This window comes from Chiroxiphia lanceolata, chromosome 1 (assembly GCF_009829145.1).
Source record: "Chiroxiphia lanceolata isolate bChiLan1 chromosome 1, bChiLan1.pri, whole genome shotgun sequence".
Lineage (NCBI taxonomy): Eukaryota > Metazoa > Chordata > Aves > Passeriformes > Pipridae > Chiroxiphia > Chiroxiphia lanceolata.
In genome coordinates, this window is record NC_045637.1 from 66,354,000 (window position 1) to 66,465,255 (window position 111,256).

The window sequence follows — 111,256 nt, forward strand, 5'->3', positions numbered from 1 at the left end:
TAAGCACTGAATAAATTTGCAATGGGAGTCATGAGGGAAAAATAAGAAAAAAAGAGACAAAACGCCCTATGGAACATGTGAAATCAACTGTAGAAAAATCATTTTAAGGGTGGAAGTGCACCTGAATCATGCTTCAATAGGTATCAGCTGATTCTACCAAATGGCCATCAAGGTCAAGGACCATCATAAAAATCAAAGCAAGGACTCTTCCTAGACAAGAATTTTTTTATTTTGAAATAAAGTTCAGTGCTGTGGTCAACATACTTGCTTTTTATGAACACTTATTTGATTTATTTTTGAGAAAACCACTTCAGTTTAGCTGTTAAATATTGAATACTCCTTTCCTACTTCAAGGCTCACAAAAGCATATTTCACAATTAATATTTGTATGCTTTTTATGCATGAGTCCTCTTATTTATACAGCTCCCTATAAATCATATAAGTGAATGACACAAAGGACCAATTAGAGCTTTTTCTGCACCAGGGTAGAATGGCACTTAGATGTTTGTACAGTCTCGTTTTAATGGTTTCAGGTTCCACAGTTCCCCTGGGGAGATTATTTGAGAGCTTACTGCAATTTATTCTCACGATAGCCAGCTTCAACATTTCCTTTTCCAATTGTATCATAATACACTTACATCCAACATAATGTATCACACATTTTCTCCTCTTGTGAAGCAAGGTAAGTTCTATAAATCCTGCAATAAATTCATCACCTCTTCTTATATCATTATAAGCCCTTATTAGCTGACTTCTGAAGCATATGCTAGTCCTGATAGCAACACCACAGTTATGTCTCATTAGTGATTTGCACAAAAAAATAGCTATCAAACCCCAATAATATTGACATACTTTATTCAAGCTCCAAATTAGTTCACAAAGATTATACATGTTATTAAATAATTCTATGATTCCATGTATTATAAGGATAAAATACTGCCCCTTTTTTATTCATGCTTGCAGAGTCTTAACCCCATCCTCCTAGGGTCATATAATAACATTCCAGGAGCAAGTTTTATCATGTATTTCTGCAAGGATCCAAATAAATTTTCTAGTTCTCTGCACAGTAAGTGGTATCTTCGTGTAAGTGTGGCTTACTCTGCCCTGCCATGTTGGCTGGTCCCTTCATCCCTCTGTTTATCAAATGCTAAACTGGTTTGTTTTCAGACTCCTTGCCTGCCCTTCCCATTCAAGTCCTGCCATGGGATTGCCCCTGATCCAGGGCTCATGCTCAGTTCCTTCACTGGGCAATTTTTTTTTCACAAGAAACAGGGCTGACATCCGTCTTTTTACAACTTCAGATTAAAGGGACTACAGAGAAATGGAAACACATTTGTGCAAATTTAAGACAGCTAGGCTGTACATTTTTTAAGTTATCTGTCTTCAGTTATACTCATCAGTTATACTGATCACAGCAGAATTTTAAAGAAAACAAATGAGAACCAAAAATCAGGGAAGCTCCTCTTAACCTCCTACTAGTTCATGTAAGTACATATAGACTCTAAAACAACCTAGACATTACAATGACGTTACAATTCATGGAATATTATTCCTACGGAACAAATGAGTTCTATAAAACTACAAAGTCTCGCGGAAACTCTGTCAGGTGTTACAGATGTGGTTAATTAAAAAATAATAGACTAAACCCATGAAAGCAGTAATAAAAAGTTAGAATACTGCTTATGCACTCAATAATACAGAACGAGTGTTCTTGGAGGAGAGGCTTAAGAGCCAAAGGATCAGTCAGGTGGTGAGTACTTCACTAGATTTTACAACTGAGGAAGACGCTACAAATACCAAAAGCTCTGGTGCAACTAATAATAACATTAGCTCATCGTTGGAAGTTGGCTTTAGAAAACGGATAAAACACAACTAGCAGAAATAAAGAAGCCTGCTTGCATCTCACAGATGAACCTGTTCCAGTACCCTCATTGCACCTGGTGTCCTACACCTACTGGATGGGGAAGCAGTGCGTGTGCTGGAGTGAGCGCTCTGATGGGCCGTGTGCTGGATAGGCAGAGGCCACAACCTCCTGCCTGCTGACCTGCCAGGACAGCTGTTACTGCCTGACGAGTCAGAGAGATCCCTGAGGGAAGATGCAATGAACTCCGCCCTGGCTACATGGCATGTGGGCCCTGTTAGAGAGTCTCTGCTTCCTTCTTTAAGAAATCTGTCGTTTATTATTGAAATCAGCCCCGTATGGCTGAACTAGCAACGGGCTGGAAGACACTGGAGAGGAAAAAAAGGAGAGGGAAGCCAAATCATTTGGAATGCAGCTAAAATACTTCAGAGAGTTTAAGGTTAAAAGGGATCGCTGGATCACACAGTGACCACTGGCCAGTAAGTCTTTCGACTAGTCCCAAACTGAACTAAGGATCTTGTTCATGATTAAAACTATTATAATTGCATTAGGTTATCTCAGCTCCCAAACACTGATTTCTATTCTATGTTCTTTTCGACCATTTCAAAAAGCTTTAGCATGCCAAATCTTGCAGATCTTTTTGACAAATCGATAATGCTTTTTCAACGTATTTTTATAAGATATTTCCTCCAGTGCTCTAGTCCTTTGGCAGGTCTTTTTGCATGACTTGATCTTTAATGTTAAGAGCCACACACCTTGTTCTACTATCAGTCTCAGTAATACACACAGTAATCCAGGTAGTACATCCAACACTCATACTGGACACGTTGCACCGGGACCTTATCTATAATAGTTTGCTTGATATGGTTTTTAGATGACTTTTAGTCTAAGACCTAAGCTCTCATTCCAGAGGCGTGGCTTGCATCCTTGGAAAATTTGGCTGTAAATTTGGCTTACTCATTTGGCTGTAACAGCCTGTTTGAAAGTGTTAATTTTACTAAGCAGTCCAGATGACATTGCAGTTGCTCTCACAGTAGTTTACCAAGTTACCATTTAGCACATCCATGGATTTGCTATTAACAAAGTGAGTTTATTCTGGATATTTCATAAAAACCTTAAAAGATGCTGAGCCTGCAGAACCTTGCAAACTCCAAAACCATGAAGACTAACCTCTGAAAAATTTTCTTTCAAACGTCAAAAAGGATTTCTTTGTTTAACACATTAACAAAGCATTAATTCAAAAGCACATTAATTCAAAAGCATTAGCCATTAGAAGTATATTTGGTATTAAACATAGGACTCAGAGACCATTTTGCAGTTCTAAGCCTAATCATTAAAAACAGTAGCCATGATGTTTCTGCAGTTACTTTTATCAATTTACCTGCAAATGTCACTGAATAAGGCTATCAGAATTGGTTTGTAAGTCAAGTGAGGTGATTCATATTAAGGATATCTTACATATTTCTTATCATATCGTTTACATATTTTCCCTCGTTTTCCCTCTGGTTGCTGTTAAACAGTGGAGAACAGCACAGGTCACCCCGCTTGGTCTTCTGAAAGTGGGCAGAACACGAGTGGGTTTGTTTGTTTCACTTCTCGAGAACATATTTTATATTTAAAGACTTATTAAACCCCAAACTCAGCTACTTCCTCAGGCAACTCAGCCAAGATCCCAAGGTGCAAATTAGCCAGACATCATTAAAACTGTCTAGATTTGCTCGCAGCAGCGGGTCTCCCCGCGGACCTCCCCAGCGCCAGCCACGTGATGCCAGCACAGCACCTGTCTTCTCCCAGGTACGCCGGCGATGCTCATTCAGCACCACCGGCAGCGCGCGCCGCTACAGCCGCGGCACCTAAGGATCACCTCCATCCCGGAGCGACTCACATCCCTCAGCCCTTTTTATTCCTCGGGGTTTTTTTCTTTAAATTCCCCCGCGCCGCCCCACGCCCAGCAGCACCCCCGCGCCGGGGTTTGAGCGAGGTGCCAGCCCCCACCCCAGGTCCCCGTGGCCGCCCTTCACGACACTACCCCCGCTCCCACCGGCGACGCTGCGCTTCCGCGGACCCCGCGAGCGGGCGGGCGGCGCCCCTCATCCCGCCGGGCGGGGCCGCGCTCCCGGCATGCCCGAGGGGGACGCTCCCAGAGCGGGTAGGTGGGTGGTTGGGTGGGCGGAGGGAAGGAGGGCGGGAGGGTGCGCGCCCGCCTCCCCCCGCCCTTACCCACGCCGCTTCCCATTCCCACCCGCTTCCCATTCCCACACGACGCGGAAACCGGCGCCCAGCCGAGCCGCTGTAGCCGGCGCGCAGGGCGCATGCGCGGCAGGGCGGGGGCCGGCGTCTAGTGGGGAGCGCTCCGGCCGCCGGTGCCGCCCGCAGTCCCCGCCCGCTCTCCCGCACTCCCGCCCGCCGCTGCCCGGGCACCGGCGGTCGCCGCGCAGCGCCCGCGCCCTCTCCCGCGCCGGGTCCTGCCCCGCCATGAAGTTGAGCAGCCGGGGCCGGGGATGCTGCGTGGGCGGCAGCCGGGAGCGCGGGCCGCCGCCGCGGAGCCCTTTCGTGCACCAGCTGCGCTTCAGCCCCCTGGAGAAAGCCAAGGTAGGGGCGTGCGGGGCCCCCCCCTCCTCCTTCCGCGCCGTGGCCCCTGGGGCGCACCGGCCGGTGGGCCGCGTCCTGCGGCGGGCGGGGGCTCCCCGCCGGCGCTTTGTGAGCCCGAGGGGCCGGGAGAGCCGGGGGGGAGCCGGTACCTCTGTGTGTGCGGGTGTGCGGGGCGGGCGGGGGCTGCGGGCGGGCGGGGGCGGCGGCGTCGTGCTCGGGGCGGGCGGGGGGCTGGGGGCGGCCGTGATGCTGTAGCGCCTCAACTTGTGCTCCGATGCCTTCTTCAAAGGAAAAAAAAAAACCTGTGGGTTTTTGTTTTCTTTTCTTTCCTTTTTTTTTTTTTCAGTGGTTTTGTTTTGGATTTGGTTTTTTTCTTTTCGTTTGGTTTGGCTTTTAATGGGGGGCGGAGGAGCGGCCCTGCGGAGCCCATGGTTTCCACCGTCCGGTTGAGGTATTAACCCTGGGCCGAGGCATCCCGTGCAGCCCAAGTTTGGCTCCTAGGTAAATAGTCCCTGCGGCGTAATTTAGGCATTGTACAGGTAGCGGTGAGATGATAGGAAGCAGTATTAAGATGCAAATTTGCAGTTGCATGGCTTTTTATTTGGTTGATTGGTTGGGGTTTTTTTCCACCCCCTCTGTGCCTCAGCCTCACTCGCCTCGCACTGTGAGCAGTAGGTAGTTGGGTATTCAAAGGGCATGGCCCTTGTCTTAGGCTTTCGGTGAGATCTGGGTCACTTGCTGGAGAGAGAAATACCGCCAGAGACTCACCTTATGAGGGGCTGACCATTTCTGTGACTTCCATCACTGTAATACTTAAGTTCTTTAAAGCTGTTGTTTTGGGAGTGTAACAGCGTACAGTACCTATCGATATGGGAAATTAAGATCCACTAGTAGCGAACCTTTTGGATCAAGGTGCTCTAGATCCAGTTTTGATTTAATTACATTTTGAGTGAAGTTCGTTGTTGCAATGCCCTGTTGCTGTCCAGATATTTAACACAAGATACGTATGGCCTGACTTAAAAAACATTGGAATGTGCCTCGTGTTACGTATCTGGCAGCCAAGGAATTTATAGTAGACTCCAGGAGAAAAGATTTTTACTTTTTTAATCAAGTTTCCCGGTATGTATTCAGTGGTCACTGAGAAACTGTTGCTTGAGCCAGAAAAGTGAGAAAAGGTATCTGTCATTTGCTGCATTTAGTTTATACCTAGGGCTTCCTCAATAAATTGCATAGTTATAATGATTTCCTTTCAGTGTTCCCCTACTTTGTTCCTGAAGTCACATTTTCTGTGTAATTAATGAGGTAGAAGTCTTTCAGGGAGCAGAGAGAAGCAAAGATAGCATGTATTCATAGGGACTAGAATTGTGTCCAGTTATAACAATATTTCATTTTGCAGTGTTATTATATTTTTTAACTGTTACTTCCTACTTGGTTATTTATAAGAAATTTTGAAAATACTACTGGGACAGCAGAGTATCAGTTTTACAGTTTTTGCAGTATTGAGTCTTATAGGAGCAATCAGCATTGCTGATCTGTTCTTAGTCCTGACAGACTTTTAGGTGCTTCGTCAGCGAAGTGACTGGTCGTAGAACATATCTGCCTTCTGTGTGGGCTGCCCTGTGTATCTGTACAAAATGTGAGCTTTGCTAATGGACTTCAAGGATTTATTACATTCAATGAAAACTGCAAGATACGCTTAAAGCTCTGTAATTTTTGACGGTGCACAGACCAAAGGAATAGCTGCCTTGCCAAAGAACGTGTCTTGGTCTTGCTTTTTAAGTGAGTTATATTTTACTGATACACAGCAGCACCGATTTCTTGAACCCAGCCTTTCTTACAGTCTTATTTTCGCAGTTTTACGTGAGGAAAAAGCGTGTAAGCTGACAAATGGAACTGTGATAGATTTTCTTCTTTGCCTCAGTCATGCTTTTCCAGCTTCTTCACCAATTAAAAGTTGAGCTTGAGATAGAAGCTGTTAAAGAAGAGCCGTGGAACTGTTCCACTTGTGAGAAATGCTCCCAGAAGAAGTGCTCCCCAGAGTGAATTATGGCAGTGCGTGTTCTCTTCCATACAGTCCTGGCCAGCTACAGAGGGTTCGGTGTGAACTATTACAGCTGAACTCACTTCCTGTTCAGCTGTGGGCACATATTGTGTCACAGGCTTTTCTGTCTGTCCTGTGAATCTAGCAGGGGATATTTGGGATTGCAGAGCCTATCGAGGAAAGTCAGGAATGCAGGTACAAGAAATAGGAAGCACAGGAAACTAGGAGACAAGACTGCTTTGTCTGAAGGTGTGTTGTCTGTTGCTGATGGTCTGCCAGATAGCCCCATTATCTTCCCTACAACCTCGTCCTGCACTTCCCAAGAGGTTAGACTAGCTTTTTTATTCATTAATACAACTCAAAAGTAAGTGCATTTTAGCACGTTTCAGCCTGAGACTGTGGGAGTGAAAGAAAGATTGGAAGTAAGACGGCAAAACAACCATAAAGGGGAAGAACAGCAAAAAGAAATCCTTTTGACTGTGAAGGAACTGTTCACGTCATCTTTTATTGACTTTATAAAATTTATAATCTGGGAGATTACAGGAGCATAAAAGCAGTGAGGCTGTTTCAGAACTGAATCTCATTCGTCCTGTAGAAATGATGGCTATTTTACTCTGATCTGAGGGTGACAGTAGGGGTCATTCTTAAAGCTACTTGTTTTATTTTGGTACTGTAATAAAAAGATCTTTTCTGAGAAGAAGACAGACATGATTTCATTAACCATGAATTTCTTCTAGGCACCAACACGTAAATCAAAGCTCTTAATTCTAGTTACTGCTGCAGAACAGGCAGAAGCATTACCGGAGCTGAACTGTCACTAACTGTCCGTAGCTTTGTTTCTCTGCTACTTAAAAACACAGTATGATGCCATTTTCCTTGCTTCCAGTGTTTCTGGCCCTTTTATTTCACCAATGCTGGCATTCATTTGGTGCCTTGGTGAGCTGATTTGGCTCATTAAACCAGCATATCATTGTGTTTTTCTGTGTTCTGATTGTTTTCTTCTGCTGGGATGGCTTTTTTTTTTCCCCACTAATGAGCTATATTCTCTGGTTGCAAGTTCACATAAGTGCTAGAGCTGACTCAAGGGGAGGATGGAGGAGGGAGTGAACAGAACCACTCTCTTTAGCAGCAGTGATCTCTTAGCTTGGCTTAGTTGCACATAAAAATTTCTACTCCTCTGTTTGTTTCCATGAATGTGTCAAGTGGGGAATTTGGAGAGTGGGAAAGAGAATTGCTGAGGGATGAATTCATAGCTCCTTCAGTGCCATCTTTGAGTTGTGCTATAGGGATGATAATAGTGAAGAAGTAAAAGTGTGGGGCAAGATGTAATCTCTATCTGATATGTGTAAAAGAAAAATCAAAACTTCTACCATGTCAAATACTGTTTCCTTTTTTCAGTACATTATAATTACTTTATAACAAGTCATGGAAATTTTGTTATGGATAAACTGATTTTTAATGATATTTCTCACTGTATCGCTAATTTCAAAGTTGCATTTTTTCTGCCTCTCTGTGCCTGAGAGGTATGATAGGGGATATCAAGACAGGAAATGGACCCACAGAAGTAGAAACAAGGGTAGTCTCTGATTCTCTTGCTCTGGGTGTTCTGAAGAGCTTAAGTCCCTTTTAAGTCCATATTTTACACCTTCATCGTGAGTTCACACTCAAATCTGAATGCAGAGTCTCTAAACAAGGAGAAGATATGATACCTTTTTAGTTTAAGTGACTTGGCTTACATCAGATTGAAGCCATTCTGATGGCAGAGTGGAGATCAGTTTCCCGGGGCAGCCTTCTGTTACAAGCTGTAAGACCATCCGCTCCCTTCCTGCTGTCCATGGGCCTTTCACAGTTTACACTTCAACTTCTGAAAAAGTAAGTTGGATCCTGTAGACCAGCAAATTTTAAATAAGCTGTAGTCAAACCCCTCTTGAGAATTTTGATCATGAGCTGAACCTCCCAAAATACAACTCCAAATGTGAACCTTTAGGGTTTTTTAAATGTATCTCAAAACACAGCTGTTTAGATATGACTTATTAGCAGACAGAATTTGTAATTTTAATAGGAGACATGTCTGGGTGAATGTCCTAAATGTGTAAAGATGTGATCTCCAACATAAGATATCTGTACAAGGTCATACCAGAAGTGTGTATCTCCTGCATTCTGATCACTGACAATAGCCAGTGGGGACAGGATCTTATCCCTTTTTCTGTCTGACACTGACACTATTACTGTACTATCCTGTTTTACAGGATAGAGGCTTTCTTACCCAGGAAGATGTCTGAATGTAGATGTAGACTGAACTGGTTTTCAAATGTTAGTGTCTTTGACGATTCCTAACCTCCTTCAGGGGCTAAGTATATTTCTCTCTCCTACCAAATTTCTTATGTGGGCAGGTACTGAAGTAGGTACTGAACTACCACCTGCTAAAAAGAGGCTGGTGTCACAGCCAGACCCTGCACACTTGGTGCACTTGCTTCTTGCTGGCCATTCCCACCAGTGCTGTCTTTGGAAGATCAAGAGGCCTTTTCTGCACATTTATGGTACCTTTCATGACGTGATGGATGCAAGTACTGCTTCTCTTCTGTGATGTGGCACTAAAATGATCTTCGTACAAAGGATTGCTACAGAGATGCAAAGGATGGAATATTTCACTACCAGTCACCTACCATTTGGCTTTGCCTTGATATAGGAGGAGACTTTGGGGAATGGGAGGGAGAGAGTGTGAATCCCAGAGGACTGTGTCCTCACCTGCATTTTGTTTCCCTTATTTCTTGGTGGCTGGTCCTTCTCATTTTAAGAACTTAGAAGGCAGCTACTCTCTCATCTCCAGAAAGCTCCCCTATCTGCTTCCAGACATGGTGGTCTTCTCTGTGGATGCAGAGTTGTGTGAGTTGGTGTAACTTCGGCACTCATCTGACCATTGCAGTGTGTGAAGTTTTACTATTTCGTCTGAGAAAATAGCCTATCTAAGAAAAAAAATAATCCTTTTTCTATCAGTTCTGCAAACTAAAGCAGTCTACACAAGGACTGGAATCCTGGTTTGGGGACTGAGACCATTATTGTTACAAGATGATGTCTTGTAACGGTGCCAGTCTGAACCATCACTGTAAAATCTGGTATTGCAGTGGGCCGATAGCTTAGGCCTTGAAACTGATACCTTGGGCTTTTCTTCTGTTGTGTGCTCCCTGCCCCTACCCTAGATTTACAGATATGTGCAGCTGCAGGGTGAGGTGGTTCCTGAGCTGTTTTGGGAAGTGAGAGGAATTGGGAACTGATCGATGGGAGACTGAGCTGCATGATGACTGGATCTGCATCAGGGAAGAAAAGAATATGAATAAAACTTTCCACAGCAGCCTGGAGATTCATCAGATTAGGCACAACATGAGACAGCAGCTTATGCCTGTTACTCATTTTTGCCCAGCCATTGTGATGCTGGAAAGTGCTTTTTTTTTCTTAACCTTATTTAGTACACCTGTGAATATGTAGCGTATTTACTTTTAAATTCTCTTTACATGGCCCTTGCTTCCTAGTGTCTTCATCTTCTGTTAGCCTCCATTGTACAGCTGGAGGAACATTGATGCTACCCCAGTCAACTTCAAACAGTTTTCAGTTTCCTCTCTTTCCCTTAGCTAGTCCTGAAGCTGTACCCCCTCCACTTTAAGAGGATATTTTTTCTTTCTTCCTGTCTTTTGAGTGAGAAAGATGTGACTTGGACTGTGGAACTGTTTCCTGGAGCAAGTGGATCACTGCACAGATAGTATTTTCTGGAGGACAGTTGGAAATAACTCCAAACAGCTCAGGAAAGACTCTACTGAGGGAGAAGTTCCAACATGACATGTTTTTCAGCAGAGGTGAAGGAAGAGGGCTGATTGTCAGCCCTCTCTGAGAACCAGAGTGCTGGGAGGAGGTGCAGAAACAACTGGCTTCACCATGGCTTCCTAGAGGAGGATAATTTCTTGGAAACCTCTGCTTTCCAGGGAGTTGTGCCTTGTAGCGCAGACCTGGAACTTAAAATCCTATACATGTCTGGATGTTTGTCCAGGGGTCTCTGTACAGTATTCCCACAGCTTCTGGTTCAAAGAACATACTAGAGAGGAAGAGATTTCCCATTTGCATCCTGTTTTGCTATGTGAGTGCACCCTGCTGAAGTGTACATCACTGTCTGGTAGCTGCTGTGATGGACTGACTTCTCTGTAGTGCAACAAAATTTACAACACAGTCATGCTAAATATTTGCTTTATGTGAGGCTGCAGAAAGGGAAAAAGAGCATGAGGTTGTATTCATTGACAAACATAGGGTAAGCAGAAGAGTGGAAAGCTAAGACTCCATTAGCTCTGCTGAACTAATGGCATTGTGTTTCAGCTATAATTAAGATTGTGAATACAAAACTGTTGTGCATTTCCCACAATTATTTGTTTGGAATTGAGTCGTGTTCTGCTGTTCTTAATATTAGATATTTTTCATTTAAGACTTGGTATCGGTTTCTAGGAGTGGGTGACTTTTTCAGTCTAAGATTGTGTTAGAATAATGCTTTTTTTTTTTTTACTATTGTTTTGCAGATTGCCTTCATGACCTTGACTTTGTTTCCTATCCGACTCTTTTTTGCTGCTTTTATGATGTTGCTGGCCTGGCCTTTTGCATTCCTTGCTTCAATGGGATCTGATGAGCAAGAGCTTGAAAAGCCCCTCTCCTGGTGGCGAAGGTGAGTCACTGATGTGGTGAACTACTAAGAGAACCATCATATAGTTCAGCAGTTTGAAATAGAGAAAATGGGAAATACCTCATCTCTGTCTCAGAGATGTGCTTTTCTCTTCAAAAGAAAAATATAAAAATTAAATACTTCCCTCAGATGGGAAACTAAGATACCTCAACTCTTGGATTTACCAGGTGACCCAAGAATTACAGGGAGAAAAATTGGTATCTCTGGCTTCTTATCTTTATTGAGTATATAGTGTGAAGCTTTGTTGTAGCATCCTTCACTTTCACCTATTCTTGTAATGTCAACTTCTGGTTATGAAGATTGACTCTATGGAATGTGCCCAGATTTCATATTCTAAATCGTTATTTTACACTGTTTCACCCCATTGTGTTCTACCCTGTGGTGAATTGACAAAACTTGTGTTGATTGCCTGAGGGCTTGCCCCATACTTTAGTGCTTATTAAAAGTCTGTACTTGTTTTGATATTGGAATGCTGATTAAGGTAGCAGGTAAGAGAGTGTTCACCCATCCATGAATACTGCTGTTTGAGGAGCAAGAAAGGAAGAGTGTATAACCTCATCTGTAGAGAACTTTAAAATTAGGGTCTGACACTAGCATGAGGGAAGCTGATTGTGTTTTGCATCACAGGAGGGAAGGAGGTTGAGAACCACAGAGGCATGTCACTTTACATTTCATTCGTAGTGATGTCAGTATAATAACTAAAGGAGTAATGGACTGCCTTCAGTCTTGCATACAGTTATTTTAAATCCTTTTAAATTGTCCCTCCCCCATTTAATCCAGTTTTCAGTGTCACCCTGCTCCCCGGTTTCCCAGTCCCTGTAAGTGTAACAATTTGTTGTGTTTGGGTTTTATACTCTGTTGGTTCAAAGTTTCTCTTTTTATGACTATCAGAACGTTTTAAAAAAACCAGAAAAACAAAACTCCACAAAAAAACAACAAACAAACAAAACAAAAGCCACAACCAACAAACCTCCACAAAGCAAAAAACCAAAAATACATCACCTAAAACACTTTAGGAGGAGTTGGGGAAAAGGGAAGAAAGCAAAATATTTCCAGTGCTCTCATATGTATTCTGTAGTCATTCCTGTATTTGAGAATCTCTGCCCTACATTTCTCCACTATTTTGTTTGGATAAACTTGAAACTAAGAATCAGGGTTATTGCATTCTAGCAGTATCCTAGGACTCAATTTATTAGAGCTTTTTAAGTGTTACTAGAAAACATTAGGCATTGTGTAGAAGAAACTCAACAGTCATAGCCTGAATAAAAATTAGTTTAATGATAAAATAAATGCCAATCTTACTGTGATTAAAATGGATTAATATTCAGGCATAAAATGAATTGAACAGCATCTTACCTTGAAAGTGGTCTTAAATCTACTAGAAGTCTGTGCAATGTTGAAGCTCTGTTTAAGCATCGTATCCTCTCTGTACTTTTCTGATGTATATAAAGTTTTTAAGCAATGTTTTTCTTTTCATTGTAGTAAGGTATTCCTGTGGCAGCATAACTGTTTTCTCAACTCTTTACAGGATAGTGGATGTTTTGCTGAAGGCAATCATGAGAATGATGTGGCTTGCTGGTGGATTCCACTGGATAAATGTTAAAGGCAGACGGGCACTGCCAGCGGAAGCAGCAATATTAACTGTGGCTCCCCATTCTTCCTACTTTGATGCCATTCCAGTAACTATGACCTTCGCCTCCATTGTGATGAAAGCAGAAAGCAAAGATATTCCTGTTTGGGGAAGTAAGTTGGTAGATACTTGATTTTTCAAGAACAATCAAAAATCATTGCTTAGGAAGTTCATTGCTTAGGCTTTGTATGAGAAGGACTGAAACACAAAGAAAAATTTGCTATAACCTATGGTGATTTTTTTTTTTTAACTGATCTACTTGGAATGTTGATAGGAAAAAAATGGGGGAGATGTTGTTCTTTTTCCTCTTTCTCCAAAATTGAATCATTGTATGAAGTCAGAGCAATCCTACCGAACTCAGGTTAAATTTGCAGTAAAATTGCAACATTCTAAGACCTGACAGATAGAAAACCAAATTAGGTTGGGCCTATGGAAGCAAAGGCTGATGCTAGAGAGAGAGGCCACCAAGACTTCTTACTTGGTGCGAGCTGGCGTGCCATGCCCGAAATATGATTTAGGAATGTTGTCTGCTCTGAATGGTACCCTGCCTTGAGGGAGTGCTGCTAATCCTTCATGCATCACAAAGTTTGTGTCTGGCAGGGTGTGAGAGATGAGCAAGAGCAGATTGTTGTGCACTCAGATTTAGTCATGAGAAGAGCAGATGCCTGAGTCAGTAGTGTTTGAATATTATCTTGTATTATCATTTTTCAGTGTAAATTCTCACAAATGTTTGAGAGATATATGTGATTTTTAATGCAGTTGTGCCAAAAAAAAAAAAAGTGCAAGTTTTTTGGGCTTGTAGACTTCTAAACAAAATCTATGTGGAAGCATTTTGGGTAAGTCCACCATATTGTGTCTAGCAGCCAGCAAAGTTCAAAGAATCTCCCTTTGTCTCATGATGTAGATTTTATGGGTAATCTAAAAATGACAAAAGATTTTACTCTGGCCTTGGGTAGGACTCTTTAGTTTAAAAGTCTAAACAAAAGCTTTGGCTTCCTTTGCAACTGAGTGGAATCAGGCTGTTGGTGTTGACGTCCTCCTAAAATTTCATTAGACAATGTGTTCTTGAGGTTGCATTCCAAACTTGAAGCTGAGACGTGGCCAGAAATGGTGAGTGGTTACACATGGAAGTTTCATGTAGGGAGTCCTATGTTATAAAGGTCTGCCTGTATCAGGTAAAGCTCAGGCTGGAACTGGAGTTGTATCTCAATTTCACTGAATATCTTAATAGAGTTTAGAAGTTTGTGGCAGTGAAAAATCTGTGTAAAAATGAACAGATGCTTTGAACAAAAAGGGTGCAAGCATGTGCTTTTGAAAACGAATGTATGCAAACAAACATAGTGTGAAAACAAAAGGAAAATGAACACCCTTGTCCAGTACTGAGAGAAGATACTGTTGTGAGACAGTATGTTGGGACTCTCATACAGCACAGGTGTATTCAGACCAGCTTAGGCTCTAGAAGCAGGCCAGACTTAGAAGCAGACATAGAAGACATAGAAGATTTATCTTCTTTCTCGGGTGACTCAGTTTGCTGGTTAGGAATTGCTGGCTCAGCAAAATAAAGTAGTCTGTGTGGAACTCCATTTGACTTTAAAGTGGACTGGATGGAGGACCCAAACTAGATGAGGTAACTCTTGGCCATGTTGTGTTACTGAAATGTGATGAAACGGCAGAATGGCATTTGACAGAATGCTGTAATGGGTACTTAACTACCCACGTTGTAGATTCGGTGGGAACTAGTGGGAAAACCTGAGGAGAATTTGTAGGGATATGGAGATTGCAGTTCCACTGAGCGAAACACAAATAATGCACATCAAGTAGTTAAAACTATTTCTATGTACCTAATTTAATTTCAAGGTAACTTTTAAAGAATTCTTTTGAAAGTTTAGTCTTATTACAATACATTTTAAAAATTATTCACTTGATTTTGTTCATGTGTGAATAAAACCAGTTACAGAAAAACAGAAAGCATTTGATGGAATATTACTGGAATGTACAGTGCAGTCAAATAAATGGATGTTTTGTCCTGTATCATTGCATTTGCTTTATGTTATGCAGCCACAAAAGTTATGTAGTCCCTTTTAAAGTATTTACAAAAATGCCACAGAAATGAGGCATAGCAAGGGTTGTAACTGGGATTCAGAGTTCAAAAACCTTTTTTGTTTTTAGAGGAGTACTTTTGTATGAGCAACACTAATTACAGCAGCTTGTGTTATTTAAGTAAATGGACCTTAACAGAGAGGTGAGTAGTCACTATATTGATTAGTTTGCCTTAAAAATTAGTGAAAACTTTCTAGTGGAGTAAAGTTGTCCTTTACTTATTTATTTTTCTGCTTGAAAGAAGTTTTCTGTGAAGCAAATAGTGCTATCTTCTTTGATCTAGTTTTTTAATCCTAATGTTATTTACACTTCTCTGCAGACACACACATGAAAAAAAAAATTATGTTTCTCTCATGCTGTCTATCTTTAGAAAGGTACTTATATTTTTATTGGATTGCCTGGTGAATTGTCAACACTCTAGACATTCATCTAGAATTTATCCCAGAGAGGTCAGAATTGGTTTTTATGTTCTTCAGTTTTGTAAGTCTTGCAGACTTGTTATACCATCTCCAGTAAAGTTTTGTAGCCAGTCACTGATAATCCTAACCTTCCTATCTGTTAATTGAGTCTTGTTAATGGTCATTCAGAACCTTCTGGGAAGCTTTGAATGAAGTACATTTATTTAACTCTCTGAACAGACTCAGGCATATAAAAAATGACATGGCAGGGGAAATCTGAAGATAGTTTTCAAGGACAAGGACTTCGGGTAGAGAGTAGATAGTCATCCAAAGTATCCAAGTGTGATATAAATAAGTCGGCTTTTTGATGTAATGAAGTGTTTATTGGGACATTGTACATTCTATATCAAAGGGATCAGGTGCTTTAGCAGGTGCAAAAAGATCTGATTGCTAACTGGTTACTAAGATTGGTTCTGCAAATATTTTAATAGGTTTCTGGAACTGTATTATTGTACCCTTAGTTTGCTAGTCATGGAAGCTTCTGATCCGCTTACAAGTCCAGATTATTAAAAGCCTGTTCTTCATGGGATTGGAATATTCCACAAGTGTGCTTATGCATGAGTGTTTTATTGCTTTCTAACTTGAAGGCACCTCTTCTGGACCACAAAGTCCAGTTTCAGAAGCAGACTTAAGTCTCGTGACTCTTACAGACATCTTCCTCCTTTTTAGGAAAACAAAGAGAAGAAAACTCAAATTTAAAAATGCACTTTTGTTCTGACGGAAGAGTATTGAACTCTTCAGTTAGTGGCCAGTAGTGAAGAAAATTATCCACTTGGCACACACACAAGTTTAACAAACTCTGGGGAGGAACTGCTTGCCCAAATATAAATGAGATTTCAACCAAAAAAAAGTCAATATTTAGGAAATAGAGAATGCCAAACAGACATCATGATGCTGAAGGAAGACATATGTTTCCATGCAGTGACTCTCCAGGGTTTTGGTAGATTGGAGATGTGAAATTCGCCTGACCACTTAAGTGTGAAACGTGCAGCTGGGAAGATGACATCTCGGAGTCTGTTATACCTTACATGGACTGAAGAAGTCAGATCAATTAATTTATCAGCACAAATCCTTACACTTTCTTGTTTTGTCTGCTGAATCTCACTTTAAGTCAGGACAAGGTTTTTGCCTAAATTCTGGATGCTTACACTTCACTGCCTCATTTTTGGCTGTTGAAGCAACCTGGGAAAAAGTAATTTTTAATTGCTGAAGTGGTCAGTGCTGCTGCAGAAATGCTTCAGTAAGAAGGAAAAGGAATTTATCAGTAAATATGGGGTTATGGGGATTTTGTTGGATCACTTCTGTGATTTGAACGTCTTCAGTGATGTGAACTTTTAGAAACTAAATTTAAGGTGATAAGCTAGTTTAAACTGTAAGCAACTTCTCAACATCTCTAACATCACCCTCTGAAAAGAAGAGGGATTTGGTACCTGTGAAACAAAGGGGGGGGAATATGTCAGCTTAAGTTTATAAAGAGGAAGGAGGTAATTTCTGTTTGGCCCAATACAGAAGAGCTGTAGAGGAAGGGAGAATCATACTGTGCTGTAAAACTATCAATTCTGTCATGGGTGTTTTTTTCCACATCTAGTAAACTTGTGACTTTTTGTTCAAGCTCATCTTTTGAAAGGACATTATAGGCTTTTCTAAAGCATCACGACTAAAAGATGAGAAATAAGTAATTTGGGGAAAATATTTGTGCTTTAGTAGCTGGGTATATTTTCGTTTCAAACCTTAAGAGATGCCAAATTACTCATCAGCTCTTTTATGGAACCTAATCCTTTAGTCCTTCACCTCACATGCCCCTCCCTCTCCCCCACCTCTTCCAAAGCACAGAAGGAAGAGAACTGTGGTAGACCCGTAGTTCTTCAGTGAGAATCTTGCATTCAAGTACTTCTGAGATTCATCAAAACAGTCCTTGAATCCTTTTTGGAAAAACCTGCGCTAAGGTGAAAGTATCACAGGTTTCTTGTCTTTATTCACTGTAAATCAGCAGCTTAAACACTAAGGTTGCCAGGATGAAAGCCAGCATCCTATGCTATGTTGGCATTATAGCCTGCCTTGAGTACACAAATGAGCTCCCCCATTCTGATGAGCATCTTGAAGTTGTTGCCAAGCTTATCCATTTCATCCTTTCCTTTAAAACCTTCCATTTCAAAAATTTAAGGTTTCCTTCAGGCTGTGGGCACCCAGATGGCCCTGCAAGATTTCTGTCCTCACAGGAGCTCTCTTGGAAAGACTTAAAATAGTTGCACTATTATCTGTGTATTGTAGGTATGCCTTTATTATTTGGGTTGGAGTCCTGGGAAATTAAGTAAAAATTACTTCTTATTTAAACTACTGCTGGAGTGCCTAAACCACCATCATATTTTTTAAGCATACTTTTTAATATGGTTCATGGAAGTTACTACAGTATGTAGGAAACCTGCAAACCAATGCTACTGCCTGCCTTAAATACTTTTGAGACTGGCAATAGAAAGCTGAAACATACAGCCATGCCCTCATACAGGTATTGCAGGTGTGAAAGCAAACAGCAATCTCTGGGACATAAAAAAGATCTTTGTGCCTCAAGAAGTCCTTAAAGGAAATAGATTACATTTTGAAAGACCAACCCAAATACCACAGAATTTACTTCCGTTAAAGCTAAAAGAGGACACTCACTATTTACCTCCCACTGCTGACTTTTCCTTGTACTGCAGACTGCATTTGTCCTGCCTTTCTCTTTGGAAATAGAGAGGGGAATTTTCTTGTTAATGCTGCTTCTATACCAGGAATACTTGGTATCCCTTCTGTCAGGTGGTCCATCTGCTAGACATTTAGTCAAACTTGGAGAAGTTCTTGGTGTGCGTTGAGCTTTAGTGGTTGGTTCAGATTTTAGTCTTACATTTCAGTATTTGTTTCTGTGTATATTTGTTGCTCTAATAATGTTCTGTCACTAACTTTACAGATCTCATGTAGAGTACCATGACTATAATAATTTTTTCTTAACTTTTTCTGTAAGAACAATATAATTCCACATGGCAAAGATCCTAATTTTGGTTGACTTGAGTTTTGTACGTAGATACAACTTCATGTATTTGGTGTGTGTGGGCTTCAGTTTTTCCATTTTTAAGGTCCCTGTGTCCATATACACAGGAAGTAATTTTAGTCTGGAACCTTCATCGTTTTTTCCCTCCATAACTTTTATAAGGCTTCTGAATCGTTTGTAGATTTGTTTTCTTCTTTTCTCTCCAGAAAAGAGTGGTTTTCATATTAGATATTACTGCATTTAAAAAGCCTTCATGTTTTTGTACCCCTAAATACAAAATGCACAAGGGGGCAACTAATAATATAATCTATGTTTTCTCCAGAGTAGAAAAAAATCGGGGTAAATACTGTAAATAGATAGCCCACTGCAAGGCTACTTGTATAGCTTACCTCCATGTTAAATGCAGAGCCAGTTGTACTGCCTCAGTAGGCTGCCCTCTGAGTGTGTCAGGAGAATGTATGTGATGGGATTTTTGTCTTGTTTCGGAGAGAGGCCAGGTGAAAGCCTCAAGTTCATCATTTTCTACTTTTGCAGCAGATCTGTGACTTTGTTTGATGCTGATTCTACAGTGATGAAAATGTAACTGCCTACTCAAAAGTGTGTGTTTGGATGCCTTTACAGTGCAATGTGGCACTGTATTTAGTGCCACATTGCTATTCCATTGCTTTTTGTGTTCTCTGATGCCTTGTAGAACCAGTGGTGAAGTTGCCAGTGTAGCTGTATCTACTACATGGTTGTAACTGCCAAACATAATTTAAATGGTTTGCTACAATACTATTGTATGTTATATAGCACTTCCTGTCTTGATTTGAAACAACGTTTCCTCACACTCATTTGCATCGAAATAGAAAGGTGAAATAATTTTTTTCTGCTGTTATCTTAAGGAGTTCATTGACACCAGTTGTATGTGTTCAACTCATCAGGGAGAAACCTTTTTTTTTTTTCATATGCGCTGAGGTGGTGCTTAAATTGATTGCATGGGAGTTACATTTCTGAAGTCAGTCGGAGCTGCCACCCTGCAATTAATTAAAGCAATACTGAATTTTTGCAGGCTCTCTTAAAAAAGGCTGTTTTGTGCTTGAGCAGCTTTCAGTTGGTTAGCATATCTGTGGTGGTCTGGCTGCCTTGCGAGGCAGAGGTTTTAGTGAATTACAGGCAGTACTGTTTAAATTGTAGGCACCTGCCTAAGAAGGTAGAGTACAGCATGTCAGCTGTCCTCAGGACTGACACTGCTAGAGAAAAAGCTGAAATAATGACACTGGCAAGGTCAGTTTTGTGAATTGAGGGGTTGTCTGTCTTTGCATGATAGAATTGATAATTCAAGGGTGGTTTTAGTGGCGTGAGAGGAGCTTGGCAAGCACATTTTTTAGAATCTCTGAATACTTGAGCTGTGGTCTTCAGTACCTGGTTACAGTTAGGCTTGGTCAGTTAAATTGCTGAGCAGAGAAAGATATGATTATGTTCTGTTTATTAAACATATTGCACACTTCTGCTTGTTTCCTTTAACTGCTCAGTATGCCAACTGTCTGGTGCATTTTCATGCATGCTGCTTTTTTGCTCCTGGCCTGACTTTGTTCTAGTCCTGCCTATTCCTTGCATCACATACTACCTTATGGTATGCTCTCCCTATGTTTTGACTTGACACGTGACCTCAGTCTCATCTTGTCCACTTATTTGGTATGTTTCTCAGCTTTTCTTTACAAACCTTTGACCCTGTCCCTGACTTTCTTGTAGTGATTGACTTGGTATAGCCTTTGAATTTTCAAATTTCTGTCTATTTACTGAATATGAAAATATGTGGTGAGAGTAAAGGTCTATGTAGCCTTGTGCTGTGTTTTCAAAAGTGATTAAGAAAAGAGTGTATGAGGAAAGGCAAGTACAGAGCTAGCCTTCCCTTGGTGTGTGCTTTCAGCTTCCTACTGATGAGAGTTTCAGTTTCACTTAACTTGTTGGACTTAACCACTAAGGATCTGGTAGCTGGTGTCTTACAGGATCTTCAGTTGCTGTTTAATAGTAAAACAAGAATTCTGTCAGCTTTTAGTCTGATCTCTAAGGAAATAAGAATTAATATGACCACCCTGTCTAAGATTTGAAGTGATGGGTTGAAATAGTGATGCCTTCACACATGTATTTGAAAAAAGGTGATCGTTTAAAAGATTCTAAGTTCTGCAAGCTGCATGAAAATGTTTTGAACTGTTTGAACTATTTTGTGTCATATAATTCAACAGGCAGGACAAATCCATAGGAAACAAAGCTTTCAGTTGTCTCTGTTCTTTTTCAGTACTTCGGAGCTTAGTAGCTTGCTTTTGGGAAGGTTGTAACAGTAAAGCTCCCAGGTTTATGCAACTTGCCTGTGCAGTTTTCAGATACAGACGACATTAGTGTAATCTGATGTTTCTGTGATGTACCCTAAGTAAAATCTATCTGCTTGCTTAATTTCTTGTGTTACAGAGAAGACCTTGCTTGCAGCAATCCTCCAAAGCCTTGGAGCTCTGGATTCATCTTATTCCTTGGCCTGAAGCAACCCAATTTGCATCATTTGGGCCTAACATAAAAGAAACTTTGGAGTGAATGCTGGGGATGTTTGTGTCTTTTGCCTTCTTTTATTTTATAATGGTTTTGCTATGGAATAGTAATTTGCAACAGTACGGCAAACTTTGGAGTAGCATCACTAGAGAAACAATTATGATACCAGATATGGTTTCCCTTGTTATTTTTATTGCTTGTTCTGTGTTTGGTTTTTTTTTTTTTCCCCCAATTTTTTATGTATTAATCTTTTTGGTTTTTGTTTGGGGGCTTTTTTTGGTTGGTTGGGTTTTTTAGCTTCCCCCAGCAGTAACCCCAGCTGATCTTTGCTCCCCTAGCAAGCATTGCTGTACATATATTGTCTAAGAACAGGCATGTAGGAATAAGTGCAAGACTAAGGTAACTTTTCTGTGATATACTGTTTCCTAAGCTTTGGCAACCTATGGGATAAAAGCAGTATTTCAGAGGCTGGCTGAATGTTTGGGACCTTGCTGTAAGTTTTGACAGATTAGTTTCTCAGGGCCACAGAAAGATTTTGGTGAGTTGCTGGCTAAAATTCTAGTAGGATAACACCAGAACGAGCAACTTTTGCTCAGTACAGGACTGTAATTCCTTATATGTTTGCTTTTTCTTCACGCTTTAAGCACTGGCTGATCCATTAATGCAGCAAGTCTGTCCTTGGCAAAAGAAGATTATACAATTAGTGGCAGTGAACTCATCCCACAGTGGTTGGAAATATGAAAACAGTATTTTGGGCAAATAGAATAGCCAGTATTTTTCCAAACCACCACACTCTGGAACCTCTGAATAAAAATACAAGATAAAAAAAGTTATTAAAAGGTATTTGAAGACCACCTGCTTAAATAAAAGCACGAAACAGTATATTTGAAGGTACTTCACTTGTAGTGCTTTTGGACACTGCAAAACAGCTGCATATGCTTATTATTTTGAAAGTTGTCTTTGGTGTCCTGGTGGCTGACATGCGTGGACTGGATCTTGTGGATTGATTTCTGATTTTTGCTCATGTTCATTTTGTGTCTGGCTATGTACAAGAGGATTCCCACTGAGCCAGGAAGAGGATGTCTGAGATCTAATTCAGCTGGTATGAGAAACGGGCAAGCAGATGATAGCTGAAAAAATAAGCCCACTTTTTCTTGTGATGATACTGAGTCCTCACAAAAAAAATAACATCAGGATATGGAATATCTTTCGTGGTATACCTTTAGTGAAACTGAGCTGTCGTAGAAGATAAAAGCTCTAAAAACCGGAGACAGTCTGACCCACAGAATATCTTTTGGAAGCACTTTGGAAGAGGGAGATTCCTGCTACTTTGCTGGGTTAGGAGGGACTATAGACTCTGTGATTTTTGTGGCAGGAAGAAATGGCCTATAGAAGCCACAGCTGCATTGTTGCAGAGAACTGTGCATAATATGTGCCATCATGTTTTACATTGTCTGTGTTGTATATTTTGGTCTGTATTGGTCTATTAAAAATTGAACTATTACAAAGTGGCAAAATTGTGAAAATGGTTTTCCTCACAGAAATTCATGAAAAGATAACGCCAAAATAGCAAAGCTGGTTTTCCTCACCAGCATTTTTGGAACTATTTCAATAAAACTCTAATAATTCAGCTGAGTATTTAAGTTTGCAGTGTAATATAGTAAAGTAGTTATGTTCTTCTACCAAAATTTGTGTCCAGAGGATTACTAGGCAGAGGTGAGATGGGGGGATCTGTTTCAAACAAAGATGAAATAAAGGCTGATTTGTTTGGTTTTGTTTTCCTTCCTCTTCAGCTCTAATCAAATACATCCGACCAGTATTTGTGTCTCGGTCAGACCAGGATTCTCGCAGGAAAACTGTTGAAGAGATAAAGAGGCGTGCTCAGTCTGATGGGAAATGGCCACAGGTACTGCATTCTGCTGTTTGAGGAATGGTATTTGGCATTTCCAAGCTTTGGATATGCAGTTTACTTTTTTTGTTGTGAGTGGCTTTAGATGGTTTGGGGTGGGGGGTGGGGGTGAAATTTCCTCCACCCCCTTTTTCTAGAAGATATAATTTAATATTCTTATCTGTTTCTCATTGCATTGTGTTTCAAGGAGAGCTGGGTAAGTACATGAGATGGAGACCTACTAAGTGGGACTAAATGGACAGACCACAGCAGTTTCTTCTAAGAAGAAAAAATTAGGTGCTCAGGAGAATACCCAGGGAAGTATTGTGTATTCTTGCCCTTTGCAAGATTTTGGCATAGTGTCGTTTTTGGAGATGTAATACTGGGCAAGACAGCCCAAGCAGTTTGGATGTCCCAAATAACCAGAGCACACCTCTATTGGACCACATGATGAAAGCATGGATAAAATAAGTGGCTCGGGGGTTTTTTTCTGCGCCTAAAATGTGATTATTTATAATGTGCCTTGGAAGAGAACAGTGGGAAGGAAGGGATGACTACCTAAGATCTCATATTTCTAGAAGCATGTGGTAATTTTGCAAATTGGAAGCATTCCTGTGATTATTTTTTTTTTTTTGGGGATTGGGATACCGTATGTTTTTTTGGCATTGTTCCTGCTTACAGTGGTTATGCCTGCATACTGGACTGCAGAAACATTATAAACAACTATAAACAATGAGACAGAAGGGTGATGTATAGCTTTTGAATTATGACTTTCATCATGAGATTTTAAATCAAGCTAGTACTAGACTGGGCAATAAAACTAGTAATGTTAATTCTGGTCCATTGTTTTGTCCCCTTGTGATATGGGTTTTTGGGGGCTTTTGTTACTTTGTGGTTGTTTGGGTTTTTTTGGGGGTTTTTTGTACAATCTACTCTTTTCTGCTGAATTTGGTTCAACTTTGCCATTTTTTGCTTTGTTAGAATTCTGTTTAGGCATTTTCAACCTCTGTCATTTGGACACCTGTGCACATGCCAAGTAATAGCAACAAGAAAATAACTGTCTTTCTTTTCTGCCTGGGAGCAGGAATTTTGTTTTGGTGAAACCTTTGGTGAAAATACTCTTAAGCTCTACAAGTGTTTCTGGTCACTGTCAGTGTTGGAATAAATAAAATTATTATTGAGGGCAAGAAAGAGGCAAATTCACAGATAAACAAAAATATTGTTATTATTAAGGTAGAACTTTACTTGACTTCTTTATTGAGCACCATTTTTTTTAATCTATCTGGATTCTTTTTCCCTGAAAACATTTTTACTGTAATCAGCTTTGAAAAGATGTGTTTATAAATACGTTCACATTGGAATAGTTTTTAAAAGTCAACTTTTCTTTTACTTCAAGATAATGATATTCCCAGAGGGCACTTGCACAAACCGATCCTGTCTAATTACATTCAAACCTGGTAGGTATTATACTCTGTTCTCTACATAATGTTCTTGTATCTTTGTTTCTTGAAATACCACTTGCATTGTAATTTGCTTGCTGTTGCAGAAGTTGAGTTAAAAATCTTGCAGTAGGGCGAAATTGGAATAGAAATTTTCTGATGCTACAGGAGGTTTGTAATTCCACAATTGAACAGGACATTTCAGATAATTCAGGTTTTTTCTTGGCTTCTGAGATGCATGTGAGCTGGAAGACTAGTGTTTCTTACTGGGTTTTTGTTTGTGGCTGTCTCTTTTCTTTTCTTTTTCCTTCTTTTTCTTGCCTCCTCCACTTCCTATTTTGAGTCTGTCATGCAGCATTTAGATACACTATAAAGCTTAAGGAAGCAGCGTGAATCTATTTCAGCCTGCCTCAGCATTTGTTGCTGTGTTGTGTATGGATGATTCCTCTTCTGTGGAGTTGCATTCTGGTGAAGGTGGCACAAAAGTTTCCCATCTAGCACTGTTAGGAAGGTTACAATTTTTATGTAACATCCACTTTCTAAGCTCTTTACAATTACTATCACCTTTTTAGCTTATCAGATTAGGCGGGGCTGTAACTGAACATTGCTGCAGCTGTAAACTGCAGTTCCAATAGGGAGAAATGCCAATACTGCAGGGAACCACCAACCTTTAATGTAAACCTGCCGTTATCATGTAGAGAGGGAGATGGTCAGTGAAGAAGCTTCAGTGAGCAAGGCAGTTGTGAATGTGTTTTTTGACTCTTCCTAGGTTTCTGCCTAGCTCATTGTGTTCTGGTCTTACTGTGCGACTTGTAGTTTGCATTGCTTGCAACTTACATATGACTATTAGAATACCATGCAGTGAGTCAGCATTGTGATTCCTTGCTCTGATTCATTTGGCTGAAAGAATCTCAGGCTTGTCTCTCAGCTCTTACCTTTTTAGATGAATGAGTGGTGGTTAGGGAAACACCCACTTCTTTAGCTCTTTGCTCTCCATCTCTCTCCACCTGAATCCTGACTGTGCTTTGGAAACTAACCTGAATCCTTCATTTAAGCCCTGATTTACCACCTTCCCTCCGTGACACAGACCTTTCAGGCACCATGTATTTCCATCTCAAATTCTTACTCTAGCTTCCTCTCCTCTGACCTAATAGATGCTGCTGTCTGCTTCTCGACTGCCTCACTTTTCCTCCTGAAACCTGCTTCTGTATCCATCTCACCTTTCAGAAAGCCTTTACCTGAAAATTCGTTACTTATATCACATTGCTTTCGGTCTCTATTCAAGTCACTGCTTTCTGGATGCCTTTCCCCATTCTACTCATGTGGCCTATGCCCCTTGCCCTTAACTACCTTTTTTTTGGTTTTATGTTTGTGCAAACTAGTCATACAGGGCAAGGTAGTTTAGTTTTATTCAAGTGGTGGTGTTGTCATCTACCGCTCAGATTTTGTCAGCTTTGGATTCAAAAGTTACTTCAAATGTTCTTCGAAACTGAACAGAAAGTTCTACTGGCCATGAATCTCTGCAGGATTCTATTCAGACAACCTTCGTTTAAAGGTGTTTATACTCCATTAACAATTACTACTTTTATATCTCAACGATTACTCTGTAAAGCCAATGTAATGCTAAGAATACAGTACACTTCAATCAGTTCTTAATTTTAGTCGGAATATTAGAGATAACTTAGTAAATTGTTGTAAATAATGTAGTTTGAGTAAGCTGTTTTAATTTCTTCATGAGAAAAAGATGTTTAGAGGAATCTAAACATCTGAGCAAGATAGTTAGCAAGGTAGTTATCATGCTTACCCAATCTTTGTACTAGAAACCAAGAAAATGCTTAGCAAATGACGTAGATCTTGTGCTACTTAATCAGAACTGCAGTTTTCATATGAAATGATGCAATGCTTCTGTATAATTGCTGCAGTTCAATACTTTATAACTATTAGATTTTCCATAGGTAGGGAATAGAAGTTATGTTAATTCTGTTATTTCAGAGAAGATAAATTACCTATAAATTGTTGCTCAGATAAAAATAGAAAGCTTCTTTTGCATAAGCAAGCTTGGATTCTTCACCAAAAAAATAACCATGGGAAATATATTGCTGAACTATCTTGTACATTCTCATATTTTTTTAATCATTTATCAAGCTGAATTTGGTACTGAGCTTTGACTTGTGTGCATGACAATATATGTAAAGGGTAGAGGATAATTAAGAGAACACAAGAAAGCATTTTTAATTATTTATCTACTGAAAAGATGGATATACATTGTCTTTCTCCAGTGCTTGCTTTTTCAATTACTTGTGAGGCTACTTTCAGATCTTATTTTTTCACTATCAACTAATTCCTATCAGCCCATTAATTGTATAATTATTTCTTGCTGCAGTAAACTTCTTTTGTAGCATAATGCACGAATAAAGTAATTATGTGTCATATGTGTCTTCTAGGAGCATTTATTCCTGGAGTTCCTGTGCAGCCAGTGGTTTTACGTTATCCAAACAAACTGGTAAGTTCAGCTTGCGGTGTGGCTGGAAGTGCAGGGCATTTTCCTTTAAAAACATTTGCACTTCTGTAATCTTTTAAGTTTAGAAATTTGGAAATTATTGATAAATACTTACTGGCTAAGTATGTATTCCTTAAGTCTCAAGCAGTAGAGTCTGAGACACTTTAAATGTTTCTGCTTTTATTAGGTTACTCCTGAACAGTGCTCTGAAAGTTATTTGTGTTGTTACAAGAAGCACTGTACCATGAGGCAAATGTCAATTTCTGTCCAGGATCTGTGTTCCCATGTTCTCCTTATTGCTGCTGGAGAATTTTCTTAGCATCATTTCCAGCTGGAAGATGCTTCTGTGCCTCCTGCCTTTGGGGGTGTTAGTCCTGAATTAATAGGATTGAATAGTATAGTGTGTGGGGACCTCTGCACCTTTATAAAATGTCTTGTCTGTGTTTTACATTCACTTGGCTAAGGAATGCTAGACAATGGCTAATTTGGAGTAGTCCTTCAATATAAATCAGATTCAGGTAAAATGCAAATGATATTGTTTATTTACAATACCTGAAGATTCATTTTGAGCCCTCTGTGGAGGGTGTGAGGAGTGTGAGAAGTAAAAATGGGACTACGTTGAGTCTTAGCTGATGCATGTCACATCAGAAGATCTCTCTCTCTTTGACTAGCCCATTAATAATCCCTTGTTCTAAGGAAGGATTTTGTTTCATCTTGGTACCTGAGTTTCTTACAAATACTTCCATCTGTTGTTCTTTCTGTCTACTTACAGAATGATATAACACATAAGATTGATTAAAAAAGAGAAGTACCCAAACAAAGTCGATATACATCGACCATCTCTTGACTGAGACAAGATGTGATGGCAGTCAACTAGTTTGCAGTAACAAATGCAAAAATCATCTTTGCAGACACTGTGACGAGAATAGCAGCCTGCTATGCTTGCATAGTATAAAGTGTATTGTAGCAGGTTGCCTGGGACTTTGCATTACACAATTGTTTTATTTTCAGGAAAAAAGATTCTTTTAATCCAGTTGCGCACTGAGATGTCCTTATTGCCTGTAGTACATAATATGCAAAGTTCGTAAACTAATATTACATGTTCCTAATACTTTATTGACAGAAATTGTGAGCTTTTAACATTGAAGTAAGTCAATATAAATGCAAATGAAAATTTTCATAATTTCTTTGTGTTACTGCAAAATATCATAAAAAAACCTGTAACTATTCAACTAGATATCCATTGTGAGCTGGCATGAATTTGTGCATGGGACTTTACTTTTCCCCAGTACTTTTAATTGCAGTGAAACACTTAGTTTTCAGTGCCTTTCTGAGTCATTTAACCCCTAATGTCTACTTCCTGGAGACATTCCTAAGATCTAAGCATTAATGAAGGGGGTGCTAATTGCCATAACTATTTGATTTTTACATTAGCTTGGGGGCTGCAGAAGAGTTGTATCAGAGTTAGAATGAGGAGAGGAAGGAGGAATATGATGTGGTACATGAAGGTGAGGTTTATTTTGGTTAGGATGCAGAGTTAGATTATTTTATTTCAGTTATTAAGCTATTCTTAGTACCATACAGCTGCAAGCAAGCAGCTGTATGGTACTTAGTTGCCAGCTGGGATTAGACTACAACACATGTAAGAACAACAGAGTAGGGAGAGAATATTGTTTTTCATACACTGAGACACCACTTGTAGCAAACTTTAATTGTCCCTGGCTTCCTGTTTGTTGTCTTGTTTAACTGCTGCATATTATAATTTTAGGTTTAGAAAGGAACTTCTTAAGATCTTGGCTTAGCCAGTGAATTCCAGATACGCATTGTGTGCAGTCACCCCACTGCTCTTCACTTGAAGTACCTGCTCTGATCTACATTCAGAGCTCTCAGTTCCACAGTACAGATGAGAATAGTCTTTGATTTGAGTGCACCTACTGTATTGGGAGGGTTTTTGAGATCCGAGCCTGGGGTGAATGTAGTAGGTGTGGGCACTCTTACATGTTTATTTCGTTGTACTCTATTCAAGAACTGGGGAAAGCACTGCTGTTCTACAGTGGACGAAAGGCAAGAAGTAAATTCAGTTCTTTTCTAGCAAATAAATGTAGCTCTGGTTACTGTGAAGAACTCTGTTTTATTTTTTTTTTATAGTCAGGGTTGCCCCCTGGATACCTGTTGTCTTGGGGCTTGTGATTATTTGTGTTAGATGACATCTCTGGTCCTGTATCAATGTTTCTTTAGGAGTAGTATGTTAGTATGATCCATGAGCAGAAAGAAATTTTAAGGCTTAAAATATTTAGATTCAAAATTTGCTACTGGTTATCTAATTTGGTAATATTTTGGGTATTGGATGCTTGAGAGCTATTGCCTATACTCTAATTAAAATAAATGCTCTAATGCCTTCATCATAAGGTTGTACAGCAATTTGTTTTTACACATATTTTCTTTGACAGAAAATTCAAGTGAAGAAACAGAGTACTGGTGATTATGAAAGGCTGTATACCTGTGTAATTATCATGGAGCCATTTTAAATGTGTTTTTATGTCCCAGTGTCTTCCACAAGTAACTGCTATTTGCTAAGAGATTTGGCAGCATCTCCTGTGCAGTTTTGGTATGTCAGGGTTGACTGAACATGTAAAAACAACAACCAATCTGCTGTTTAAAGGTTGGCATGATTCTCAGTATCTTCTTCTGTAAAATTCAAACTATATAGAAGATGGCTCTTCTCTCTGTTTCCTCCCATGCTGAGGGGAAATAAATTAGATAGGATAACATTCAAGGTCAGGTTGGATGGAGCTCTGACCAATATGATCTGTTTGAAGATGTCCCTGCTTGTTGCAGGGGTGTTGGAATAGATGGCCTTTAAAAGTCCCTTCCAACCCAAGCCATCCTATAGTTTTATGTACTTCCACACAATTCAAAGTATTACCTAGATACAGTAGTTTCAAAGTGTACTCCGAATGCTGTTGAAGTGAATGCTGTCCATAGGCATAAGCTGGTAACAGTGATAAATATTTAAGGTAACTGGGTAAGGAAAATGCCACTTCCCATTGTCTGCCTGCTGTTTTTATCATAAAAATATTGGATATTTTTATGAGGTAGGAGTCTGCTATAGCATAGGTCATTTTTCTTTATCTCCTTCTGCATTGTTGCAATTTAGAGAGCTGAGTTGGGTATGTGTAATGCCGTGGTGGTGTTCTCTTAAGGCAGATCTAATGTCTAGATAAATTATTAGCTGTCTACACTGGTTTCTCAGGGTTTGTAAAGGAAAGTTCCTTGTGGAAAGAAACCAAACTCCATAATGTGTTTACTTGCAGTGTTATCAGAGACATCAAAATAGCCAGAAACAGTGTAACAATAAAGCTATAGACAGTAAAGTTCTAAAAGATCGCTACATGGATAAGTCTTCTTTTTGTGTAGGTATCTTACTTGGTATAGATAGAACAATGGCTTGAAGAGGAAGGTCAGTATATTAGGAAGGTCCACTAAAAATTTAAAACTTCACTTTTAACAATTATTTTCAATCAAACAAAATATGATAAAGAATTATTCTATTACTTAAATCACATTTTTCACCTTTTATGGATGGATTTGCTTTCTTTCATTTTTATTTATGATGGCCTTTTGCTCTAAATGGTAATTAAAACTGGAGTTTGACTTGGTTTTTCATGGTCTTGGCACATGTGATCACCTGAACTCTCTAAAATGGATTTGGATGGTAGAATAGAACTGCATTGGAACATTTTCAGTAAGTTGAAATAAATATCTTTCTGATCTAATCTTTTGGAAACCTGAATATAATGAGTCCTCTTGTCTTTCCATTGATGACTTGAACTTTTTTTTTCCAGTTAGAACTAATTTTCAGGTCTTTAGATTCTTACTTCTACTCTTAAATCTTGTCTCCAAGTATTGCAGTGCTATTTCTTAGTCTTACAGTTAAAAATGTGATGACTTTTACTGTAATATTCCTTCCTGTTACCTCATATCTGTTATATATTCCTTTCCAGGTCTCTGACCCCTTTTTGCTATTCGCATCTAACAAATGCTTTCACTGCTGTTTGTCCTCTCTTAGTGTTTCACACAGTGTTCATTTTGGCCATGCAGAAATGCTGATGATCTTCCCTGAGAGTAAATTTGTAGGTTTAGATGTCTTAGAATGTACCCTTTGATTCTTGGATCAGGCAGGTGGATGTATGGTGTCTGTGTGTAAAGGCAACTGTGAAAATACTGTTTGAGGCAAGACATAAGGTCTTACCCATCCTACTGCTTCATATTGGTTGAGCAGACTTCCTTACAGTCATCTCCACAGGACACTTCAGGAGTGTTAAAGTGTTCATATCTATTGCTGGGACATCCAAGTACACTGTAGGGACACTGTCAAGCAGGGTGGGCTAAGAAAATAAATACGTGTGGACTATGCATATCAAAGAACATCAACTAAGTAAGTAACTTTCTTTTTGAAGGCTAACAGCCTTTGAAGAATCCCTAGATCTTTAAATGTTTTATGAATGTAGATATTTGGTGCTTAAGACCTGTGTTACTGGGTATTTCCTAGCTGTGTAAAAGATAGGCTGATTCCTAACAGGGTTAAGAACTTTTGCAAACAGGGCATTGAAATTTCCATGAAAACATTTTAGTCCTATGTTGTCAGTTATGCTGTCTGCAGTATAAAAAGTTGTCAGTTATGCTGTCTGCAGTGTAAAAAGTTGAAAGCACAGTAATTAATTGCAACTGTCATACTTCTTTTCTTAGGACACAATCACATGGACATGGCAAGGGCCAGGAGCGTAAGTGGTTTATGTTTTATTGCTTGCATCATGATTGCTTTCCTCCATTAGTTTTTATTTACATGACTTGCAGGCACATATAGTCAACCAATTCCTGGTTATTGGATTATTCTTTGGGATTAATTTAGCTTTTATCTATTATTCCCTAATTATGATAATCCTGATTTAGAGAAATCCAGGTATAAACAGTGTACTTCTGCTACTATGATTTTGTTGGTTTGCAGAATGGGTTTTAGGTTTTTATTTCAAATTTACTTTTTTTTAGCCAAGTGCCTAAAGTAAAACAACTTGTTTCTGCTCTATGTATTTTGTTGCCTGCAAATTGATTTGGTATATTACTGTATAAAATCTGTAGGGCTATTGTTTGAAATTAGTCTAGTCTCATGGAAAAAGTCAACTCAGAGAATTTGGAGATGCTGTTTCCATTGTCTTGCCCAAATATAACTTCGGTTTTGCAAATTCATGTAATATAAAATATTAAATGAAGCAGTTCCTGATTGTTTAAAAAAAAATTTAAGCATTATTTTCATGCTGGAATTTGAATAGAAATTCTAAAATGTTTAGGTGAAGGTGAAAACAAGAAATTTTGAACCCTAAGTAAAGGAGAGTTGACTGCTTTTTTAATATTTTGTATTGTTTTAAATGTCGCACCTGAGATCCTGTATTTTAGTAGTAACAAGGAAACTATTGGGATTAGCCAAGATTCAAGTAATTTAGAATTTTGTCAGTTAGTTTTGCACTTGGGAACCAAGTCGAATTAAGGCCATGACTAGATTTGGAGACTTGAGGAATTAATTGATAACTTTTAAAAGTTCATCTTTTAAAAGTTAGTGAATCCATGAGAGTGTATAATGTAAATAGGCACTGTAGCATTTACTGCATGAAGGAATTTCTGTTCTCATGAGCTCCTACCTCTTCCCTTGCATTTGCACTGCAATTCATCTGAAAAAGTAACTCAACCATAGAGGAGAAAGGCAAGTAGCTTACTTCCAGTATAGTGTCCTATCTGAGGAGTCAAGAACACATAAAAGGAGGAAGAGGGAAGAAACTTGTAGGTGTGTTGCCTCAGATCACTGTAATGTCTACAAAGCCTTAATTCTGAAGTCCTGACATCTGCTAAAAAAGTTAAATTAAATTAAAGCTGAATCTGAATCTGAGGCAGCATGTGATGTTATACAAATTGACTGGGTCAGTTTAAATTACAGCTGTACTTAATTAGGATTAATTCTGCTGAGTGACCCAAAATGTATTTCTGATGTCTTAGCAGAAAATAATGTTAAGACTGATACAGTTTTTTTCTCAGCAAATGTCTCTACTCTCTTTTAGTGTTAGCCAAAACTTAATCTGGAAATGTTGCTGTATCCAGGAGTGTTGTTTGTTCAAAGGTGCTCTAACCTATAAAGTGGATTGAAAACTTGTCACATGCAAACTTACACACTTTCTTCCACTTACTGAAAGTAATGTTTTTCCTAATTTGACAGTATGCAGAGCAGATCAGCTGACTACCTTGAAAACAAAGAATGACTATAGTATACAACTTAAATTTTCTCTACGTTAGACTTGAGTTAGATACAGATTCTATCAGTTTTAGACTTTTATTTAAATTTAAAGTTTAATCTCTTAGGATTCCAGAGAGGTGGCAGAGAGAAAAGTTTACTTATAACTCTTTGGGGGGTTTTAATGCTCTTGGACAAGGACCTACAAACTAGACTTTGATGTTTCCTATCAGTGCCATAAACTTCAAATCACAGATTCCACTGTTGTTCTTGATCCTTTTCTTTACTTTAATGCGTTGGAAGCAGAGTAGGAAGGAAGGAGGGAAAATATTTTGCATCCCTACATGAGCGTATAACAAAATGAGTAGGGTTTTGCTTCTAGAAACTGCACTTCATCTGCGTACGAGGATTTTGACCAGCCCTCCCCTCACAATGATTGACTTCCATAACTACCTAGATACTGTATAAAAATGGGGTTACTAACGCTGCTCCCTAATTTAGATTTACTAAATCCTTTCCTGGATTTGAACCTTAATGCTTTCCAAGGTCAAGTTGATTCCAGTTATCTTGTATCTTAGACTAATAAAGCACACGTAGAATTTCATTAACAGACTTCTGCAGTATAATGAACTTTGATTCCAAACCAAGGTAATGATAAAATCTCAGTGGTTATAATTAATCTTGCTAACTGTGTGCTGAATACAGCATTTTCCTGAAACAGACTCAATCTTTCTTTACACGTTATGCATACGTTATCTTTTACTGTTTGTCTTCCTGCTTTTGAGTGTTTTTTAAGATGCCAATTCAGTGTAAACTGCTTTTGTTGCACCTTACCAAATTTAATGTGTAGAAGTACTTTCAAAGACCTTTTCTGTTACTTTTTTTATCTGAATATAATCACACCTGCAAGTAGGAATGCTACTTGAAGACTTTGGAGTATAATGTACTGCTGTTTCACTACATATAATTTTTTATTTCTCCATCCTTTCCCATCTTTTGCTCCTTTTAGGTTTGAAATTCTGTGGCTTACTTTATGTCAGTTTCACAATTCTGTGGAAATCGAGGTCAGTAAAAAAAGAAACCCAGTTTATTCTGAGCAGGTTCAGAACATGTAATATTGTACTTGATTCTGCAGTAAAAGTTTGTGTTCAAACTTTGTATGTTTGTCTGTAAAAGCAGGTTAAAATACCACTTATATTTTAGACAAATGGCTTCTGTATCTGAAAATGTAGTCTAAAAATGGAATAGCAAAATACAGTTTTCCCCTGGGCATAAGACTTTACTTTCTTATTGATTTAAATTGAATAGATAAATTTCTGACTCTGTTCAAAGAGTCTTTTGTGAACAAATTTCTTGTCTTTTAACGGCCTGATTACTATTCCAAATAGTGTACCAACTTTGTATGTTAGACATCCAAGTGTGTGAATGCTGGTGTACAAACTAAGCACTGTCTTGTAGAGGAAAACTGTGGGTGGTTTCTTATAGGTTGGATAGGTTATTTAATGTCTGGCTAATTTTTAATTAGACTGCACTAGTCAGAATGTGAAATAGGAAAACAGAAAGAAAATCTATCTATATTCTTAACTTTGTTTTGAGGAAAACACTATGTGATCCTAAGGCTGAAGACTATTGTAGTGACAATGCAAAAACAATTAAAGCCATTCCTTTTAAATTGTTTTTATATATTTTAGACAGAGTAATTACATTTTGTGGACAATTACAGTATTTGGAAAGTGTTATATAGGATATTTGACAGATGTTCTGCAATTCATTTGCTTTCTGAATAATGAAGCAGCTATTTAGCTCTGACAGATGGAACTGATGACAGGGTAAATCAGTAGGAAGAACTATTGCATATTTACATACATTGTGTTACAGTAGTGACATATAATGCATGCTAATCACAGTACTTATCATTGCTCTGTGTTTGCTTATTTATGCAATCAGTTATTCTCAAAATTAATGAACGTACAGAATACCAGCCACTGAATGTTTGTATCTGTTGTAGAAATTTGTGGTTTGTGTTATCACTTTAGTTGGATATCATCAGCTATTAATAGCATATATTTAAAAAAAAAAAAATTGGTTCCCAAAATAGTGACCTGTTTTTTACAGAAAGGCCAGGGAGTGACTGCCTTATGCAGGGATAGGACAAACCAGTTACTTGGCAGGATTTTTACTCTATCTCAGGAACATGTTTTTCTGCCCTAGGCAAGTAAAATGTTGTTTCACACAGAAGTGAACACTGCTGAGCTTTCTTGATTTTTGAGGCAGCAGCTGCTAGCAGATGCTGAGTTTCTGTAGCTCTTACAGATCTTGCATAATAAGTTATGATCTTTCATAGTCTTTAAAAAAAAAGGCAAACTAACTAGTGGCCTTCTAAAGTACTCTATACTAGAGCAGGAGCTGGCAGAGGGTAGAGGAACAGAGCTGTTTTCAAGGCTGCTTTCAAGTATGAGGCAGAATACTTGAGTTCTACTTGTTGAATCTGTTTTTGTAGGGAAGTGTGGCAGATTTAGGAATGTAGAAGAAAAACTAGTTGTTCAAAGCCATGTTTTTCCCCTGGTCTCCAAAGTTTGTTGGTTTTTATTCCTGCTCTGTTCCATCAGCACAGAGATGTTAGCAAATACCAACCAGCCTTGATACCACAGTTACTGCTGATGATGCGATAACTCAGGGAGACATACAACAGAACAACACAACATCGGTCTGTTTTTGATTAAATTATAGCTGGTAAGGCTAAACAGCCAACAATCAGGTTCCAAAATTAGTCTGTGCTTCTCTGCATATAACATATGTTCTAACATACCATATGTGTCATCCAGTATGTATATTGAGAATCAAGCATCTATGTAGGTTTTATAATAGGTTTCTGTAAATATTGGCCCATCTATCCATCCTGTACTTGGAACTGGCATGCAAGGAGTGTTGTGAAGAACAGAGATATGATCATCTGCACATGTAGATTGTTTTGGCTCATGTCAGTTTGTTTTGGTGACCTGTCTGCTTCAGTGTTCATACATCCATCACAACCTGCAGCAGCTGAGAGTTCTTCTGGTTTTGTGAGTGCTGTTGAAATATCATGCTATTTATATCAAGTTAGGCACGGACATGTAGAGCACCTCTGAAATCTCCTCATCTTCAAACTTGTTCTGTCTTTGGATGAATGACTTGACAGCAGTTTGCAACTCAAAGAAATGGAATAGGACTTGGAAGTTGAAGGAACAGTTATTCCACCTCTGTTAACTTCACAGTCTCTGTCCTTTTGTATATTAAATCAGGCTGGTGTATCTGCTTGTAATGTAAACCTAGAAGACAGGAGTTACATGTTTTCAGTTGCAGTAGTTCATATAAGCAAAACTAGCAAAACTCAAAATAAATTCAAGATTTGCCCATTATAGGAAAAACGTCTAATGGCAACGTTAGAGTACTGCTGATCATACCATTATGTAATTGTGAAAATACAGCTAACTTCAAAGTTATTGAGAAATATTTGCTGAAATTACTTCATATTTATTCCCCAGTTGTTATTTTATTTTTTAAAGACCAGTGTAAAGTTTTTTGGTTATCTGGAAAGAGCTGAACAAAAGAATGTAAAAGAAAGGTTTATGCAAGAAAATGCTAATACTTGTAAATTATTTAAAAATTCCTAGTCTTACTTATGAAAGGAAGATAAAACTCTGCCTGGGTTCCATGAGATAAAAATCAAGCAGAGTCTATGTTATGTGAATTTCTAGAAGTATGACATATGCTTAAGCATTTAAGAGTTGAATTATAATTTTTTTCTATAGTCCTTTTGTTAATTTTGTAAGTACCAAAAACTGTACACAATTTTCACCATAATGCTATAAGAGAGATTGTTTAAAATGTTAAATATTTTTGGTATAATTCAGTTCTCTTTATGCAGTTTCTACCTGTGTATATTCCTTCAGAAGAAGAAAGAAAAAATCCAGTGTTATATGCCAATAACGTCAGACGTGTAATGGCAGAGTAAGTATCTTGTAATACAGAATAAAAATAGATAATGTGTGATTTTAATTTTAGGATGAAAAAATATCACAAAATCAAGTTGGCATAGTTGCCTGCTTGCAATGAAGCTTGTAGTCTGCCAAACTTTTTACATAACAATTGCTTTCCTCTGTGAGGAGGCCAGGGAGCCACAAATACAGCAAGAACTGTAGGAGCTGGTGTGTTTGATTTGTTGTTTTATTTTTGGTTGATTGGGGTTTTTTTTTAATGTGTCTTCATATATTGAGCCAGTTCTGCTTGCTCCTGTGGGTATTTAGTCTTTTGGGGGAAAGGTACGGGTGAATTTTAGGAAAGCTAATGTAACCAAATTTTGTGCTGTTGAGGTTGCATTTTAAGCTGTGACTCTTTTAATGAGGTTAAGAATAGTTTCATATATTCATTTTTAGCCTGTGGTTATTTCAAACAGTAAGGTACAGGAAAGTCACTTCTGTTGGAAGAACACTGATACAATGCAAATTAATTGAAATCGAATGTTCATGTGACAACACTTAGAACACTTATCTGTAGTGTGTAATAAAGGCTACATTTAATACTTTTGCTCTTTTGTTTTATTTTTGATTAACCCCTCTTGTTCATTCCTTCTTTGTCCTTTCAGTAAATCCTCCATTAGTCAATAGATACCCTTTTTGGTATTTACAGCAAACCCTCAGGTCTATGATCACTGATAATTCTTGAGAGATGTATGAATCTTCGTAGTCCTGATTTTAAAAGAACTTGTGAAATCTGAATTTCCTTTGTGCAACTTCTCTTCCGTTTCTAAGTTACCGGTTTAAGCTGAAGGCCGGTTTGTAGATAGTAAGTGATAATTCTTCTCTGGTTTATAAGCAGAATGCAGGTCTGGAAGTTTTTCGTAAGGGTGTTAGGACTATAATATAATGATAGATCAGTACTTGATCCATTGTACAAAAGGACCTGTACACTGACCTCAAAGACTTTGGTTGTTGTTTAAGACGGCTGGCACTACGTTAAGTGTTGTTCTCAGACTTTGGATAGAAGGCCATGTTCTTAGACCTTCATTCTGAACTCTGCTCCAATCAGATGACAGGTATGTTATATATATGTGTTATAAGGAGAAATTATGAAAGCCTACAGAAGTTTACAACAACAGGCGTGTTGAAAGCCTTCCCTTCTATGTGTGCTTAGACGTTATTTTGTTTCTCCCATCCCTGAAGAATTAAGTATTTGGGGTAACAGAAGTGGGATGCAGGTCTAAAGGGGATCAGAATGAGGGTCATCAAATACAACTTGCTTTGAGATGAAGAAGGGGCTGTAGGTGCTCTGTTGATGTGAATGAGAAAATAAATATGATGGGATATCAAAGTCTTGAAGTTAAAATGCAGAATGGAATAGAATATTGATGCCTGGATACCATGGATAACTATAGGTTAATTAACAGCAACATAGTCAAAAATTATTTACTTCTGATGGCTTCCAGATGCCTACTTCTAGTGGCAATTCTCCAGACTTTCCCAGTTTGTTCCTGTGGCTTTTGGTACAGGAGATACCAACTCAGATGCTGTCAGACTGTTCTGGAGCTGTAGCAGTTGCAGCTCAAGTATCTCAAGTGCCCTTTGGTGCTAGCCTTTTATTCTACATTGCTGAACAAATGGCATTATTGCTGCTTCATGTAGATTTGTCTAGCTTTTCTTGAAGATTAAGTCGGTGGCAGTGTCACATTTTGTTGTCAAGGGACCAGGATCTATTTCGATGTCTGCTTTCCCCTTCTTCCCCATATTTTTCATATTTTTCTGGAGGAATAGTCTAATCCTACTGGATATTTTACAGCATCAGAGGTGGCAGTCCCAAATAATAATGTATTTGCGAGTCTAGAACCAGTGTTGTGGAAAGCTTACATCTTGCTTCTGATTCCAAGGGAAATTGATAGAAGTTGCTGAGTGCAGCAATAGGTACAATTTCCATTTCTGAAATTGTTTGCCTTCACAATAATTTTTTCTTGTGAACCGCTGCTATTAAGTGTTAAACAAAACATTTGACAAGAAGAATTTTGATTGATAATTTGATAAGAACTGATTCTTATGCTGCTTATTCTTGTTGATTCTATGAAAATCATTTGGTTTAACCTTATTTGATTAGCTTTTCCATGGGCAGCCACAGATGCCAGTGATGGGGGTCTCTAGATAGTTCCTGTTCACTTATGCATATGAATTGAATATTTGATGGAAGAGATGCTGTCCTTCTTGGAGGTTTGCTTCATTAGTTTCTTGCACGTTGGATGAATTTACTTGCCCAAAAAGTGAAATCCAAAGTGTGCCTGGCCTTTTCACTCTATTTCAGGCCAGGAACAGGCAGCCATACATGGAGTTGGGAGGGCACAGCTGACCCCAACTGACCCAAGGGACATTCCATACCATATGTCATCAAGTTCAGCATATAGACCTGGGGGATGAAGAAGGAAAGGGAGACATTCAGAGTGATGCCGTTTGTCTTCCCAGTGGTGCCTGAGAGAGCCCTCTGGCGCTCTGCTTTCCTGGGGATGGCTGATCACCTGCCTGCCCAAGGGAAGTGGTGATTGGATTCTTTATTTTGCTTTGTTTGTGTGTGCAGCTTTTGCTTTCCCAGTTACACTGTCTTTATCTCAACCTGAGTTTTCTCACTTTTACCACCCAAGGGTAGTGAGAAAGGGGCTTTGTGAGGCTTAATTGCCATCTGGGGTTAAACCACAACAACCATATTGGGGATGATCATCTCATTGATGTGACCGAAAGTCCTGCAGTCTGGGTGACCATTTTGTAAGAATCCTTTCCTGCTGCTTTTCAGGACCTCATTTCACAGACTTCTTTTCTAAAATAAACCTGCTTCATGTTTTAATTAATTCAAATGTAATATGAGCTGATCTCTTGATGAATAGTGTTTCAGTATTATGCACTGATCTGTAACCAAATTCCACAAGAACCCAGGTGATACATTTCCATTTTTTAAAGGACACTGTCATGGCAGATAATGAATTTAAGGGTCACAACTTCTACAGACCTTTCACTTGGAACTGCAGCTGTTTGCTTCTGCAGTACTACCCTGGAGTGATATCTTTCAGCACTTCTCATCAGAGAGATGAGTAAGATCCCAGCCTTAAAAGTTTTACAGCATCCATAAAAATCCAAAGTTTCTTTCTAAAAGCATTTCTTAATCTCACCTGCGTGATGACCAGTATTTTGATGTCTGTGATCTTCAGCCTTTTTCTCATTGACAGATACATACTTAATAGCATTGGGCCAAAATCTTGAATCATGCAGTCCTGTTGCAATCATGCAGCTCACAGTTTCTTCTGTTTGGGGATTATCTGTGTAATCAGAATTGTAATTACTCATACGGAATAACCACTGCTGCTGAATATACCTGTCTTCCTTTGGATCATTTGCTTATTCTGCACAAGAGCTATGTGCAGATGAAATTAATCTGCTGTTTAAAGTATGGTCCCCTACTTGTTCCTTAGCAATATGCTTTGTGTTTGATTTTCGCATAGAACGCATTTTGTTTGAGTGAGTCTGTCTTGTTTGGTCTTTCTGACTATGTTCTGACTGCTACTCTGTGTAGTTGATGCCCATCTCATCCGCAACATGCTATCAAAAAGTGTGTTTAGAGTCACTTTCAATGTTGAATGCTTTTAAATATGGCAACAGTCTAGGCAAGTTCTCTCTTTAAAATCAATAAATTAACTGTGGTACTGTCTTGAGCTTTAATTTACTTTATGTGTTCTTTATTGCTCTAACACAGTTCTAAAACCACCTTGCCAGTCAGGTGGTATGTAGGTAAATATTATGGTCATGTGGGTAAATATTATATTACCTCACTTTTGTATTAGGCAAAATCATCATTTTAGTCTTCTGTGCATAAACTTCTGTTGATGGTAGTCAACATAGGTTGTTTTGATCTGTTAATTTAATACCTTCTACAGAGTTTCTTCTATATGTTTTCTAGTTAAGTGGCAAACTTTCTGGCCTGTGTTGTCACTTTTTTTTTCTTGTCTTCAGAGGATTAAGTCATGATGTATTTGAACTATGGTAGTGTTGTAAAACTGTCAGCCACTTGAGACTGTAATCCCAGTTTTCCAGAATTATTAGGAACAAATCATTTGACCTTGCCATCACAAGTATTAATTTCTAAAAATTTCATAGTGATAAAGAAAACATCTCTACCACTGTTAGAGCGTTGGAAAGTACTTAATTTTCTTCATAAGATATGTCATCTTAATTGTTTCCTAGTGTAAAGTATTTATTGCATATCACAGCTATTTTTGGCTCTTGACAATTTTACTATCCTTCACTAGTAGTAAGTTATGTTATTTTTTGATATTTTTTTCTTATGCATTAAAAAGTCTTGTGCTTCTTAGCTGCATCAATTGCAACTTTTTATCCTTTACCTTGCTGTGTTGTTTTGCTGCATCGTAGTTTCTAATTTTTTTATACCCAGTTAAAGTTAGTTATGTTTTGTGGTTTGTTTGGGCTATTTTCCCCTAAAAAAAAAAAATAGTTACCTCTTTTCCTTGTGGGATTGTAGCCTTTTGCCTGTTGGATAGATTCTTAAACACCTAATTTTCATTAAAGCTTTATTCTGTAAGACAATAGTTGTAATCAAAGTACTGTTTAGAGTATAGAAAATCTATTCTAAAGAAAAAGTAGGTAACTCTCTCACTCCCATTTTGCAAAAAAAAAAACAAACTGGTTTGTTACCTTGCTATCTCTTAGGTCTCAAATATACTTGGAAGGAGTATGTCAGTTGCTCAGCTTCTATTTAGTTGGAAAAATTCATTTTGTACGTAGATAAGCCAGTGGTGGTGTAGGCAGCTAATTGTGAACATTTGCACTGCAGGCCCTTTGTGCAAGTCTAAAGTGACCTCACCCATAATTACAGATGTAAACTGATTAGATAATTATACTCAGACCCATTGGTAGCTTATTAAGATATAAACACAAATTGTTTTCCTTTAATTTCTTTTACAGAGACTATCTTTGAAATAGGAAGGAGTGTGGTTTAGATGGTACAATTTGGGGAAAAAACAGAAGCTAAAATACTGCAAATTTGTTAATTTTCTTATTGCAGGGGGTAGGTGTTTAAACTGAAACTTGATGGAAACTGGATACCTTTGCTTCTTTGTTTTTCAAAACTGCAAGAACCTCAGAACCAAAGTTCTGTCAGCGTTCCTGATTTGAACATTTTGTTTTTCCGATATTTGTAATGCTAAACTCAGCATTATAGCTCTATGTGTGACACTGGCCTGGAGTTCTGAAGTTTCTCTTTTGGTGAGCCTGGTATGGCAGACTTCCTGTAGAAATACCAAAATGTTAATAGTCCAGTTTGCATTTTTCCAATAATTTGTTTTTCTTCCTCACTGACACAAACATTTAAAGACATATTTTCATATTTACAGTAGATGCTGAAATCAATTAAAATGCAGCGTGTTAGACATGTAAGGAAGATAGATGTTTTCAAGTTTCATTTCCTCTGTCAAATGCTTGCCAGGATCCTTTCCACTTGTTGGAGCATGTCATAGTTAGAGCAACAACTTACCAGTCTGACATATGAGCATTACATTTTTGCTTTTGAAAAATTAATACTTTTTCCAGTATGCTGATGAAGGCAAAGAATATTACAGATAGTCTTCTGTTTCCATCTTACCTTTTTTCATCTTCTATGCAGTCAAAATCAGTTTTGTTTTTTTTCTCAAAGGCTTTGGCAGCATCAGTATGTGATCTCTGCCACTATATGGGATACAGTAGTGCTGGTTGTTGAAGAGTAGCCTTGAGGATGTGGGTTTACAGTAGCTTACTGGTCTATCTCATATTTATCTGTTGTTTTCAGTGGTCAGTTAAATCTAACTTTGGAAAAGCTGCTGTGCTCTGTGCCTATGCTGTCTGAAGTTTCGTATCTGATTCTGCGCAGCTATTGCTTGGACTCTTAGCATTCAACTTTGAAATTCAAATCTTTTTTTTTTTTTGCATTTTTTACACCATCTAAGGCATCCCTGTATCATCCCTATAGGTGTTCAAGAAATGATTGGACATAGCACTTAGTTCTGTGGCCTCATTGATGAGGTGGTGATCGGTCAGAGGATGGACTCAGAGGAAGGATCTCAGAGGTCTTTGCCAACCTAAAGGATTTGGTGCTTTATTTGGGTTTCAGGTCACATACACAAATGGACATGAGAAATACATTGTGCACTCTGTTCATTTCTGTGAATGCTGTAATTGTGGCAGTTGGGCAAACATAGTTACAGAACAGGGTTAACTGTGCAACTTCTTGCTACATTTGTTTTCTCACGGAAGAAATAAATTTTTTAAAATTAAGTAATAATTTGCAGCAGTTTGGTTTCAGCTAGATTTTTGAATGCTGACAACACAAGGGAAATCTGCCTCGTTTTTCCCCCTTGAAGATTTGTGATGTGCAAGTCTACAAGACCAACAATTACAGGACCCAGTTTCAGACAGAGAGAAATGCAGCTGTTGGCAGCTTCTTTTTCCGTCTAAAAATTAAACCATCATGAGATACTCTATTCCTGATGTGAACTTCAGACTCCTGACTAGACTTTCATTTGCTTGGAGAATGTCACAAAGTAGTAGTCTGAGAAGAAAAAAGGGACTGTCTACTCTGGCCTTCCAAAACTAAATAGGTAAAAACTCTTCAGTTTGGGAAAGGTTGAAAAAAAAAATAGTGGAGGATTGTTTTGAAGGTCAGCAAAATCGATGAGTGGCCTGGAAATGCATAGTAGGGGATTCCGTGGCAGAAGAGATGGAAAGCACTCAACAGTAGATCAGCTGAAATTAAATGGAGTAAGTCTTTAAAACATGTACAAAATTGTGGCATTCACTACCAGGTACATAAAGTGACTCCATCAGAGCTGAGATATACTGTAAAAAAAAAATGTGGTTAATAAGCAATTCTAAAACATAGTGGTATGAGTGGTCTCTGGTTCAGGAAATTCCTATACGAATGGCTACTAATAATTGGAGTTATTTGTCCACTGTGTTGTCTCTCTTTTTGCTGAACATCTCATAATGAAAAATACCAAATTTGATGTGATCTTAATATTTTCAGCACCTTATAAAGATTATAGCTGATTTAAAGAGCCTGTGGAGTATTCATTAGTTCACAGTTCTTCTTATTAACAACTTAAAACACTTCTAAAGTGTTTTTGTTGAAGCAGAGATTCTGAATGTCACAATATTGCCTGTACTATTTTCTCTCACTTCTCATCATATTACAGCAGTCACATTCTGTTTTATGTTCAACCTCTTGCATGCCTAGTGGATTGGTATGCAGAAAATGAGAAAGTTGATCATTCACTTTATATTATGACTGTGCAAGTGTTAGATGTAGGGAGCTGTTTGATGTAAGACACCAGGATATAATAAGTACAACTGTTGTGTGTCACAGATTGGGTTTGCAGGAAAGCTTCTGGGGTTTTCCTTCATTTGGGTTTATTATTTTGAAGTGACTTACTGACTTTGAAATGTTATGTAATATGATATCATGAAAGGTAAATAGCCAGCATTTCAGGGAAGGCAGGGAGGGAAAAAGCCTCAAGGTGTGTCAAGCCAGACATGCATGTCAGACCATACAAATTTGCTGAACATCAAAAAGGCCAGACTCAGGTTAACTGGCTATGAAAGCAGAGGTAATATGAAGAGGAAAAAAAATACTTTTAAATAAAGATATGGGAAAAGTTGTTTTATTTCTAGTTTACTAAAAATACGGAGTTGCACTTGTGATTTTCATCGCAAATTGAAATTATCTGTTTTCTTCTTTTTTTCCAGTTGAAGTAGAGAAAGGTTGCCCTGGAGATAAGTTAAAATAGTTTAGTAACTGGTTCTGTAGAAAATCCTGTGAGTTGCAGTTGTACCTGAGCCTCACAGAGAGCTCTAGGATGCCAGGCTTTATTCTAAGAAACTGAAAAATTCACAAGTCTTATCACAAATAATAAAGTTTATGTGTTCTCCACCTTCCGTTTCTTCAACATTCTGAGCTGAAATCAGGGTCCTTTAAACTGGTAACCCTATACAACTTGTAATTTGTCTTCTGAACTAAAGAACCCCTTGGACTCTATCTGGCCTTGGTTGATTCTATGACTGAACTTTGCTATGAACTAAAGTTGTTTCTTCCCTTCTCTACTTCTGATCTTTGTTATTGTGAAAGTCTGGACGTGTATATGTATGTATATTGAAGTCCAATGGCTGGAAAATTGCCAACAGGTGAACAAGAGAAGTTGCTTTTGTCCTTCTCAGTCCTGTTTTGTATATGTGTTGACATTCAGCCTACATGCAGATATTAGTAGTGTTGGGCATTTACCTGTACTGGCCCAATACCATGCCTTTTATTAGAGCTGCACAAAGCTATAAAAAGATGAAGGTTATCTTTCCCCCGGTGGTTTGGCTAAGTCTGAGGTGATCCCTGCTTTTGTTTGGAATTTGTTCTGGATCTTAAGTTTTGGTTGCTTGTTTATTATTTGTTTTGGGTTTTTTAATTCCTCTTTGGCTAGGCTCGTTCAGCATGTTCATGGACCATTATTTAGAAGTTATTTAAATCTGGCATTGGTTCTGAGATGGCAGTCAGTCAGTCTTCAACGCTCCCCCCAGGTTGAATGCCTTGATCTTTCTTAGTCATCTTTCTTTTGATGCGTTCAAAAAGCGTCATGCTTTTGATTTTAACAAGTTATTGTTTCTTGCTTTGGCTTGCCACCTTATGGTTATGTTTTAACTTGTCTCTCTTCTCTTGTTTTCCTTGAGGGAATGGTTGTGGTTTTCGTTTGGGTTTTTTTAAAGTCTCTTCATTCTAATTGCCACCTTTAATCAGTTTGAGTCACACTAATTTTTTTTTTTGTCCTTTCAGAGTCTTATTTGTTAAATGTTTTACTACTTCTGATCCCCTAATATGTGCAACAGAGGAACACTTTACCCTTCCAGTTTCTTTTAACTTATTTTTAACCAGCTTCCTCTTTTAGATGTAGTTGCCCTGTGCTTTAGCTGATTGCCTGTAAGTTCCTGTATTTCTCTTGCATACTGTACCTACTGTGGCCTTAAGAACTGATAAATTTTGGTGTAATGTGCTTGGCTGGACAAGATCTTTGTTAATTACCATATTCTTTTATGTATGCTGCTCTTGATAGTACTATTCATAGCATGTCCTTGCTGACCTAGGGGTTCAGCTATTTCACTGACAGTTGACATGAAAGGCTATAGGGATGACTGAGCACACAGACACTACAAAAGAAGGGAATAGGAAGTAATCTCAACTGGCAGGATAGACTCTGCTTCTCTCATCTGCTCCTTTTTCTTCTTTTGAGGAAAATTGATTCTGTATTGTAACATACCAGTGATTTAATCTTTTATATTAAATACTCACTATATTAAATGCTGTAAAACAGAAGTTTTGACAAAGTCGCAGTACCTGATCTCTAAGTCAGGTTGAACTTGGAAATGGATTTAAGTCCCCACAGCATGGGGGAGTTCTTCATCTGTATTTTGCATAATATTCATTACTATGTTAACCCTAAGTCTATGAGGTGAAGTAGGGTATCACAAGAATCTCTTGGCCGTTCGGTTAAGTGTTTACTGATTTACAAATACTACTAGGACACTTCTTAGGAGGAGGAACAGAAGCACATCAAGAAGAGAAAAATTTGGAGGAACTGAGTTTAATTGCTTAAGATCACCAATATGAGGCAATCTAGTCTTCAACAGTCTGCATGATTTTAAGATGACTTTTCTATGTACCTGAATATTTTTGTTTTAGTTGGCTTTTTCCTTTTATTTCTTCCTGTTTGTTGTTTCTTCTTGGCAAAAGGAAGGCTATTGATTCAAGATAACTACCTTGTATATCCTTGTTTTGTTCAGAAATAGCTTATTAATAATACCTATCTTTAATGTATTTGGTACTTTTGAGCTTGAATATCTATTAGTGAGGTGTTCTTCCTGAATATTTGACTTTGTCAGCCTTAAAGAGAAGAGAGAAACCCTGACCAGTAGCTTTAAGGTTAAGTGCATGTCTTACTAACATCTTAGAATTCCTGAAGTTTGACAATTAATTGATGGAAAAAGAGAAGTGGTTTATGTTATTTACATTGGCATTCAAAGGCTTTAGAATGAGATTCTGAGGAACAGACTGCTTAACAGAAATTGTTCATTGCATGAGAAGTAACTGCAGTTACAGATCGAATTATTTATAATAAAGCATAGAATTGAATGCAGAGTGTATATTAACTTCACATATGAAAAAGGTGATTAGTAGTAAGTTAGACAAACTGTAGATGGAAAGAATGAAGGTAAGTCAATAAAAAAATTTTGTGAGGCTTCATTAAACTAGAAAAAGCTGCATAAAGGAGGTAATGTTCCTTACTAGTATAAGTAAAATCGAGTGTGATGGAAGTCATGGCACAGGAGTAACTCATACGGAGCAGTGTTTCCTTTCTAAATGTTATCTTACGCTGAAATCATAAAGACCTCTTCCAAACCAAAGTGTCTTTCTCTCAACTTTGCATAGCAAATGAAGGGCAGCTACAATATCAGGGTTTTCTTGGAGTATATTGTGGTGCTACTATTACTACAGACCATGAAGTTAAACGTAAAGCAAAAATGAATACTTAATTGTTGATATATAAAAGCTCGGGAGTATTTTTTCTTCTACCTTTCTTACGTCATGCACTTAAAAATAACTTGTACTTGCATGGAGATTAACTCTACTTGCTTTTATATGTTATATTCTAGCTGTTCTTTATAGAGAAATGTCACCTGTCATATAATATTAGTATTAGCAGAAAGTAATAGGTTGTCTGCTCAAGTGATTACACTAACATTAATAAATCAATAATAATAAAAATATTGAAAATAATTATTGATAAATATATATTTGTGTTCTGGATTAAAAATCTTGAAACCCTTGTTATTCACTTATATGAAAATATAGATTAATTTATATGTCTATGAAACTATGCACTGCCTAATTTTTCTCTTTTGTTTTTGCATATTTTGATGGACTCAAAGTCAAAATAGATGTTCTGCAGTGGTTTGAGTCCATATTTTGTTCTTTCTATGTGAGCTTATTTTGTAGGCTCTTCCTTATAATTTTTCAGACTAGAGAGCATAATACAGGATTTCTTGCTGTAAAAAAAAATGATGATTGTGTTAGTTTTTCTTAGATTGTCTCATTTACGGTGTTTCTTTGGTTTATTCAAGGGCGCTGGGAGTTTCAGTGACAGATTATACATTTGAAGACTGTCAGCTAGCTTTGGCTGAAGGACAACTTCGTCTGCCTTCAGATACATGTCTTTTAGAATTTGCAAAGCTTGTGAGAAGCCTTGGGTGAGCATATACAATATTTATATGTAAGGTGCATATTTATTATATATCCATGTTTATATAGTTTTCCCTTCATATAAAAATACTGCATTTATGAATATATATGGAATGTTGTCATATTATGATCAGGGAAACACCAGTATAAAATCAAACCAATACTATAATTGATTTGCAAGCAGCACCCCAAATCCTAGTGATTGTGAAGTAGGTTGTAAAGTTCTTACTTTCCGTCTGACAAGTCAGCAGAGTGAGTCTGAAGCAGTCATTCCTGAGCAAAACTAAAAACACTTTCTGAAGAGGGTCAGGAATACTGTGGGATTCCTAATATTTGTTACAGTTAAGAGTCAATTGCCTTTTCCTGTGACATCTGTGAACGGAAAACAAGGGATGCCAAACAAGGACATCCAGTCTTGTGACTGGATTAACCTCGTAATAGTGAGGACAGAGGGGTCACCCTTTCCCAAGCAGCAGAAAGTGGTAGTTGATCTTTTGAGTAGGTTGCTGCCAGATGGACTTTCTAATGAAACTGTAGCTCAGTATATGCAGCCTAGATCTTCTCTTCTCTCTTCCCACAGTGTCATTTCCTGCTGGCTTTACCTTTCAGAAGAGCCTCAGCAAACCTGAAAAATTCACATAAACCAAATAGTAGAACTTGTTGCTGCTGTTTTCCAGTTTTTCTCCTGCTTCTTCAGTCATCCTGTTCAACAACCACAAACTACATGTGCAGCCTCATCCTATTAACTGTTTTAATATGCAAACATCCTTCTTGATTTTTTTATCTCATCCCTGAAAGTATAGAGCATAGTTTCATGTTTTCATTCTGTACTGTTATTTCCTTTCACTGTTTTTTCCTTCATCTTCAGCTTGTGTACATAAATGAAAATAAAGAAGAGCAAAGCTGTATTGGAGAATAAGGAATGTAGGACAGCTATACACTATGCATTCAGATGATAAACATATATTAATCCATTGTCAGGACCTCCATCTGAAAAGACTTCCATTAGGACAGGAGAGACTTATAAGGGCAAAGAAAGATTCTCACTTTGTTTCAAAGGCTCTGAATTTACTGTATCAAGAAAAAAAAGCAAGCAAAACAAAACAACCACCCACGTCTCTTATTATGCAGTTGATAATCCCAGGATTCGGTTTAATCCTCTTGTTAAGTTGTCCTGGCTTCTGTCTGCTCAATTTAAAGCTGTTCTTTCAAATTATGCTTTTCTGGGTTTTTGTTTTGACCTCTAAAACAATTACATGCATTTGTGAGTGAAGTTCCCTGCAGCCCAAAAGTTCCCTCTCTGGTTTGAGCAATTATTCATTGGTGAAATATCCTGTCTGGAGTTGGGTATGTGCCGATAAGAAGGCTATTATGATGGTGTTTTTCTAGCACAGTTGGATGAAGATTGTAATATGACTTCATCTCTAATGCACATTTGATAGAAGTAGTCATTTTGCTGTTTATTCAAAGGTTTTGAGGCCAGGGAGGCAATAAGATCATCCACTTGCATAGCTAAATGACTGGAGCAGTAAGTTTTATCCAATGGATTTTTCATGGAGTGTTAATACTTACTTTTGAGCAATGACATACCTTTGAGGTAACATGCAATTTTAAAAGATTTCTGTAGTGAGACAAATTCAGACTCCTTTTTGATTTGCATTCTTTGAAATCAATATAGACCTGAGTTTGCTATACTGGAGAGTTATTTCTGTACACATTATGTATCTACAGGATTCATTATCATTTTCTGAAAAATTACTTGGTCTGTGCTCAGCTGGTTGGGATTCAGTCCAGAAGCCATGCAGCCACAGCAGTGAGTTCTCATGCTTCATCTAACGAAGAGCTCAGGCTCTGTTAATGGAGCTATATAGCTGGCTGAAACTCAGCTGCTTCATTCTGAATTCCTTGGTAAAATGACTGCTTTATCAAAGAGGTCAATTGATCATAGACTAACCTTCTCAAATTGTGCATTCGTTAGTCCTCAAGCAGTCATGCCTCTCTTGAGACTGATAATTTATGTCTGACCAATGAGCTGATTACTAAGCTATATGCAGTCTGTATTATAGTTTTTATACATTGTAAATCCTCTGCTTCATTTGATTATTTGTTGCATAATTAATTACCCCACTGTTTAAAGTGAGTCTATTTTTACTTGGGCTGGGTCTATTACCGTGTTCTAGACATTGGGTCTTGTTTGGATTTTGTGCCTTACTAAAGACGTCTTCGGATTATCTCCTTCAGGAGGTGTTAATACAGTTAATCAAGTCTCATCTCCATCTTTTTATGAGCTGCCTTATGGCAGTTGCCTGCAAGGAGATCCTTGAGTTCTGATTTGAATTGATTTGTTTCTATTGTTTCAAACTTCTAATTGTTTGTTCTAATTCCTGTATCCACTTTGGTCATGAACTAGAAGGACCTTCCAACTTTAATTGTTGCTCCCCTTTCTTATGGAACAGTGGCTTTTAGACCATCAGTGTCTTCTTACAGAATTCGGTTTTCTAATTTTTTCAGTTGTGGTTGTTCTCAGTTTTAGTTGTTTTGGGTTTTGAAAATTAGAGATATCTCTCTTTTCTAAGGGAAAAAAAAAAGCCAAATGGAGCACATATTGCAATCCAGAGTCGAATTTTTTTAGTGACTGTGTTCTGCATGCTGTTAGATGGGGCTTATAAAGTCAGGTCTTAAAGTAACCTGAAATTTTACTCTAGTGGTCCCGACCTTTTGCACATTTTTTTTTTTTGGGGGGGGTATAGGTTATGAAGGGGAGGAGAAAGAAAGCAACAACTTTGTCAAACTTGGAGCCAGATTAAGGATCATCTGTTTGCATATGCCGTGCTTGATTTATTTTTTTTACTTCACAGTTGTTTTATCCCAAATCTTTCACTTTTAAAAGCCTAGGTATGATTTGGAACATATAGCAAAAGCAGATGTGTGTTACGTCCTTCTGTTTTGGTCACTGTTTTCTACCTCTTGATTTTTCTTATTAATTTAAAGTCTTTTTGGAAAAAATATTCTCTAGAAATTAAGGTTATGTATCTGTTTTCCCTATTTTTTTTTTAAGCTTGGCAGCACTGATACTTGTCCAAAATGACACATGTTGTCTTCCTGCGTGGTAGTTGGCCTCCACTTTGTCCATCAAAAAGCAATGGGTATAGAAAATACAGCAAAACTATCATATGGTAAAAGGGTGAATGTGTGTTTTATTATCGGTGTCATGTGGCACAAGCCTCTTTGGTTTGGCAGGTTCTTGGTGTGGTGTATTCCTTTAGTACACAGAACAGACTCTGAGGTTCTTCGTACTTTTCACTGAAGGCAGTATGGCTTTGCTGATTATGTCTTACTTTCAAAAAATACAGTTTGCACCACATTATCTTTTTCAGGTCATATTTTGGGAAAATCCACTGTTCTTGCCTTTTTAGACTTCTTAGCTTTTGCAGTAGGATTACTTTCAGTAATTTTTATCTTTAGTAATGGGCAGCAATTTGGGTTTGAATTCTTTTTGAATTCCTAACCGTCTCTTTGCTTTTCTGCACTGAGTATTATTGGCATCTTGTACCCATGTGATGGGTAGTAGTGATGTCTGCCCTGGAAGAATATTCAACAGCCTTAGCATGCCTGCAAGGTTTACCTCCTTACATACTCCCTGGCCCTGGTGAAATTCAATGAAATTCAAACCGACTGGTTTTGAATCAATTCTGCTGTCTCTGAGAAGCCTTAGTATTTTGGTAAGAATGACATGAACTAAAGAGCAGTTCCATTTTGACTACTACTCTCCAGTATTATCAAGTCAGTTGTGAGGATCCTACTAGACAATGCTACTATAGACTTCTAAAAAGATCTGTAAGGAGTAATTTATTACCTCATAGACCTGATGCCTGTCTATTCATGCTCAACGGTCTTTAGCATCCAGACTACAATGCAAACTTCTGCTTTACATGTGTGCCTGAAATGGTGGTCCAAACTGTAGGCAGAACTTTGAATTTCCAATGTAATAACCCTCACAGCTAACTAATAGTTCAGTGACTTCTAAGTGTTCAGAGATCATCTATAAAAAGAAAAAAACTTCTGGAGGATGTTGTCCGTCTGCATTTCTGATAAGAGCAATACTCAGAGTATTCAAGAAGGTCAGTTTTGCAGCTGTTCAGTATCCTTTCTCCATTGTGACATGAAGTGTCACAGAAGTACATCAGCAGACACAAAACTGAATGTATTGTGCTTTTCTGGCTTAGGGCATGTTTCTCTGTGCTTGCAGTTTACAGTAGCTATCTACAGGATCCAGCTGTTCTTCCAGCTCTGGGAGACACTAGAAGGTTTTTGGCAGGTTCCCAGCATGCAAGAAGGGAGTTTGTTTTCAAATAGTCAAATGCAGCTAAAACTAGCTTACTTGCTAAAAATAATGGTAATTATGCTGAAAATATTCTACCTTCAGGGATCTGGTTTTCCTTGTGAAGTCTGCTGTGAAGAATTTAATATTCAGAATTTAATATTAATCTTGAAAAATGTCCTTTCCATCTTCATGGACTCAGGAATGGCTTTTTCTTCTCTTTAGTGTGCACTGACCTAAAAATATGAAGCAAAACACCACAACAGCAAATAATATTTTTTATCATAAAACCTAGATCCTGCGTGGATGCCATTAGACCAACAAGCATGACTTCATCAGTAAAGACATTCGCTGTTGGCTTTCTAGCTTTTATGGCCTCCATTGAGATAAAAGTAAAAATGGTAAAGGAATTGAAACATTCAAGCCATTTCACATTGGTTCAGAACCTATTTATGAGACTTGCACTTGGCTTCAGAAAACTTTAGCATAGCAGCTTTGGTCATCAACACGTCAATTACTTTCTGATTTTGAAGGGCTAGAGGGAAGCAAACCCATCTTGGATTACCAGAAGTACAATGCAACTATACTCAAGTTGAACCAGTGTTTGCCTCACTGATCCACATACTGCTTTTGAGATTGGCTCACATCTTCTGTATTTACAAAAGACAAACCACAAGATGTCTGTGAGATTTGTGGTAAGTCATGCTATTTTCCATACAAGGTTTTGCCTTCAAACTGTATTTTAGCTTTTCAAATTTAATTACTGACGGAGATCTTGCAAGTCTTGAATACTATTCACCAAAGGGGTACTCTCTCAGTTATAGAAAGTGAATTTTGAGTCAATTTGTTGCAAACCAAATCTCTGATTTAGGGACAGATGTTGGACTATATATTCTGTGTCAATGGTGGCTTATCTCAAGGAAGGATTTAGATGCCAGCTGTCCTTATCCTACAGTTAAAATCCATTTCAGCTACTACAGTGGGATGTATTATCTGTGGACACTTCTTGCATGTAATCCTACATGTGAGTAGCTGAGTTCTGGGTGCATCTCAAATCCTCTATGGATTTCTTTTTTGTTGTTTCTTCTACTTTTCTACTCGGTTGTGAAAAGTGAATGTTTGCAGAGGGGTGTCTCACTCCTCTTTTCATACTGTCTAGAACTCAAGATAGGTGCTTTAATGCTAGGATGGAGAACATACGAATGTTCTGTGGGAGCCATAGGTCTCTGGAAGAATTCTTGCATGACCATCTTCAGATCTTATAATTCAGAAATGCAGGACTTGGCATTGTTTAGGTAATAAATATTTGGTCAGTATAGGTCATGACAGGCAGCATGGTAGTTGTATTTTTACTTAAAAGCCATGATGTTTAGGAAGGATCAGTACAGCAAGCAGTCAAGTTCTGGAGCTGATGTAACAGATAATCTTCCTATCAAAAATGCTCTTATCTTTTTTCAGAAGCTCCTGAGAATGCTGATATTAAGCATTTTATTCATTCTTGTTACTGAGAGGAAGCTGCTGAGGAGTCCCAGCTGCAGCCTGGGAACAATTCTGGTGTGAGCTTTTGAGTTCTGTAAATAACTGCCTTTCCTTGTCTGCAGCAGCAAACAGAAAAACAGGCGACTGCAGAAGGATCTTGTAGGAGACTTTATTGCCTTCTTTTGTCTTCAGACTGGAAAGTTTGGATGCCCATGTTACCCTAAATCACTTCAGAGGAAACCTGCTGATCAAGATGTGCTTGATGTTGTATTAGGGAGAGAATCTACTTTTCCTTGCATGCCTGCAGCATCATTTATTATATTCATTGTAAGACTTTTTTTGCAAAACGGAAACAGGAAGCTTGACTTAGGGAAAAAAAATAACCAACCATGAAGTAGATATCTACAGAATTATAAAGTTGTTTGTTCATCAGTCAAAATCTGATTTTGCAAGAAGAAGGACTGAGGAAATTCTGTGGCTGTATGCACTGTTATAATTTTGTGTAGGTCACCTTATAATGGTGTCCAGCTCTGGACTGAATGTGAAAAATGAGCACTGACAAACAGGATTAACAGTATAATCTCTATTATGTAATCCCTGATCTTTTTTTTTTTTTTACGCAGGATGTATCAGGTCTTTCCTGTTCAGTGACATTAGTAAATTTGGAAACATAATTGGTTTATGTTACTGTCCTACAATACAGCCATATTCAGGTGACCTGAATTCCTCCTAGCTCTCTATGCTTGGTGTTTATTAGCTAGTTCTAGACTGTGTTTTTTCATGTTGAACTGCTTACACATATGACTTATAATTAAGGTAAAAGACAAAAAGTTTGTGTCCAGGGTTCTTAAACCCTTGTGGTAACTTCTAATACGGTTCAAGAACTAATGAGAACCTTAAAATTATAGTATTTTATAAAAAAGTTGTGTAATAATTCTGATTCCAGATTTTGTAATACTTTACACCATTACCATCCATTGCTTCATTTGGTACATTAAAATGTACATTGTTAACACTGGATTTATTTTTAAAATGTGCAAAAATAATGTTTTCTAGGCTGAAGCCAGAAACGCTTGAAGATGATCTTGATAAATATGCTGCAAGTGCCATGAAAATGAAGAAAGAAAAGGTTGATCTTAAAGAATTTTCAGCATACTTGGAATTTCCAGTTTCTCACACATTAGAAAATATGTTCACACTTTTTGATGAGGTAAGAAATGACATTAAAAAAAGTTAATATTTTTTATGAATTCCGCTGTAGCCTACTTCTTTTCCAATTGCATTCACCAAGATATGATTTTGAGCATTTCACCATAGTATTTGCCTACTGCTTTTCCCTTTCAGCAACATAAGGGCAGCTGTCACCAGCTAAATAAAGCATTTGTTCAGGTAGAAGTTAAAAGGAGTATCAACTGGAAAAAAATTACTTTCTAGATGCAAAATATGAAGAGGAAGAAAGGTAGAGTCAGGCTAAACCTCTGCTGCTGCTCATTGCAACTCAATGCAGTGTCTATTAGCTGATATTTCACTTACCTTGTAAATAAATTACTTGTTTTTCTAGGATGCCTGAAGCTTGAAGGACTTTTCATTCCTCTGGCAGTCAGAATGGGGAAATTACTATTATCTTTGTCTGGATGAGGTGCTGTTTGGACCAGGAGGTCTGCAGCAGGATATGTCTGCAATGTTCTCTCTTATACCAAAGAGCAGATGTCTTGTATTCATGGCTTAAATTAGGCTGCGTTGTCCTCTGGTTCTGCGGTTTTAATTTCAGCCACGTAATTCAGATGGTTTAATGTAAAAATCTTAAATATGTAAGTGAAGGGTGACTGCAGCAGTGTCTTTTAAGAATATTTGGACTATGACTTTTGACTGAGACTCCAAAAAGGGCATGCGCAGCTTTCACACAGGTTCTTGCCCTCATGTGATTTCATTTCAGTGAGACTCCATGTCATACGTAACTATCTTTCTGAATATTCTGCATCTTTAACAACTGTTTGTTATTTATGAAAAGTCTCAGACAAACTGCACTGTTTTGAGGGGAGGTTTTCCTTCACAGAATGAAGATGGTGTAATTGACATTCGGGAATTTGTCATTGCTCTGTCAGTTGTCTGTAAGCCATCCAAAACTCTGGAAACAATTCAGTTGGCATTTCAGGTAAGCAGCATTTTCACGCTTTACGTGGTTTACTTATTTTTAGAAATTTTTTATACTACCATTAGACTTAATAGTAAGTTTCACATTTCTTTTTAATACTTTATTACATTTTAAAACAATGGAAAGTTAGATTAAGAGGTCATGTTGAGAGCAAATCCATTGCAAGTTTAAGTTGTGTGAAATTATGGAAGTTTGCAGTTTGAAATTGTTCTTTGTAGAACTCTGGTAGAATCCTTCTCAGCAAGTTGAGTCTCAAACCTCAAGTCTTGTATTGATTCCTCTAAACTAAAGGCTGTTAAGTTGTAGAATGTTTGTAGAATGCTAAGTTGTAGAATGTAAACTTTTAGAACGTTTAAATCAAATCATACTTTTCAAGTTAATAAAGTATTTTTAAAAAAATACCTACATGTTAATAAAGATTATTTTTTTATCTCCTGTTAAGATTTTCTTCCCTCTTAGTCTTAGCATGCTTCTCTGGTGGTTCTGCAGTCTTTTTCCAGACTTTATGCTTCCCAGAAGTGCTTCTGATCTTGTTCTGCTCTCAGTGGTTTGTTGTAGCATCAGCATAGATCATTAATAAGGGCTTTTTGGGAAAGTGACGGCAACAGTGCTTAATATTTGTCATTCTGTTGGGTTTCTGTCACCTTGAATTATTTCTTTTCCATTGATTTCTTCATTATTGCTATTTGAACATGCAAACTCTGCTGTGTTCTGCATCATCTTTTCCCTTTGGCTTGAACTCACATGGTCCTTCCTGTTGCTAAAACTGCAAAGTGCTAACTCTTGATGCTGTCTTCACTGGTGAATGCATGGAGCTGAGAACATTCAATTGCATGGCACTATATATGTAGCCTTATTTTCCAAGTAGTTATTTTCAGGTTCTTCACCATACCTGCGTAACCTTAACTATGTAAAGAAATGACGCTCCTGTGGGTGCTTACTGTTCACATGTATATGCTTACCCGTTGACCAGAATCAAATTTGACAAAGGAGGAATAAACAAAAATATTTAGTTCCTATAAATATTGGGGGAAATCTGTCATTAGTAGCTGCTGCTACTTACTGCTACTTTTGAGGCAAAAGCAGAAAGGTCTCTGTCCTTACTTGGTTAATTTGATCTTTATGGTGGCATAGAGAAATAGTCTGGTGCTGTTTGGTCAGCTTTGTGTCGTCATAGTAAAATGAACAAGCTTAAAGTAAACTTGAAGGGGGCTTTTGGGAAATATTTTAGTGAAATTTAACTGTTGTGATTCATAATACACAATATAATATTACCATTTGAGAGGAGGAAAAGCTCAGATTGGACAGTTATTTTCCTTTTGGAAACACTTGAATTTAAGAGAACTGTTTCTTAGTAAAATTTCTGTTCTTCATTATCTGCTTCATTCTTTAACTCCCAACACGTAATTTTGAGTTGCCTGGTTAATTGCAAAATATAAATTTAGCTGTAAAACTGCAAAGGTGATTTATGCATGTATTAAGAAGGGGAAGTGGGTATGGCTCATTTTTATCATGCTAGTGATGATTGGAAGGGTTAAGGAAAGTCTCAAGCTGAGGAAATTTTGCTCATTATTCTAGCAAAAAAAGAAAGAGAACCTTTTTTTAATCCTTTCCTACCTCACATCCTGCCTTAATGTACCGTAAGATATTCACAGAGCTTATCTGGAGTTACTGCAGGTTCTAACCAGTTCATGAAGGTATGACTTTGAACAAGTTCTGTCCTCTGCCACCTGCTACTTTCTGCCTTTGTCATTTGCTCTCAGGGAAAGTGCAACATTTCACATAGTTTTCAAAGTGAAGGTGTTTAGTATATGGCTGAAGAACTTGAAAAATATTATCATTGTATGCTGGTGATACAAAGCTGGGGTGAGTGGCTGATAAACCTTAAGGCTGTTCTGGCATTCCACGGGACCTTGATAGGCTGGAGAATTGGGCAGAGAGAAACCTAGTGAGGTTCAGCAAAGGCAAGTGCAGGGTCCACCTGGGGAGGAATAACCCCCAGTACCAGTGCAGGCTGGGAGCTGACCTAGTAGACACCAGCTCTTTGGAGAAGGACCCTGGAGTCTTCCATGAGCCAGCAGTGTATCCTTGGGGCCAGGAAGGCCAATGGTATCCTAGGGCCCATCGGAAAATGTGTGGCCAGCAGATTGAGGGAAGTGATCCTCCCCCTCTACTTAGTCCCAGTGAGGCCACATCTGGAATACTATGTCCAGTTCTGGACTCCTTAGTACGAAAAAGACAAGGAGCTACTGGAGAGGGTCCAGGGGAGGACCACAAAGATGATTAGGGGTCTGGAGCATCTCTCTTATGTGGAGAGACTATGGCAGCTGGGCCTGTTTAGAGAAAACAAGACCAAGGGGGGGATCTCATCAATGCAGATAAATATCTCAAAGGTGGTTGTCAAGAGGACTCCTTTCAGTGGTGCCCAGCTGCAGGACAAAGAGCAATGGCCATGAACTAAAACACAAGAAGTTCATCCACCTCAACATGAGGAAGAACTTCTTTGCATTGAGGGTGGCAGAGCACTCAAACAGGCTGCCTAGGGAGGTTGTGGTGTCTCCCTCTCTGGAGATATTCCAAACCCAGCAGGACACGTTCCTGTGTAACTTGCTGTAGGTGACTCTGCCTTGGTGGGGGTTGGACTAGATGATTTCCAGAATCCCTTCTAACTGTAATGATTCTGTGATTGTGAAAAATAGGAGTTACAGAGCCACCAGATTTCTACAGTGATGGACAATTAAAAGAGATTGGGGGTATTATGGCAATCAAGTCTAAGAGCAGCACTCCAGAATAAGAGCTACACGTCCTCCCTTCCGAACTGCTAGTGAAACTAAAGAGTGTTGTAAATCTTGTCAATGTGATGCATGTGAATCTGACCACCAAGTATCACCTGACTACTTGTTCTGTGAAAATGTAGCAGGTTTTATTAAGCAAGTCTTGGCCTTGCAGCTTTTCCTGTGAAACAGTGTGCAAATTAGGTGCTAGAGAAGAAAAGGCAAGATTCCTGATCTAATCATGAGTGTTGTCTTCCATGGAACTTCAATATTTTTATTCCACTAAGGTGTGCTGTCTTGTGACAGCAACTTCTGCTTGTGGAAAAATGCATCCTTATGCCTGTTTTGTTCAATCTCATCAGTTCCCACCTTCTTAATGATGTAGAGAAATTAAAAGGAAGTTTCCAAAATAGCATTCTTTACATAGTTCGATATTTACAGTGTTGTCATGCTTGAAAAGGAGAGGGATGTTTCAAAAACTCTTATGTCTCATGTTCCATTGTGTAGGCAAATTGAGTTATTTTAAAGAAGTTTAATGAAGCTGTGTATTTGGTACAGATGTTTTGAACTACGCAGGTCCATTTTTTAGGGAAAAACACTGCACATATGTGAAGATGAAATGAGACTGTGAACAATTCTTTTTAGTTATCAATCTATCAGTAGTAAAGCTAACTCTTTCTGTGAGGCAGCTTTTTCAGGATGTAAGAGTATGCAAATTATTGTTTTCTAGAATAATTATTTGTAGAAAAGTATAGGCTTATCACTGTTATGGGGGAGGATTCTGCTGATTAATACCATTTAGACATAGGCATTTTATGCAAACTGGCTTTTGGATGTTGGTCAAAGTAATCTTGAGTTTTACATCTGACCAAGTGGAAAGGTCATCTACTTTATGCTGATCTTTCATCTTCTGATTTCACAGACTGTCTTGGAGTTTGGACATGTAGCTCAATGAACTAAATATTATTCTGAGTTACATATTTGCAAAATATGTTAGCGTTAAGCAGTTTTGTCACTGAATTCCAGTGGTCCACTGTAATTCAAGTGGTTAGGCATGTAAGCATAGGATATTTTTCTGAATATAGTGAGCTTTACTTTCTAAGCATACACGGGTGAACTGATGATGGATATATTTTACCCAGACTAATCTAAAATCCTTAATATATCACATCAGTCTGAGAGTGACTAGAATTTCCAATACCAAATTTTAATTTTGCATTACTTAAATGTGATGCTGTTTATAGGAATTGGCATTTGGCTTTGTAGTGATTTATCATGTTGTCTTGATTCGTAGCTATACCAATCAGAAAGTGGAACTATAACAGAAGAGGATTTAGCTCATATTCTGAAGACTGCCATGGGTGTATCACAGATTAATGTTACACATCTCTTCAGAGCTGTAGATGAAGAAGAAAAAGGAAAGATTACATATGGTGAGTAATTTAAGTGGGTCAGAAGTGTCACCAAGTGTCGAAGTTGCCTGAACTCATATTGATATACAATTTATATTTTTATTAAACTCTACCTTTTGTTGACTTGTCTTTAATGCTGATAAAAGCATTGCAACCAAAGTAAATTTACATTTTAACAAATATGAGTTTCACCTTTGATATCAAGTACCATATTTGCATGTTTTCAGAAGTTTTCTCTTCCTTATTGGTACATAATATGTCGATTAGCTCGATTAGAGATTATGTAGATGTGTCGATTAGAGAATATTCTGTTCTGTGACTTCCATGTATGTGAATATGTGTTTTTAAAGAAAGGTACCTTAGTTCTGTCTTCTTGTTTTGTCTCTTGGATCTGGGGGCAGGAAATGAGAGGGTTAACCAGGCTGACTAATATGTAGTGTGTGATGTAGGTGGTACGGAGGCGAAAAAGTTGCATTTGAAAAATTGAGACCTGGGTGAATAAATTGTGCTGGGAGCCAAAGTACATGCATGTTACTGCACAAAACATGAAGAATCTGAAGTAAGGCTCTAAATTTAGTTGTATCGTTTAAGTATGAACTGAGTTGTTGATAGCCAGCATATCATGTATCTCCAGTAGAGGTGCTTATGACATAACCTGTTCTAATTGTTTTCCTTTAGGATAATCAGTATGTATTTAATTTGCAAAGAATTTACAAATTAGGATATCAGTGTTAATAAATCATAGTTTCTACACTAGTAATTCCTATGTTTCAGTCATACAATAGGTACGTAAAGCTTCAACTGCAGAAATATTTTAGAGTTACTTTAACGATTATCATTGCCGCTACCCTTTCCTTTTTTCCTGACTACTCTTGTCTTCTCTCCTGGGTTCCTGCTGTACTACCTCTTTCCTTTTCGTACCTCTCATCTGTCACATCCCCAGCATTTCCACATACATCCTGCCCATTGCCTTTTTCCTGCCTATCACTCCAAACTGATTTGTGCAGTGACTCAACTCTTCTCCCCACCTCCCCATTGCCAGCTTCAAAAATACCATCAAGAATCTTAAGCTGGTAAACCTAGCAGAACTCTAATTTTGGCACACTTCATTGTTAGAGAATAGCTAAATTTAAAATCATGTACAAGTGAATTCAGACCAGTTCATGTGATTTACCAAAGAATTAATACTTTAATGTTCATCTTTAGTAGTTGCATTTAATCTGCACTTTTCCCCTGAGTGGTCAAAATGAAAGAATATCTGGACTGCCGAGCCACAGCAGTGGCCACTGAAATGCTTGGCTCTCATATTCACTATTTTATTTCCTGTAGTCAAGAACAGTCTTTTTTGAGGCTACACAAAGTAGGTAGTAGGATGGTTTTTACATAATTTCTTTAAAACTTTCCTTGGTTCCTTTTCCATTAAAAGCTATCATTTTATAATGAAAATGTTGCACTGTGATTTTAAAATATCTGAAAGCTTAATAGTAAGAATAAATGTCCAATATATTGTGGCAGAGAATTAGAAAAGGTAAATAAACCTTTGGTATTGCATTTCTGTCTTGAAAGTTCCTGCCATAAATATTCAATCTCTTACCTTTCCTGAGAATATGTAGAACTTCACACATGCTCAATTTGTTGCTCTTACTTACTAGGAAGGAGAGGTGGAAAAACTTGCAGACTACAGAGTTCTGAAGATATTGTCCAGACAAGTTCTGAGAAATCAAAACATTGTGTCTGGTGGAAAAGTACTTATGTTACTTTGCACACACATAGCAGAGATGTCTGCTCACAGTCTCCCTCTTTCTAGGGTGTTGGAATGTGAAGCAGGAATTAGGTCTTGAGTCTTACTTGTAAGAACAAAAGATAAAATATCCAAAGTATCAAACATATATTGCTGCACATATAGCAGAGTCCTTGAAGCCAGAGATTTTATCCCAAAGGAAAAGCTCAGGTTGTGGATAAACAGAATAACCAATAGCAAAATCAAATTTGTATAACTAGATTGATAATCATTAATCTAAATTGTTAGAAATCTGGATTCTTGTTGCATGTTTGAAAGCACGCTAGTGGCCAAGGACCTGTGTATCATTTCTCTTAAGCGGTGTGCTGTTGGCTTAACTGTTCAGATGCTTTGATTACAAAGCTTATCCCTTCACTATAATATATAGAGAGGCAAGATTTCTCAGTCTTGAGACATGATTCTGGGGATTTGGAATAGGTTCTGTAAGTGGGCATCGCAAATCCTCGGAAACTCTCCAGCAGCTCTTGGTAAACAATTGACAATATACAATATGACAATAGACAAATAGTGAAAGCGTTTGAAGAGTGCCTGGCTTGCTGTAAACAGAAACCTCTTGAAGTTCTTGTAGTACCTATGCATACTTAAGGCAAAAATGTAGCTGTGAGTCTTAACTCCACTTTGGGTTCTTTCTTTCTTTTTGTCTCTTTGCTCTTGGTAGGGTTAGGAAGCAAAATTACCTTTTTCCCTGGGTTAATGACTAAGGTGATCTTTTCTTCCAGTGTAATGCTTCACAGTTACTTTCAGTTTGAGCTCCAAGGTGAGATCTATGATTAGAAGTAATGCTGGAATAGTTTGTTCTTCCACATCACCTCGTTTCACATTTCTGGTGAATGAGGCAAATGGGTTCCTAAGAACTTTTCTTTTGGGCTCTGCTGTGTACAGGTTTCATAAATATTACTTAATATCTTCATGACTGTTGAATTCAGTCCTCCCTGGAATGTTGAGGTTTTTCATTTGGATCCAGTACCACTAAAACATTGAGGGATGGATCCTGACAGAGTTGTCAGGATGACGATTTGGATAGAAACTGTTGTACCTGTGTGAACAGCTGCTTCAAGGGATTTTCTTAATTTATTTTCAAAAAAGGTACTGTAGCTTTTTGAGGAATTGCTTGGAATGGTATCTACAGTAAGTAGTCCAGTCTTTCCCATGCAAAAAGTATTATGCTTAATGTGACTGTAAGAGCATCTTTGGTACTGTTGAAGGAGGAACGGGGCTTCACTCCTTTGAAAGGCTTCTTCAGCTGTTATCTGCCCTGCACTCTGGGGAATTTACAGCATGGTCTGTTCATGAGCTCTTCTGGGATAACACAGTGAATTTGAGTAGGCAGTCTATGATACTCTGTAGGTGACGGAATTAGTGATAATGTTCACATCCAGCTTCTTCTAGTGTCAGTTTACATTATAAGAATAGCTACGTATTACCTGGATCCTCTACAGTGTTTTGTGTTCAAATCATGTCTGAATAAATAGTCATATGGGCAAACTGTGACAAGGCTTCAGTGTCTAATTATTAGCACAAAATGTTACTTCTTGAGGTTAAGGATTCCATGCTCCCCCAAGAACTAATATTGCTCTTTTTATTGTCATATTAGTATCCAACATTAAAATCGGGTTTGTTTTTTATAAAGTGTTATAAATTATTATCTCACAATATTGTTCTCTAAAATATTAGGACTTTCAAAATGCTGAAATCTTGAAAGTGGAAAGCAACAATGACAGCTGCTGTTAGGTTGAAGCAAAACATTAAAGGGCATGTTTGCAAAAGAGTTTAAGAACTTAAGAAATTACTACTCTTGCTGTTCAGTGATCTTCAGCTGGAGGGCTTCTGCCCTTTCCCCAGTGAGCAGTGAGATGCTATGTCAGGGAGTGTGGTGCTCATCATGCATTTTAATGCAAATCTGAGCCTGTTTACCCCTTCATACAAGGTGAGGTCTGGCCTGAAGTGTTTTAAGAGGGCTTAGATAACTCTTTGCAGCATTTCAGTTTTGGGGATGTATTAAACTTACGCTGGGAAGCTGAAACAAGCAATGAGGATAGCATTATGTTAACTGCTGCTATTTTTCTCCAGAGATCATATGATTATATATGTGTAAGTATTCAAATTTAGCATCCTTCTGTTTCAAAGGGCTGATTCTGTGTAACAACAGTTTTTTTTTTTTTAGATGACTTCTACACATTTGCTGAATTGCACCCACACTTTGCAGAAGACTATCTCTATGCTGATCAGATGGGAGCTGAGAGCAGCTTGGAGACTTCATCTCTTTCTGCTCCTAATGGTATCTGTACTGACTTCAGCCCTGATAACACTGAAGATAAAAACAAGCCCCTACAGAAGAAACTGAATTAACACTGCAACTCTTACCTTCCTCTCCTGGTGAGAGGGTTGTCTTTTCTTGGGATTTTCATAAGTCGCTCCAATTATACAGCAAATACCAGTTTTGTGTGTGAAAGTTCTTCTACCTTAATATCATTCTTTGAATCATATGTGCTGTATTTAACAACATGTTCCAGGTTACTTTGGGAAAGGTGTTTTTATTTTTTTGAAAAGGTCTTTGAAAGGCAAAAATGTGAATGTGCTTCATTATTAATGTTCATATTTAAAGGAAGCGGCACACTTATTTATATTCCATTGGTTAGTTTCCTGTACAAAGTGTCGCACAAACTGTGCATGTAAAAAGAAACTGTAGCTACTATGGTGTTAAGTGCACTTTGGTGATTAGTGTTTTCCCTAGTTATAGGGATGTTTATTTGGGGCCAAACTTTGTTGTCCATATTTGCATAGTCAGTCCTGTTGACTTCAGTTGGATTAATCTCTTGAGCAGAGCAAGCATTTGGCCCTTTGTTTTGGTTTCAGTAAACAGTTTGGAAACAGTAATACAAAAACTTGCTAAGGATTATTTTTTATTTTTATTGTTGAATGACAAAATTGTTTTTCTTTCAATCTATTCCATGGTAGAATGAAAAGGAAGGGCTCTTTATCCCTCACCCCAACACTTTTCTACTGTAATCTTCCGGATGCAATTAAACATGAATTTTTTTCCAAACTGACATGCCACGTAACTGTTTGCAAATACATAACTAAACTGTGCTTTTCTCTTATAAACAATTCAAATCACGTCCACATTTTAATAGGAGATGTTTATGCAATTTTATTTGATGTAGATTTATTGGGGGTCACAGATTTCTTTTGTAGCAAGCCTGTACAGATAACACAGCATGGAACACATCATAGAAACTTCATTGTATCAGCTCAAGTTTGAAAAGGTTGCAGTTACTTGAGAGGCCAAGCCAGCAACAAGTTGCAGAACATCCTGAAGAAGTGCTAGTTACATCTCTATAGCAACATTACATATACTGCATGTGACGTATATAAAGCTTAAAATAGTTTAAAACTGTTAAAAAAACCACCACACTTGTATTAGTAATACTTCTTATGTTTCCTTTTGTAAAGCCAGATGCCTTAACTACCACTGAAGGTCTCAGAGAAAAATCCAGATTATTGTAAAACCACAGTACTTCACTGATTAGTAAATGTGACAAAAGCCTCAAGGAGTAGGAAGGAGGACTGTTACAAAATAACTGTGATAGCAACTCTGCTTCCAAACAAACAAAAAAATCCTTCAAGTAATTTCCATGACTAATTTTGTAGGGCTATGCTAAAATGTGATGGGTTTGTGATTGGAAAACTGTTGAGATTTGAATCTTCCACATGTTAGAGTAATTTAAAACTAGATTTGAAAGGGACGAATTTTAGCAGAAGGAAATCTGTTTGTACCAAATGCTTTTATAACTATTTTTTAAGTAGCAGGAGGTGTTTTAAAGCTCATTAGGGTATTGGCATCTGTCCTTAGAAGTACCTGTCCATGTTGGGGCACCTGAGAGAGATGGGGAGTAGCTGGGTTAAGTCTGGAGGACAGAACGTACTCAAAAAGAGAGAGCAAAATTATCCTTTAATCCAAAGAAGAGGAGACTGGAGGAAGATGTGAAAACCAATGTGGAAAACATTGTTATAGAGAAGATAGGAATGTTCTTTTCTCCACATGGGTGGTAGATACAGGCTCTTAATTTAAAAGGCAAGTTAAACATTAGGAAAATTTCCTTACAATACCTCTAGTTAAGCTAAGGAGAATAGGTTATTCCAGGTAGGGTGAGGAGCCTGCCTTCCTTCACTGGATGTTCTGAAAACAGAGAAGACAGACAGCTTAGATGAAGACACTTGATTTTGTTGGTGACAGGGAGATATCCCTGAGGTCTGTTTTCTGTGATTTTACAGTATGCATTTAATTCAATATGTAAGGGAAGGCACATGTAGCCTGGACATGTTGCATCACCTCTATAAGGCTTTTTACGGCACGTGGCACAAGCGGGCTGTCTAAGATAGTTATCTTTTGCTTTGTATGTGAGCTTGGGATTTGAGAATTTCAGACTACGGGGGATGAAATAGAGTTCCCTCAGACATGTCTGAAAAGAAGAAAAAGGTAAGCTTAGTATCCCATGGACAACTTTGAAATGAGAAAAGCTCCAGAGGAAGAGATACTGTCCACATCTGTGGAAGAGCAAAGAAAGATGATTGAAGTTGGCTGAATATGAGTGTGTCTAATTTGCATATGTGGTGTGTGTATCTTGGGGGTCTGTTTTCTGAAAGCCCATAGGTTCATTTGGCTTCATAATTTTTTTGTGAAGGAGATGTATTTTAATTGTGGTGAGTGTAATGGCTATACTTGTGTGCAGCTAAGCTGTACAGAGTGACTGAAGGGCACTGCATCCTATAATAGATGGGCCCTTAAACAGATGCCACATTGTGTGGTGAAGAGGCACTGGAAGTCCTGTGTGTCTGTGAGTTCAGACCAGAGCTACCTGCTGAAGAAGGCCAGTGACCTACACATTTTTTGATTGGTGAGCAGGTACTCTTGGTGGATGCAATAATTTAAAAAAATAAATAAATAATAAAACATAATGCAAAACAACACTTAGATTCTGGAATGAATTGTGATTCTTCCTCTTTTGAGAAATTTTTGAATGAGGTAGAGATGTAAATAGGATGGATGATAAGGTGAAGGATCAGCCTGCATGGAAACATCTTTAGATCACATATCATGTCACAAAAAGCTGAGATCAATTAATATGATTCTGTAGAATATTAAGGTATAATATCAGACTGTCTTGTAGTGAGAGAAAAGCCACATTACCACAGGGTTGAGAACTCAAGCTCTTGAGGGCTAAGACCTGTAACACATCGCATGATTGCAGCAATATTCATTACAACTCATCTATCAAACTCTGACTCCTGAAGTGTTTTAGTAGTTCCCCATGAGAAAGAAGCCTTTTTAAAAGGCACCTGACTTGGAGCAGCTGGGTTGTGACAGTCAAGTTATAGTGACCTGCTGCAAAGTCAGGGAAACTTCCTTTCCCCTTCACCACACATTGACACTTAAATGCTTTCCATTCAAATATTACAGGTTTTACAGACAGATTGTTATATTTTAACTGGTGGTGTCAACAGCCCCTAAATATACAGGGGGAGATACGAAGAAATTACTTCAGTTCTTTGCAACTATTTAACTTAATAAATGATCCTTACACAGAAAATGCAGGGGTGTGAAGGCGTTTGATGTTTCTGATGAGCATTTTTCTCCTGTTATGTGATACTGCCATCCCTTCCCAGAAGAGCTCTTGCATCATCCTGAATTTTTACATATTGTATGAGATACACAGCCAAAGCTTTGCTATTCTTATATGGCTCAACAAGTATGCTCTGTATTTTGAATATATTTAAAGTTACACAGAAAACCATGATATCCAAGATACCTGAAGTTTCTGGGTTTTGGTTTGGGTTTTTTTGCTTCATTTATCTCTTTCTAACATAATGAAACCCCACTAAAACCAGACATGTTTTGGAGCTGCAAAACATGTTTAAACCACTGTCTCTACCACAGTATGGCAAGTATTATTACAGATTTTTCAGAGTCCACTGCTGTAAGCAGATACACTTAAAAGGCTTTATAGGTAATTTGTAAGCCTTATGGAGAAACTAGGTTGTACACTTGTTTTATATGAATTAATTACACTGTCCATTTCAATGCATTTGTCTTAGCTAGAATATTCTTAGCACGATAAATAGTGACCAGACTTGTATGTGTTAGCTAATCCCACTTAGAAGGTGTAAATCCTTAGGCCACAAAGGTTGAAAAGTAGACATGTGTGCAGAAGGGAAGTGATGCAACCTCTTTAGTGACAAAGCTGCCAGAAGTAAAAAGAGCTAAGATTCACACAAAGCTCTTTATTAATATTTTCATGCAAACTGAATAGCTTTGTTAGCTAGTTTAAGCACTGGGCTGGTTGGAATATTTTTATATTCATAAAATGTAGTAAACATTTTTCTAGCAAAGTCATTGCTGGACTTGAGCATCTGATAAATTTTCTAAAGCAGATGTGGTTTTATTAATTTATGAGTTCCCTGATAAGGCCATTTTTGGTATTGCCATTAAATTATTCTTCCTGCTTTTATATTACCATGTGGTAAGTACAACTTTTCATGTTAATTATTGTAGTCTCTTTCTGCTCTCTGCTCCTTCAAAAATGGAATTCCATTTAAAAAAAAAAAAAAAAGACAAAAGAAAACCCCACCCTGACTTAAAGAATACTAGTTGCAAAACTAGCAGCCCATGCTGTAGATCCTATGATCTCAGAAAAAAAAAAAAAAAGACCACCCTAAGCACAGCTTTGCATATGTTATGGGACTAAACAAGAATGGAAAGACGACAAAATTCTGATTAGAAGCTCTGACCAAGTCAGTTTCCTTCTTCTTTAGGTCAGAGTGTGGGTCATAAGACCTTCTGAAATGTTGTGTTTTGCTTAATGTGAAGCCTCTGGGGTTTTTTTCCAGCAGCCCTTTCATGAGTGCTCCAGAAATAAGACATTACATGTGTGCTGCCCGAGGATTCTATATTAGCAAAACTAAAGTTCAGCTCCTAAAGCCATAATGAGACACAGAAGTTCCTTGTGAACAAAGCATTTCAGATACTTTGCTACATTTTACGTATCTAAACGTCACCTCATTTGGAAAACTTAAATTACCACATTATTCTGAATAGATCATTTAAAAAAAAAAAGGAGGAAGAGTACAAAATGGAAAGTAAGAATTTGTCATCAGTGCCATTAATTAAATCAGTTATTGTTCAGTCCTGCAGAACTGGAAGATCTGTTTCACATATGAGCAGGAAGACTGAGATTGTCACTTAGGTAATTTTGCTATCCTGATTCGGTAGAAATTAAGCCAGCTGGTCTTCAGTCAGAGGATGATTTCTTGAAAGTGCTGCAGCATCATGTATCCAAGTAACATCTTGGTCACCAGCAGTGCAGCCAGTGAGATTTCATCTTCTCACCCTGCCTTTTTCCTTTGAATTTTGGGAAAAAAAATTCAAACCATGACAGTATTCAAACCTTGTAAGATCTTAAAGGTAAAATCCTCCAGCACCATCTCAGAGGCGATCAACAAAGACGATAGTTCTATGCTTATAGCTATGGCAGTCAACTGGGTATACATGTTAGTCACCAACACCTTGTGATCAAACAATGCATAAATTATGTAATAAACCATGCATAAATTATATAATACTGATGTAAAACTACTGAGAGAACACAGCAGCAAACAGGTCATCCATTACATGTGCTAGGGCTCGAGTCTGTATTTCCTACATCTCCCAGTGCTCAAGTTACAGCAGTTTCGTTCTCTAGGAAATATTTCAGGTTTATTTCAAGATAATAATTACTTTGACTTCTACAAGTGGAGGATTGATTTGTTTTGTAGAAAGCAGCTTCTTTTTCCCCAGATGGTATGATGTGCTTTATGATGTATAATGGGATTAAACTGAAGTGGGTGATACTGAGAGAGGAGAGGATGTAAGAGGCCTATAAAATGGAGCGTTTATGTTTCTGTGAGATATGCTAAGATGTTTCTGCAGCTGTTGGCACTGCCTAGATTGTCTTGCAAGATCATTAGGCAAAATAATTTTACTAGTTGTGTGATGGCAGTGGCTGCTTATTTCATTTTCCTTAGCAGAGTGGCAGAGCAGAGCACTCCTATGCAGGTTGGCTTTGGGAGGCCATCTGTAACTGATACTGACATATCTGCAGTTTTAAAATGATGAGTCTCTGGGAATGGAAATGATAGAATCACCGTAGCACACATCGCACCGGCATAATTAACTGTTAATTAACTTATCTCTTCGGGGGATTTCTTTTTATGAATGTAATTGTCATGCTGCTTGACTCTGAGCTAAATTGCACAGAACCATATGAACATTAGAGCTCATTTGAGATTAGCTTAGGGATCTCAAAAAAGGTAATCTGTCAGTAAAATGTTAAATTTCAGGTTTTTTACTTTGACCAAAAATGCTAGGCGCAAGAGGAAAGTCATAATGACTTTTGTAATACTCTATTTTTATGCTATCAGTGGGGTGTTATTTAAGAATGCCAGTTCTGAGCCAAAGTCAGATGGAGAAAAATGAGTTTGAACTTCTGATCCCAAACCAGCAAGTAGGAAAGCCCATCAAGGCTAGCATAGCAGCAGAGCTTTTACTCTGCAGCTGACCTTTTCTGACAGTAAAGAAGGATCTTTTCTGCATCTTGGGCTGGTGAATTCAGTTTACTGTATCTCTAGTTCTTACTTGTGCTGTCTGTTCTTTGTAGAGAGAGCCTGAGGGAGACCTTGCTGCCTCTTAGGTGACATTCACACACTTTTCTCCCTGAGCCACAAGTGGCAGCTGAATATTAAAGTCCTGTTCTGCTAATGCCACCCAAAACTAAGGGTTCATGTACTGGTTTAGCTTGTGCCTGCCACTAGGTAAAGAGTTGCTTTTTCTTTTCGCACACTTCAACCGTTGCAGATGTGTCCAGGTGACAGCAGGTCTGAAAGAGCTTATGAGATTCAGTTTGTTCCTGTGAACAGCAAGAAATCAAATTTACAAATACAGTGCAATGAAACCTTAAATGGGGTTGACTTCTGGCTCACTGTATCACTTTCAATGTGAGCCTGTTTACTTCCAAGTTCCCAATACAGAATCTATAAAAGTCTCCTCATGAATACTGAAGAAAGGTGACACTCAGACACTTTTCATCCTACCATGGTATTGGAAATGAAATTCATCTGACGAGGTTGTTTCTAAGTCTGTGAATGTATATGGGGAAAACCCAAATACATATCTTTTATTCACTATCCAGCATGAAAACAATTTTGTATTTTAAATGCTAAATAAATAAACTTTTAAAGATCTTTTATGCCCTAAGTAGATATATTTTTTGTTTTATGTTTTCTTTTATAATGAAGTTCAAGCAAAATATTTCTTATATTTCAGAAGGGACACTTAGATTAGCCAGTGCTGTACTTTACAGACTACAAGAACAGCTATAAAGTAAACATCTAAAATCGAAATTGTGTTTTTAAATATGTGAATTAGAATTCCTTTAAGTCAAACATGTCTCCTTAGCAATTGTATATACTTAGACAAAAAGTGAAACTGTTGCAGCTGCTTGTCTCTATAGTCGTTTGTGTTTGGTGATTTGTTTATATTGCTTTCTCAATTGCTCTAAAGGTATTAAGAGCTCCATGTAAATCAGTAATGTTAGAAATAGAAGTCAGAAGTAAATTTCTTTAGAAGTGGTAGACTTTGTTTCCTGGACGAGGACCAAGACTAAGCATCAGCTAACCTTGTATTCTGTACTATAGAACTTCAGTGTTGCAGCGTTGTGCTGAAAGTATTTGACATCTGTTCAACGGGACCACTTTCTAATCCTTTTTGTAATTCCTAGCATCTCTTCAGGTGTGTGAGACATTTCTAATTTGATCACAAGTATTAGTTCGTCTTTTTGGAAGAATAAAACTGAGTAAACAACAAGCTGAGAAATAATTCAGGAAAAAAGTTTTTGATCTCTTGAATTATTGTTGAACTTGCATTGAGGATATACTTTCTATATTTTGGAAAAAAATATTGCTATGTTTTTGAATACACTTGAAACTTTAAATGCAAAAGCAAAAAAGTTAACCTTTTAAATGATCAGATTTTGGAATTTTCTCTTACCGCTACTGAATCCAAGTTAGGCACTGCCATGAAGAGGATGCTTTTAGTTGGAAACCTGTGCTGACAGAGCAGGAATCTGTTTTGTAGGAACTCACTTGCAAGGTATCACATTTTTGTTCCATCAGAGGTACAACTTCTGTTGTTGACTTCAAGGCTGCTCAAACAGACCTGATGTGTTTAAAGATGCATATTGACTGCAAGCTTTTTATTACAAGAGCCCTTGGATATGCAGTGTAAATCTGTAACAATATATAGTGCTACTGGATAATAATGATCTGAATGCGTATTTTCTGCTGTAAATTTCCCTCATGTGGCTCCTATGATATGTGTACATAGACTATTACCTTTGCACTGAACTGACTATACTTCATAAATGAAGAGCAAAAACAAGTAGTGTACTAAAGATGACTGTACCTTGTGGTTCCAATTGTGGAAATACTTTTGCAGAACAAGAAGTATAGCTTCAGTGCTACAAATTTGATTTTTATATTTTTTATTAACATGCATGGAAGACTAAGGATAATATTTTTTAAAAATGAACTTGTTTTTTGTACATTTTTCAATGTTTAAAACTATATGATTTAACATTACCTCTGAATACCAGTGATCAGTAAATTTTTAAAGGAAATACCTCAGTTTGAGTGTTCTTCTCTTGTTAGTTGTCTGATAGGTTGAAATGGACTATAGCACGTGATGAAGTGAGCCGTATGATGTAGATGCCTAAACTGTGCTATAGAAGTCATATGATGATTTACTAAAAGGGAACTAAATGATACACTACAAGTGTTGATGTGGAGTTACACAATCATGGCTCATTCTTCCCAACTGGACATTTTCCTCACGAATGGCTTGTAAATTGAATTTTCAGCGTGAAGCCAAATTAAAAATGAAACAAAAAATGTTTGGTTTCCTCTGGATTTTATTTTAGGTTTTTTTTTATAAACAACAAGGTTTACAATAAGGGAAAGGATACAAACCCTGACTGTGAATAAGGCTGAGTCTGTATATGTTTAGGTTTGCTTTGTTGATATATATTCTCTGTCAGTGTGTGTAGGAAAACAGTATTTCTTTACCTGACAACTGGGAGCATGAAATACAGGGGCTTAAGGGGGAGGTTTGTGTGGGAAAAAAAACAAAAACAAAACCAAAAATCCCTGTGTGACAGTGATCTTGACTCCAGTTCTATTAAGTGTGCTTAAAGAATATTGAAAGATCAAAAAATATTTGGAAAAGGTGCTCCAGAACTCTGGAGAATAAAGCTGCTGTCTAAATTAGACTGAAGTAGCTCTGGCTACTTGCATTTGTCCAGGGAATAGCCAAGAAGGGATCCAACAGTTCAGATGCCTACATAACTGAAAACTTGATAATGGAGGGTGGAAAAAAGGCATACTCTGAGGTCCAGTGGATATAAGCTGAACCATTAAGAATACAAGTGAAACACTGGGGAAGCTTACCAGATAAATTACATATATTCATCATGATGTGAAGATTTCAAGGGAAGACTTATTAGTGTTTTTTGTAATGTTATCCTCTAATTTCAAGTGATGAAGTTGTTGTGATTTAACCTCAGCTGGTGTCTAAGTACCATGCAGCTGCTTGCTCATGCCTAGTGGGAAGAGGAGGAGAACTGGGGGGAAAAAAGGAAAAACCTGTGTATTGAGATAAGAACAGTCAGGGTCAAATCCCCAAATCGGAGTGGCAGAGACAATGCACTGATGAGCATATAGTCACTATAGAAGCGATAATACAGTGTCAATAGCAGTTAACATAGAATTTAATTCATTGGCTATTCTCATGCAAAATCAAATTCCCTTGAGGTACACATTGGAATTCCCAGTCCTTCCACATTACCCAGCAAATGCACTCAGGTCCTTGAGAAACAGCAGTCCCACAGATGGCTGTACCTTTACCTGAGGCAGGAGTAACCCAGATTGTTTTCCCCAGCAGATTTTCTTTACATGCACTATAGGAACTTTATCCCCTTCTACAGTAGGTGGAAATTTTGACTGAGCAGGGCCAGTCCAGCTGGCAGATCCCCTAGTGTTCATTAACCAGGTAGCATTTGCTAAATGTGTATCCTGATGTTGGAAGGTCCCACCTTGTTCTGCCTCTTCTTCCTGTTCTTGTGGTGACCTTGCTTTGTTCTCCTTTACTAAAGAAGTTGACTTTTGTGTCCATTTCTTCTTGTGTATAGGGGCAACTGATACCAGCACAGGCTGATTCCCTGCTTCAGGTGCTATGCCAGACACCAGGGTTGGAGTAGCCTCAGTGCCTGTCACTGAGGTTGGAGTAGCTGCAGTTTCTTTTGTCTTGTCATCAGATTCAGAGACCTTCTTTTTCTCTTGAGGGTAATGAATAATGTCAAAGATTACCTGGGAGGCCTGGGCCAGGCCCCACCATGTTGCAGTCCTTTGTGCCTCTCTGGAATAGACAGGGTGACAGCATACTTTTTCCAGATGTTTTACTAGCTTTTCCAGATTCTGCACTTCTTCAAGGGTGAAGTTCCAATATGCTGGAGATGCCCACTGTCCTAGGTACTTGCCCATGCTATTCCACACACCCTGCCACTCAGAAATATCCAGCCCCAGAGCAAATCTCTGGGTGGGATTCTGAAGTAGCTGTTTAACCTTAGACCAGCCCTGGAACACATGCAGGAGACATAGCAATAGGAACATGCTGGTTTGAACAGCGCAAGGATATTCAGAATTCTCAAAAGGTATCTGCTCCATGGATTGGGTCTCCGAGGAGAAAAAGTAAAGGCATAATTATTAATAGTTTCCAATAGATGGCTCACAAAGTCCAGAGCTGATGGCAGTGCTGAGTACAAACACCAGATTAGTTTCAAGTCCAGCCATTCCATCATATCATAAGACAGAGTTCCATTAAAAAAAGAGTTACATTAAAATCATAACCTTGGCCCAGTTCCCACGGGTGATAAACAGCACAAAGGGGGAACACAGACTGCAAGTAAGGCATCACATAACACAACTTTAAGAACAAGCACACTAACTTTGAAAGCAAATAAATCAACAGTGCAACTAGCAGCTATTAAACTAATAATGCTTATATTTGTTCTAATGTGTTCTTGTCTGATTTGTTATTATCTCAACCCGTTGGGCCCCACATCACGTGCGGAAAAGAACTGTTACAGTTTAACCCCAGCCAGCAACTAAGTACCATGCATCCACAGACACACACCCCTCCTCCCCCAGTGGGATGGGGAGGACGATGGGAAAAAGGTAAAGCCCATGGCTTGGGATAAAGACACTTCAATAATTTAAATAAAATAAAATATAACAATGTTATAATAGTAATTGTAATGAAAAGGGAGACAACAAAAAGAGAGAGAGAAATAAAACCCAAGAAAGACAAGTCCACAGTACAACTGCTCACCACTCTGATCAATGTCAGACCCTGTCCCCAGGCAGCAATTGGCCCCTCCCAGCCAACTCCCCCAGTTTATATACTGGGCATGACGTTCTGTGGTATGGAATATCCCTTTGGACAGGTCAGGTCAGCTGTCCCAGCTATGCTCCCTCACAGCTTCTCGTGCGCCTCCTCACTGGCAGAGTATGGACACTGAAAACCCTTGACTTGGGGCAAGCACTGCTGAGCAACAACCAAAACATCACTGTGTTATCAATATTATTCTAATACTAAACCTAAAACATAGCACCATACCAGCTATTAGGAAGAAGACTAACTCTATCCCAGCTGAAACCAGGATAGGCGTGGATGCAGAGTTTGGGTATTTTCTTTTGCCTGAAAGAGTCTTTTCTATCTTTTGTATGAAAGAACAGACATCTGTAGATGATAGCAAATGCGTGTAATTTTATTCTAAGTAATAAAAAAGACTGAATATTGTATTTGTCTAAAACATAATTTAATCTAGTTATTTCTTCTTTCAGTAAGTCCTACTAGTCATGCAGCAATGTGGCATGCTTTCTTATGAAGAAAAGCTTTAAAACCTCAACTTCTTTTGCTTAAATATATTGTTGCTTTTTCTTTTGCTCTAAAATGCAAATAACTTACGTCTTCTATTTTATGAAAGTAGATTAAACTAGAAAATTATTCAACTAATGCCAGAGGATAAAATCAGAGTGTGGTACAGTTTCACAAATGCTTATTCGTTACAAAATGGAAGTGATTGACATAATTTAAATATTACAGATGTGTAGATGCACAAAATGCATGCCAGATTTCTTTCTTCCAGAGGTAAAGATTCCCCTACCTGATACCATCTTGATTTAACCCTGCTTTTCCCTGCTGCATGCCTCAAGGTATCATGAGGCCTGCCAGAGGTGATAGGTTATAGCCCTGGCTTTGCTCTGCCCTGGCAGCAGAGCTCTACTCTGCATCTCCTGCCACTGAGCTGCTTGGATCAACAGGGAACCGATGGGGGTCTAAATCTGCAGCCAGCCTCTCCTTGCTGCTCTCTTGTTTTGGCATCTTTTCAGGTGACATGGTCTCTCCTAAGGTAGCAGCAAGAGCTGTGACACTTCACATCATTCCTTCTTCTCCATCTTCATCTTCCCACGTTTGGGGTTTGAGGATTTTTATTGATTTCTCTACCACTCTCTTCTCTTAAAGAAGATATCCATCTTCATATTCCCCCATGGTATTTCAAAGCTCCATATAACCTGCCACACGCTTATGGTAATGCCCCAGACTGCCTGAGCCCTTCACCTGCCCAAGTGCCTGTTTTCTCCCTTATCTGTGTTGCAGGGAAATTCCTGGTTGTCACCTCACCGAGCAGTCATCTCTAACCCATACTTATGCCTCTTCTGCCCCAGTGTACCTTCTGCCCGAGCTCCTCAGCTGAGGTGTACTTGAGGTACATACCCATACCACCACTTTCTCCTGATTGCCCCCCTATGAGCGCATACAAGGACCACAAGAAGTGCTCCTTTGTCTCTCCCAGCAAAGAGCCTGGAAGAACCTTCCCAGCTCCCCTGAGGGACAATGTTTGGTAGCTCAGGCCTACGAGAGCAGAATGTGACTGCTTGGCAGGTGCACTGCCCGGAGGGTGCTTCTTCAGCTGCTGACAGATGGACACCTTCTTCTGGGTTCTGCCACTGCCCTTCGCTGTTTGCTCCTGTTCACAAAATCACAGAATATTCTTAGTTGGAAGGCACCCACAAGGATAACTGAGTCCAACTCCTGGCCCTGCACAGGACCATTCCCAAGAGTCACACCATGTGCCTGAGAGCATTGTCCAAATGCTTCTTGAACTCTGTCAGGTTTGGTGCTGTGACTACTTCCCTGGGGACCCTGTTCCAGCACCCAACCACCCTCTGGGTAAAGAACCTAAACCTCGCCTGACACAACTTCAGACCATTCCCTTGGGTTCTGTCACTGGTCACCACAGAGAAGAGATCAGTGCCTGCCACTGTTCTTCCCCTCACAAGGAACTTGTAGATGGCTATGAGGTCTCCCCTCAGTCTCCTCCAGGCTCAACAGACCAAGTGACCTCAGCCGCTTCTCATACAGCTTCCCCTCAAGGCCCTTTACCATCTTTGTTGCCCTCCTTTGGACACTCTCTTAGAGCTCAGTATCTTTTTTTTATTGCAGTGTCCAAAACTGCACACAGTACTCAAGGTGAGGCCACACCAGAGTAGAGTAGAGCAGAAATGGTTTGGGTTGGAAGCGACATTAAAGATCACCTAGTTCCAACTGCCCTGCTGTGGACAGGGACACCTTCCACTAGACCAGGTTGCTCAGGGCCCCATCCATCCTGGCTTTGAAGTGTTGCTTCTTTCCTTTCCCTGACTTTTTTTTCCAACAACCTTGCAGTCTGTGAGTAAGGTAGCTTTTTGTTAGACTGCCAAAGGATATTTTTATTATTATTGTTATTGTTGTTATTATTACAACAATTATTGTTGTTACTATTACACAATTATTGTTGTTGTTGTTATTATTACCTGGGGGTGCTGGTCGACAGCCAGCTGAACATGAGCCAGCATGATGATACAGCCCATGGCATCCTGGCCTGTATCTGCAGTAGTGTGCCCAGCAGCACCAGGGAAGTGGGTCTCCCTCTGTACTTGGCACTTGTGTATGAGGCCACACCTTGAGTCCTGTGTCCAGTTCTGGGCCCCTCAATTCAGGAAGGACACTGACGTGCTGGAGCAGGTCCAGAGAAGGGCAACAAAGCTGATGAAGGATCTGGAGCACAAGTCCTATGAGGAGTGCTGAGGGAGTTGGGTGTGTTTAGCCTGGAGAAGAGGAGGCTCAGGGGTGATGATGTCACTCTCTACAACTACCTGAAAGGAGGTTGTGGCCAGGTAGGGGTCCTGTGGCTGGGCAACTGGCAATAGGACGAGAGGACATAGTCTCAAGCTGCTGCAGGGGAGATTTAGGTTGGACATTTGGAGGAATTCTTTTTCGGAAAGGTTAAGTTAAACATTGGAGGTGGTGGAGCCACCGGCCCTGGAGGTGTTTAAGGGAAGACTAGACATGGCAATTCATGCCATGGTCTAGTTGATATGGTGGTGTTCAGTCAGAGGTTGGACTCGATGATCTCAGAGGTGTTTTCCAACCTAACTGATCCTGTGATTCGGGATGATTACCATTTCTACCACTATCATTACCATTACTTGCCCCAACCCTAAGCCCTGGGCGGTCCCTGGCGGGGCCCTGCCCACAGCGCCCCCTAGCGGCCTCCGCGGTGCCGTGACGCGCCCGCCGCGAGCAGGGCCGCTCCGTCCCCGCGGGGCGCGCGCGGCTCCCGACGCTGGTCGCCGGGAGGGGGGGTGCGGTGCTTCCCGCGCCCGCCGGAAGTGACGGACATGCCGGGGCGGGGCGGGTGGCGCGTGGGGGATGCGCGAGCGGCGGCGGCGGCGGCGGATCCCGAGCGGGGCTGCGGCGGGAGGCGGGGGCGGCCGCCGTCATCAGCACCGCCAGCAGCGCCGCCATGCTGAGCCGCAGCTCGTTCACCAGCCTGGTGGTGGGGGTGTTCGCCGTGTACGTGGCGCACACCTGCTGGGTCATGTACGGTATCGTCTACACGCGGCCCTGCCTGGCGACGGCGGCGACCGGCGCGGCGGGGGGGTGCGTCTGGCCCTACCTTGCGCGGAGGCCCAAGCTGCAGGTGAGCGGGACCGGGACGGACCTCGGCCCCTCGGTGTCACCGGCTCCTCGGCACCGCCCTTCCCCTTGTCCCTGCCCTCGGCCCCTGCCCAAGCCTCTGGCCGTTGTCCATGACCCGTGTCCCTGCCCCCGTCCCTGTCCGTGCCCCCTGTCCCTGCCCCTGCCCTGTGCAGAGCGCCCGTGGCTGCTGGCACGGGGAAAGTGGAAGCGCTTGGGGTTTGGGGATTTTTATTGATTTCGTGTACTTGTTGGCACACACACACTGGATAGAGCAGCATTGCAGGAGAAATGCTGGGCCTGTTTAGTCTGGAGAAGACTGAGAGGGGATCTCATTAATGCTCGTTGATATCTCAAAGGCAGGTGCCAAGGGGATGGTGCCAGGCTCTTTTCAGATGTGCCCATCGACAGGACAAGGAGCAATGGACATAAACTAAAACATAAGAAGTTTCACCTCAACTTGATGTAGAACTTCTTTACATTGAGGGTGGCAGATCACTGGAACGGGCTGCCCGGGGAGATTGTGGAGTCTCCCTCTCTAGAGATGTTCCAAACCCACCTGGACATGTTCTTGTGTCACCTGCTCTGGGTGACCCTGCGCTGGCAGGGGAGTTGAACTGGTGATCTCCAGAGGTCCCTTCCAACCTTGACAATTCTGTGATTTTGTGAGATGGCTCCACTACCTTCAACTTCCAGGACAGGTCATCCTTTTAAAATGTATTTAGTGGCTGTGTTATCGTGCATTTTTGTCCCCAAAAGGAGCTAAAAACTGTGTTAAGACTTTTTTTGAGTACATTATTTTCTAGGTATATAACCTTCCTGTGACTGGGGAATTAGTGAAGCCAAAATACAAACCTGTACTTTAGGCATAACAATGCATGGATTTAATATTTCCATACTCTGATTTCTTCATGCTGTGTTTTGATTTCAGTTAAGCGTGTATACTACCACAAGGTCAAGCATTGGTGCTGAGAGTAATATAGATCTCGTTTTGAATGTGGAGGATTTTGATATTGAGTCCAAATTTGAAAGGTAAGTATCTGAACTAGTAGAATCTGAGGTGTCAGAGTTCATTGTTTAATTCTGAAGCATATATCCTAACTGGTGATTACATGGACAGAAGTATCCATGAAGCAAAGTTAGGCTTCACAAACACAAACAAATCACAAGAATTAATAAACTGATAATACAGCGAGCTATGGGGTGATTAAAAGTTTCATAGGTTTCACACAGCTCTATCTCATCTGTTGACAGTTTCCTATAAAAAGATAAGTGAAAATTTGGCCCAATACAGATTGATTATTAAAAGGAAGGCTGGTATAATACTACTAAAGCAGTAACTTGAGTTTGAAATGCTGAGATTCACAAAGGTGACAGATCCTAAGGGAAAAATGGTTATCACATCTTTGCCTGTAACTCCCCTGCTAGTTTCCCCAGTCTGAACTGGTTCCTTTGATCTTCAGTGGGGGCGGATGCTGGCATTCCTAGAAAAAAACCCCAACAACACAAACTTCTCCGACAAGTTATCCCTTAGTGAAGGAAGTTTGACTGCATGAACTTGATATCTCTCAGGTGGAGTTTTAGCTTCTGTTTCATAAAGTGCTTGCTGCACTGCTATTCTTGCTTGCCCCATCTTTTCAAGGGGATCTCCTCCGATTAATATCATGTTTGGAGGGAGTGAGACTGCTTGTAAAAATTCAACAAGCCGCTGCTGCTTTTGCTGGGTTTCTTTTAGGGTTTTTATCAGGCTTCTGCTTCTTACCCTGGAGCCACGAATTAACCTTATCAGTTACGCAGATAACACTTGCTCAGTTTACTCCAGTGATTGGCTGCCATCTGGGAAGTGGATCCAGCTTCTCGACATCCCACTGCATTAATATTGACTGGATTTCAATCTCACCTGATATATGGTCAGACTTTGATATCTCGGTAGCTGTACGCGGCACTGTTTTAGTAGCCGTTTGCTGACTGTGGCAGTCATTTGAGGTTTCAGCTTTAATTCAGGGTCGACATGCTACTTTGTCGTCATCAGATGTCAATGCAAACATTACGTTTTGCTCTTTATCAGAACAACAGACTTGCTTTTACTGTCTCTCAGCTCCTCCAGTGGACACAGTAAGTTTTAGTTACAAGACCATGTTTCAGAGAACGTTACAGGTTCTACATCCTGCAGATCTTCTTGTAAGATTCTCTCATGCACATTCCAAAGCTCCACCTGAAGCTTTTGGATATGATCATCCTCGGCAACAAGCAATGCCTCTGCTTGCAGCCTCTTTTCCAGCTCAGCAGCAAGCAATGCTTCTGCCTGCAGCCTTTTTTCTTTACATTGGCCACCCAGGACAGCAATTTTAGCTCTTCCTCCAGAGGTCTGTCCCATTTCTCTCCAGTGTTTTAAAATACAACCCAAAGGTGATTTCTTCACAATTCCTTCTTTGGAACCTGAAGAACCCACAATACAGAATAAACCAAATACCGGTTCCAAAAGCAAATAAACCAATGAGTCCGAACTCCCAAATTAATATCCAAAATGCCAAAATATCCAAAATACCAAATACAAATTACCAAATGCTAGTTACCAAATACCCCACATAATGCATAAAAAAGATCTACACAACTTATTTCGGTAAACCAGAAAAATGCCTTATTTTAAAAATGCAGAGGCATCTTACCTGTGTCTCAGAATACAGGAACAGAGGAGGCATTATGCAAGGTTGCAAGTAGAATGATTTCTTGGCTAAAATAAGGGGAGTGACTTCACGGTTTGGGGCTCCAGTTTAGAGTTCTGTGCTTGCCATACCATAGCCGAGAAGATATTTTATTAATGCAAAGTGCATGGCAAAACTTTGTGATTTTCTTATTAAATTTTGTACTGTGTATACAATCTGCGATATATATTCAGCACATGGAAGGCTGTTTTTTGTGAGTGTTGTCATAATTTTGGCCCTATGACGTAGCAGTAGATGAAGGCAACAAAAGAATTGATGATGCAGTCCTGTGTTAGCTAGAGCAGTAAAGTATGAAATGGACAAAGATTAAACTATCTTAAGATAATAGTAAAACTTTGGAAATGCTTATATTGTAATATGTACTGGAGCATAAAAAATTATCCTGTCCAGGCGTGCATCATTAGGACATACTAGCTAGAAGTAATTGTTGTGTTCCAGGCGACCCAAATGTTTAGTAATAGCTAAATATTTTAGCATGTACATCTCATAATGTATTTATTTTGTGTTTTAGGACAGTGAATGTCTCTGTACCAAAGAAAACGCGAAATAATGGCACATTATATGCATACATATTTCTTCATCATGCTGGCATTTTGCCTTGGCATGATGGTAAGCAGGTGCATATAGTAAGCCCTCTGACCACATACATGGTCCCCAAACCAGAAGAGATTAATTTGCTCACTGGAGAATCAACCACACAGGTAGGTAGCTCTTCCATCTACAAAAGAAAAACTGCAAAAAAAGTGATTTCTTTTATAGACACTTGTAGTGTTAGTATGTGATGTGCTTGCGTCTTTAAACTAGAAATGATATCATGGAGGAAAAAAAATCAAAACTCCTTGATTATCATGTGCCAAAAGTAGACCACTCCCCAGAGCAGAGGCAGAGCTCTTTCTTTAACACTGCTATTGAAACACTGCCCTAGTTAACATTAATTACTTAAAGAATTCATTGCTTTTGGTAGAAATATTGCTCTGTAATAGAATGGTAGAATCCATTCTCTGTGACAGCATGGTGCTGCTTTCTATAGTGAATTGAATTTGTGTGAAATAATATGCTTTGTTATTGTAAAATAGCAGAATAACATGTGAAAACAAACAGATATGCTGTTTGGTTAATCATCCACATCCTTTTGACTGTTTTGAAATATCATCTAATTACTGTACAGTCCTGTTTTCAAAGTGAGTTTTTCTTACTAGTATACACATTCCTAAGGTATGAAGATTAATTAGGTGAATATTCATTCTTGATGAACAAGGCTGTGATTGGGCACTCCACTTTTTCAGTGTCAGATTATGGTGGGCCTTTACAATCTACTCTGTTGCATTTGAGCAAAATAGTTGATCTGGTCAAAATTAAGGTGAAGTGTTTCTTCATGGGCTTTTTTTTTTTAATATAGTTAATGACTCCATAGAGTCTGTGAGTTACATTATTATCCCATTCAAAATTTTGTGTTGTTCAGCAGCATGTATTTTTATTCTTCTTTTAAAGCAAATCGAAGCGGAAAAGCACACAAATGCTCTGGATGAACCTGTCTCTCACTGGAGGTCAAGATTAACCTTAAATGTCATGGTGGAAGATTTTGTGTTTGATGGATCATCCCTCCCTGCTGATGTTCACCGTTACATGAAAATGTAAGTTGATGACTTCATTTTTATAGATTTGTTATTATAAACTTATGGCACATTTCTTCAAAAATCCTCCCTGGCCACTGTTAGTAATTTTATGTTTAAATGGGCACTTAGGAGACAAGAATAGGTTCTCTGAATGCTTTTCAAAAGAGAGAAATTACTAAGTTATTTGTACTAGAAAACCTGATTGGAGATACCTTGCTCCTGGGCAGGTCAGAGTTTAGAATGCTTTATTTGTAAGGAGTTATCATGGTAGGACAAGTAAAATGCTCCAGCAGACTTCTCCAGCTTCTGCCTTTGTTCTCCAGTTGTTCTTCTAGCCTTTAGAGCAGTTACTGTCCCTAGACCCTTTCCAGTTATCCTTCTTCTGCGAGTTACCTGTACAAACCCCAAGTGCTGAAAACAGGCACAGGTGGTCTCCTGTGGTATCTTTTTTTCTGCCTTTATGATTGGCTTTGTTTTACTTTGACAGCATGTATTCCTACATTATGTCATTTTCTCAAGAAAGCACTAAAAAGCAGAGATAGGTTTTTAGGCCAGTAGATGCAGACAGCAGCTTCTGTTCACAGCTTGCTTAAATCACTTCCAGTGTCAACCATATAAGTAGTGCTGTACTGGCTTGTGCTGTTGTGTGATGATGCCTTTCTCTACAAGTATCCTGTTAAATCCAGAATTAGTTGCTTAATCAGCAGACTGATTAAGCAACTGGGGTTCTGAGATAGCTTTCCAGCCAGAAGAGAAAAGCTTAGTAACTCATAGGATAGGCACATAACAAGAAGAGGTTGTTGAACTGGGGTTGATGAACGAGGATGTTTTTCTGATCATGTTTAGATTTGCATCAGTGCTGTTTTGTCATTATATTGTACAGGAGATAGTTTGGATATGAAATAACCTGCTGCAATTCCATTAGCAATAGCTTTAATTGTAGTTATTACTTAGAAGTCTAAACCACTTTGGTTAAACAACCAAGCAGTATTTCTGAGCCTCAGTTTGGTACTCTTCTGTGTTACTGTTGCACTTTGTATATTTAGTATGCAGTCTTTCTTAGGATGCACAGAGACTTCTTTCTTTTGTCAACAACTAAAATTGAACTTTCAGGCTTTACAAAGCTCTTTTAGGTTAGTTCCATTGACTTTCACCGAGAACATCACAGTGCAGATAACTCCTTTTCTAGTGAAGACCTTAAGAATTTGTCTGTCTTAGAGCACTGGGCTAAATACTTTTCTAAGATACTGACAAAGCAATTACATATAGGTTATAATTTGCTAAATAGCTTTAATCAACTTGATAGAGGGCTTGAAGGTTGGGTGGTTTCTATTGGATTCATGCACATTGGTGAGGTGATAGAGCAATCCAAATGAGACCTTCTGTGGAGGAGATGGCAGGGGAGATTTCTGCTCCTTGGGTGCTCTCTGAGGTGGTATTTGGCCTCCTTGTGTGCACACCAGCCCTCATTCTAGAGCATATGATGCTGCTGACCTGATAGATGACCTGCCAGGTGCAGAGGAGTGGGGAAGATGGTGGAGAGTTGTTATTGTTGCAATACCAGCAGCATTCTTGAGACAAAGGATACAAATATATGGTAGTAGACTTCAGCATGTTTCTCTTCCACAGAGTTGTAGATTTCCTCTACCGCAATCATGCAAAAGCTTCAGCATCATCACAGCCAGTTTCATTTGTCTTTTTATTTGCTTATTCTGTCTTTCTACAGAAGAGTAAAAAGAAACAAAAATTTTTAATGCAAATATCTTTCAGTGAAAGATTCTAGGCCAGTGGCTAATTTCTTGCTGTGTGTTAAAAGAAAATGTGCCTGAAAAGATGGTGGGGAAATATCTACGTGGGTAGATCTGAAAGTAATGAATGAGTGCTAATTTGAATAAAAGTAGTTTGCTTTTTAGATCACTGCAGTCATAAAATCCGTGTTTAAACATCCTAGGGTGCAGTTGGGGAAGACAGTGCATTACCTTCCAATATTATTTATTGATCAGCTAAGCAACAGAGTGAAAGATTTGATGGTGAGTAATAGAATATCTTTAATTACATTTAACAGTTTTAACAGTAATCTTCACTGTTGTTTTAATTAAGATTTTTTTCATTGGTTGTTTGCTATAATGAAAAAGTATAAATGCACAAAAGAACTCAATGACAGTTTAACTTAATGCAATCAACTGTGGTACTGCAGAAGCTGGATCCGGGTTTGAGATTCCCTTCTGGCAGAATTATCTGCCAAGCACTGTCTTCTATTCCACCAAAAGATATTTGGATTCCGTTGTTTCTGTCTTTTGGGTGACATGGAGGACATCACTGTAGCTGTGACAGGAGAAGTCTCATGAGTAGTTTGACTCTCTAAGCTGAAGAAGTTGTGTTAGCATCCCAGAGTGGCTTCTGATATCTTCTAGGAAATAAACATATTCACATATCCACAGCTGATAGTGGAGTTACAAGGACACAAGTCAGTAGCTACTCATTCTCTTGTCTCCACAAAATTCACTTGTGGTTAAATTTTCTGGTACTGCTCTCTGTCACGTTAGAGCAACTTGAGCACCTGAAAGCTTGATGTTGCAGTACGTCCAATGATTTTGTGCTCTCACATTAATCAATGGAATTACAGAAAAATAAAATTGTATGAGATTTCTGGAGATTGCCAGTCCAGTGACCCTGCTCAGAGTAGGATCATACAGAGCGAGTTGCTGAGTTTTGGTTATATCCAGCTGAGTTTTGGTTATATCCAAGTATGGAGATACCATAGCCTCCCTAGGCAACTTGTTTTAGTGTTCAGTCACTCCAGAAGTAAAAAAAAAAAAGTAGAAAGAGTTTTTTATAAATTTAAATAGAATTTTCTGTGTTCGGTTTTTGCCCAAATCTTCTCTTGTAGCAAATTATTCAGTTCCTTTGCTACCAGTTACACATAGCAGTCCCCTGTATCTAAAACATGTTCATCTTAGCAGCCCTTCGTTAAGCCTTGCAGTTCTTTTCAGTTGTACCAATTGGAATTTGGTAATTAGGAGTTACTGGGACCAACCATCTTGGGGAGCGTCTCAAAATTGTTAAATGAGTATGTTTGAATACTTTGTCTTCTACATGAAAGCCTTAGTATCTGTAAACTTTCCATAGACCTTCTAAATTGTCTCTCCAATTCATTAACTTTAGCTCAAAGAATTTTGCTACTTAGTGTTGGGGAGAACCTTTAAGAACTTGTATCCCTTCCACCCCAAGGTTGTTCAACAAAATAAACTCCTGAGCATTTGTTACAAGTCTTGATAGCAGATAGTTTTGTCCAATATTTCCTTGGGTATACTTTTGCAGTGTCTTTATTAGTGGTTTTGTCCTTTGTTTTAAGTTTTTTTATCACAGATCATTCAGTTCAATACATTCATATGAACTTCTAACTGATCAAGTCATGTACCCTGTTTACAAACAAATTCACATTCTCATGTTACTAATGACATTCCTGCAGTTGTCATCAAGTTGCAGTTAATGCTGTTGTAACTCACTGCCTGAAGTTATTAAAGATCCTGAGAAGTGCTACAAAGACACTCCATTAAAACTAGCAGACTTCCCCTCCAGCACTGACTCATGAGACACCTCAGTAGTGACTGGCCACACTGCTCTCAAGCACTGCAGAAAGAGTGGTCTTGTAGTAAATATACTGTGAGATAATGAGGGGTAAGGGAAGAGCAGAAAAGAATAAGGGAAAAAGGTGTTACAGCTTTTGTGGAGCCAGGTTAACGTTTGGCTGTAAATAGAGGAACAGATACTGTCTGTTTGCTGTGCCAGATCTAAAGTCATGGAGCTGAAGATGCATTTTCCCCCTTGTGCTAGGCTGTGTAGATTGTGAACTGACTATTGTTTTGATCAAGATGTACATCTTCTGTGGTAAGTGCTGCGGTCCAGAGGTGGTGTGTTCCTCATGTTTTTAAACATGCTTGGCAGTGCTGGCGTTTTGGGGATTGCGCAGAATTTAGTAAAGAGAAAACTTTAAAATTCATACTGCTTACATGCTGTTTTGTCGTATTGAGTAAGTAGAGTGCTAGAAGTAATGTGTGATGTTCTGATGCTGTACTACAAGAGCAGGTTGTATTGCAGAGGTTTGGTAACTTCAAGCTTTCAAAGGCTTAGTAACCATCACACTCACATCAAGGTTGTGAGGCAGCACTTGCGGACTTTTAATTGCTCAGTGAAAAAGGGTTCATTCTTCTAATCCTTCTATCTCCATTTAATTTGCTTTTGTTGTTGGAGAATTCCTGTCTCTGTCTTGTATTGCAATCTGATTTTCTCCCTATGCTATTCCTAACTTCTTAGTAGTTCTTTGTTTGAGGTACACTTGCTGCATGCTGCCTTGTAAAATTTACAGGCACTTGTAAAATTTTTATTTCCTGTCTGTCCTCCACAGATAAAATTTCTTTTCCTTTTCTCCCAAAAATGTTAATGCTGTCATGGATAGACTGACAAGTTGGAAGGAGACTAGATAGATTACAGGAATCCTTTAAAAAGGAAAAGCAGCCTAGCAGATGTTTATATAGCTTTTGGTAAACAGCTGTAGAATCTTGGCAACATTCCTTACAGTCAGCTCTATCCACATTGGTTTCACCCAGTTGTTTTTCCTTTGTTCCATTCAGTTCAGAGATTCCTGGCACTTCCCTTTGTATCTCTAGTACACCTGCATGTTCTGCCACAGTCTGAAAAGCTTCCAGGGTCTTGGGAGGGTGGTGGGATTGAGATTCATTCGTACTCACTGAAGGAAACAGTGAATGGGAGAGTGAATGTAACTCCAGTTCACACCTGACTGATACATGGGGAGGCTAAAACCATGTTCTGTGTCACAAGAATCAGAAGAAACCCATTAGTCTTGGCTAAGTGTCAGATAACTAATTACTGCAGAAACAGATACAGTGTAGAGTAGCAGGACTGAGATGGGAATCATGATTGGGAGTAATTAGAAGCCTGGAGCAATAGATCTTTAGCTGTTGCAGAGTGCCTGAGGTATCCCTGGAAATGTAAAACATACTACCTAAACTTGTACTGAAGTAGCTGCAGAGAATTCTGACATCTGAGAGGATGTTTGAGAGATGGACAACTATCCTGCAGAAGGAGCTGAGGCAATTTAGGACGGTTTTTTTCCTCATCTTAAAGGGGCCCCAAGTAGTTCTCATCTAACTGAAGTGTAAATGATACAATAGAATTAGCTGAAATTTGTTTCTTTTGGGGCAAGAAGAAGTTTTCTGTGACACCCCAGATCGCAAAGTATCTTGCTTAGCTTTAGCTGTGGCGTTTTCACTAGTCTGAGCTAGTAGCATCATCTTGCTTCCCTAGCTTTTCAGTTTCTCTCAAAACCAGCCTCAATTTGCTAAAGTTCTGACTGTGGCAATTTTTTGGGGGTTGGGTTTTTTTAATATTCTAGTTTAGGTAATCTTAGCATTTACATTCAGAGAAGTACTGTCAAAAGAATTATCTCAAGTATGCTTTTCCCACTTTATGCTGCCATCCCAGAGGCATTTGTATACAGGAACAGTGAGGTTGATATAAGAACTTGAGCAGAACAAACTGGTGATTTAACTTTTCTTGGGAAAAAACCCTAAGACTTCAAGCATGGTATAGAAGTCTAAGATCTTATTCCCTTTCAAAAAATAGACTTCCTAAAATTGTGTGATTAAATTATAGAATGATACAATCACTTTCTTTATATAAAAGAAAGAATGGAAGTAATTGTTGCCATTTTTCTTCTATTAAAAATGAAACTATATCTTTTTGAAATGCAGGTTATAAATCGTTCAACAACAGAGCTACCTCTTACAGTGTCATATGACAAAATATCTCTTGGAAAACTCCGATTTTGGATCCACATGCAGGATGCTGTGTACTCCCTCCAGCAATTTGGTATGTTTATTTTTAATGTCTTTAGGCCAAAAAAACACAACTATCCCCTCAATTTGTTTCTTTTAAGTACACAGATGACCCTTTTTTTTCTCATGCTACAAATCTTGCATTGTTTCACTTTAAGTTAAAGATGAAAATATATGTTGACATGTGGTAGGAAACAAGAATACAGAGGTAAATCAGCCATTTTTAAAAGGAAATTTATTTGGATAGTACTCTGTCAAAGTATAAGAGGACATAATCAAGAGGAAAATTTTCACCATGGGTATCTCCTATCATCCATGGAACAGAAAAGCTGGGTCAGTGGTACATAAGCTTTGATATAAGTTATATACAGCAGGTCACTGTAGCCATATATCTACAGTGAAATACAGTCAGGCACAGCAAAGTCTCTGAGTTCAAGCTCAGCATGAAGAAGTCTGGGTTCTGGTCATACTATTCTGACACCAAAACTGTCTGACCTCTCACTTTGGCTCAGTTACATATTTATAAGGTAATTCAGATAAACTAGAGGCTTTACATGCATGAAACTTAAATTCTGTGTTTTGCTTAAATGTAAGGGGGAAGGTATACACTTTCACTCTGAAGTTCATGTGCTCTGTTGATGATGGTATAGCCAAGCTAAACATTTACTGTCTTTGCTTGTTCCACTGATGCACACCTTTGTGAGTCTAATCATCACTCTTAAAAAAATCCACATCTAATTTTCAGGGTTATATTTGCTGACTTAGTTTTCTGTTACAAGACTGTAATTGGTTTCTTTATGCTTCTCTAAGGAGCTACATTGTAACTGAACTGGTGTTGATCTATGAGAGTAGGATTCTTTCTGATCCTCTTTTTTGGAGCTCTTCAGACAGCAATTTGAACTTTGAAGCTTCTGTGCTGTATTATTGTAATGTTTTTTATATTCTTCCAAGTTTATCTTTTTTTTCCCATACAGATAAATGCAGTATTCTGCTAGTTTCCCAACAGACATAATGCTGCTTTCATACTACTCAGTGTTGGTTTTTTGTTCACCAAAATTTAGTCAGGGCAAGAGGGTTATTCACTGTCATCTCTGAGCTAATATTTTGTGATGGACAACTTAACACTTAAAGCGTTGATTCCACTGGGAAAAAATAATCTGCTCTGGTTCAGCACTGGTTTCAGAATGTAGTGGTGTAAGACACAGAACCTGTGTACAGTGTAACTTAACTGAGAGCCTAGACTTTCTCCATTTCTTTTGCAGTCTAAGCATTTCTCATGTTTTATTGGGGGAGAGAGGGCAAGTAAGGAATAAAGTCATCCCAAGTAGAATCCAACTGCTTCTCCTTAGCTCCGGCTAATATATATTGAAGCTGCAAGTATGTCCTCTAAAAATGACTGTCTTGAAAGAATCAAGTAACTGCTTGCTCAGAGTTTGTATAGGGTATTTGGCCACCATCATTTCTCCATGATTTTTTTGTGAGCCCCCTCAGAATGGCATAATTGAAATTTTCATATTCCGTATCTTGGTTGCCTTGTGATGGACTTGTATAGCAAGACCTATCCTAAGAGTGCTTCCTCTGCCTGGAAAAAAAGCTTGCCTAAGATGCTGCTTGTTCTCTGTAAGTTTGTAAATAGTGAATCATAAGGTTTGAAATCTTCCCTTTGGAAAAAATTTTTGAAAGATCTCCTTAGGTTAGTAGCAAAACTCCAAAATCACTTGAAAATGAGTACATTCTTCTTACTGTGATGGTGAAGTAAATTGGTGCTGAACTCTCCAGTGTCAGAATTAGCACCAGTGTCATAAATGCAGCCTTGTGTATTTTCTGAGAACTGTAGACTTAAATCACACCATTGCATCTACAACTGTTTCTCACTGACCTTTACAGTATATTCCTTTTCTGACTTTTCAGCTTTTGATGTGAAGCTAACTCTTTTTGTGTATCAAACAAAAGTTCAGAGGCCAATTTGAATAACCTTTTTTCTTCCCACTTAGGCCAAAATGATTTCCTGTGTGTTGGCATTTGTCTGTCAGATGTTCAGCTTAGTCTGTCTGTAATCACACAACATTTTAAAGGCATGTTACAAAACACATTGTAATTACACAAGTTAAAGGCTTGTAACTGATGGGTTTAGTTTAAGGCGAGCCAAAAATTTGTCAAAATATAGGTAGACTTGGGTTTTACCAATAAAGTTTCCGTCATGTTTTGGATTTATGATTCCTTAACGAAACTTGTGAAGGTGACATAAGATTCCTTTCATATTCTAGCATAACAGCAATGAACTGTCTGGTACTTCTTGCATAATGATTTGTTCTTTTTCTTAGGGTTTTCAGAAAAGGATGCAGATGAAGTAAAAGGAATTTTTGTTGATACTAACCTTTACTTTCTGGCTCTGACATTCTTCGTAGCAGCATTCCATGTAAGTAGCTTTAATTTTTAGGAACTACATGATATTTAAAAAAAAAGGGTCAGGTGTCTGAATTTCAGTTGTTTATTAAGAATTGGTCTTGGAAACAGTAATTTCAGTAGAGCAGTGGAAGTGTTTTCTGGTACAAGTCAGCTATAAAAATCCTAAATAAGACAGAAATTTGGGATAATTACATAAAATTACATAAATTACATAAAAACTAACAATCTTGATGAAATATAAAACATAAACTTCATAATCACTTTTTTTTTATTCTATAGTTGAACCAAAGCCCCTAAATTTAATATGCCTGTCAACATTGGTTCAAATTTTGTTGACATGTCACAAGGTTTACCACTGCAATGGCATAGCTGCAGCAACGATAGTAGAGTTTGAATCTCTGACTTCTAATCCCTGGAGAAATTTAGATCAGCTGATATAAATTGTTCCAAAAATGTTACTGTAAAGTGCAGAGCACAGGTGTCCAGTCATGTCTATTTGTTATTGTGTATGTCACACATACATTGTGTGTCTTGGTTTAAATATGAATCTTTGTTTTAATGAACAATTTTTTTTTAGACTTGGTTGTTCTACTGTGAACATTTTTGTAGTCTACAATTATACTCAACACAATTACTTTGGGAAAGTTAAGAACTTGCTGAGAATGTTTGCTATATTTCTTTATACTTACATTGCATACAGTTAATTTGATTGGAAAGCATTAGGTTTCCCATGCATATTAATTTATTTTTTCCGTTCTGTTTGTCAGGTTGTAAGGTACCTGTAGACTGGGATAGGCTTTTCTGATACTGTTTACTTTCATGCATCGTTGCCCAAATTAAAACAAACAAACAAACAAAATCACAAACAAACAAACAAACAAACAAAAAAAGGCAAAAAACCAAACTGAAACAAACAAAAAAACAAAGCCAAAAACAAACAAACAAAAAAACCAAAGGGGGGTGGGAAACACACAAAATAACTCCCCAAAACTTTCTCATCAAAATTCTCTGACCCAAGAATTTTTTGAATCTGTGCTGGTTTTTTAAGACACTGAATGTTTAAAGGAAATACTGAAAAATGTATTAAATGAAAATACTGCATTAAAAAAACAACCAACTTGCTACGAATTCTAAAATATCCTGGAAGTTTAGGTCAGCTTAGTGACAAAATAGAGAAGAAACCTGACTTGCTGTATTGTAGGATTTTTTTAAAAAGCTTTGGTATTATCCAAACCTAAAGTGACTATGAATCCAATACAGAGCACTTTGAACCTAATTTACTGAGCCTTTCCCTGGTCTCTCGAGGTACACAATTCATCAGGGTCCTTGTTCTTCACCCTCTATGATGTGTTACCCTGTATTGGGTCATTGACTTTCTTTACAGAACACTGATTTGTGCAGCTGCACAGAAGCAGTATTTGAAATTCATCCTGTCATTTTGTACTGCTTTTAGAGCCTGGGCTTCTAAAACAACTTTTCTTTTTAGCTTTTATTTGTGATACTTAATTTTAATTTCTGAAGCTTCTAAAACAGGTTTTTCTTGAATTCCATTTTAAATGCATTTCTAACAGTTCAACTGGCAGTCTCTAATTAGTGCATCTTTCAAGTAAATGAGTATGTTTCTTGCTATTTGCAGCTTCTGTTTGATTTCCTTGCATTCAAAAATGACATAAGTTTTTGGAAGAAAAAGAGGAGCATGATTGGGATGTCTACAAAAGCAGGTATGGACCAGAATGCAAAATGATGTGCATATGCTGTGTAATATATGCTGTGTGTTTTCAGTCTTAGCCTAAGTTGACACTTTGTAGATTCACCAAGATAGCAAAATGAGATGGTTTTGTGTATGAAAAAAGATGGCTAACAGTCTATAGAGTTAGATGGTTCTAGCTTCATTAGCTTCAGTATTAGTTGCTTTTAAGCACTCATGTCACTTCTGGGTTTGACTGTCTTGCAATTGAGAATTTAATATTAAGTCAATTACCGTATTTTCCTCGCTGAAGGAACAGAAGAGTACTTTGAAAAAAGCATGAGGACCAGAAAAAGTTCTGTGGGTGGAGAGAGTGTGCTATCATGGGTAATGCTGCAAGTCCCAGGTTCCAAAATATTTGGGGGTGGAAAGTGCTGTTGTGTAATGCTCTTGTTTGATTTGGGCTTTGATGTAAACAGGAGCAATAGAGACTCCTGGGACGTGGGGAGTGGGAGAGCATAGGAGGGTTGAATTGTCTTGTATATAGAAAAGATGAGGGAACATAGTTATCTGACATCCTGCCATGCCTTCCTAGAAATAGATGAAGGTTTTTCTAACAGATTTTTTCCATTTTTGATGATAAACCAAAACGATAAACCTGGAGTCACTTGACCTCTGAGACTATCCCTAATTCTAGCATGTTTACAGATGGATTAGGACATGTGAGGAATATCAATACCAGGGAAAAAAAAACCATTCTAAATTACAATCAATAGCAATATGTTTTTCCCATGTGGAGAATCTGTCTATCATTTTTATTAGAGTGCATTTGGTTTTCTTTAAAGCAGAAAGATGCTGTTGGCCTGTGTATGCCAAAAGGTTAGTAAAAATTCAAAATGGTCCATGGAATTTCAGAACTGCGTCAGTTTTCAGTTTCAGAAGTCAGTAAAGTCAGTTTGAAAAGACTGAGCAACTAAGGGGTTTTTACTGTTAAAGTATCAGTCTTCAGATATTGATAGTTCCATCCTCTCTTTAGCAGGCCTTAGTCACCTTTCTGCCTGTGTCTCCTTCTTACCCTAAGGGAGAAGTTTGACAGGCAGTTGGTGCGGAGTGGTACAGTATAATGGTTGATGTCTGAATGTGTTGTACCTATTTTCTCCTTTTTTCCCTGCCTGGGGGGATGGATATTCAATCTAAGAATTAGTTGGGAATCACTTACAAGCATCCAAGGTTTTGCAAAACCTGAAAAATAAACTTAAATATAAATAAGTAAACGAAATACATAAAATAAATCTATTTGACAGTATATAAAATGTATTACGTAACATTTACAAACATTAACTTAGTTGCGTGAGTTTCAAAGACTGATATTACATTACCTCACAGCCTTTCAGCTTCCTGGAAACAAGAATCATAAATATAGTTCATAATAGTAGTGATACATTGCTGAATTGCTGCAGTACAGAAGTCTTCCTTAAATGTTCCAATTTTCTTTCATATTTTGTGATAAGGATTGCATAAAATGTTTTTGTTCCCTATTGCCTGGAGTTCACTGTCTGTTTCTAGGGCTGCTAGATATATCAAGATGTATACAGAAGGAGTTTATGCTTACACTGTGTAAGACAGTATTACATTAAATAGGCCAGGAGTCTTCTGTCATCTCAGCTGTTCATTTCAATATTAATAAGCCTTTTGTTTTTATTTTTTCTGTCTAGTGCTTTGGCGGTGCTTTAGTACTGTGGTAATATTTCTTTTCCTTTTGGATGAACAAACAAGTTTATTGGTACTGATCCCAGCAGGCATTGGTGCACTGATTGAGGTGAGTTCTTAAAGCTTTAGAACCAAATACAAGTGTTTGCAGCAAAATCCACACTTTATTGTAGAAAAAGAGTGCTAAACTAGTTACTGGAAAATTCTGCTGTAACATGCTGTGTTTGCATCATTATTTAACTGGCTTTCAGTGGCGGAGGAGATTGTGTCCCTTGATCAAATAAATAAACTGGAAGTATCAGTTTTTTCTGAGATGGTCCAGAGGATATTGTAGAAACCAAACATATAGCAATGCTGAGGTTCCTCCTATCACATCATCTGATAGGCATCACTCCTGGCCAGGCAAGTATAACCATGTCAACAAACCTTCACGGAAACACTGTCAAAGAGCAGGCTTTGTGCTGTCAAACAGTGTGCCCGGACTGAGGTGATTGAGGTAGGAGGAAAAGGGGGAGACTGCTGGTTGTGTTCATTATTCCAGAAGACCACATCCAGACACTGGGTTGCAGGTACTGCTTAGACGCCTGATTTATGTGTAATAAAGCACAAAGTCAGCAGTAATGGGAAGGTGAGATTTCTCTACCTAGCATTGCTTGTAGGTCTATTTACTTCTCAGGATTTAAAAATAAGTTCAAGACTCTTGTGGAATTTTTGACTACACATCTACTATAGTTGCAGATACTCCCTGTGGAAGCAAAACAGTTCAGAACTTCTAGTGATTAAATTGTTGAATGCAAAGTCAGAAAGTGATTCTTAAATTTCAGTTTGTTGTGTAATGAACAGTGGTGTCTTAAATAGTAAGACACTGACTGTAACCTTTTTTTCCTGTAAGTTGAGATTTTAAAGTCTGATGTATTTCTCTGTTTTAGGTTTTCTGTATCAGATTTTCTGATGGTTTTGTTCCTATATATAGCAATTTAGTCTTATATTTCAAATGTTCTTTAGCTGTCTGAAATTTTAACTAAGTTTCAGGGATAAATATATGTATATATGTCCTTTTGAATATGCTCCTTCTTTTGTAGAGTATCTTATATTTTGATCCTTGGAATCTAAATAATTTTAAAAAACCAACTAAATATGTCAGAAATTCATGAGTACCTGAGTAAATTTTAAGATGAACTAAACCTTTCCTTGCATTAGGGTCAAACTCTAAACGCCTCAGGTGCATATTGGTGCTGAGAGCATCTAACCTCCACCTAAGTGCTGCAATCCAGATATCCTGAAAGGACTACATTCTTTCATTTAAAGTACATCATCTGGTACAGAGACATAATAGTGCAGGCTCACAATGTTGTACTTGTCTGATGACATGGCATTTGGTTTGTATAGACACAGGCAGAAGGCTGCAATCGGGCTGCTTTATGCAATGGGTGCTTGCAATAGGTGCTCTGGAATCTTGATTCTAATTATCCGGATCCTACATAAGACATTCCTTTGGATAATCTTTTACGTGCATGTTTTGTTTTTGCTAATCACAGCTCTGGAAAGTGAAGAAAGCCTTGAAGATGACAATCAAGTGGCAAGGCTTGAGACCCAAATTTCAGGTATAGTAGACATTGCCCTGTTCATGATTACACTCTTGAGTCATCCATCTGTTTTCACGTTACTATACAGCTTGGCTTTTAGTGAGATGAAGATTCAAAAAAAAAACCCCATAGAAGATTCCTGTGTACATCTGCTCTTTATGAAGGGCTTAATCCAAAAGCAGGATGAGCATTTTCAGACTTATTATTTTCTTTGAGCTCTGTAGAGGAAGCAGCTATCTGTATTAATGGTGTGAGAATCTTCAGAACTTCTCTGTCAGTCCTGCTAAATTGAGGTGGGACCATGCTCCTGCCACGTTGTTGGAAAGGCACTCTTAACTGACATCATGGTTTGAAATATGAAAGTGTCTTTTTCATGAAGCTGTAGGTGTAATTTCTCCATTGTGGAACTAATAGAAGATGTGACATGTTCTGGGAACAGCACACTCTGATGATTGTTCTGGGTGAAAATGAAGTCCTGCAACTGCAGAACATGCAGTGGCAGCAGGGATTCAAATTAATGTTTTTTTAATGTGAGTATAATCTTTTGAAATTGCAGTCTACATTGAAAGTTTATCTTGTTGGTAGAAGAAACAGTTGTCTAATCTTCAGTGTTTACTTCACAACAAGTACTGGAATTTTGTGCTGCTTTAAGTCTGTGCCTTGAGCAACTGACAGCTCTTGTTCCTTTGTCGGTATTCATGGAACTGTGTTTAAGCAGTCACAGTTTCTGGACATGTGGAACTGACCTCTACATGGTCATGTTTTTTTAATAAAGGCTTCCTATATCTGCCAAAATCTTAGCTCCTTCACCGTGCTTTTGCTTTATGAATTCTGCTGTCTTGACAACATTTTTCTAGGCAAAGAAGTCCTGGAAGTTTGGTGTAAAATATGAAGGGAAAAATTAATCTTTTTGTCTACCTTGTAAGGCTGCACAGCACAGATGTATAACTCTCTTGCATAGAAGCTTATAAGAACTTTGAACTGTTACCTACTTAATGTCTAAGCAGATTAGTTTGCAGTTTAAATCTTGAGTTTAGGGAGTTGGACAGCTATGTTCTGACTTGATTATGCTTTTTATATGTATTGCAGTTTGGTACATACAATGACTCTGAAAGGAAAACTGAGGAGTATGATGCCCAGGTAAGAGGGAATCATATGACTTCTATGAAGTCTATATATCTGACCTGCTGATTGATTTATTTTGCTCTTTTTTTGCTGCAAGTGCATTTTTCATGTTCTCATAGTTGTCAAGTGGATCATCACTGTGTGGATGATCAGATAGTGAAGACTGATTCTGATAATTTATGAAAAGAAACAGCAAAAGAGTTCTTTTGTTAGCTGAATCTGGTTGAAACATTGTTCTGAGAAGTAGAACTGCAATTGACTACCAGAAGAGAGATCTGAAAGGGTTCATTCACAAATTCGAAAGTTGATATTTGTACTTGTTATTTATACTGAAGGATAGTTCACGTGCTTCCTGATTTCTAACAGGAATTGAGCATAGGTGGCAACATTGTTGCTAAGTAGGGAGCTATTAGACCCTGATCTTCACGCTGCCTGTTGGTGCCTGTGCTCTAAGGGTTGTCTGAAATGGGCATTGGAATTTTCACTACCACCACTAGAACTGGAAGCATAGTGGAAATAATAGCAGACATTTGGGAATAGGAAAAATACTTTGAGGAAAAAATTATGTTGCTGTCTTCTGGTTAATGCCATTAAAAATCTGTATATCAAATGTGAACTAACAAACAATTTTCCTTGTCTATTAGGCTATGAAATACCTGTCATATTTGCTCTATCCACTGTGTATTGGAGGTGCAGGTTATTCCTTGCTGAATGTCAAATACAAAAGGTACTATAACTCTATAAATGATCTTATATGGAATTGAAACATTTCACATTTTTTCTATATTAATGAGTTGGAGATGATGGGTTATTTAATTCGTAAGTCAGGAACTGAAAGCTTCCTTGTTCTGTAGTATCTAAAGCTGAAGAGTCTGGCTGGTTTGTTAACACTCTGTAAGGCTACAGACTGTTGTATTTCACAAGTAATCTGATATTACTTTAGGACAGAATTCAATACTCGCATCCATGAGTTAGCTGTCAGTCAGAAGAGGAGGAAGAAAGCTGCCATTGATGTTCAGAGGACCAATATGGTGACAGGAGAGATGACATGAATTCAGTGGTTGAACTTGTCCAGTAACAGAGAGAAGCAAAAACTGTCCCAAAATTATTTGCTCTGACCAAGAGGCTTGTCTGTTCCTAAACAAGATAGCTAGGATGGCAAGCAAGCGAAAGCATTTTTGAGAAAAACCTCTTTATTCCTTTAAATCTATGGATTTCCTGCAACATATTAATACTTCAGCAAGAGCTGGAGACTCAATATTTCATGAACGGGTGAAATCCTTGTCCATTTTCACTCAAAATAGAGTGTGTCCAAAGAAGGGCAATGAAGATGATGAAGGGCCTTGAGGGGAAGCTGTAGAAGGAGCAGCTGAGGTCACTTGGTCTGTTCAGCCTGGAAAAGAGGAGACTGAGGGGAGACCGCATTGCAGTCTTCAACATCTCTTCATGAGGGGAAGAGGAGAGGCAGACACTGATCTCTTCTCTGAGGTGACCAGTGACAGGACCCAAGGGAATTGGAAAAGGTTCTTCTTCACCCAGAGGGTAGTTGGGTGCTGGAACAGGCTCTTCAGGGAAGTGGTCACAGCACCAAGCCTGACAGACTTCAAGAAGCATTTTTGGATGATACTCTCAGGCACATGGTGTGATTCTTGGGAATGGTCCTGTGCAGGGCCAGGAGTTGGCCTTGATGATCCTTGGATCCCTTCCAACTTGGTATATTCTATGATTCTGTGAAAATAGCTGGTTTATATTGGAGGGATGCAAGCAAGTGTGCAGCTGTGAGACTTTGTTGTAGAAAAAATCTGCAAACACAAGCATGGTGGTAGCCATGTAGACATATTTTTTTATGACCTTTAGGCCCAGAAGGGATGGAAGCGAGCAAGCAGTAGCTAAAATAACATCAGGAAGAATTATTGTTGCTGCATTCATGAACTGTAGCACTTGTACTAGAAACGGGGACAGTTTCTGGGCTGTTAGAAAAGCAGTTTTTTCAAAGGACTTTTGTCTTAGTAATGAACTAGCAAATATGCAGCATTTAAAAATCCTACTTTTCTTGCAAAATTCATTAATTCATTCAGTACTGGAAAATACTGTGTGCCAGGTGTTTTATGAGCTGCAGCTTAAGGAAATGAAAACAATTCATATCGTAGAATTCTTACCATTGTTAAATCTGTAAGGAAAAGAACAAGTAATGTTGACAGTGGATTATCCTTTAATCTTGGAGGCATTTTCTGATGCATTTTTTAAATGCTTGTGGATTATTGAAGTGCTGCTACAACTGTATCGCTGCTATTAACGTATCACTTAACACAGCAGTGCAAGTTTAATTTTAATTGATGCAACCTGAGCATCACATTTATTAGCTGTTTCTACAAACACTAGCAAAGGTATGGAACTCAAACACTGTCTGTATCACTACTATTACTTTGCTAAGACTGTGCTCTGTTGAACATCTGGGAGGGTTATTAGATGTAAGGAAGGAAAAACGTAGATTCCTTGTGCTTACTTTTTTTTTCTAAAGTACTTACTATCATGGCTTGCACTGAATGGTATTTGTTGTTTGAAATTTGATAAGTCCTTACAGTGCCATATTAAGTGTTTCTTAGGTATTTAGAATAGAGTGTTACATTTGCAAGCTTTAATATAATCAGGGTTCAGTGCACAGTATTATCTGATGTCAGTTTGGATACAGAAGTCTTAGGATGGTCTGAAAAATTATAAAAGCAGTTGAGAAAGCTCTCCAGACATCTATGGACTGATAAGGAACCTTTGCTTAAAATACCTTCTCTGGAGCCCCTCCTAATCAAAAGAAGATGTGAGGTATTTAGTTCTTGTGTAAAGTAATTTGCAACATAGCCATTTCTTGGTGTAGTCAGCGTACAGTCACGTAGAGGATGTGTTATAATTTTGGCTGAAGTGAAAAAGTAACTGGACTGTCTTCTTTGTTTGTAGCTGGTACTCCTGGTTGATTAACAGTTTTGTCAATGGTGAGTCCCTTCTTCTGTTCTTTTTTCTATTCTTATTTCTTCAAATGGAGGCTAGGACCCAAAAGTGGAAAATTGACTGCTGTCAGTTGGATCAGTGTAATACAGAGCAATAACTTGGCTGTAGGTTCCAAAATAATCACAGCGATTGAGAAAGGGAGAAGAGTCAACTCAAGTGAACAAAAGAATTAGATACATCTTCTCTCTTTAGAAAAAAATTACTTTAAATCACTAATTGTGAAAGTATAGTTGTGTGATGTACATCTGTGTGCATTTGTTTGTTTTCCATATTTTATCTTCAGGAGTGTATGCTTTTGGATTCCTGTTTATGCTGCCCCAACTGTTTGTAAACTACAAGGTAAGATTGAAAAGTAATATAAGTCTGATTTTCTAGTCTCTTCTTCTAGACTTCCAGACTTCCAAATTTATTACAAATTGATATTTTTTATTTCTAGATGAAATCTGTTGCACACTTGCCATGGAAGGCTTTCACATACAAAGTAAGTAAAGCTCTAGTTTGAAGTTTGGTGCAGTCATTTTGAAAATTATTTTCTGTAAGAAACATCTTAGTAATATGTAGCTTGACAGTACTTTTTTTGTTTAAGAACTAAACTTGTTTGCAACTTTCCTTAAAAAAAAATAAATTTTCGTTTTTCATAATGACTTCCATATAATGAGAATACTTGCATCCTAGTTTTTATTATAATACTGCTTTTTGTACTGTCACCTGTCTTGTGTGGGCGCAGATGTTGGTCCTGTAGATAAATCAATCAGTCTCAATTTAATGCATCATTTTAGGAAGAGAGAGATTATAGTGACAAGGAATAGTTCTCAAGAAACAGATAGGACTGCTAAGAGACCTTATTTTGGCAGGTTCCAGGAGCTACCAGAGACTGAAGTTATACACACTGTGCTGGTGTGGTAATTCTGAGCTCCTGGGCAATGGTGTGTGGTGGGTTGTTCCATGGGGGGGAATAGGGGCTGCACTGCGGTGTCCCCCCTGCCTGGTCTGCCCTGGTAGGAAATAATGCAGTGCTGCAACAAAGCTTAGTATCAGACCTTGGAGAAGGAGAAGGTGAGTTTATTTCAAAACAAAATCAAATTACTAACCCTTTGATACATGTATAACAGGTATACTTATGTGTCCTCGTGGTTTGTATTGTGTTCAGACACCAAGATGGATATATCCAAGTATCCCAGTCAGGATTCCTTGTGCTGATATAGATAACAAGTGACACCTGTGTTGAGTTCCTATGTCTCCTACGTTCTTCCTCAGTTGGCAACTATATGCTAGTTTTGTTCTTGTACCCCTAAAGAACTGATAGTGTTTTGACTCCATTGTTTCCTACCAGACATAAGGATTTTTGTACTGTCCTTTTTTTCCTGATTATTGTGTTCTGAGAAACCCTGGCTGGATGTGCTGGGATCATCAAGACCTAGATGCCATCAACTTGCACCCTTTTTACTTCTACTTCCATTCATAAATGCTTCCATTCTTCCTTTGTGTTGATGTATTACAGTTCTACAGAACATCCATACTTTAAAAGAAACAGTGTTAAAAAACACTGAAGAAATGGTGTCCAATTCTGAACAGATTATTTGGGACAAAAGAACTAAAATCTAAAAATTTAAAAAGCCTTTCAAAGCTTTAGTGTTTCTGTAAGCCTACAGCAATAGCCCAACTTTCTACTGTCTTAATGTTTTTAAGAAACTAGAGTACATCTAGGAAAACAGATTGAAATATAGCTGGTAGCAGAATAGCAACTAAGCAGTGTTTGATGTGGAAATAGAGTAAAAAATAACATTAGCAGTTAACCCCATGTTTTTCCCCTCTCATGACAATACTCTCATTTGCCTGAAACAGTCCTACTTCTTTTTTACTTGTAATTATAACAGTGTGGTTTGTAGTAGACAGTATGGTCTTCATTCAAAGAAAGCCATTTTAAGTTTGCATTAATTAGTTTTTCAGCATAACTCTTTAAGTGTTGCTATAAATATGGAAGTAGTCTGTGTTCCTACTGAAAAACATAGGAAATCTGTAGCTTTGTGTGACTGATGACTTCCTTTCTTCACAGCCCACTGAAGTATGCTTTTCTTTTATTTGTAGGCATTCAACACCTTTATTGATGATATATTTGCTTTTATCATCACTATGCCAACATCTCATAGGCTGGCATGCTTTAGAGATGATGTTGTGTTCCTGGTGTATCTTTACCAAAGATGGTATGAATTTCTTTAATATTCATTGGAGTTTTTAGAAATGCTGTAGATGGTTGCAGTCTTATTGCTATAAAGAACTACAGTTTGGAGTAGACTTCAAGCAGAATTTTTATACTATGGTAATATATAGCATGGTATGGTTTGGATACTCGTAGTTGTGTATATGCCTAGTGAATGGAATGGTGAACGGGGGATTCTGTAAAGAAGGTCTTGAGATAAGAGGAACAAAAGCATTTTCCCATAAATGACAGTAATTGTGGACATGCTACAGAGTAGTTAAAAAGTTCCTCTTCTCACAGGGCTCAGAAGTTTTGTCAGTTACCCTTTTTCCCTCCCAACATATAGTTTCACATTTTTGAGTTGCCAAAAAAACAAAAAAAAATACCACAAAAAAAACAAATACCCCACAACTAAAGCCTGAGACATAAATACCTGAAACAGAGGGAAGGAGAGAAATTCTTAAACTTGTATTCACAAACCCACTTAGGAGTTCTGGGCTTCTAACCCTTGCTGAGTGGCCACATGTCTGCATATGCTCAGTATCTGAGGCATGCTTTCCAAGTTGCTCTGCAAGGCAGTAGCAGAAGGTGTCTTCTGGTGAGGGACTTCCCTGCTCTGCTTTTCTCTTTATCTAGTTTGCAAACACAAGTTATCTGGTTCTCTTGTAAGTTGAGTATCTAATGAGTTTCAGATTCTTTAGTAACTAAAATCAGATGGGGAAGAAGGCTATATGCAATACTCATGAAATATTGTTCATAGTGAAGCTACAGAAAGTGTTTTCTTGTTTCCAAGGATAAATACTTACATGTGGAGCAAACAAGAATTTTAAGACAAGTTCACATTATACCAGGATATATGGATGTGTACATCTAACTAATCATTGATGTGGCACTTAGTACCATGGTCTAGTAACCACAGTGGTAGTGGATCAAGAGTTGGACTTGATGATCTCCGAGGTCCTTTCCAACCCGACTGATTCTATGATTCTATGAATACTAAATGCAGTTTGGGGTTTAGATAATCATACGTAAGTGTAGTAAAATAAGTTTCCTTCTGAGGTATTTTTCTAGAAGTTAGGAGCTCAAATAAGGGCTGGACGCTGGTTTCAAGTTTGAAAGGTATCCTGGATTGCTTGAGAAATACTCCAGCCAAGCTTTAGGGGAGCTAATACATCTCTTAAGAGGTCCTGTTACGAGACAACTGGTTAAGTCATTTTGTGAAGAAGCTGATATGTCTGTAGCTAATCTTTAAAACTTTTGGGTTTTGCCACAAATGGGCAGAGAATATGAAACTGAGAATATGATGACAAATTCACTTTTTAAATTAACTATCATAGAGCTGTTTAATTCCTTCAGATAGCAGACTGTAATGTAACTGATAATTTGGTTTTTTTCTGCCAGGCTTTATCCTGTGGATAAGAGCAGAGTAAATGAATATGGAGAATCCTATGAAGAAAAGACAAAAAAAAAAGCTCATAGAGAATAACTAAGAACTGAAGAAGATTCTGACCCCTGGACTTTTACTTGCTTTGTGTATTATCTGGTCTTAAGGAAGGAAAAACTTATTTAATAAGAGTATTTTTAAAGCTTATGACAAAACTACATGGACAATACATCTTCTATATTGCCAAAATCTAGTTTTGATATCCTCCTGTTTCAAGACCCTCTTTTGTCCTCACAAGGTTCAAAGTCTGCCAGATGTCCTTATATAAACTTCCTGCATTTCAGCTTCTCTTCAGTAAAAGCTTAAGCATCCTGACCATGGTAATTAAGATCCAAATCTATGTTTTTAAGACAACTCATTAAGTGAAAGTGTGGTGCCCACACCACTAGGCTATGAAAAGTGAAAAAACGAGACAATGCATTACAAAAGAACCAAGCATTATTGCCAAACTAGAGGCTGTCAAAAATAAAAGATATAATATTGGATTAATTAAAAATAATTCTCATTTGATGATGGAGATAATGAAAATTCTAGAAATTGTGACTTCGTAACTTAAAAAATACCTTGTTGGAAATATATGATGAGACAGATGGGGTTGTTAACTTCAAATTCTGCCACATTCTTGGTCCACAACACAGCAGAGGGTTTTAGTTGTCTTAAACTGAATGAAGGTGTGGAAAAAACTGTAACATGATTTCCTTTGGTAGGTATCCAAGTTTACATAAATCCTTCTGCATTGTTGACAAATCTGATTTCTTGGCATAGCAGGTATTCACATAATGCAAATCATTGTTATGTGCTAAGAAAGTCTCTTAACACATCTTAAATTCTTCATAATGTGGTACCCCAGTGACCTACTAGGTCAATTCTGTCATGTTTCAAAGGGAATAATTCCTTGGTCTTTTCTCCTCTCCCTACCTGCCCCATCCTGTTTATAAGATGAAACATGCCTCATTCAGGTGGAATAAATTCGCTTAAATACAGTACAGGTTCAATAAACTACCCCACCCCAATACAGAGGAAAAAAAACCATCCTGGTGAAGAACAGGTATGCTTTTGCATATTCCATGGAAATGGAATTCATTAAGGGAAGTATTTGTTCTATTTCTTTCAAACTGGTAAAATAATCAGGTTGAATTATTATACCAAAATAGAAACTTCACAGCTATCAGCTATATCTAGAAACCATGGTTCTAGATTTTAAAAAGCAAGTTTCTTAGTAACAGTAAGTGAAGTACAGAGTGCATTCCTTTCAGCATCAAATAAAATGTAATTAAAACAATTCCAAAGGGCAGAATTCTCCTTTCCAATTCTAGTTTTGCTTTGGTCAGTATGTTTACAAACTAAGCCTAACGATTCTTAAGTTTCCTCAATTGCATGCTGTTTGTGCAAAGCTGTTAAACCTGAATCGGTGGAAAATATTCACTGAATAACCTTGAAGAACACAGGTCAACTCCTATGGTCTGTAACTGGTTAATGAAGTGGATTTTATCCAGTTCTGATACTACAAAAGTCTGAACGTATAAATATTTGCGTCCCAAAAAAATTAAGAAATGTGCCTAATTTCTTTTGTCACAGGCAAAAGAAATGTCAGTATGTCTCTCCTATACTGAAGTCCTCCTTATATTCTCCTGGCAATGGAAAGGAGCCTTGAAGTGAATATTTAGCTCTTGTTCATGTTAAAGTCTCTTTATGCTGTTAATTGTAACTAAGGAGGACTGTTGATTTTAGCAGCAAACACACATAAGTAAGTCTATGCAAAACTGGGGTTGCATTTGGTATATCTTGTACCTGTTTTGAATTTGTTTGGAATGAGCTATTTTCTTTTAAGCAAACTAATTTGTGGCTCCTATTTCATAATAAGTTAAATGTGTGTGAAACTTTTCCTGATATAAAGAATGCATATAGCATGTTCCCCTTTTTTGCCGTTTCAAAACAACCAAGTCGCTGATTATTCTAGAGTAGCTTCTGAAAATCCAGAATACCATATTTGGATATTTCTAGTGTTTCATCACTCATTTTTTTACGTAGCTGTTGAAAAATCACTCTTCCACCTTTACATACTGTGAGTTTATTGGTCCTCTGTCTTGCATTTCTGATGACAATGACCTCATAATATCCTATACAATAGTCATAAAGCATATAAAATTAGAATATTTTAAGTCTTTAAATGAGCAAGACTTTCCCGTTCAAGTCATTGTTTATGCATTCCATTTCCAAATAAAAGACTTGTCGTTCGGGATAAAGAGTTACCTTTTGTTACTAGAAAGAAATGTGCTGGAAAAAGTACATAAGTAGAATAACTTTGCAGATATTAAGTGTTTTAACCTTGTTGTGGAAATGGCATCAGCTTAAAAGTGTGATTAATGTGGAAGAAAAACTTACATAAAATTTCATTGGAAGTATTGCAGCTCATGCTGGATTATCAGTATCTAGGACCTATTTAACTCTTTGAGAGTAACTTAAAAACTTCCTCACTTCTAATAGGATTTACTGTGATAGGCAACTAGATGACCATCTCACTTCCTCATCTTCATTAAGCTTGTAATAATGGCTTGGGGGGGTGGGGTTGTTTTAGAATTAATTGAGAAAATCATCATACACTCCTGGGAGCTGCTCTTGCACAGGACTTAGTGCATAATAACGCAGCAGTTGTGATTCCTTATACTTATGTAAGGACATAAGTGCCAAAAGGCAGCTGGCTTGACTCTCTGTGGGTGTGCATGGCCTGTGGCACAGTGCATCTTGGCTGTGACGGAGGCCGTGCTGCATTCCTGCATGGCCCTTCCACTTCCATATCCTGCTACTTCCTGCACATGACCCCGTTCTCCGGGAGCTGACCTTCTCTCCTTATGACTTTTTTGTCTGGAGCCACAGGAGGAACCAATATGCAAAATCGGCAGCAGCACAGACAGTTTTTGTCCTACCAGCAGAGCTCAAGAAGTCTGCTCTGCTCTGCTTCTGTTCCTGCTGGAGCAGGGGCTGTGTGTTGCTGCTAAAATGTGGACTCAGCACCAGTACATGTTCCCTTTTAATACAGCGCTCCAGTAACTGCAGCATCTACAGCTGGTGACAGAACCACTAAGACAGATAATCCTGTAGTTTGTCTGCAAACACCACGCTTTCCAGTTTTTCCATCAGAAGATAAATCTCATCTTGAAGAAGTGAAACATGGCAATTTATATATAGTGCTAGTCCCCCGTACATTACAGCTTACAGCTTTGCCGTATCATAAGATCTAAAACAGGTGGGTGCCCATTACCAGCACAGCATCTTCCCCCTCTTATAAGTTTAACTGGGCTTTCCTGATAGTCTTGTGTAAAACCCTCTGAGTGAATAAATCTAGCTATAGTTATTGAGAAATAGATACAGAAAGAGCCCAACTTCTCCAGATGCCCAATGACGGTCTCTGACTGCTTCACCTCTCACACTAGGGGAGGTTTGGTCCTGTATCTGTGAGATCAATGCATTTTTCCAGTGGTTACAAGCATATATAAAAAAGACATTAGGCTATTAGAGAGTGTCCAAAAGAGGGCCACAAGGATGTTGAAGAGTCTGGAGGGGAAGCCTTATGAGGAGTGGCTGAGGTCACTTTGTTTGTTCAGCCTAGAGAAGAGACTGAGGGGAGACCTCATAGCAGTCTTCAACAGCCTCAAAAGGGGAAGCAGAGGGGCAGGCATTGATCTCTTTTTTTCTGTGGTGACCAGTGACAGGACTCAATGAAACAGCATGAAGATGAGTCAGGGAAGGTTTAGCTTGGATATCAGGAAAAGGTTTTTCACCCAGAGGGTGGTTGAGCACTGAAACAGGCTCCCCAGTAAAGTGGTCACAGTACCAAGCCTGACAGAGTTTAATTAGCATTTGGATGATGCTCTCAGGCACATGGGGTGACTCTCGGGGATGTTCCTATGCAGAGCCAGGAGTTGAACTCTGTGATCCTGATGGGTCCCTTCCAACTCAGCATATTTTATGGCTCTATTCTATTTAAGACTTCTGAGTACAAAGGGAGAACTATGATGTCTCCTTTTTAAGAATATCTAGAGCTAACCAGTTTGCTCCAGTTTTTCCTTTATGTTACGCTGTTTCTTACTGCTCCTTTTAATAGCAGGTCCCCAAAAATCCTGGTTTATTTTGTGAGGTTTTTTTAATTTATTTTTTATTACACCCCCCCCTTCATCAAAAGGAACAAAATAGATTCAAAAGACAAAACACTTTAACATTGGGGCATTTTGGCTCATGCCTGCCTATGTTTGGTTAAAAGAATAGTATATCTTCTCCCCTGTTGCCCCTTGCTTTCTGTTTAGCAGTACTCTGTGATTTTAGTACTTACCGTACAGTAGCCATAAAATTTCTTGCAAGCTGTTTTGAGAAAAGTGTGTATTTGAGTATAGTCACCTCTCATTTCTGTCTCCTCATGTTCTCCTTTGTCATCCACAGTTCCACAATCCTTGTTAAAACAGAGCTCTGCTGGTTGCCTTTATGATGATTTCTTGTCCTATTCTTGCACAGCTTCGAAGACTCATGGACTATCTTACTCTTATTTTGGACTTTGAAGGGTTGACTCTGAACTTTTTTACTAGGCATTATTTGCCTCTAGCGGTCTCTAACTACGGGTTAGTCTGTATCAAGAGGCCTATAGCCCAGTAAATGTATCACTGATGTGGTTCATCTGCATGCTTTGGTCCAGCTACTCACTTGGCCATGGAAGCAAGATGCTTCTTTGAGCATATACCTGAGAATCACAGCTACACTCCACTCAGAACAGCAGGCCTGGCACACCTCCAGCTCAGTGCAGTGTAAAGCTCAATGCCTGGCTTGTGTCCAGCCAGCAGTGTCTATCCAGCACGCTTTGCCTCCTTGCTGCCCTGCAGCCTCCCATCTGCACTTCATCTTCAACTCAAAGATTGTCATAGGTACTTACTTTGGACTCACACGATCTACTGGAGTATAGCCTCTACTTTTTCAACTGGACTTAGCAATTTACATTTCCTGTGCTGAAATTCTCAGCTCTTGCTACATCTGCTCTTTAGCCTCCATCATAAGCAGGTGTTTCGTTTGCCTAGTACTGACCATGCGAACAAAAAGGAATAAGCAGTGTTTCATTTGGTAAAACCAACAAACCCTTCATCAACTTGCTTGAGAAAGAACTGGCTAGCCTCAGCCTCTCCGCCATCCCAGCAGTTGTTACAGGTACATAGGAGAAAAAAAAAAAAAAAGAGAAAAAAAAAACTTGAAAGAGGAATTTGTGTAGTTTCAAGTTTTTGTAAACTTGGAGATCTCAGATTAATATCAGAGGATCATGCGATCTGAAAAAATCCCTATCACAAACCTTGTCTCCATTATCCTTGGAACATGCTAAGTATTCTCTGCAGCCTCATACATGCTACTCTGATCCTCTTTAGCTATGCCAAATGTGCCAAGATCAGCAGTACATTGTGGATGTTTGCTTATTATCAAAAACCTCCACTGAACAAAAGTTCAAAAATCAGAATTGAAGATACAAGGCTCTAAGAGCATTCATGTCCTTCACTACTACTTTCGTCCACCTGTCACTTCAAAACTGATATGCATTCAGCCCCAAGGGGCGAGGGGAAAAGCTAACAGTTCTTTGGTTATGCTCTGTTTTTACATGATTAGTTATAAATACCTGTAGCTGGAGTACCAAACAAGTCCCTTAAACTTTCTGATATTCTGTCCCAGGAACTCAGAAAGGATTGTGTTCTTCTCTTGCTAATTAGCTACAGCCATTTCCAGTCTTTGCAGAGAAAAAAAAAACAGAGAAAGAAAAAAGCTGAGAAAAGCTTCTGACCTCTGCATTTCTAAAGGAAGCACATTATTTGAAAGTCTTCCAGTGACAAAGGCTAGTTTAGTTCATACGCAAAACAGGTGTTTTATTCTGCTGAAGATTTGACCAACTGAAGGTAATGGTCTTATATTCAGCTACCATCATGATCATATATTTTACCTCTTTTCATATTAATCTTCCCCAGCATCTTTTCTGCAGGTTAAATATAGTTCCATAGTTCTTTCTTGCGACTGTATTGTGGTATCACAGTACTGCAGCAGAGCTCTGAAGGACTCAGCAGAGAAGTGAAAGGATACTCCCTTCTCTAATGAAGCTGCCAACTACTGACTCTTTTTTAGAGTCAAGCTGAAAATTTCTTATCAGAATGGACTATCTGTGAAGTGAGACAGTAACACAGAATCACCAAGAGTAAATGCCAAGAAAAGTGCTTTGTAGAAGCAGAATTAGATTCTTCAGCATGCAGAGCTTTTCTATCACTGGACCATTTCAGGACACTACTAAGGGTTAGTGCACACAGGCTCTCATATCCTGCTGTCACAGGGGTAGGAATTGTTTTATACTGGGCTGTTGAGCAGCCACACTTCTGC

General features: G+C 38.5%; 2 protein-coding genes and 1 long non-coding RNA gene across 6 annotated transcripts; 2 read left to right on the top strand and 1 right to left on the bottom strand.

Moving 5' to 3' along the window:
• Positions 1-4,207: 4,207 nt before the first annotated feature.
• Positions 4,208-65,382, top strand: LPCAT1 (lysophosphatidylcholine acyltransferase 1). 2 transcript variants are annotated; one of them, XM_032710547.1, is made up of 14 exons: positions 4,208-4,453; positions 11,054-11,196; positions 12,743-12,957; positions 22,747-22,859; positions 24,238-24,298; positions 26,725-26,783; positions 31,530-31,564; positions 34,070-34,124; positions 36,968-37,050; positions 48,273-48,398; positions 55,247-55,400; positions 56,247-56,345; positions 60,414-60,552; positions 64,497-65,382. In XM_032710547.1, exons 1-14 carry the CDS (start codon positions 4,337-4,339, stop codon positions 64,679-64,681), a joined length of 1,584 nt encoding a protein of 527 aa, XP_032566438.1. In that variant the 5' UTR covers positions 4,208-4,336; the 3' UTR covers positions 64,682-65,382. The 2 variants fall into 2 exon arrangements, with proteins under 2 accessions (XP_032566438.1, XP_032566525.1); XM_032710634.1 differs by lacking the exon at positions 4,208-4,453 and adding an exon at positions 4,704-4,757.
• A 2,356-nt stretch (positions 65,383-67,738) lies between these two features.
• On the bottom strand, positions 67,739-74,839 carry LOC116798353. 2 transcript variants are annotated; one of them, XR_004360879.1, is made up of 3 exons: positions 74,786-74,839; positions 73,868-74,019; positions 67,739-71,274 (listed from the first exon to the last, which is right to left on the bottom strand). It is a non-coding gene; the product is annotated as an uncharacterized LOC116798353 (long non-coding RNA). The 2 variants fall into 2 exon arrangements; XR_004360886.1 differs by lacking the exon at positions 67,739-71,274 and adding an exon at positions 71,551-72,652.
• A 4,378-nt stretch (positions 74,840-79,217) lies between these two features.
• CLPTM1L (CLPTM1 like) lies at positions 79,218-107,163 on the top strand. 2 transcript variants are annotated; one of them, XM_032710334.1, is made up of 17 exons: positions 79,218-79,503; positions 80,431-80,531; positions 82,737-82,926; positions 83,717-83,859; positions 85,793-85,871; positions 89,616-89,733; positions 92,024-92,118; positions 93,745-93,829; positions 95,511-95,614; positions 97,044-97,109; positions 98,181-98,231; positions 98,861-98,943; positions 101,169-101,203; positions 101,503-101,558; positions 101,656-101,700; positions 103,308-103,423; positions 104,821-107,163. In XM_032710334.1, the coding sequence occupies exons 1-17, from the start codon at positions 79,327-79,329 to the stop codon at positions 104,903-104,905; spliced, it is 1,629 nt and encodes a 542-aa protein (XP_032566225.1). In that variant the 5' UTR covers positions 79,218-79,326; the 3' UTR covers positions 104,906-107,163. The 2 variants fall into 2 exon arrangements, with proteins under 2 accessions (XP_032566225.1, XP_032566309.1); XM_032710418.1 differs by lacking the exon at positions 103,308-103,423.
• Positions 107,164-111,256: the final 4,093 nt, after the last annotated feature.

Excerpts from the sequence above, each read along its gene's own strand:
- LPCAT1 (XM_032710547.1), top strand. The coding sequence starts at position 4,337 with ATGAAGTTGAGCAGCCGGGGCCGGGGATGCTGCGTGGGCGGCAGCCGG. Across the intron at positions 12,958-22,746 it reads AGATATTCCTGTTTGGGGAA|CTCTAATCAAATACATCCGA; the intron begins GTAAGTTGGTAG and ends CTTCCTCTTCAG. Across the intron at positions 31,565-34,069 it reads ACATGGCAAGGGCCAGGAGC|GTTTGAAATTCTGTGGCTTA; the intron begins GTAAGTGGTTTA and ends TGCTCCTTTTAG.
- CLPTM1L (XM_032710334.1), top strand. The coding sequence starts at position 79,327 with ATGCTGAGCCGCAGCTCGTTCACCAGCCTGGTGGTGGGGGTGTTCGCC. Across the intron at positions 95,615-97,043 it reads GCATTGGTGCACTGATTGAG|CTCTGGAAAGTGAAGAAAGC; the intron begins GTGAGTTCTTAA and ends TGCTAATCACAG. Across the intron at positions 98,944-101,168 it reads CTGAATGTCAAATACAAAAG|CTGGTACTCCTGGTTGATTA; the intron begins GTACTATAACTC and ends CTTTGTTTGTAG.